Source organism: Nothobranchius furzeri, chromosome 7, assembly GCF_043380555.1.
Source record: "Nothobranchius furzeri strain GRZ-AD chromosome 7, NfurGRZ-RIMD1, whole genome shotgun sequence".
In the NCBI taxonomy this organism is placed as follows: Eukaryota; Metazoa; Chordata; class Actinopteri; order Cyprinodontiformes; family Nothobranchiidae; genus Nothobranchius; species Nothobranchius furzeri.
Genome location: NC_091747.1, coordinates 74,168,338 through 74,312,516, shown reverse-complemented (window position 1 = coordinate 74,312,516; position 144,179 = coordinate 74,168,338). Strand labels below are relative to the sequence as shown.

General features: G+C 44.2%; 3 protein-coding genes across 5 annotated transcripts; all 3 read right to left on the bottom strand.

The window, feature by feature from the left end:
- Positions 1–45,451: 45,451 nt before the first annotated feature.
- Positions 45,452–70,701, bottom strand: cygb2 (cytoglobin 2). Its single transcript, XM_054751680.2, has 3 exons — positions 69,720–70,701; positions 50,732–50,963; positions 45,452–49,212 (listed from the first exon to the last, which is right to left on the bottom strand). The coding sequence occupies exons 1-3, from the start codon at positions 69,905–69,907 to the stop codon at positions 49,048–49,050; spliced, it is 585 nt and encodes a 194-aa protein (XP_054607655.1). The 5' UTR covers positions 69,908–70,701; the 3' UTR covers positions 45,452–49,047.
- A 6,820-nt stretch (positions 70,702–77,521) lies between these two features.
- On the bottom strand, positions 77,522–116,536 carry keap1b (kelch-like ECH-associated protein 1b). Of its 3 annotated transcripts, none has more exons than XM_054751682.2 (8): positions 116,273–116,536; positions 114,737–114,808; positions 104,262–105,316; positions 103,720–103,965; positions 99,799–100,475; positions 98,286–98,491; positions 90,239–90,415; positions 77,522–79,119 (listed from the first exon to the last, which is right to left on the bottom strand). In XM_054751682.2, exons 3-8 carry the CDS (start codon positions 104,565–104,567, stop codon positions 78,872–78,874), a joined length of 1,860 nt encoding a protein of 619 aa, XP_054607657.1. In that variant the 5' UTR covers positions 104,568–105,316; positions 114,737–114,808; positions 116,273–116,536; the 3' UTR covers positions 77,522–78,871. The 3 variants fall into 3 exon arrangements, 2 of the variants coding, with proteins under 2 accessions (XP_054607657.1, XP_054607656.1); XR_011521254.1 differs by lacking the exon at positions 114,737–114,808 and adding an exon at positions 89,437–89,764 and having other exon boundaries at positions 79,013–79,119; XM_054751681.2 differs by lacking the exon at positions 114,737–114,808.
- A 2,128-nt stretch (positions 116,537–118,664) lies between these two features.
- s1pr5b (sphingosine-1-phosphate receptor 5b) lies at positions 118,665–122,229 on the bottom strand. The gene is made up of 2 exons (XM_015954307.3): positions 122,112–122,229; positions 118,665–121,182 (listed from the first exon to the last, which is right to left on the bottom strand). The coding sequence occupies exon 2, from the start codon at positions 120,953–120,955 to the stop codon at positions 119,741–119,743; it is 1,215 nt and encodes a 404-aa protein (XP_015809793.3). The 5' UTR covers positions 120,956–121,182; positions 122,112–122,229; the 3' UTR covers positions 118,665–119,740.
- Positions 122,230–144,179: the final 21,950 nt, after the last annotated feature.

The window sequence follows — 144,179 nt, the reverse complement described above, 5'->3', positions numbered from 1 at the left end:
TGTGCGGAGCATCCTGTCTGCTCATTGGTCAGTGAATGAAAACTCCGTTGATTGGTCCTCGTCTGAGCGACAGCGATGAAAAGTTGAAAATGTTTCAACTTTCTGGGATCGCGTTGCTGGGTCGCCTGTGCACGACACGTGCACAAAATTTCACACGCACGTTTTTCGCGTTTCGCTTGGTAGGAGGGAGACCCGCGATTATCGCTTTGTCGTGCATGTCTCATTGAAAATGAATGGAGGAGAGGCGATGTCGCCTCCCGTGTGTCGAGTCCATTACAAGTCCAGTAGCAACAAAGCCAGGGCACCATCAGTCCGTGACTTCATAGCCTTATTTAGCTCCCTCAAAGGATAGTCCACGTTGATGTTCACTCAGGTTTTAGCTTTGTGCGTCAGCTCCACAGACATTACTCTTAAACTTTTACTTGCAGGCTCCACCGTGTTGCCAACAGAAAAAGAGTGTCTACTTATTTTTATTTTTATTGATGGTCATCGAACTGAAAAAGCTAATTGCTAGCCTTTATATTAGCTACTGACAGAGTGAACAGCTGTTGCCATAAAGCAGGTAGAGACCCGTCACTAGTGTTCCTACACAAAAAGGTTAAGTGAGGTTTGTGGTCAGCAGGGGGTGACAGAGTGCGGTCCAATGTGAAGCAGCTTGAGTTTATGGCTGAAGAACCACTGAAACCAGTTTGAAAGCAATAGCTTAAACTCTTCAATGTTGCTTTAAAAGAAAGACGAGACGTCAGCCACTCAGGAGTGAGGAGATTTTCTTCTCTTGAAAATGAATAAAACCAACATTTTTACATCTGAATATTGTGGAAGACAAAATCAAACCAGTGAACAACGCAAACGGTGAAGTCTGAGCCAACGTTTTACAGAAACAGAGGCTGTGCAGAGTGGAGGCATTTTGCAGAGATGCTTTCTGGGAACAGAAAAATAATGTGGAGTAAACATTTTAAAATGACTATATGACTTGTTTTTGTTTTGAATGAAAGAATACGAGACCCTCACCAGCGGCTTGTTCATGGGCCAGTGGCAGCCTCCATGTGTGGAGCCCACCTTGGAGAGCAGAGGGGGAAGCTGGGGCGGGGGAGGGACGAGACAAACGGTGAATTTCGTCATTTGCAGAGAAAGATTGCAGCGTGGAATTGACTCCTGCTGCCTTTCATCTCCACCCGTGGAGATCAGAACAGACAAGGTGGTTTCAGAGTTTGATGAAATATTAAACAGATTCCAGGAAGAAGTGAAGCTCAGAGAAGAGATTACACACGGGATGTTTAGCTGAGGTCTGAGGCCATAAACAGATTCCCGTCATCAGTTTGTTCACACAGCAACCACACACAGACGGGAGGAGGAGTTATCTGTGTGTTCGCTTGTCCCAGACCATAACTAGCATGTCAACAGTCTGACTTTCAGGCGATAAAGTTGTGTTAATTTCTTCATAAATATGAAGTTCTCACACAACAGGAGGCGCGTCTTTGCCGAGGGGCTGATTTGTTCTTCGCTACCTGCTTGGCTGCTTCACCGTCACTGTGTCGTTACGATGCTTAATGAGATCATTAGCCGTGATAATTAATGTGTTCAATCATTATAAAATGAGTTTTTCCACATAACAGGAGTCAGACTTTGTTTACTGTGGCACGCAGCTGGCTTGGTCTTTGAGTAAAGTGGAATCATTTGAAAGGATCATTGGGATACCCCACCCAGCTGCTGTGGGCTGGAGAGATCCAGTCTGCTGCATCCCGCGGGCTTGGAGGAACGTTTATCCCAGCAGCTGCTGTTTCTGACCTGATGGTTTCTCTATTTGTTAATGCAGGAAATAGGGATAGAAGACCACGTTCAGGTTTAAAAAGTTTCTCATGGAACGAGATTTTACATTTTCACAACATCTTCATGTCAGTTCTATTTTAGAAACCGTTAACCTGCTTCTCCAGACTACTGAAGTGGTCTAAAGCCCGTTATAATCCTGCAGAAACCCTAAATCATGTGTTAGTCGTGGATTCATGTTCTCGATCTGACAGATGATGATTAAAAGATCTCCAGATGAGAAAGTTGAAGCAGGAATGAAAAACTTCCCTAAACGAGAAAACAGATGAGCTAAACACAAAATACTACAACAAATACTATACCACAGTAGCTGGTGTCTTTTTTTAAATAAATAAATAAATAGTTGGTGAACACACACACACACACACACACACACACACACACACACACACACACACACACACACACACACACACCGTAACCTTTACATTAATAAGAATCGATGACATTGCAGCGTGCGGTCAAGCACGTACTTCTGAGCTGCAGGAACTCTTCTCCTTTCCTCTCATTGTGGCTCAGAGACAAGAAACAGATGCTGATTGATCTCATGGATAATAGTCAACCAGCACCCAGGCGGAGTATCGACAGCAGGGTCTGTGAACAACAGAAGCGTCCCTGAGTTTCCTCTGTTCCTAGAAAACAGAAACGTTGGCGTGACTCAGAGTCTCTGTCCTCCAGCCCAGTTATTTACCACCCAGGTGCCACATAATTGTATGTGTGGTAAAGGTTCTTAGTAAAGCTTTCCTCCTTGTTCTGTAATCCTACACCCTGTGACCGTGCAGCAGACCCACAACCGCCTGAATGTTAATAAATATGATATTCATCTGATTTGCAAGCGTTCTGTGAAACAGAACCAGAGAGAAATAGACTTTGGCGTCTAGAATTAAAACTCCAACAGCAGCAGGTTTTAACCCACTGGTTTACTGGAACTGCCCTCTCTGGTTTTCCACCAATAAAGTCTCAACATGAATCTTTTATTTTCTCATAACTCAGTTGTTCGGTTTTTAGCTGACAAACATTAAATGACACCTGAGACGCGACTTTTAATGAGAACAGAAGCTGAGACTAAAGCTAAAAGTCCGAGTCACCAAATCAGAGCCGCTGTCGTAGAAACCGTAAACTCCAGAGTTGGTTTGGGTTTTATTAAACCAGACTGAGAGGAAAGACCAGCTAAGTAGCAGTTTTGACCCCTCTAACCACAATAAAAACTAAGAACCCCTAAATACTCAAAAATAACCTGAACAATCTGACAAACTTGAACAGAAAAGAGCCAGAAAAGTTCTGACTAAACCATATCTTTGTTGCTTTAATCCACACGAAAAGAGGATTATTGAGATAGAATCCGTAGTTTTATGTGTTTTTTATTATTATACCTAAAGACCTGCATTTCTCCAACTCTGCAGACCCAGAGAGTCCAGATTATTCACCACTGGTTGCTAAGCTACAAGATAAAACCACCTCTTGTCCACTGACAGCAAAACTGTCTCCTGGCTGAACTGAGAGGAGAGGCTTTTCGGTGCTAGAACACGGTTTGATTTAAAAGCTTGAAGATGAGTGAAACATTTGTGAGTGTTTTATGGAACAAAGTTACCTGGTGAGGATTATTTATCAGGGTCTCTGATCTGCGCTGATGAAGCCTCCTTCTTGCTCCGGTCTTTGGGAAAGCTTGACAACAGGAGACGATGAAGGACGGGGAAGATGAAACAATTAGGACACACCAAGAGATCAAAACATCATGCTACTAAAAGGATTTTTTTAAAGTGATCACTTTGACTTTTGAATATGAAATAAAAACCTCACCACGTTGGTTTAAATCCTGTCTATGGTCTGGTTCACGCTGCTAAATAATTTGCAGATTTTTGACCCGATCCTCCCCGCTGACAGCTCCTGATTACAGTAATGGCTCTAGATGTAATGCTGTCATATGTTCCTGCCATGTGTGCTGTGCTAAGTGTGCTCTGGTCCATTAGGAAGAACTTTGGGACCGCTCTGGGTGGTGTTTAGCCTGACTTCTTCTAGTTCAAGCCCAGTTCACAAATGGGAAGGTTTGGCACACCTGTGGATGCCCGCAGGGCCAGATTAACACTTTGTTGTACCCTGGGCAACGATATTCAAGGGCCCCATCATCACGACCCAAGGATCACCATAATATGGTCATATACAGAATATTTTACTGTAATATGCGGTAAATATACTCAATACTTGAATGGAGGCAAAAACCCAAGCATGGGAGGAGTTTGGTGAGACCATGGAGCGAGACTTCTGCATAGCTTTGAGGAGGTTCTGGTCCACCATCCAGAGCCTTAGGAGGGGAAAGCGGTGTGCCTCAACTCGGAACATTGTGGATCCATGGGCGGAGTACTTCAAAGACCTCCTCAATCCCACCGGCACATCTTCCGGTGAGGAAGTGGAGTCTGGAACTTTGGGTTGGGCTCTCCAATCTCTGGTGCTGAAGTTAGTGAGGTGGTCAAAAAGCTCCTCGGTGGTAAAGCCCCAGGGGTGGAGAAGATCCGCCTGGAGTGCCTAATTTCCCTCTGGGATTAATAAAGTATCTTTGATTTGATTAAGGCCCTGGATGTTCTAGGGCTGTGTTGGCTGATGTGACTCTGCAAAATTGCTTGGACAGTGGGGGCGGTATCGCTGGATTGCGATTGGATTGGAGGGTCTGTCGTATTGTTGAACCTCGGATTCAGGAGGAGCAATGTGGTTTTTGTCCTGGCCGTGGAGCACTGGACCAGCAGCAGCGTGTCTGTTCTTCAATCAGTCTAAAAGTGTCATGTTCTGTGTCCGTGTGCATGGCCCCCAGCCCCCTCCAGGTTCCCCTCAGGTGTCTAGTGTTCTGTGTCCTTGTAGTCCCAAGTCCTTTTTGTCCCCAGCTGCCTCCTGGCTTCCCTCATGTTCTCCAGTCTCCACTTTAGGTTTACAATTTCAGTCCTTTAGTCTCCTTTAGTGTGTGTGTTCCCTTCCCCACTTAGATCATTCGTTTACTTATTTTTAGACCCCTCTGTGTCGTTGTTCTACTATGTTTAAGTTAAGTTAGGGTCATTTTAGTAGCTTTGGTTTGCAGGATTAGATTTGGTTTTCTCCCCTGCTTATTTCTGCTTCTCCCCTCAGTTCATTAGTTTCACCTGTGCCTAAATCCCCATGCACCTGCCCCTCGTCTCCTATCACCCAGCCCCTGTGTGTATAACCCTGTCTGTGTCTCTCAGGCCTAGTCCACACGTAGCCGGGTTTTTAAAAAAATTAATATCCGCCCCTCCAAAAACTTGCATCCACACCACCTCGTTTTTTTTAAAAACATCTCTGTCCACACGTACCCGGATAAATACGTTGTTAAGGACATGCCAGACCTGTAGGCGGCAGTACTTCCCCCGTTCTTAACCTCGTCCTTCATCTGTGGTCTTCCGCAAGGAGCAGTAATTCCGCTTGCAAAAACAAACAAGCAAAAAGCGCTTGGACAATTGATAAAGCGAGCGCAGCTCTGAGGGCATCCATGGTGTTGGCTAGTGTAAACACAGGTCGCACACGTGATGTCAGCATTTTTTTTGTCGCGGAAAGTGACGTTGCGGACCTTAAAACTCCGGTTTTGTCTGTCCACACGCAAACACCCAAAACAGAGAAAACGCAGATCTTCACTTTGGCCGGAGTTTTTAAAAAGATCCATTTTCGTGTGAAAAAACTCCGTTTTCGTGTGGATGACAGACCAAAACGTAGAAAAATATCTACGTTTTGGCAGATCCCCAGCTAGGTGTGGACAGGGCATTTGAGTCAGTGTGACAAGAACCTAGATGAAATGTAAAGAATGAAAGAAACAAGCCTCCTTGGGTCACTTGTCATAATGTTGTTGATTGGACAGCAACTTCAGAACTGATACACACACGCTGACATGTGTAGCGTCCATGGTCACTCAGGTAAGTTGCGTGTCATGTGTGACACCCCACCTGCTGCTGCACACACGGGTGAATTCAGAGCCCACTCACCCTTGACTTGAATGGTCACATTATTGTAACATGACCGACCACACACTCAAAAACTCATATTTCAGGAATAAATTATGGAGTTTGTCTTCTGTAGTTTATCCATGTTGCAGAAGATGACTGACCGGACAGCCTTATTTAAACCAGGGCCCAATAGAAGGTGTTTAATTGTAGAGTGGCTAAACCACCAACACCCACCTAAACCCATGGAAAGCCTTCCCAGAAGAGTTGATGCAGTTGTAGTGGCAGAGGGAGCACAAACCCCATAATAAACCCTACAGATTAGGACTGGGACAGCTGCAATCCAGTGAGCTACTAGTTTCAGTCTCTAAATAAACTTTTTAGAAAAAAAAACTGAAGTCTGGAGGTTTGAGCTCTTAGATTAAACTGGAACTATCAACAAACAAGTTTTTGTGCTGGCTTTGACTATCTGCCTCCAGGTCTCCAAGAGCCCCTCCAGTGACAAAAGCTCTCTTAAGAGGACAACTAACAAAGAAAATCCAAAACATTTCACAGAAATCAGTGCCTGATTCTCAGCAGAGTCATTTTGGATCACATTTGTCCCAAACAGGAGTGTTTTTCTCTCTTAGTAATTGCCTTTTTGCTCCAAAGATGCCACAGCGAGATGAGCCAAAGATCCGAGGTCAGAGCTCGCCTGGGGGGTGAGCTGAGAATTTAAGATGGACTCTTGGGAAATGACTCATGTCGTTACCTCATGTTGTTCTGACACACCCCATTACAGAGTTAGAGGTGACATCTGATCACATCTGAGGTGATGAAATAAACCAAACAGGTCACATAAGCTAAACGAGAAGATCCAGATTCTTTATTTAGGGCTAAAATTCTGTAAAATCCTGCTTGTGTTTTAGATGATGAAGAGACATACAGATGTTAGTTTTTAAAATATTCCTTTTTTGTCACTATGAGCTCACACTACCGAGATGTGCCAAACTACACATAGATTTGCACAAAAAACATGTCTAAATGAGATTTATATTATAATATGTGTCTGTGTCTTTGCTAACATGGATTAGTAAGCTAGCATGTGTTTGCATGCATTTTCTTCTTTTTTCCTAATTCTGACTGCTGTTAATGAATTAATGTGTTAAATGTAAGGACAAACCCAACCCAATGAGACTTGAGAGTGTTAAAATCCAAAGCCTTTGAATCATGAATAAAAACTGCTAATTGAGTTAGCATTCAAGCTAGGTTGGTGACTGAGCTGACTGAGGCGTCAGCATCAGCCTGCAGTGCATGCTGGGTACTGGGTCACATTCTCGTTGTTTGACTGCTCCTCTGGTGAAGACGCAAATCTCTTGGTCAGGCTCGCTTAAAAACCTTGGACTTGGCCCGAGTGTTGCATGTCGGCAGGACAAGTGGCTTCAAGTCCTTCAGGTCTTTTAGAATTTTGGGGCCCATTGAGAACTAGTATAAAGCAAGCTCCCATAATTCTGCAGCAAATTTGAAGTCAACAGGGAAGTCGCTGAAATTGCAGTTCCACCCTCATCCGCTAGGGGCTGTCAGCAGAAGTGAGCAGATCCTCATTGACTCCCATGCTAAAAATACCAATTTCACAGCAGAAATAAACATGTTTACAGCCTGGTTAAAAAAACATTTTCTAGTTTAGATCTAGTTTACATTCATGACAACTCGGGGGGGGGGGGGGGGGGGGGGGGGAGTGGATTTTTTGCAACTCTTTTGTTTAAGTGGAATTTAATGCCTAAAAATCTGAATAATTAATGAGCATCCATGTGACTTCAGAGCTAGCCTCAGCCACACATTAACTCATTCACTGCCAGCCGTTTCCTGATCACTAACGGCCTTCGCTGCCAGCGTTTCTCACCATTTTTACTGTTTTTTTTAAGAGTCACAGAACATTGCGCTCTAGCATGATGTCGATGCCAAAACAACCAAAACAAAGAGGAGACTCACCTCTTACATCAGGAAGAAGCCGCATGTTTCGAGCGTTATCCGTTCTTTCATAATCCGTTGTCGAATTGTGATCGGCAGACGCTTTTCCGGTTCGCGCCTCACTTTTTTTACAGGAACGGCCCAAAACGATCTCCTAACACATGGATGTGTTGCTTCCTGATCATGTGATCTGTGACGTATGCGGATGAAGATCGGCTTCAGGGCTGAGATGTTTGTTCTCTCAGCGCGGGGGCTCGTTCCGATGCTCAAACAGTAAAAAAATGCCAATGACGACTTTAGTCATCATTGGCAGTGAACGGTTGGATCTAAAATGACTTTAGTCGTCAATGGCAGTGAATGAGTTAATAGATGTTCGTCCATTTCGACTCTGAACTTTAGTTTTTTCTGTGTATTTGTGTTCGTGCTTGGATGTAATTAATGGAATTAGTCGGAGAAAAGGGGCAAGCTGTGGTTACTAACAGACCACCAGGCGGCAGCCTGTTCCCGTTTCCTGGGGCAGCCGGGCCGGCTCCGAAGCGAGGCTGTAGTCGTGCTGGTCAATGGCGGATCTCTGAGGGAGACCACAAAAACACTGCAGCTCTTTTGGTTGATGCTGCTTCATTTTTGAGTCGCTCAATGATGTTTTTCTAGCTGAAAACGCCCCGGAAAACCCTGTTAGCTTCGGGTTAGTATGTAGCTAATGCCCCACTGATCTCCGGCTCCTGGAGAAGGGACCATCAACAACGGCGGACACGCGGATCTTTCACCGCGGTGGACCAGCAAAGCCTGATATCCTCTATCAGCTAGTTATGATTTCATTACTAAGCAGGCCAGAGGTGCCTTCCCTTTGGAGTCGCTCTAGCGTGTTTTTCTTGGTGAAAACATCTAGAAAAACTGCAATAGCTTTGGGTTAGCACTTAGCTAATGCCCCGCTTATCTCCGACCGTGGAGCAAGAGCTGAAAAGACCACAGCACCTGGCTACGATCGCAGCAGTCTGAGGCTCCAATGCCCCAGTCCATATTAGATCTCCACTGGTGACCAGAATGACTACAGCTTCGCAAAGGAGCCAGTCTTCCATGCGGGTGGGATATCCCGGTCCAAGGAGCCCTCCTTAGCTTCTTGGGTTAGCTAAATGGCTAGTAGCTACACTGGTTCGTTTCATCCAACCCTGTTCCAAATGGTACATCCCCACCCTTAGCTCCACCTCTTTTCCCATTTTTGGATTGTCTGGGCGTGACGGGACCTGTGACATGGTCAAAGTGGTGGGGGTGGGAACCTTCCATTTGGGCAAAAAAATTAATAATCCAAGCCTGTGGACATGAACTGTCCAGTATATATGTTGATGGTATAAACCTTAGTTTTTATTTGTCCATGCATGGAGAGGCGGGGCGGGCAAATGCAAAAGAGAAAATAATATCAGTCCCACATAGAATTTTAGTTCAGTTCTGGTGATTCTGAATTCCAGCTTCAGTTTCATGTTCTTAGCTGACCGGAGGTCTTCTTCTGCAGGAGTCCATCTGCCTCAAGGTTCAACATGTTGTGATTCAGAGATGCATTTATGCAGACCAACCAGTTTTAGATGAGCTACTGGTGTCTCTCAATCATCTAGAACCAGTCTTCTCCACAGAGCCGCTGCTGCTAACAGGATATTTTCTCTTTTTCAGACCAAAGCTGCTGCTGCGGGAAAAGCTGGTTAATGTTAACAAGCAGTTGTCACGTGTATCTAATAAAGAGGCCAGTGGACGTACATTATTATAGAGGTCAAATGTGAATAAGAATTCTGTGTTTGCTAATCAAACACAAAGAAGTAGAGAACAAAAGAAAAACATCTTCACATTCTGATTCACGTTGGCTTCCAGTCCATCATACAGTGATGCTACAGTTAAACAGTGATTGAAGGATGTACCTTAGAAAACAGCAGCGACTTACGTTTTGACTCGGCCGGAGAAAAGCTGGCGCAGAACCAAAGCCAGAGTGGAGAGAACCATGATGGTGGTGCACATGGTTCTCAGAGACCTCTACCAACCTGTAGTCAGAGAGATCTCAGGACTGCTGGCAGCATGAGAGGACCTTCCCCAGTCAGCAGGTATGAGCCTCTCCCCCTGGAACACTGGGGGATTAGTTAATCCCAGATTATGGGAAATGAAAGGCTGCATTACAAAGACAGCACACCTAAGCTCTGAGGATGTCTGAAAATTTAGTGCGCCACATATTTAGAGATGTGTCATGTCATGACGTTTTTTCAAGTTTGAAACAGGGTCTGAGTCCAAATGTGTTTTTGGTTTTCATCTCAACTCAGATTTGAGTCCCAGGTTTGGCAAAACAAACCCGAATGACTTTAATCTCAGAAGACCACGTCTCGATGTCTTCACACAAACAAGCTCTAAAGATTTAGGTGATTAACCAGTAAAGCGATGTAAAAATGCAGAAAAAACATCATTCATCAGCCTGAGGTATTTTATATGTTGTTGTTGTCAAGGAAAAACATAAACAAAAAAATGTTTATCTCCAAAAAAGAAAAGCCCAAAGTCAATCATAAAACCGCTGATGTGTAAAATAAAACCAGTAAAGTAGATTTGTGTGGGAAAAAAAGTTGAAAAAAGAATAAAAGCAGAAGGTTTCAGCAGTGATGATGTGAAACAATCACACCGTTCTGTCTGTAAACCAGTGGTTAGCTTCACGTCCTCCATGCAGAGCAGACGTAGCATCGATGTAGGCAACACTGTTCCTGATGAGCTTAACTTGAACTGAGCAACCGCCCACATGTGCCTCATTACCCTAATGAGCCGCCCACCACTCTGGACCACATTCAAGTCCACAAGCCCACCTTAGGCCTCCACCGTTTGATGACCCAATCATAATTACCTGCTTCTGACTGAACGCCTGACTTTGGCAAAAGTCTCTAGGAAAACTGGAGAACTCCGCGTGGGTCTCAACTCAAGCCGTTTATGAAGCTTCTTACTATAGAGTTGTTAGTACCATGAAGTAACTGTCATGTTCATAAATAATTTCCTGGAGCCATTAGGCGCTAAAATGATTCTATCCAGAGTGAATAGTGCCCTCTCTGCTGCTTGTGGGCAGGATACCGCGGTTGCAACTTGAGCCTCCTGGACTGGTGACCTAAAAACTCTCAAAGTCACGTATCTCGTGAGAAGCAGTAACGCTTTACGGTAATCCACGTTTACACCTCAGAGCAGACAAGCTAGGGATGGTCGCGGTCTATTGCCTCATGTTCATTGTGGCAAAGACTAATTAGAAACAAAGAAAACTATCTGATGAAGATACAAGTAGAAAAAGAACGTCCGACCAAAACAAGAGTCACAGGAGAGTCAAACCCAGGAGTTTGCTGAATGGGGAGAGCTCAGAGACTATTCAATTCAATTCAATCCAAGTTTATTTATATAGCGCCAAATCACGACAAGAGTCGTCTCAAGGCACTTCACATAATAAACATTCCAATTCAGGTCAGTTCATTAAGCCAATCAGAAATAATGTTTCCTATACAAGGAACCCAGTAAATTGCATCAAGTCACTGACTAGTGTCAGTGACTATACAGCAATCCTCATACTAAGCAAGCATGCAGCGACAGTGGAGAGGAAAACTCCCTTTTAACAGGAAGAAACCTCCAGAGAATCCTGGCTCAGTATAAGCAGCCATCCTCCACGACTCACTGGGGATCGAGAAGACAGAGCAGACACGCACACACACACGCACACACACACACACACACACACACACACACACACACACACACACACACACACACACACACACACACACACACACACACACACGCACACGCACACACACACACACACACACACACACACACACACACACACGCACACACACACGCACGCACACACGCACACAGACACGACTAATACAGATTCAGATCGGACGCAGACCTCGAGATGCTGCTATTGCTCTTGTGTACTGCTTTAATATGTTTTCTTTGTGCACATTTTATTTAACTTGTGTTCATAATATTTTTTGGTAATGTTTGTCAGGCAGTAATGGCCACGCCCCTTTCTGTCACCGATCACCTACCTAAAAGTGTCCTCCTCTCACTTGTCAAATGCTCGTTCTCGTCTCTACCCAAGCTCCTTGTACCCTCATGCGCTGCTGATTCCTCGTTTATGAGTCTTAACACTCTCATCCCTACCCAGGAAAATAGGCAACCCATTCTTGCTACCAGTCCAGCTGAAGGTGTTCGAGCTGCTGGCCTGACCTGTCGGCTAGCCGCTCGTAGCTTCTAGGGCAGTGAGCGCCAACTCCCTTCCCGGAAGGGCCGGTATCCATCGTGTTTTACTGTTCTCTCTCCTTCAACACATCTGATTTTAATCAGCAGGTGATTAACAGGCTTCTGCAGAGCTTGATGAGCTGCGAAACAGGTGAATGATGTATGTTGGATTAGGGAAACAACCAAAACATGCTGGATACCGGCTCCAGGGAAGTGAGTTGGGGATCGCTGTTCCAGAGTAACGCGCCTTCATCATCCAGCGCTCTGACTTTTGTATTTGTGTTTACCGACGCTACAACATTCCACTGTGGTCACATGATCCCTGCTCTCAGGATCTTTCTTTAGCGTTGGTCATATTATTTACCGGGAACTCTGTTACTCAATAGTAAAGTGGCTAGCCGACATGCTAGCGCTGGAGTCTGCTTCCAGCACGGTTCTTGCATGTTTTAGATTAGGGGTCTCTAACTCGTTACTCACGAGCCACCGTTAGCTCGCGACGCGCTTGCAAGTCGCTCCCCTAGAAGCGGCCAGCGAGCCAACCTGCCAATTAACAACAGCTTTTAAATTTGATGGCAAGCCGTCCCCGTTTTCTGCAACATCTAATCTGAAATTTGCCTTTTGTGGAAGTAAAATAAAAATCTGATTGCTGCACAGATCTTTCTGCAAACATGTTCTACTGGAAAAGCGCGGATTAGCTGCTCGGGTTGCCGCACGGATTCCCGTTTCTGATCTCAGCTGCAGCTGCAGGTGGATGAAGACGCGCTTCTAAAGAAGACGGGGTGACGTCGGTGTTTCAGAAAAACATCCTCAGTAGATTATTCTGGGTGACAGTAAAGTCCTATCTGCGGAAACAGCTCGTTAAACGCTGTTCGTTTACGAACCCATGATGAACACTTCCAAACTTTCTGGACATCTCCTGGGATTTAGGTTCAACAAATTTCAGCCGATTGTCCCATTAAGGAAAAAAAAACATATTTTTAAAGCTCTCTCTCTCTCTGCTCTGCGTTGCGCAGCCGTCAGACGCACGGAACGTATTTCAGTTCAAGCTATTTATAATTTTGTGTTTTCATCACATTTAGCTTGTATTTTATTTAAAATATCTTCAGCTTCATTCATTTTATCACAATTTTTGTGTTGCATTGTTTGGAAAAATAACCATAACATAACATTAAAAGTACTTGAAAGGTTTGTATTAAATGCCTTTTAAAGGTCATTAAATGTTCTTTAAATGGCATTTGATAGTTTTGGGAGGTATTGGTTCCTCTGTAACTATAACTAGTGACGAGCTGCTTATGGCAGCGTCAGGGACTGAACAGGGACAGGATGGATCAAAAAGTGATGTTACGGATCTATTCTAAAAAAAGTAATAATTCACACAAAGTGGATCTGTATTTAATTATATGAAAGTATCGGATTCGTTAAAAAGCAAAACATGTTTTGTTTAGGTTGACTTTCAGAATGTCACTATTTTGCTTGTAGTTTTTAATAATACTGATGTATTGAAATACAGAGAAAGCAACTTGGGAGTACAATGCATGTTAATATAGAAAGCATTGCATTTTTTAACATAGTAAGCATATTCACACGTGGAAAGTATCACTGTGAATAAATCGTATGGCAGTAGCTCACAGGCCAAAAAAGTTTGGAGACCCCTGTTTTAGATCATGAACACAGCTGTAGCGTAGACAATCTACATAACTAGGATTTAACGCTGTTTGCTATGCAGCTTTGTTAGATTCTGAGAAAGATCAAACAATCTGGCTTATGAACTTATATTTACATATATATCCACGGATATTTATATAATCGATAGAAGTTCATACACCAACTGGCTTGGTCTATGTTTAATCCAAAGATTAATATTTAATTTAAGAGATTTAAATTAATAGCAAAAGTTTATTTATTAAATCAGAAGATTTAAGGAATCTTTGCTCGTTCAGTGACCAAATATACACCACTCTGTGTTTAATTTCAAAGAAGAGTCAGGTTTATAAAGTTAAGAATTTATTACTAACAATTCATAAATGACAATTTATAAAACTTTGATATTAAAACTTGGTATTGAAGCAACCTGTGTCTGGATGAACTAAAATGAAATGTGTGTGTTTGGATGTGTGAATGGAATCTCAGAAGGTTTCTATCAGAGAGAGAAAACGTGTTCTGGGTGAAAAAGTTTGTTTTGCAGCTGAACTAAGTTATTTCTTAAAGAAACAGGCATACGGATGCAATCTGTTGGAAGTGCCTACCTCACCCAGTTAGGAGACCCTCTTCTGGATCTGAGACGTCAGGTGGGATGATGGACCCCCAAGCACGAGGTGGGTAGAAGAACCTTGGTGCGACCAAATCGGTCCTGAGATGTCTCCGGGTCACAACGACTGATGAAACTGGCTGCGTCTCAAAAATCAATAACTCTGAAGGAGTTTTGCGTCAGCTGGTTGCAGGTGGTGTTTATTGGAGCAATTCTATCGGCATGACAGAACAGCTTAGTGGAGGCTTCGAGCGGCCGTCTCGATCCTCTGGGACTCTTGTCGCCACGGAGAGCTTTTTGGTGAGCTCCGAACTGAACTTGAACTGAGGAGTTTTGGTTTTATTAAAACCTTAGAACACGCCCTCTCAGAGATAGAAAGCTTTGGTTATGGCAAAGACGTGAGAGCAGTTACCTTAAACCTGAATTCAGTCCCCTGCATGGTGTGTATAAGTGTACATGACCTTCTTTACACTGTTAAACATTACTGATTATCATAAATCATAATTATTGTTAACCAAAGAATAATAAGTCATTTCAGTAATTAAATACCTTTATAATGAACCATGATGATTATTTATGAACCTTGTAATAAGCAGTGAAAATAGTTTACTAAAAATGATTTTTTTTTTATCTTGAAGTGTCCTTCATCTTGGGACGGAACAGCAGTCAGATTAAAGATGGTTTGCAGCAGACTTTATGTCTCCTGTGATGGATAATCTGTAGGTAGAAGTACAGCTCGACCCAGCTCGACCTAGCTGGGGAAGTGTGACCTTTGGGTCACAAATGAGGCCATTCATGTCGCTACACGGCTGATTTGTTTGATGCAGTGATGAACAGCTCCTGTAGGGTTAGGACTGAGGGAACATTAGAGCAGTTAGATTAAGGTGTTAAAAACGCAAACACACAACGAGGAGAGTTCAGCAGTTCGTTTTTACTAAAGTGATTTAAAATGGACACTAGGGGGTGATAAAGCTCGCCAAAACTTACTTAGTGTCCCTTTAAATGTTCATATTGTCCTTCAAGTTTGGTGTCCTAGTCCCAAAAAATCAGCCTGAGTAGAGAATGGTTTAGTGCTGGTAGTTAGGATCACTCAACAGTTTAACACTGAAACTCTGGTAACCATTTGGTCAAACATATTTTACTCGCTAACTTTTTGAAGCACACACTCAACAACAACAAACCCCCCCTCACTGCCACACCAGACAAGACCAACAAGAATCCATCACATAACTGCAGAGTGTAAGATGTTGGTGGGAAATGCATACATGGAACGCTGCTACCGAGTGGCTGGCATCGTGTTCAGGAACATCTGTGCAGAGTATGGACTGGAAGCCTCAAGGTCAAAGTGGAAAACACCCCCTGAGGTGGTAGAGAACAAGAGAGCCGAGCTCCTGTGGGACTTCCAGATCCAAACCGACAAAATGGTGATGGCGAGCCAACCGGTCATCGGGCTGGTGGACAAACAACAGAGGACAGCTGTTGTTGTTGATGTGGCAATACCAAGTGATGCAACATCAGGAAAAGCAACACGAGAGACGAGAGTAGTACCAGGACCTCGAAGAAGAACTTGAGAAAGCCTGGAGAGTGAAGACGGGTGGTGCCCGTGGTCATCGGGACACTCGGGGCAGTAACCCCCAGGCTGGAGGAGTGGCTAAAGCAGAGCCCAGGAAAAACATCAAACATCTCAGTCCAGAACCGTCAAGCTCCCAGGCCTCTGGTCGAGGACCCGAGCTTGGAAGGGTGAGACCACCCACGGAGGGTAAGAAGGGATTTTTTTAATGTATATATTTAAATATATAAGCATTCTTCTCAATGCGGTAAAATGTTTTTAGCTTTATTTTTATAAGGTTAAAGGAGAGACTGCATCTGCAGACCGGGCAAACTTCCATCAGAAAAACTGAGGCAGGGATCTTGATTCCACAAAAAGCATCTTCACTCTTAAAGATGTTTTCTGACAAGACCATGAACACATCTCTTAATTAATACTAGACTTTTATTAAAGGCAAAGCACCCTGGCTTCAGGCCAGGCTGTAGCTTTTTAATGTTTTATTTTTGGACGTTGATTGTTTTTTCTTTCGTTGTCTGGTTGTTCTTCAGCAGGACGGAGCAGGAGGAGATCTCAGTTGGGCAGCAGAATGTGACAGTGGCGTGTCCAGATCTTTTAAAATGGGGTGGCCCAGGTGAGGCACAACTTTGTGCATGGGTGGCACCAATGGTTATGCTTTTTTTGTTTTACCCTCAAGCGTTTTGTGGACAATGAAAAGCCTATTTGAAGGTAAATTAGTGTGGTGGCACCTGGGGTGGCCAATCAGATTCTAAGGGTGGCATGTGCTACCCCAGGCCACTCCCTGGACACGCCCCTGGAATGTGAAGCTCTGTTTTCTATAGGATGCTGGGGCGAGGAGGAGGCTTCACATGCATGTTTGGCTTCCTCGGGCCCGCTGTCTTCCTCTAACAGCTCGTTAGATCGACAAAGTGAGAAAGATGCGTGGTGTTCAGTGGAGAGATGCTGAGGTTCAGCCAGCTCTGAAGAAAAGCTTCAGAAAATATCCTCCAGCACCAGGAGGGAAGATTTCTGTTTCAGACTGAGCTACTACCTGGTCCTGCCTCCAGGTTATGGCTCCAGACAAGAAACATCCACAGACACATAACGTTACATTTCATAGAGGTCATTTTGCTTTAGATGAGTAGAAAGCAATCACCTGCAGAGCAGTAGATTGCCTCTGTTGTCCATGTTCAGGTGTCAAATGATTTTTAGCAATTTCCATGTTTTAAATCAGCAAACAATTTAAAATAGCCTGCAGAACCAGCTGCATCCATTCAGATGATGTTTATGTTGGAGAGAGAAAACAGCCTGGGCATAATGAGGATGGCTCAGAGGGGCTGTAAACCTATAAAAGCCCTTCAGGCTGCACACGTCACCTGCTGGGCAGCAGGACGCTCTCAAGCCAGCGACCACATGTTGCAGGAATCTGCTTTATTTGTTAGCTTTAATTTAAGCACGTTTAACATAATGGACGCATCAAATTATATTTACATATAACTCAGCTTGTATTTCAAAAGTAATCAAGGAAACCATAAACGATAAACGATGGTGGAGCACTTGGAAGCAGCAGCCGTGTGCTCTTTTTCATCCTGCCTGCATCTAAGGATGGCTCGACTTATCGTCCTGTCCCTCTGTTTGTTTTTATCTTGCAACCCCCCCCCCCCCCCCCCCCCAATTTCACTGTTGTTTATAAAAAAGTGACGATAACGATTTGATGGATAGATTAAAACAGAACATATATTGGCAGGATGGATCCCAGCAGGCTCACAGCTGATTCTCCAACCAGTGACATACTGGAGCTATACTGGGAGTATTTCAACCTACGACCATCAGGTCACATGAGCAGAATACCAACCAGGAAGCTACAGAAGGGAGCTTCACTGATTTAGCATCCGTTTGTGCTCAGACACTAATGAGGGCTGAACTCTGAGAGGCGAGGTCCTCTCACCTCTCTTCTGTATAATCACACACCACAAGTCTTTTCCTTTCTTTATTTTGAAGCTAATCTTGTGTCTCACGACTCGGACTGAACCACTTTTAAAACATACGTCTTCCCTGGACTGCCAACACACACATTTCTACACATTTACTAGTTTAGTGGTGTTTCTCTGTGAATTAGAGACTTTTAAGTGGGCTTCTGTGGAAATGTTGTGAACAGTCTCCATTTGGAGAAACAGAGATGAGATCAGACCGCACAGATGAGCTGGTCTCAGATGGATCAGACAGCCATTACATAACAGTAACAACAGGATGGGCTTCCATAGACATGCTACTGAACATCAACAGGTCTGCGAGGGTTAAAGAATCACACACCTTAAACAGGCAGCCAGAAATGCCTCCATAATTAAACACTCCCACTTTAGAGTGACTGTGCTGACATCATCTCACAAACCTTCACAACCCAGCTCCACGGACGTAATTTTCACTTTAGAAGTGGGGGGGGGACACGGGGGGGGGGGGGGGGGATCTTTACAGTATGTTCTAATGGGAAACGGGCTTCAACACAAATGGTTGTTTTCTGCTTGGTCCTAGAGCTCAACCAGTGTCGATTTAAAATAGCGTAATATTGTTTTTGGATGGTAAAAAGTGCAGGGGTCAAAGCTTGACTTTGGAAAAAGTGGGGGGGGGGGGGGGGGGGGACATGTCCCCCCTGTCCCCCCCCAAAATTACGTCCATGCCCAGCTCTTCCTCTGAAGGTGTTAAAGGCAGATCTAAAACACCTCCTGTCTGAATGTACAGTTTCTGACTAATAATCACTTAATGCAGTGTTTTTCAATTAGTGGGGCACGCAGGTGTGTTTGTGTGTGTGTGTGTGTGTGTGTGTGCGTGTGTGTGTGTGCGTGTGTGTGCGTGCGTGTGTGTGTGTGTGTGTGTGTGTGTGTGTTATACACTGGGGGGAATCACAGAAAAGAAGTTAGAAACATTAAACTAATGAGAATCAAAGTTGAAAAAGTAAAGAGCCTTCTCACCACACTGCTAGAACATTTTTGAGAGAAATCCGGTTGGAAATGATCTGTTTCTCCAAACTGAGGTTGTTCAAAGAGGTTTCTGCTGCAGGTTAATTATAGGATGTCAACGTGCATGACCTTCACCACCACCCTCTGCTTCTTCAGCTCTTCCTACTAATTCGGCCTTTCCCGAGATCCACTGATGATCTCTTTCTTTTTCATTTTCTCTTTTTCTTAAAAGGAAAGTCAAGAGAAGGATGGGAAGCCAAATGATCATTTAACCGTTTTTTTTCCTTTGGAAAAAAAAAGATAAAAAAAAACAAAAACAGGAAAAAAAGAAAATAAAAAGAGGAAAAATGGGGAAAAATTATTTTACAGCTTTGATTAATAAAAACTTTAGTAGCAACAAACAACAAGTTGATTTTCAGAAAGATTGTCTGAGACCACCTTCCACGAGTGTGATGCTGTTAGACTGAGACGGGTTCTTTTAGACACCCTGCTGTAAGACAACAACTCGGGAGATTCATAGTAGATGGATTTCTTCTAACTCCACCGAAGCACAGCTTTGATTAAATAACGTAAAGCTCCAGAACAGCTCAGACACCCGGAGACACGTTGAGCTGATTTATGATCGGTCTGTCGGGTAAATTCAGCATCAGCAGCCGCTTTGAGAGAGTCTGTTTATAACTGTTGTAATGAGTGAAGTAAATTCAAAACAAACCTGAAGACCAGTGATGTGTTGAGACTTCTCTCATGGTTGCTGTGTGTGTGTGTGTGTGTGTGTGTGTGTGTGTGTGTGTGTGTGTGTGTGTGTGTGTGTGTGTTTAGACCATCCAGGTGTGCTTCTGCATCAGGCCCACAGGAAGTGATAAATCCGAGTCTCCAGCTCCATCTGAAAATGACAATAAGTGGCGGTGAGGAAATGCGTTACCATGGTGACGAGTCTTGTCAACCATGTTGTGCACTTGTGGGAGAGGGACTATTTTCTGAACCTCATGATGTTGTTTACCTGCTTCACCCGGTCCTATTATCGAGCCAGGCACCAAAAACAGAAAAATCGATTTCTTCAGCGCCGCCTCTGGTCCCAGCAGGCGGCAGATCCATTTTCAGCCCAACCACAACGTTAAGCCCTGAACACGCTGCTTGTTCAGGAGCATGGGCGTCGCACCCGTGGGGGATGTGGGGGATTCAAAACCCACACTTTTCTTATTGAGATTGTTCAACTGACACCCTCACTTTTCCAGCTGTTTTGCTCACCTCCACTTCAGTCTGGTCTCTACGTCGCAGTCTGTTTGCCTCGGGTTTCGGTTTCAAGCAGCAGCAGGAGAGGGAGGGAAGAGCCCAAGGGCTTCCAGGGGCTCTTTCCTTCCTTCCTCTCCTGCTGCTCTGACACAACCGGCTTTCAACCAATTGATTTGCTTCCCACCATAAATCCCGCCTGTTTGGTCATTGTCCAACATTCGGCTTGTTGTGGTGAAAATACCTACACAGAAAAGGCTTACACATATTTTATCTTAATATTTTAGCAGAAATTACCCCCCAAAAAAACATTTCCTCAATCATATTATGATCCATGTCAAAATCAAGCTTTTATTTACCTATTTCTCACTCAGTATAACAAAGATGCAGAAAAGGAAAAGGCAGGAGGATTGAGCGTCGCACCCGTGGGGGATGTGGGGGATTCAACACCCACACTTTTCCAGCCGTTTTGTTCACCTCCACACCAGTCTGGTTTCTTTACATCACACTCACTCTGTTTGCCTCATCTCCTTCTTCCCCTCCCGCTTCTGACAGCCAATGTCGGGTTTCCAGGAGAGCAGGAGAGGGAGGGACGGAAGAGCTCGACTGAATTCATAATTTTACATCTTGACATTAGCTGTACAAACTCTGAGTTTGATAAAGTGAAGAACAACAATTTGCAGAGGTTTATAACAGGCGCAGCGCCAGGTTTCCATTTTTGGGTGGGCCACGGTAATTCTGGACGGACCTTAATAAGCAGTGACTTAAGTGAAGCAGGCAGGTCACGCTAGAAAATTTAGTTTAAAAAGACGTAATAAATGTGTTCCCCCGTCATTTTTATTTCTAAAATATGAAGTAAAAACTCCCAATTTAATTTTCATTCATTTGTCATTAATATGTAGTCTACACCCGTGCATTAAGTGGACCATCTTCCAGTAAAAGCAAAGCATCCGGCCCACCTCTCCAAATGCGTAAAATGTGCATCACAGCCGCTAGTTAGGCGCGCCGCGCGCTCCGTCAGCTTCGTCAGCCCAGACAAGAGCAGAGCAACTAAAGAATAGAGGATAATTCTGTCTGGATGTGGATGGAGATTACATTTTACAGCAGCCTGATCATCATTTAAATACGTAAACCATCACCTGTCTTCTAGTCCACGCTATCAGCATTGTTTTAATTGGTGTGTGTGTGTGTGTGTGTGTGTGTGTTTTCCACATCAAACACTGGTCTAACCAACCAGACCAGCGTGTCCAGTAACATATTAATGTTACACTTCATGTAGGCTAGGAACGTTTCACCTGCCGTGGCCCAACCGCTTCTGCTCCACATAAACTTTGTGCGTGATCAAATGTCTCTACAGGTGCTTTATGAGCTGAAGAGGCTATTCTGCCTCAGACTGGATGCGTCATGTGTCTCCATATTGGAGACGGGAACAAGCGCTGTTCAGCCAAAGTTTCATAATCAGCGAACATTTTTCCAAGTGACACATCCCTCAGAGAGACCGGCTTTCCAGACCGCTTCAGTGGGAGGGAATCTTACCGCATCGCCGTGGTTCTGCTCTGCGCTGCGCTCCCCTCTAGATCTTCAGCTCACTGTCCACCGTGCTCGCTCCGAGCCGCGCTGAACACAGTGTCCAGTATAAAGCTCTGATGTTCTGATGGGAATCATTTCTTGATTTATTTAGTTACCTCCGTGATGTGCGTAACGATTAAAATGTCAGCTCATCTTTGTGTGCATCAGTGTGCGTCGGGGTAATTCTTTCAAAACAACCAACATCCTTGAGTTTATCCGTCAAAATAAAAGTCTAATGGAAATATCTGTAACCTGCCATTTAACTCTTTTGCCTTCTTGTGAAGATTTTTGCAAAGAGAAACAACTAAACTTGATTAACCCCAGAGCCACGCGCACTGAGCTGTACTGACTGTAAAATGAGGGGGAAACGATTTAATCGGATCCTTTTCTTTTCAACAAGGTTTAATGCATAAAGTTTCATTCAGTACAAACTTTAGTTACACCGATCTTACGAGACAGAGCCTGGATTTGTATTCTGAACAGTTTAAACATGTTTAAAACGGAGACATCCATGACACGTCTAAAATTCACACCTGCTCCGCTGTTATGGAAATTAAACTAACAAGATGAATAACATGAAATTATTTTAGGCACAGACAACATCCCCCACACTTCTGAAAAGCTTGCAACGTGCCTGTGCAGGAGCCTTCTAAAAGAAACTCCCTACACTTAGAAAGCAGCTGAAACAAAGTGGATACGGTGTGTGAATAAATTAGTGTGTGTGTGTGTGTGTGTGTGTGTGTGTGTATGTGTGTGTTTTCTCCCTACATGAACCTCCCACCAGAGCCTGTGAAAGAATCACACCTGAAGCAGCAAACAGGCAACCATTAATCATTGATTAAGAACATTTACATCTTGTTCCTTTTAATTATTCCTTCCTGAATCAGCGGGGCTGCTGAGGAGAATCTGAGCTGAGTGGCAGGAGGCGAGAGGCGTGCTGAGCAGGGTTATCTGGGTCAAGTTCGCTTTCAGATGAAGAAATCTAATTTAAATACCACTTTTTGGCTGGAAAGACAGAACGAGAATCCTCAAACAGCTAAACCATTTTGACAAAAAAACAAAAGTGCAATTTATTTTTGGTACGGAGCACCCAGCTTCACATGTGGCCAGGAATCGATTTTGATCTGGTTTATCAAGCACAGACTGGCTGAGAGAAAAATCACATTTTTCATCTGCTGCGATGTAATGACCTGTTGAACCGCCCGTGGTGAAGCAGCCACACGCCCGACACCTACATTTATAACCGATCCTTGCGCTGTCACCTTTTGATTCTTATGGGTTTTAGTCAGTTGGCTTGTGTTGGGTTGCAACCCTAACCCAAAGATCCATTTCTAAAACGCTGCATGGCTGCAAGATCGAAATCCAGCTGGTGTAAAAGACTTCCTAGATAAATGATTCCATTATAATTTATGAAATTCTTTGTAAGTTAATAAACATTTTAAATTATATATATTTACTTTTTTAAGGGACTGTTTTTGATTAGTTATATTTATAATACAACAAAGTTTTCACTCATTATCTGAAGCACTTTTCCTCACTAGGGTCAGGAGTTGGTGTCTAACTGCAGGAGTCATCTGGCTATAGACGGGACATCCTAGACAGGTCTCCGGTCCAGGACACAGAGACATTTTTACTCACATCTATTTCTGGTCAGCAGAGGGTTATCCAGTATGAAGTTGCTCAAGTTTCTGCATCAAGAACCACTGAAACCAGTGGAAAGCAAATAGCTTAAATGCAGTAATCCTGCAGCTGCATTACTACTACAGTATACCTGCTGCTGCAATACTACCATAGTAATCCAGCTTTTGCAATACTACTACAAAAAGTGTTAAAAACTCTTTGTTGCTTTAAGCCTTGATTTGGAAATACTCACACATTACAGAGAAATTACCTACAGGTAAATATAGCTGGCTCACATAGAGTAGACATGAAAATGAAGAAGACGGGGGGACAGAATGAGGATGAGGAGGGAGCAGGGGCACCGTAAAGGGGGGGAAAGGTGAGAACGATGCTAAAGGCCCACGGCTGTCATGGGGCCCAAAAACGTTAAAAACTTGAATTTAAAAAAAGTTAAAAAATCATAAGTACTTTACTTTGCAGTATTTATTTTTTTAAGACATTAATCAAACAATCTTTTCATTTAAATGAAATGTATATTTATTCAGAAGTCTGGGTCCCGTTGGACAGGGAGAAAAGTGGACGTAAGTATGTCACACCGTTTTTCTCAAAGTAAGGTGGGTTTAGTTAGTGAGTGGTTAAATTCAACCTGCTGCTAGCTTTGATATCCACAATGAGAGGAACTATGTTTCATCTAATTATGGTAAATAGGGAGCCTAAGTCACGCCCACCTACATGGCTCCTCGGAAGAATGAAAAAATGAATGCAAGTCAACGGGGCTAAAAACGCTATTTTCTAATTCCGCTTGTTTTGTGCCATGGATTTCACATATGATGTCTGTGAATTTTAAAGGCACATTTTGATACCAAGAATGCGCTTATTTTTGAACGGGGGGAACGATGTTTTAGGTTTTGTGTGAAAATAAGTCCAGGATTACAAATGTGTTTCACGAAAGTGACGTCATCGAACCAGACTGACGGAGAAAACTGAGGGGAAAGGGCTGTAAATTCAGCAAACTTCCCACAGGAGGAAAGAACCACCATAGATCTGGTCATTTGGTAAGTAGCAGCTAAGCTAGGGGAGAGGATATTATGTGGTGACGTCACATATGCGACGTGCCGATTTCCGGTGTGTAGTCATGCTAATTACAAACTTTTACAAGCTGATGAATCTCAAAGTACGTGACTGGCATGGTCGAAACTGTTGTGAGCTGGGAGGTAAGCACTCCACACACACCATGACATCACCTGGCTTGTGAGTTCTGTTTCCAGGAGAGAGAGCAGCAGCTGCAATCAATCAGCTGATCAGTGGGTGGCCTTTAAAGGAGGACGGAGGACACTGCTAAGCCGCCGGATGATTACGCCTTACTGGCTTAGTCATCTTTCCATACACCACCTCCTCGCTGAGACCTTTTGGATTTACTACTCGACCATACTACGTCTGGACTTCACTCCCGGTTCCCGTCCTCCTCACGGCACTAACTGCTTCCAGCACTACAAGCTCTCTCTCTCCTTCCCTCCGGTTGTAAAACCTCTCCGATCTTCATCACCCCGGAATACGCATTCACTCTCCCAGCTCACCCCTCCCTGGAGGTCCTCCACCACGCTACGTCTGTATGTCCTCCTACCAAACTCATCCTCTATCATACTACCGTATCAATCAAGGACTCACCTCTGTTTCCCTTCCCTCAGACGCTGCTCCCGTTTACCCATTCACTGGATTTCCAGTGCACCCTAAGTTCTAGTGACCAAATAAATCTTTATTTTTTCACATCCCGCTCCAGTGTATTGATTCTGCATGTCTTGGGTTAAATCATTACCTCAGATCATGACAGAATCATCCGGCCAAGACGTTAACCCAGCAGAATCAAAACTCACCTCTCTTTCTCACAGATTAGCCCAGCAGGAACAAATCCTCCCGAGACTCATGGAGCAGTTAACCCAATCCAACCAACGCTGTCAGCAGTTGGAGACCATAGTTCGGCAACTGCATAAATCCATTTCTACGACTCGTCCCTCCACATCCTCCTCGGATTCACGGTTAAATCCAACCACTGCTACAAGCATTCATGGAGCTGAAGCTACAAGCTCCTCAGAGGAGACTCATTTCTGCATTGCCCCGTCACCGGCGACAACCACCTTCGGAGGTGAGTTTGAGGAGTGTCACAGTTTCCTGCTTCAATGTAGATTGGCGTTTGAACGTAGCCCCGCTGCTTTTAGATCTGATTCAGCTAAGATCTCCTATGCTGTTGGACTTTTACGGGGCAGAGCCTTAAGATGGGCTGAGGCCAAGAGCCACAATGATTCGTTTTTACATGGACCCTTTAATGACTTTGTGACAGAATTCACCCAGACGTTTGGCAGTGTGGAATCTGTTTCTGACATCAGGAGGAAACTAATAAATCTCTCCCAAGGCAGACGTTCTGTGGCAGACCTGGCTGTGGATTTTCGAATCTTAGCAGCACGCACGACTTGGGATGAGGATGCCCTTATGGGGGTGTTCACTGAGGCCCTGAATGACAGGATCAGGAATCAGCTGGCTCTTTGCCCCGAACCCAAATCGTTGGCTGAATTAATCAGGCTGGCCATGTCAATAGACAAGCGTCACCGCGAGATGAGAAGAGTGGAGTTGGTGACCCCTCCTCCTGTTCCAGAACATTCCTCCGGGGCCAGGGGGCGTTCCACACCCGAACTCCTGCCCAAGGACGAACCCATGCAAATGGGCAGAGCCAAACTCACTCAGGAAGAAAAAGAGCACCGACGCAAGATGGGACTTTGTTTATATTGTGGAATAGCGGGACATGCCGTGAACAACTGTCCCTCTCTGGTAAAAAGGGCACGCCCACCGGTAAAACCGGGTCTATTGGTGGGCGGTAACCTGATTTCTTCTGTGACCCGGTGTTCTTTGCCATGCACTTTGTTTTATCAGTCTAAGCAGATTCCTCTTGAAGCCTTAGTGGATTCTGGGTGTGAGCAATCGTTATTGGACCCTCGACTGGTGACTGAATGGGGAATTCCCACAACGAAGCTCGCTACGCCTCGCTCTGTCTCTTCCCTGGATAACCGCAATCTCTCATCCTTAACTCTCCAGACGGTTCCTCTCCGCCTTCAGGTTTCAGGTAACCATGTGGAAACTCTCACTTTTTATGTGTTCCCTTCCCCTCAGTCTCCACTGGTGTTAGGACATTCATGGCTTGTCCGCCACAACCCCATTCTCGACTGGAGGGAGAACAAGATCATTGGATGGGGCCCAGAGTGCTCACAGTTGTGTCTGCGCTCCGCAGCTCTGCCTAGCCGTGGACCTGTCAATCCCCCTGCAGAGAACATCGATCTGGCTACGGTACCACAAGTTTACCATGATCTGAAACTTGTTTTTAGTAAAGACCGTGCTTCTTCATTACCCCCACACAGACCGTTTGACTGTGCCATAGATCTATTACCCGGAGCCCCTCTGCCTTCCAGCCGTTTGTACCAACTGTCCAAACCGGAGAGAGAGAGCATGGAGGAGTACATCCAGGACTGTCTTGCAGCCGGCACTATTCGACCGTCATCCTCCCCTCTGGGTGCCGGCTTCTTTTTTGTGCCTAAGAAGGACGGTTCCCTCAGGCCCTGCATTGACTATAGAGGTTTGAACCAAATCACGGTTAAAAACAAGTATCCTCTGCCTCTACTTTCCTCCACGTTCGAACCAGTACAGGACTCCACCATCTTCACCCGACTGGACCTCCGGAACGCTTACCACCTGGTTCGGGTTAAGGAGGGGGATGAATGGAAGACGGCGTTTAAAACGCCAGTGGGTCACTTCGAGTATTTGATGATGCCCTTCGGACTTACTAACGCCCCTGCAGTCTTCCAATCCCTGGTTAACTCCGTGCTGGGAGATTTCCTTAACCGCTTCGTCACAGTTTACTTGGATGACATTCTGATTTTTTCTAAGACCCCGGAGCAACACGTCCGGCATGTGAGAGCAGTTCTCCAGCGCCTTCTCGAAAACAGACTATACGTAAAAGCAGAGAAGTGCGAATTCCACGTCCCAACCGTCAAGTTTTTGGGGTTTGTCATTGAGGGTGGTAGGTTGAGGGCGGATCCTGAAAAGGTGCAGGCGGTGACCGAGTGGCCGACTCCGACGACTAGAAAGCAGCTTCAGAGGTTTCTGGGGTTTGCTAATTTTTATCGGAGATTCATTCGTAACTTCAGTCAAATCGCCGCACCCCTGACCCAGCTGACCTCGATTAACAGAGCTTTTGTTTGGTCCCCAGAAGCTGAATCCGCTTTTCAGGTTCTGAAGAGGAGATTTGCCGACGCACCCATCCTACACCAGCCTGACCCTCATCGTCAGTTTACACTGGAGGTGGATGCCTCGGACACTGGTGTGGGGGCTGTGCTCTCCCAGGTGGCTGAAGAGGACAAACGCCTGCATCCCTGTGCGTTCTTCTCACGACGCCTCACACCTACCGAGAGCCGTTACAACGTGGGGGACCGAGAGCTGTTGGCTGTGAAACTGGCCATTGAGGAATGGAGACATTGGTTGGAGGGGGCTGAACAACCATTTATCATCTGGACTGACCATAAGAACCTCATCTACCTCAAGGAAGCCAAACGTTTAAACCCACGCCAGTACAGATGGTCTCTTTTCTTTTCTTGGTTTAATTTCCTGATCTCTTACAGACCCGGTACAAAGAATACCAAACCCGAAGCACTCTCCAGACAATATGCTCCAGACCGGGATAACCCACCATCGACCATCCTTCCCTCCAACTGTGTGGTAGGGAGCGTCACCTGGGAGATCCGGGAGCAGGTACTGGAGGCCCTTAAGACTGACCCTGGTCCAGACAACGGCCCCCGGGTAAACTGTTCCCCAATCTGTTAGAGGCAAGGTCATTCACTGGGCTCATGCTGGTCGGTTCTCCTTACATCCGGGGGTGGCACGCACTGTGGCCCTTATTAAACGTACATTTTGGTGGCCGTCCATTTTTAAAGATACCAAGGACTATGTTTCTGGTTGTCACACCTGTTCCCAACACAAGGGGGACCATCGCCTCCCAGCCGGTCTACTCCAGCCTCTGCCTACTCCCTCACGGCCTTGGTCGCACATCGCCCTGGACTTCGTCTGTGGTCTCCCCATCTCCCACGGTTTCACCTCCATTCTTACCATAGTCGACTGGTTTTCAAAGGCTTGCCACCTGGTGCCCCTTAAATCTCTCCCTTCATCCACAGGCACAGCGCAGCTCCTGGTTAAGCATGTGTTCCGTCTCCATGGCATCCCGGAGGAGATCCTGTCGGATCGGGGTCCGCAGTTCGTGTCCCAAGTATGGAAGGAGTTCGCAGAGGCCTTGGGGGCTAAAGTGGCGCTTACCTCTGGACACCACCCCCAAACCAACGGCCAATGCGAACGGATGAACCAGGAGCTGGGGGCCATGCTGCGCTGTGTCTGCTCCATTCACCCGTCGTCCTGGAGCACCCATCTTCCCTGGGTGGAGTATGCCCATAACAGCCACATCTCTACAGCTACAGGTCAGTCCCCGTTTGAGGCTTCCCTTGGTTTTCAACCCTCGCTTTTCCCCACACAATCTGCGCCTGGCTCCTCCGTTCCCCAATTCCTCCGTTGTGCCCGTCGTGCCTGGACCACCACCAGGGCTGCGCTGGATCATACTGCACAGAGGAACAAGCAGATAGCTTATCGCCGACGGCGTCCGGCCCCAGTCTACGTCCCAGGGCAGTCTGTGTGGTTATCGTCCAGGGACATTCTACTGAAGGCCTCTTCCCGTAAGTTATCTCCCTGGTTCATTGGCCCCTTTAAAGTTTTGGCTGTTCCGTCCCCACTACAGTCCACCTGGACCTCCCTCGGACCCTACGTGTGCACCCGGTGTTCCACGTCTTCCTGGTCAAGCCTGTGGTCACCAGTCCTCTCTGTCCCGTGCCTGCACCTCCTCCTCCGGCTCGCCTGCACCAGGGGGACTTGATCTACACAGTTCGCAGGATCCTGGACTCCCATCCCCGCGGTCGGGGAATGCAGTACCTTGTGGACTGGGAGGGCTACGGTCCCGAGGAACGCTCCTGGGTGCCACGCTCTGCCATCCTGGATCCTACAGGATGCGGGATTATGAGGCTGCTGCGGCTAGGACGCCCGGAGGCGTCCGTTGGGGGGGGGGGGGGGGGGGGGGTACTGTTGTGAGCTGGGAGGTAAGCACTCCACACACACCATGACATCACCTGGCTTGTGAGTTCTGTTTCCAGGAGAGAGAGCAGCAGCTGCAATCAATCAGCTGATCAGTGGGTGGCCTTCATAAGGAGGACGGAGGTCACTGCTAAGCCGCCGGATGATTACGCCTTACTGGCTTAGTCATCTTTCCATACACCACCTCCTCGCTGAGACCTTTTGGATTTACTACTTGACCATACTACGTCTGGACTTCACTCCCGGTTCCCGTCCTCCTCACGGCACTAACTGCTTCCAGCACTACAAGCTCTCTCTCTCCTTCCCTCCGGTTGTTAAACCTCTCCGATCTTCATCACCCCGGAATACGCATTCACTCTCCCAGCTCACCCCTCCCTGGAGGTCCTCCACCATGCTACGTCTGTATGTCCTCCTACCAAACTCATCCTCTACCATACTACCGTATCAATCAAGGACTCACCTCTGTTTCCCTTCCCTCAGACGCTGCTCCCGTTTACCCATTCACTGGATTTCCAGTGCACCCTAAGTTCTAGTGACCAAATAAATCTTTATTTTTTCACATCCTGCTCCAGTGTATTGATTCTGCATGTCTTGGGTTAAATCATTACCTCAGATCATGACAGAAACACCCTTCATTACTTTTCATTTAAATTGCAGTACAACATATGTGTGATCCGGGGCGTAAGGCAAAGCGGATTAGAAAATTGCGTTTTTAGCCCCTTTGACTTGCATTCTTTTTTTCGTTCTTCCGGGGACCCGTGAGCCGACGGCAAAGGGAGGAGACTTAAGGTTGGTTTATGCTTGACACGTCCGCGAGGTCCGCACGGCTCCGCGCAGCTCCGCGCGGAAAAGTTGCGTCATTTTGCGTCATTTTAACAACCACGCCCCTCCACCGCACCTCCGCACGGCCCAAAATTTCCGCAACGCCCACCTAGGAAATTTTCTAACCACGCGGACGGTCGGACGCGGAAAAACATGGCGGACCGGCAAGAACTAGTATGGCAGAGGTTCGTAAATACAGACATTTGTATGATTCAGCTCTCAGAGATCACCGTGATCAACATGTTGTTAATAATTCTTGGAGAGAAGTAGTTTGCACTGTCGGAAAAGACAAGGACGCTGTTAAAATAGCTGAAATGACATGTTGTAAACAGTCATTTTTACTTCTACTATGGTGTAGTGTTGGACGCATGCCGTAGAGCTCCATGCTGCCCCCTACAGTTTGGGAGAATATTGGCTCACCGCAGAGACAAGCCGCATGAACCATAAACGCTGCGAGTTGTGAAGCGCGTTCCATCCGCGAGCCGCATCACCGAGCGGAAAGTGAATGTGTCAAGCATAAACCAAGCTTAAGGCTCCCTATGAGTTGTTGTCCTTGTCCCTACCAGAATCAGCAGTTGATGATATGTCAGCAGGTGTCCCCTCACAACACAATGACCCCCAAGAAGATGAGCACTGTAGCATGTTAGCTAGCAGCATAGGGGGTCTGCGGGAATCATATTTTACCTCTTTTCTCTATCAGTACTGTTACAAAAGAATATATGTTTTTCCACAAAATGATAATTATATGAATCAATCAATAAAAATGTATAGATTGTTTTAGATGCCGGGCAGGTTGAAGCATTGGTATTTAGTCAGCTCTAAGTTTCTGTTCCTCAAGAGATCTGATGTCACCAGAACAGAAACGTGACTCATTTCCTCTGGGCCATCTCATCGCTTCACCTCTGAAAAGTCTACAGGACGTCCACAGCTTTCCCCGATGGTCCCAACTGTTGATGAATTCACGTTGATAAAAGATGTCAGCAGTGTGGTTTGGGTGTTTATCAGAGACAAAAAATGTCAAATACTTCAATTTGCATTCATCAGTTTTTCTCTCAATGTTTTAATACAACATTCATTCATTTCAATTGAGTTTTTTTTAAATAACAGATTAGATGGCATGTAGTAAAAACAATAAAATAACTACTTTATAAAAGATTGTTTTGAAAAGTTTAACATTTTCACTTCCACATTTACAATTTTTGAAAAAAGAAAAGAATCAGTTCATAAATCATGGCTTTCCAAAATACAGTGACTTAGTTTTCAGTACAAATATTTAGACATAGGAAGCCTGAAAAAACATAAAAACTTCTGTCCGTCTATTCTCCGCAGGAAGACCCAAGGTTGGCATGACGGGGATAAGGCTTTAATTTTTCTATCCTGCTCTGAGAACATCTCGTTCCTCCATCAGAGTCAGATAGAAACACTCTGTACTCAGACTAATAACTGAACGTTGTCCCTCAGGGATGCAGTGGTCCAGAAATGGGACTCAGAAAAACTGGAATTTCTGTGAAAGATTTTCCTTCGTTTAGACTTAAATGTGTAATTGATTAAAAACAACAAACACTTACGCTCTGCCTGTGGTTGTCCTGGTGATGCATCACTACCATTACACTTGTTAAAAACATAATTTTGTGTTTCTAGCATTAAAGGTCTTAATCACTGCTGTTAGACCGACTTGTGTTGTTTTTTTTTGGAGAACAATTTTGCTCCTGAGCAAATTAAGATCTTAGCAAACAACTTCTAAATATCACAAAATGAAATTCTAAAAACATTGTGGGTGTGTGTGTGTGTGTGTGTGTGTGTGTGTGTGTGTGTGTGTGTGCGCGCGTGCACGCCCAGTGGTCCTACTCAGAGTTTATCATCAAAAGACACACATTAATTAATAATGGTACCCAAACATCCTCCCTGAGGAACTCCATCCATCTATCAACCGTTTGGTGATAAACAATGACTTCTCCAGCATGACGGAGCAAAAAAAAACTAAAAACACTGAAGCAAAACATCTCTTGTGTTTTTTAAAATGCTGTTGGCCACAGCTGCAGCAGTTTAGAAACTGATCCATATGTATGGTTTCCATCACTCTTTACATCTGGGAGTCTCAATTCTGGTCCTGGAGGGCCGGTATCCAGCACGTTTTTGTTGTTTCTCTGCTTCAACACATTTGATTGAATGAATGAATGAATGAATGAATGAATGAATGGTTTATTCCAAGCTAGTTTACATTCTGGATAGCGGCCCTCCAGCACCAGGATTGAAAACCCTAGCTCTACAACATACCTCAGTAGATGACTTTGGCTGTCCTGCTTCACCAGGAACTCATTTCTCCTTCTAACCGTCATCATCACCTTCTGCCTACACTGCTGGTTCAGCTTCCCTCTACGAGATAAGCGGCTCGTCTCAGCCTGAATGCTTTGTCTATCAATACGTGTGTTTCAATGCTACTTGTCCTCTTGTTTTGTAAAACGTGAGTCGGTTTTATGAACAGACACTCACTTCTCCAGGTGATGCAACCTGGATGTAATGTAATGTTCCTGCGTAGAAACCAGTCAAAGGAAAAATGTAACTGCCTGATTTGTTTATGGAACACTGAAACTGAACATTTACCCAGAGACAGGGTCACAGATACACCTCTAGAATGGATTATATTCACGTCTGAAACCCAAATGGTCAAACTGAACAAAGCTTGTGCTAATTAATTTCTGCCTACAACAAAGAAGCAGACACATTTCCAAGTAAGGTTCACTGATGATCATCTTTATTTTAACTCACTGGATCTGTGAAGGTACAAATCTGCGCAAACATGCTGAAAACACTACGAAGCCACTGCACTGGCTCCCACTGACAGAGCCACTTACAGTAACATATGCATACAGAGTTCATGTACACGGAAACCTTCTCAGAGATAATATTTTAGAAAAATAAGTCCTCACTCTTCAGCTGCTGGACAGGACACAACAAAACATTTCTACACATGCTGAAAGGTTTGAGCAAATGAACTGTTTGTTTAAGCCTAAAATGACTGGAGAACATGTGAGTGTGCGGTCGACAGTTTGTGTTAAGCTTGGTTTATGCTTGACGCGTCCGCACGGCTCCGCGCGGAAAAGTTGCGTCATTTTGCGTCATTTTAACAACCACGCCCCTCCACCGCGCCTCCGCACAGCCCAAAATTTCCGCGACGCGCACCTAGGAAATTTTCTAACCACGCGGACAGTCGGACGCAGAAAAACATGGCGGATCGGCAAGAACTAGTATGGCAGAGGTTCATAAATACAGACGTTTCTCTGTTTCAGCTCTCAAAGATCACCGTGTCCCAACATGTTGTTAATAATTCTTGGAGAGAAACTGCTCGCACTGTCGGAAAAGACGAGGATGCTGTTAAAAATGCTGGAATGCCATGTTGTAAACAGTAATTTCTACTTCTACTATGGTGTAGTGTTGGATGCATGCCGTAGAGCTCCATGCTGCCCCCTGCAGTTTGGGAGAATATTGGCTCACTGCAGAGACAAGCCGCATGAACCATAAACGCTGCAAGTTGTGAAGCGCGTTCCAGCCGCGAACCGCATCACCAAGCGGAAAGTGAATGCGTCAAGCATAAACCAAGCTTTAGCACGGAGCCATTCTGAGGTCAGAGGTTAAACCTGAGATCGGCCCTAGGCTCGGATCACACGTAAGGCTGGGGTGAACTGGCCTATCTGGCATTCTGGCACTGTCCCGGTGGGCCACTTAGCCAAGTGGGCCACTTGCCCAGCTTGGGCCGTCCCAAACCAAGCCCCCGTCTCACATGCGGCTATAGAGACAAGTCCACGAGCAGCACATACAACACCCCGTCCCTCCCCCCACATTTGGCAGGATAGACGAGTCGTGAGCAGCAACCTCCCCTGCCGAGGGCCGACGGTTCATAAAAATGCCAGGGCCAAATTCTGGTCCCAGTCCACCCCTGACGGCAGGGTTTCTAATTCAAAACAATGCAATGATAAACAAACCACGGATGCAGGTGAAATATCTCAGTTTGCCTGTTCTGAGTCCGTCTCATATTTTTGTTTCACATTTTAAGTCAAATTAATGAAACTTGCCGACTTTTGCACCATATTCTAATTTTTTTAAGCTTCACCTGTTCACCAGTGGTCCTACTGTGTGTGGTGTCCTGCCGTACGGCAGAAACTGTACGCCACCACAAATCGATTTTACTCGCAAACATTCAGAGATAAGACAAACATGCAGCGTGCCTCCATGACATCGCTTTCTGATTGGTTACACTTTGTTAGTTAGTCTTTAAAATTGGGGCAAGACAATGTTCCAGATTTACGACTGGAGTGGTCCCGATGTTCTTCAGAGCAGACCAGAATGCTCTTAACACGCCACATACGATCGGAACATCTGTTAAAGTACTTTTAATACCAATAAGGTCATCGGACGCCTCCTTAAGGCTGTCAGAACAGTTATGTTGCCATGTGAACCGGGCCTTTGGTCGGACCGCTGGTGTTAAGGTTAGATGAAAACAGACGAAGAACAGGACTAAACTAAAGACCGCCTCCGTCAGAGCTGCTGGGGTTGAAATGGAAGTAGTTTACTCTGAGCTTTATTTGATTGCCGTGTGTATTTATATCCACTTAGTTACTCATCTCTGTGAGCCACGTCCAGAGACCAGCTCAGAAATACCTTGTTGAGCAGGAGGAGTTAGAGAACTGCTGGAGTTTGCTGTGAAGGCTTTGTTCTAATCTAATTAATGCTTCTATGAGTTTGTCTTCATTTCAGAAAACTAAATGAGTAACAGCTTTATTGATTTCAGATTGGATACTGTGGGGTTTTTTAACCTCAAAAGCAAAAGGTGATCACTAATGATGTTGCTTCTGTCTGTGTCCCATTTTTGGGGTGAATCCGACTTTAAATGATCGCCACAGCTAAAAATCAGTGTCTACAACTGAGTCAGTTTGCTTTTGTATTTGTTGTTCCAATAGTTGAGAGTCATGCACAACACACACTCGGAGCATATGAAATATGTTTCAGGGTGGACGAAATCACCATCAGAAGAATATCTCAGTCTAAACTTTGGTCTGAAGGTCGGTGTGTGTAGACATGATTGTCTAGTTGTTTACTCATCCAAGATGCAAGACTAGCCTGTCAACCCACCCTAGAATGTAAACATTGGCCTTCCCCACTAGCATCGGCTCCACACCGCCCGTGATAGCCCCAGCCTGGCCTGGTTTATTCCACACATCCTTTCTTAGGAATGCAAACAATGTAGTCAGAGACATGGTCTTCTCCCAGGTAATCACCTTGATAATAAATTGCGCATGCTGTAAGCCCACTTGGCTGATTCTACCCACCAATCGGAGGCTTCCCCTAATGGGAGGCGTGAATTTGAGGCTGGCATATCAGTCAGCAGCAGTGTTGCCAGATGTACGATAATTATCGTATTTGTACAATAATTTTGGGCTCTGTACGATCAATAGTTTCAAAAATCCTCAAATGTACGATAATTTCACATTGCATCTAGTAACACCGTCTTTTGCTGTGGCTTTCCCAAGTCCATTACATAATTTTAAACTGTTCTGAAGTCAGACTTCACCTCAGTGCTTACAGGTTTATGCTATTGTGTCTATTACAAAAACTGACTCTGGAACTAGGTGAGTAGGCTGCTGTGTCATTTATTGGGTCAGTTTTTCCAATGCTGTGATGTTTTGTCGCGTGCGTTTAACCTATGTAGAAATGACATAAATAGGACTGCGCAAATGTGCATATTGTGTCAATGCGTGGAGGTCGGAGTGGTGCCGACACACTCTGCACGTTTATAGGCATTATATTACTGGTTTTAAAGATGTTTATTTAAACAGGGCAATATAAAACACCTTCTTTGTTATATTATATTGGAGTGAGAAGTCATTTATAGAACGTTATTATCAAATTTATAATGTATGATAATTTGTACTGAAAAACGATAATTTAGGCCTCTCTGTACGATACTGTGGGATTTTGGATCTGGCAACACTGGTCAACAGCGGGTGTTTGCCCTGGTCAGCCTGAAGCAGACCACCTCGGCACGAGGGCCAAAAAACAGTTCGGTTGCACCCTGAAAAAGGCAGGCTATGCTACTGTGGACGCTCTCTATGCTATCCAGACCATGCAGAGCCGATGCTAATGGGAAACGCCCATAGTCTGGCCATGACCCACTGAAACAACCCAGTCATGGGGCAGAATCTACTGCTGTCTTTCAAATGGTTTCTGCATGCAACGGGACAGCGCTATGACCAATCAGAACAACGGACAAGATGAGGTACTCATCGCCATGGCAATTAGTCAACGAGGCAGTCACTGTCGAAGAAGAAGAAACAGCCGCAGCAAACACATCCTTTTTCTGAATGAAGGACTGATGTACCTCTGAAGTACCTCTATCTGCTCGTGTCTCAAAGAAAAGACCAAGTCTAAATCGTCCAAAGTTGGACGTTTTGTTTCAAACCAATTCTGAGCTGTTGCCATTTTTATAGTTCTTCTCCGTTGCAGCTCAGGTGCATCCAACAGATGACCTGCTGAGACCACAATGGCCGAGCTAAAGCTTTGCTGCTGCTACGGTTTGATCTCTGCTAGATGAAGGCACGACAGCCTGGCACAACAAACCAGCAGCAGCAGCAACAAAAACCTCCTGAATCTCACGCTGTGGTTCAACGCCATAACATTTAAAATAACCCATTTAGAAATTATGCTGAGTTTTATTTTGTACTATTTTGATTCAGTGCTACGAAATGTCTACTGTAAAACAGAAAGACACAAAGTCTGTTTATTTTAATAGATTTAATTAGTTTTTAATTTCATTTGTTTTAATTGAGCCTTTTACAGACTAATTCAGCTCCTACCAGCATCAAGGCTGCATTTTTCAGGGTTACCAGGACAACGGCTTACTCCACCAATGGTCCTTAAAGCTGGTAATCAACCATGCTTTTTATTCAGCCATTTGTTTGTCTGTTCACGTGATCCCATGAAGATTTTTGTGGTAAAGGTTTAGGATGTTTGGAGCGGCAACCGTGCTGCAGGTTGGCTTAGACCTGCCAACTGATGCTTTATTACTGCTGGACTGGATCAGTCAGGCTCCTAATTGTGCCTGCAGGGAAAGAGGTGTTTGAAATTTTATTCAATTTCTTCTTTAATGTTCACTCTGTTGATGCCCCTTGGCATCCAAAAGAAATAAGGAGGAGAGCTTCGACCGGTGTAACCTTTTATTTTCGTCAGGCTGTAGATGCACACACTTCAATCACCGAGCACCTGGTGCCGGACGCCGTGCAAACACCGTGAAAACTGAAATACATAATTTACAAACAAATTAAAGACAATCACTGACAATCAGGAGCAACAAACAGAAACAAAGAACAAATACCTTGCTTCTCTTGCCATGGGGTGCAATCAAAGTAACTTCACGCAGAGGCTTGGCACAGCAAGACCATCGACTAAACGTACAAGCATTTGTTAGGGCATCACGTTCTTATTTAATCAGTTTTAGTCAAAAATACCCGCACATACGTGAAAGTTTGGTCTGCTGCAACACGCCAAGCCAGGTGGAATGCCAACGCCACGTCCACATCCGGGTTAATGCCCACTTATATGCGATTGAATGAGTGACGTTGACAATCCACCTGCTCGCAGTCATTTACACACTCAGAGTTTATTTTGGGGAAATAAATACATTCAAAGTTTAAACTACGAGGATTTTAAAAGTCACCAATGAAGCATTATTTAGTGGTTTTAACATATTTCATAGAAACAGTCTCTGTACTTTAAAAGATACAACACCCAAATTAATAAATCACACATAAACAAGTTTAATTTTTTTTATCTTCTAAACAGAATCATGACTGTTTATTTTCTTCTGGTATTTATTTTTGAACGTTTCTTGGTTTGGTATTTATCTGAATGAACGCCTCTCCTCAGCGTTGTTGCGAATGACTGAAGCTGTGCGGTAGGTTTGAAGCCACCTGCCTGGTGGTAATTGTTTAGCTCTCGGCTGTTCGGTCCCTGCAGAGACAACAGGAAGTTACAGCCGGTAAACGAGCCAACGAGGAGCCGAGGAGGCTCATTAGCTCCATATTAATGCCAGATGCTGATGCTGACAGGAGCAGACACAAACTCCAGATTGGATCAGAAGCTTGTCCTAAACGGATTTGTTGGGTATGTTTGAAAATTGATGGAATGCCATTTGCAGAAGACGACTCTGGGTGTGGATGCAGTTCAAAGGGTAGGGTAATGTGATGGATGACTTGTGTTTGAGCATCAATTCCTCTGTTGGATTGAAAACCAATGAATCAGACAAATGTCAGACTGTTTTCGTGGATTTTAACCTGTGTTTAGAGATCCTTTCATGCAGCTTTTACAGCAGAGTGTCTCTGATGGACTTCGTCTGACAGTCATGTAAACACTGGAAACACTGCCTGTTTGTGAGCGTGACTGTCTTCTCCCTCGTACTATAACAATGTCAGCTTTGACCCTGGAATGAAAAGAACCAGCGAGAAGAAGGAAAAAGCCAAACCTTTCAGCAAAGCTAAAGCAAACCTGTCAGAGGATCCACGTTTCCTCACCGTTTACGTTTAAAACAACACTGGAGCTAAGCTAAACAGGCTGTGAAGGAGAGGAAGGGGCAAAGGTCCCCTTGCACATCAGGAGTTACTGTATTTGGACACAAAGAGGATCTGTTAACAGTCAGCATCTCCATGGTCAACAGCCCCCCCCCCCCTACTATTTCCTCTCTTTGGTGTCAGGAAGTGCATTCATGCCTACAGAGGCTTTTCTCTGGTTGAGTAAATCCAACAAAATGTGTAAATATCAGATTTTTTTGACGGCTGAAAATCCTTGACGAGTTTGTGGAATCATCACCGTTAGAGCTACAATGGAAAATCTACCAAACAAATTAGCTGAAAACATCTCATTTCATGCCTCTTAACAACAATCTAACGTAGTGCAGCTAGATGGAGCTAAAAAAACAAAGTGGTTCATTTGTCTAAAAACCTCCACGCGGCTCGGACTCAAAGCAACTATCGGACTACCCGGTTGTCGATCTCGCCAAACCACCACACTTCCCTGGGTCCTCCACTCATTCAGCAACAGAACACCACTGGTGTGAGAGATTCTCCTCAATAACAAACAGCCGGCTGCCACCACTTGAACTTTAGGATAAACTACCAGAGTCCCAAAAAGGAAAACACCTTTTGAAGTCACAAACAGCAAAAAAACGCTTGGCTCTAGAAATCGGTGAGTGATGTTTAGCGCTATCTCGTTTCCTCCGGGAATGCAGGTTTCCGGTTTTGGCGGACCTGGCCCGGTGATCTTCCCTGATGGAAGGGGTGAGAGTTCTTTCACCGTGTTTGTGTTTAAAAGCCAACTTGTCTTGTAGATTTTCTGTTGCGGGGTAAGTTTGGTTATTTAGGACTCTCAGCATGCTTCAGTGATTCATAAATGTTTCAGGAAAACTCTGCAGTCACCACCAATGTTTCTCCATTTTTCTGCCATCCCCCAAAAACTCATTTGTTTAAAACATAAACCACTGGACGTTCTGGTCCTAACCCAAAAAGTGTTGCTTGAATACGTCATCAAGTGACCCAACCAACGTTTGTACTTATTTTCTTGGTTACTGAGAAATGAGCACGAATAGAGACTGTCCAAATGCTGATGGCGTTTCTGTTATCCAACATTTATGCTCATGTGGACCACGTATTGACCCATTTCTAACAGTTCTTCTGTTTTCCTGCTCTCCTTCTCTACATTCCCACACCAGCTTTTCAACATCCTATTATATGATAATAAAAAGGAACAAAACACGTATAAAATACATCATCTGACATGTTTTCTGTGTTTCTGATAAGCCTCTTTATTCTAGTTATAGAACATGTTCTAAAAGTTTTGTGTCTTATTCTAAGAATGCATTTCACAATAAAATGTGTTTGTTATAACACCTCAGTAGAAATGTTTATTTTAAATGTTTTTTTTTCTGCGGTAGACCTGTATGGTGTACTTTGGCCAGTCTCTCCCTGGGTTGTGACTATTGGTGACACAAAACCACAGGAACTCTTTGTCATAATGACCTGGATTGGTGCAAAAATCACTAATTTTTGGCCTGGTCATGCAGGCCCTGTGATGTCATTATAAATGAGTTATGACAGATTTTCTTTTTGCACTTTAGACGGAAAGTGTCTCAGTCACGTTTCTTTACTTCTCCAGAGCTTTAACTAGACGAGTTCCAGGGGCCTACAACCATTCTGTATGTTTTATTTCACTGCAAACATTTATGAAACTCTGTTGTTAGGGTTAGAGCTGGCCGGGTTTATAAAGTGTAGCCCAGTGAGGTTCTCACTTCAGTATTTATCAGCAGGGCTGGTCTCAGAGGAGAGAATCAGGGAGGAATTCTGGTAAAAGAGTTGGGCCAGAGAAAACCTCTCTACGCTCCACACTGAGATCCGTCTGACTGCTGACCATCGACATATATACTGGACAATTCATTTCCATAGGCTCCAATATCACTTTTTTGAGGCCACATGGGAGGTGGCCACCACCGCCATTTTGACCGTGTCACAGGTTCCGTCAAGCCCAGACAATTCCAAAAAAGGGAAGAGAGGAGGAGCTGAGGGTGGGGCTGTAAGGCTGGGATCGACTGACGACACCCGGTCGAACTAGCTACAAGCTAACCTGAAGCTAACCCAAAGCTAACGCGGAGGTGGGAGCTAAGCTAACGGAAGTAGCAACCTAGCTACAACCGGAGTTAACTGTGCACCACACCAGAGCTTCTGAGTCAGAGATACGCCGGGCTGACCGCTGGGTAAAACCGGGTGGAACACAGAGGTCTCGGAGACCTCCACAAGCCGGCAGCCGCACAGCACACAGAAGCCGCGATCAGACAGATGCGCCGAGCTGCTGGGAGAACCAGCCGTCAGCCCGCGCAGCTAAGGAGCCACGATCAGACAGAGATGGACCGGGCTGCGGGGAGAAACAGCCGGCATTCCGGATGGAAAACATCGGTCTCCCGAGAGCTCCACAAGCCGATAGTAGGAACCCAGCTCCACCAACGTGTTATATTTCAACCCATTTTCTAAAGTGCAGCATTATGTTAAATGCACTGGGTTTTACCCTATTACATTTCAATTTCATGGTTAAACAGTACATGTTAAAATGTAAGCTCAGCTCGGCAGTGACCTAAAATACATAAATATAATTTTACTTACTGAAAAAAATGAAGTGGAGACTCCTTGGACGCTCTATTAGTGCAATTAATGCCACAGCAAGTCATTTTGTCCAACAATTGCACAAAAAATATCCAAAACAGAATACACAAACACAGAGACTCAAAATCCCGGATTAGTTTCCAGGCCAGACCGAGGCTCAGACTGAGGCCTTTCCACGGCCTTTCTGTGGTCACGTGGGTCTGATGCTCATTAATTATACTGAATTTTAGGCTTTTAATACACTTAAAGAGAAGAGTGAGAAAAAAATTCACCCCCCTCAGAGATGTCATGAGTGTAAACTAGATCATTTAAACCAAAAACATGTTTTGGTACCAGGCTGTAAACATGTTTATTTCTGCTGTGAAATTGGTATTTTTAACATGGGAGTCAATGAGGATTTGCTCGCTTCTGATACCAGCCCCTAGTGGATGAGGCTGGAACTGCAATTTTTGGTACTTCCGGGTTTGACTCAATTTTAAAGCCGCATTGTGGGGGCCTGCTGCTGACTGCAGGTTAGATACCAGCTGCTCATGAACACGTCACATGACCCCACCTATGAGAATCTAAACAGAAAGGTGACGTCCAGTAAATAAGTCACGATCAGCAGTAACACATCTGGTTTTGATGCTTGGTGACAAACTGAAGCTTTCAATTGGAATTTCTTGTTCACGTTTGGGACTCATGAATAGACTTGACCAACTTCTCTAGGCTGAAAATCCTTTTGCATGCAGAAATGTGAGCACAAGAACATTCTCTGACATATAATAGATCAAAAGAGAGAAACCACCCTCCAGAATCTCATAAGCAGAAGCCCAGCCTTATCTATTCAGCTGTTTAGGACCTCTACAGAATGGATTTATGTTGTTTTTATCTTATGAAAAACCTTCCTAACTACCCTGAGGATTTCATAGCAAAGAAACGTCTGTCGATAAATTATTAGCATGTGTTTAAATTGGACGGGCTTTTTGAAAAATGATGATTTATAATATTAGCTGATTATAACACTAGGGCTATCGAGCCCAGCAGCTTCTAGGCTAATAACAGTCTACACCTCAGGTTACACCATCGGCCACTAGGCCAAAGAGCCAGGATCCACCAGCAAGCACCAACAACTGAACAAGACACAATACCAGCAACCAGCATCTGGCACTTTCACTGAGGTCCATCTCCAAAAGAACCACCATATCTCACACCACCACAACTTCTCTTGGAAAGTCTCAGCTACCACCAGGCCCCAGTAGCACCCAGCAGCAGCTACCATCAAGAAGTACGCAAACATTAACAATAGCAGCTAACCTGCAGCATCAAGTAACTCAACAGGCTGATAAACAAAACAAAGAAGCATGCCTAGAAACCAGAAGCATAGCAGTGCTGCCGCAGAAGATGAGCTAGAAGAGATAAAAGAGATCTCTTAACTTCATGTCTGAAAAGATTGCAACTGTTTCAAAGCAACAGAAACTTAAGTAAAGGAATTGAAGAGACAGCATGCAGGGAAGAACAAAAAGATTGCCCTCCTGGAATGCCATTATCATCAGTGGGCTGGACACTAGACCACCAACCTATGCCCGAGTGGTGACATCAGCAGGACCACAGGAGTATAATGAATCAGAGCAGGAGTCCCTTGAACAGCAAGTAATGACCTTCTTCAACACCAAAGGAATCTTAGTTAACAGCAATGACATTGAAGTATGCCATCCTCTCCCTCGGAAAAAGAAGAGTGATGCACCAATTATAATAATGAGATTTACAAACAGAAAACCAAAAAACGCTATCCTGAGACGAGGGAAAAAGCTGAAGGGAACAAATGTCTACTTAAACGAGCACCTCACCAAAAATAGCTCAGACATAGCCAGGGAGGCGCGACTTCTCGGAAAACAAAAGAAAATACAGTCAACCTGGACTGCCAACTGTAAGGCGTTTATTAAATTAAATGGTTCACCGGAGGAAGCAAAAGTGTTGGCTGTCAGAGAAATAGAAGACTTAGACGAATACCGCTAGATATGGGATAAATCAACACGGCAACTAATCCACTTAAAACTAAATGGACATTCAGCCTAACAGTAATCTCATTAATCATGTAAATGCGCAGCAATACTGATAATTCACACAAAAAAAAAGACTATGCATGAACTATAACAAGATATTGATCCAGATAATAACTTTTTTGATCATCTAAACAATAGCTGCTTCTATTATATGGATGATCAGTTCAACAGTATACTTACCCCTGAGCAAGGTTTATCTATTATCCATTTTAACAGTAGAAGCCTACTGTAAATCCTCTAATATTAGCCTGTATTTAATTAACTGCCGGGTATCATATTTTGGCCGGTGTCGGAGTCGGCGGAGGTTAATAATGGCCGGTTTTTTATTGTGGCCGGGTGGACTGTGGTAATAAGCAAGTACGGAGGGCGGTTGTGTCATCCGTCTCACTTTTGATTTGCCAGAGATAGTCCGCGAGGGTAACTTTAACCGTGCGGAGACGAAGAGGAGGGGAAAATTTTATATCAAGTTCAAAGAGAACGTGCTGATTATGCTGCAGAACACTCTGGGGAGCAGTAGCAGGGGTTGTATGAACTAGTCACTAGTCGACTTCACTGCTCTATAGTGACTTTTTATACCTGTCATCGACTAGTCGCTGTCACGTGATAATGACCGGCAAGATCCAGTCCTCGGAAAGACAGCAGCCTGCTGTCAGCAGGTGATGAGCTGTTGCGCGTCGGGAGGCAACGCGCTGTGCCAGAGCGTCGGTACCGACACCCGCCGTAAAACGGACATTTAACCAAATTGTGACCAATTTAACCTTCCCCTCACCCCATCCTAACCTTAACCAGCTTGTGCATGCAAAGCTCTGAATGTTGACGCGCTCCAGACATCTGCGTCCTGAGCACGGCCACAGTAACATTATCAAATCAGGTGTCGCCACCTCAAAAACTAATTTAACACGCGATCGTTCATGTCGGCTCATTTCCTTTTATGTTTTCTGTCTTTTATTCTTTTATTTGTGCCTGATGCGTTTCGCTGCTGTGGATCGGGGCGCATCACCCGTTTTGTCCTCGGTGGCGCACCTAACTGATACGGCCGGCGCGCACTCCGCTGTTTTTGCGGTCGGTAGATCTTTTAGAACTGAAGCTCAAAGGTAACTCATAAGGTGAATATGTATGAACCCAGGTAGCAGTTTGTCTTTAGGATTGAGAGGAGATGCAGGAAGATAATAAACAGATACAGGACAGAAAAATAGTCAAATAAAAACAAGTTAGTTTTTGTACCTGGTGGTTGCAACAAACAGACACCATTGAAGGAAATCAGAAGTTAGGAACAGAAAATGAAATAATTATTTTAATGTTTAGAGCAGCAGGAACTCCAAGAGGCTGCAGGCGCATCAGTGAGTTTGCGGCCGCTGCGCAGGGGGAGAGGGCTGAAGCAGAAACTACCGTTGTTAAAAGAGATGTGTTTAACTTTGAAAATGTGGGCGCAATTTTGATAGTCAAAAACTCCAGCGAAGCATTCGTTCATTTTGCTCAAATAGAAATTGAGGCCTGCCTCTAATTCTGGTCCTCCTTCCAGTAAAGGCCTGGAGCTTGATGAGCTTGAGTCAAATACAGGCCCGGGCCTGTATTAGAGGATTTACAGTATATGCTAATCATGAAAATATTACAGAATATTTAAAACAGTTCCAAAAATCATTTGATGTCATAGCTGTATCAGAAACCTGGTTGAAACCTGAAAAAGGAATAGATTTTGATTTGGATGGATATATATTCAATTATATGAACAGGAAAAACAAGGTGGGAGGAGGGGTTGCGCTGTACATAAACAGAACTCTTTGTTGTGGAGTGGTGGAAAAGATGACATTCACAATTGATGATGTTATGTAATGTATCACTGTGGAGATAAATATGGAAAAACATAAAAATGTGGTAGTGAGTTGTGTGTACACGGCACCAGGATCTTGAATTACATTTTTATGAGTAATATGGAAAAGACATTAGCTCAAAATAATCAGAAGGTCATGTTCCTCTGTGGAGACTTTAATATAGATCTGTTGAACTCCAACACAAAATGACAGAGGAATTTATAAATACAATGCTCAGTATGAGTTTCTATCCATTGATCACAAAACCCAGTGGAATAACTAAGCTTAACTTTAATTGACAATATATTTACCAACAATATGGAAAGCACATTAATCAGTGGACTAATGATAAATGACATCAGTGACCATTTGCCAGTGTTTACAATCTATGATTGTGAGTGTGAAAGGATAACGAAGACATACCAAAGGAAATATATCAGACCGACAACAGAAGAATCGATAGAAGCATTCAACAGTGATTTGCAAGCTCAAACCTGGTCACAACTGTATGATGAAACTAATGTCGACAGGGCATATAAATACTTCCTTAATGTATTTAAGTCACTTTATGATAAACATTGTCCAATAAATACATATAATATAATAAAAAATAAATAAAACCCAACAAACCGTGGATCACAAAGGGACTGTTAAATGCTTGTACAAAAACAAGAATATTCTCTATAAACAGCATTTAGCAAATAGAACGATAGAGGAAGAACAAAGGTACAAGAAATATAAAAATAAATGGACTACTGTAATGAGGGTATGTAGGAAAAAATATTATATAAAATTACTAAATGAAAATAAAACCAGTAGTAACGGCATATGGAAATTATTAATTGACATTATTAAGAAAAATAAGGCTAGTCATAATTATCCAGAATGTTTTACTGATGGAAATAGAGTTCCAAAAAACAAAAGTCAAGTGGTGAAATGGTTCAATGAGTTTTTTGTGAATATTGGACAAAGGCTGACACAAGAAATTGAAGAGAACCAGCCTAAAGATAGCAAAGCTATGGAAAACAATGTAGTAAAGAACTACCACTCAATGTTCCTTAGGGCCGTTAATACAAAACTGATGATAGATACGGTAAATATGTTTAAAAGTAAGAAATCCACTGATTGGAATGGAATAGATATGCTTATAGTCAAGAAAGTTATTAATAGTGTCGCAGATCCGCTGACCCATATCTGTAATCTCTCATTTTCATCTGGTGTATTCCCACAAAAAAGGAAAATAGCTAAAGTCATACCATCGTTTAAAGCAGGAGACAAACAACTTTTTACAAACTACAGGCCTGTATCATTATTGTACCAGTTTTCTAAAATACTTGAAAAATTATTTAAAAACAGGCTAGAAGTATTCATTGAACAATTTAATTTGCTGTCAGAAAGCCAGTATGGCTTCAAGAAAAATAGATCATCCACTGTAGCAGTAATGGAATTAATGGAAGAAGTCACAAATTGCGTGGATGAAAACAAACATGTTTTTTTTTATTGATCTCAGAAAAGCATTTGATACTATAGGCCATGACATACTATGAAAATGGAAATATATGGCATTAGAGGGGTGGTTTTGGATTGGTTAAAAATTTATATGGGAAATAGACAACACTTTGTTCAAATGGGAGATGTCATGTCCAACTGTCTCGACATAACTGTTGGTGTACCACAAGGGTCAGTACTGGGCCCTAAGTTATTTATTATGCATATAAATGACTTAGTTATGGTTTCAAAAAAATTAAAAAATATTTTGTTTGCAGACGACACCAATGCTCTTTGTTCTGGGGAAAATATACTTCAATTATTGGGAGAAGTGAGGACTGAAATGAGTAAGTTGAAAGAATGGTTCAGCTTGAACAAATTATCATTAAACTTGGACAAGACCAAAGTCATCTTGTTCGGGAATTGAAGAGTGGACTCTGCGATAAAACGGATGTTAGAAAATGTAAGAATAGAGAGAGTTTATGAAACAAAATTTCTGGGGGTTATAATATTAGCTGGAAACCACATATTAAATATATACAAACAAAATTGGCAAAGAGCATTGGTTTTTTGGGTAAAATAAAACATTTACTGAATCAAGAATCATTGTATATTCTGTTTTCATCACTGGTAATGCCATACTTGAATTACTGTGTGGAAGTTTGGGGAAACACATACCTGAGTAATCTGCAATCACTATCCATAGCGCAAAAATGAGCAATAAGGACAGTATATAATGTGGGATATAGGGAACACACAACAGCACTGTTTTTAAAATTACAAGTGTTAAAATTTATTGATCTGATAAAGTTTAAAACCGCAGTAATCATGTTTAAGGCAATAAATAAATTACTTCCATGTAATATACAGAAAATGTTTAATGATAAACACGATGGGTACAATTTAAGAGGGGCATTAAACTTCAAAAACCAGAGTTCAGACAAGAAAGAGGAGTTTGTGTACAACAATATGTGGGATAGAATTATGGAACAATTTGAGTGAAGATTCGAAAAAATGTGTAAAGGTAAATCAATTTAAGAAGAGCTACAAAAAACATCTATTGGATAATTATGTTGATGAGCTGGGTTAAATAGAATTATACAAGAAGTTGATTGCTGAGTATGTTTGATCTATTGTATTATTGTTATTTTTATATAGATATGTTTCTTAATTTTTAAATTTTGTTTTTGAGATAAGTTGAATAATAATAAGTGAGAAGGGGTTAGGAATGCACAAGTTTTACTGCTAACTACTCCTTTTCGGACTTTATTATTTGATTGCTTTTGTGTCGAGTTGTTTTGTATAAAAACTGTTTTTTGTACGTTAGTTCGAAATAAAGTACAAGTCAAGTATTTTTTTTTATGTGTCTCTGAGACTTTGTCTTTTAGATTTGAACATATTTACCTAAAAATTTCACATAAAACTGAGAAAAATGGACTGAAATGACTCATCTGTCTCTAAATAGAGAACCAGTGTTGGAATAGACACCAAAACGTTGAGGTACGGCAGTTCTTAAAGCGATAAATCAGAGCTTTAGGTGTGTGTTTCCATGGAAACATTCAAAATTTTACCTGTTGTAGCTCTCTGACCTGCATCAGTTTAGAGAAACCTTTATTAAACCACTCACAACGCATTACTGCAACTTTAAAACAACTTCAAGCAAAAACATGTTTTGGAGGAGTTAGCATCAGCTAGCTGTAGCACTTCCGATACATCCCAAAACAGGAATTCTGTCTGGAATATCTTTAGATTTCAGCCAGAATAACCATTTAATTTAAAACTGACTGCAGTGTGAAGACTCTTTTAAAAGATATTTACATAAATTGCTATAATTTATTTGAGATTTCAGTTATTCAAACAGCAAATAACTTTGTCCTCAGCTCTGCTTGAACTAGCCATGAGCACATCAATCCAGTCAGAACTAACACGTGTCTCTAAACGGGGGTGTTGAATCTACATCCACAGAAGCTCACCTGCATGGAGAACACTCTCCCTTTAACACGAGGAATAAAGAGTGGATCATCACCACGGGCGTTTTTAGAGTGGTTTGGTTGATTTCTTGGCGGCTGTTTAATAGAGAAGCACCCATGCTAGTGCATGAAGTGAGGATTTGTACTGAAACAACATCCACACATTAAAATACCACTTGCACGAGCTAAAATGAGTAAGTTGATGTCTGGTCCAACTGATCTGCGGTGTAGAAACACCACAAAGCACCAAATTACCACCAAAGTATGGAAGAATGGTGCACAAATTACTGTTAATTTGATGCATGAGTGTAAAACCATCCACTTAAACCTCACTGTTCTTTGTTTACATGTTTCTTTTGCAAAACAATTTACTCATAATAACTTCAGAACGATTTTCCTTTGCGCTTCTTCACACCGCTGAGCTGGAGACTTGGAGCCAGCCCGCCTCTGTGTAGGCCCCGGTCACATGCCAGTATAAGGCCCCCATCAGTTTGACCCACACCACCTGCACCTCGGCCGGGAAGTAGTCTGGGAAATCTTCAGACAAAACCTCCAGAATCACACCACACAAGATCTGGAATAATGAAAAGGAAAGTCATTTCATTTGAAAGGAAAAACACATTTCCATTCGGTTTGACAAATTAGGACAAAAATAATAGAATTTGGTTAATTATACAAGATTTTTCTTTATGTGATTTAAAGTTAAAGTCCTTTTAGTCATCATCACACACTGGTGAAATTCTTCCCTGCATTTGGCCCACGCCCATGGGGAGCAGTGAGCTGCAGCTGTGGCTGCGCTCGGGAACAATTTTGTGGTTTAACTCCCGGATCCAACCCCTCAAAACTGAGTGTGAAGCAGGGAGGCATTGGGTCCCATTTTACAGTCTTTGGTATGACCCGACTGGGATTTGAACCCCAATCTGCCAGTCCTGGGGCAGACCCTCTAAGCCACTGAGAAGGTAAAGAAAACTATTACTTTCAAACTTGTTTCAGTGGCTCTTGAGCCATGAAATTGAATTCCCATTAGACAGCACTCGGCTGATCAGAAACTGCACTTTACACTTATTGTAGGAACACTAGTGGAACGTCTCTACCTGCTGTATCCCAATAGCTGTTTACTGTGCCAGTAGCTAATATAATATAAAGGCTAGCAGTTAGCTATTTCAGTTTGCCAACTATCAATAAAAACCACAAGAAAATGAAAGAGAAGAAGGTAGCGTTTTTCACAGCCTGGAATTAAAAGGAAGAGATGTGGTCTACTGAGAGAGCGCAAAGCGGCTACAAAATCACAAACTGATACCTGCTTTTCCGCTGCTCCACTTGTTTATTTTGTCCAACAGTGTGGATCTATTCACGTCGTGGCTTATTTTAGTGTCAGTTGGTTTACTGCATTAGCTCATTGCTAGCATTAGCTATGGTAGGCAGGTTTTTTTTTTACTATATACATATATATGGGGAGAGAGAGAGAGAGAGAGAGAGAGAGAGAGAGAGAGAGAGAGAGAGAGAGAGAGAGAGAGAGAGAGAGAGAGAAGGATCATAGGCCACCCCAGCCACTAGGGGTCACTGGAGATTGCAGGGGGTCTCTACAATTTTGTCTTTGCTGAGGTTTTGAGGTTATAGAGATTCTATTTGTAAAAAAAAAAAAAGATTTCTAAACTCCCTAAACTCCCTAAACCCTATAAACCCTACCCAGTTTTATAATCGAAACTAAGCGTTGTAGCACCAACACTAATTCAACCCCATTCTTAAGCCCTTTTGCACAACACGTTGTCGTGCAAATCAGCGTAATGTTATTGCAAAGGTGCGTCTTATAAATGCACCATGCCAGCATGGTGATGTGCAAATTTTGCGGCATTGGTTCCACCTCGCTTAATAGTAATATTGCAGTAATTGTCTGTCTGACCACTTATAAACAACCTAAGGCTCCCTGATTTCACTCCAGCGTTGCAGCAAATTGACAGCACTATTTTGTAAAAACGGCTTTAGTCAATTTGGATTTTCTTTCTTCACTAAAAGATTATTTCTAAACACTTGAAGCCAAATTTAGAATAAAGACACTAAACCCATGAAATACAGGAAGAAGTTGAAGTTACCTTGAAGTAGATTGGCTCCACTTTGTGTTTGAGAGCGTGGGCCTTTCCTACCAGGGCCAGCACTGAGGACACCTTCTCTGGGTCATTCAGGTTCTCCACCACTGTGTTCAGGGCATTCATCACCCTGCAGGCATGTTGGCGAAGCTGGCTGTTTTGCTCCATCTCCTCTGGGTCATCCATGTCCCGAAACTGGCTGAAATACTGCTTTGCAGATGGAAAGTTGATGAAGAACCTGAACATAAAGATATATATATACATATTTAATATACGTTTTATTCTAACATTAAAACAAGCAAAGGGGGAGCTGCAGCATTGAGTCAGGAGAGGAAGTGGTTTTCAAAGGATGCTTTAAGAGGTTCTTGAGGATAGAGAACCCTCCTGCTAACATTTCATGCCACCAGAGTGAAATCACAAATTAAATCAGTCTGGACTGAGGTGCATGGATATAGCTTATAGGAGACACAGACAGCTTGACCACCTCAGAAAATTAATGCACTACTGGTTCACTTTCACAAGAAGAAGAGTTAAAATTAGAGATTTTTCTGTTACATAAATTACAATGAATCTCATACCGAACAGCCTTACAATAGCAATCAATCAATCAATCAATCAATCAACCAACCAACCAACCAACCAACCAACCAACCAACCAACCAACCAATCAATCAATCAATCAATCAATCAATCAATCAATCAATCAATCAATCAATCAATCAATCAATCAATCAATCAATCAATCAATCAATCAATCAATCAATCAACCAATCAATCATCAATCAATCAATCAATCAATCAATCAAAGCTTTATTTGTAAATCGCCTTCCGCAACCCTGTCAGGAAGCCCAAAGCACTGAACATGGTTCAGTAGAAGGTAAATATATTGAATAAATCAAAAATAAACAATTCAAATTACGAAATAGGTGAAACATTCTGGTACAGGACAAATGTGTAAAACAATGGATTGAGTGAACCAATGAAAACTGTGAAATAAATTCAACATAAAAGAGGGCCAAAATCAAACACGTTCAGGAAACGCCAAGCGGAGGAGGTGTGTTTTTAGGCGACTCTTAAAGACTGGCAGAGATGGGGACAGCCTAACTGAGCGTGGCAGCTCGTTCCAGAGTGACGGTGCTAGGACTGAGAAAGCCCGGTCCCCGTGAGTACGACACCTAGAACGAGGGACAGCGAGCAGGCCTTGGTCAGAGGAGCGCAGAGCGCGTGATGGGGAATGTTTGTTCAGGAGTGTGGCTAGATAGGGGGGACCACCACCCTGGAAGAAATGATAAACAAAGACGAGGATTTTGAATTGTGGGCGATAGCAAACCGGAAGCCAGTGCAGGGAGGCCAGAACCGGACTGATGTGGTCCCGTTTCCTGGTCCCAGTCAGGAACCTGGCTGTGCTGTTCTGCACAACCTGTAGGCGACGCAGTGATGACTGACACAACCCTGCATAGAGAGAGTTGCAGTAGTCAAGCCTAGAAATTACAAAGGCATGCAGTACCCGCTCCAGGTGGGCTCTCGACAGAATATGCTTGATTTTTGCAAGGCGTCTCAGGTGAAAGAAACTGGACCGGATCACTGAGTTGATGTGAGCATCAAATTTAAGTCCAGCATCAAGTTTCACCCCCAAACTGGTAACAACTGGTTTTGAGTAGGGAGAAAGTGGGCCAAGATCAACATAACAACCCACTTTCCTGCTGTTGGGGTGAAAAACAATGAGCTCTGTCTTTTCCTCATTCAGATGTAGAACGTTGGCCATTAGCCAAGACTTCACCTCGTTAAGACAGGACAGCGACCTGGAACTCCTCGCTTCATATTGAAAACGTTACAAGATTTCATCAAAAGAACAACAAATAAGTGTCATGGGCCGGGGTGAGTGCTGCTCTCATTTTTGTTCCATTTTTGAGCTGCTGTGTTTCAGGAGAGGGAGGCTCCAGCTGCAGCTCATTAACAATCAGCGGGTCCAGCTATAAGAGGAGGAGGAGAACACATCTCGACGCCGGATGATTAACTGCAACTTGGTAGTTCCAGCCCTTTGTGTCTCCAGGTTAACTCTAGTGATTTTTGGATTTTAGAACCCTTGTGGATATACTTGTGCTTACCTGTTCCCAGGATTCTTGGATCGTTTGTGGACCTTACCTTGACTCCTCAGGATCTCCTTGGACTTCTGAAGCTTCTGGAGCTTCTCTGGTTTTCCTGTGGCTCCTCTGATTGACTACTTGGACATTTCCACGATCTCGCTGGATTACTCACCTGTGCCCCATAAATCTCCTGGGCGCAGCATTCACCGTTCTCCTCTCGTCCCTGCCGGCTCGCTCTCCTCGCACCCCCTCTCCTGGACACCCCCTCTTGGATTCACCCCGGCACTCCACCTACCCTCCCCAATTCCTCAGCCCCCAGCTTCCCGTAAGTCTTTACTCTGCACCTTCCTAGTTTGGACTTACCTCCCTGGACTCACCTGTTCCTCTGCTCTCCCCTCCTCAAACACTGCGGTTCTGTTGCAATCCCCACTGGACCTTATCCAGTGCGCCCTCAGTTCCTGTTTTTTAAATAAAACTCTTTTATTTTTCTAATTGACTCGTGAGTGGTGATTTCTGCATGTCTTGGGTTAAACTCGTCCCCAAAACCATGTCAACCATGTCAATAAGAGCTCCTAAACTTCTTCGTTTGCCCCCAGAAGACAGGGTATTTGGAGACAGCTGCAGCACAGCAGAGAGGGAGGAGAAGAACAAACTCTGAATCTTCGGTAAAGCCTTCTTTCCACCAAACATGAAAGCATTGTGTAGCATAATAGGGGTGCTTTACCTGCAAGCTCCCTTCCAACTGAGAGCAAAACGGGAGCAAAAGCATTTCACGCCACTGGTCAAAAATCACGGGAGGATTGCAACACCACACATGATTTCAGAAGTCCACACAATAGCAAGCAAGGAGAAAAACTGCTGCATGGATCCAAAATGTCTGTGGTTTATTTTCTGTTCTGTTTACATCGGCTACGAGCATTTCACAGGAAATTATGTACGTTGATCTACACGTGACTTTTATTTTGAAAGTTTACAGATGTTTTACACTGCCCTTTTACCCTTTGCTTCTGGGACGCATCCAAAACATTACACTTTGCTGCCGGTGGAAAGGAACCCGTCCATTTTTACAGCGGATAATTGCGGCAAAGCACATTTCGTGGCCTTTTTGCAATGCTTTCACGTCCGGTGGAAAGTAAGGGTACGTTTTGTGGACATCTGATCGACGGGAACGGCAAGAAAATCTGAAGACCCAAATTATGCAAACATGTCAGCGAGAGAGATGTGAGTTTGTTAAAGATTTAACTGGATGTGCAGAAGAAGATGTTCTACTATATATATCAAATAATAAAGGAAAGCCTGTTCAGGCCAAGAGTTGTCATAAAAAATCTCCTGTTAATTCTATGTTAGCTATGAGTTCTATAATCGGTGTGAAATGCAGAGCAGAGTGGCTTATCTTTTAGTTTTACTGATTAATTCTGACCCTTGACCTTGTACAGATGAACAATTAAAGGTGTGGTTCACTAAAAAAACATTTTTTAATAATTTCTAAATATAGTCTGTCTCAGTTTTTCCTGCAAGCTGACCATAAAAATAGTCTTCTACGCCTATCTTCTGCATTAGCTTGTGATGGACCACATCTACGTAACTTATAACATTCATGATCTCAGAAGTGGACTGAACATCCCAGAACGGCTGGTGTGCCGGAGGGCAGGTGGATGTGAGGATTTATTAAAGAGTGAACCACAGTTTTAAATATTGCATCTGTGAACTCCTGGTTTAAAAAGCCAGTCGTTGGCATTATTGGTGCTATTTTCCTCCTCATTAAATAAAGTCTTTGACGGATTAAAACGACATGGATCTTCACATTTCAAGAACTTAAGCACTGAAAACCATCAAACTTGTTCTTGTTTCGTTGTTGTTCCCGCACGTCCCCAAGCCCAACTCTTAACGAGTGTTTTCCTCTGTTTTCTAAAAGTGAGGTTCAGTAACACGCGTGCGCTTTTTCCTGTCATTCAAGAGTGTAATTTGGCTCAGCACCATGAGTTTAGCAGGAAGTTACCAGCAGGGACATTTAAAGTGCAGAAGCGCTGATGAGACTTGGTGGTTAGGATTGATCTGACTCTCAGAGCGTAATTGGATGCAGGTGTGTTGAAAGTGGTGCCTAATTTTCCTGCATTTTTAGTGCTGTGTGTGTGTGTGTGTGTGTGTGTGTGTGTGTGTGTGTGTGTGTGTGTGTGTGTGTGTGTGTGTGTGTGTGTGTGTATTTGTGTTAAACTGGCTGGCAGCTATTAGGCATAGGAAGGGATGTAAAGTGCTTTCATTTTCACAATGTTGTTACTGAAAGGAAATTAATTCCACAGGAACAAGTAACTGTTAGCCTTTTCTACAGAAATGTCACGGCAAGGCTGAAACAATTATTGCTTCGTTTTTTTTGCGCAAACTTGCAAATTACAGAACATGAGCGCATTGCAATTATTAAAATAAATGTGTGTTCATTTCTATGTTTACAAAACTGTGCAAAGACGCAGTTTGGACGTCTTACAGAAGTGGTCTGGATCGACGGACTCAATATAGACAGGATCTGCACGTCCATGCAACGTTGATTGTTTGCAGGGAAGGGAACAGGTTATCTGACAGGTCACAGATTAGCCTGCAAACAGTTGTCCGATCTATTTTGGCCTAGTCCACACGTAGCCAGGTAGTTTTTAAAAACGAATATCCACCCCTCCAAAAACTTGCATCCACACCACCTCGTTTTAAAAAAAAAACTCTGTCCACATGTACCCGGATAAATACGTTGTTAAGGACATGCCAGACCTGTAGGCGGCAGTACTTCCCCCGTTCTTAACCTCGTCCTTCGTCTGTGGTCTTCCACAAGGAGCAGTAATTCCGCTTGCAAAAACAAACAAGCAAAAAGCGCTTGGACAATTGATAAAGCGAGCTAAGCTCTGAGGGCATCCATGCTGTCGGCTAGTGTAAACACAGGTCGCACACGTGATGTCAGCATTTTTTTGTCGCGGAAAGTGACGTTGCGGACCTTAAAACTCCGGTTTTGTCTGTCCACACGCAGACACCCAAAACGGAGAAAACGCAGATCTTCACTTTGGCCGGAGTTTTTAAAAAGATCCGTTTTCGTGTGAAAAACTCCGTTTTCGTGTGGATGACAGGCCAAAACGTAGAAAAATATCTACGTTTTGGCAGATCCCCGGCTACGTGTGGACAGGGCCTTTATAAACCCTGTTTTAAACAACAGCTGTTGCTTGTGAACACTCTTAATCAATCCCCAATTACTGACTGTTAAACTCTGTGAACAGCAATCACCAGGACCCATAAACTCCAGCTGATGATCTTAGGTGTGTTCTTGCTGTGTCTTTCTAAATCCATGCTTTCGTTCTTTTTTAAACACAGAAACAGTTTTGTTTACCTGTTTGTAGCTACAGTTTCGCCGCCGGCTGCCGGGCAACGTCCTCTCAACGCCCGGCAGCCGGCAGCCGTCGGCGAAACTGTAGCTACAAACAAGTAAACAAAACTGTTTCTGTGTTTAAAAAAGAACGAAAGCATGGATCCAGCTGATGATGATTTAAAAGACAACAGCGTTTATAAATGTTGTTTTGAACAGAGTTTGTAAATTCGTATGAAAATAACACGTTTTAAGGCAGCTCTGTGGTTTTCAGACCTGCCTTTACTTTGAGACAGGTGATTTAAAACATGTAAACCACCAATAAACTGACAAGTTGTGCTGCTGATCATCTGACTTCTCCTTTACACTAAAGGGTTTGCAAGTATTTGAATCTAAAGAAACAAAGTAAAAGTGAAGCTAAAATTAAATCATTTGATAAATGGTGCTGATGGCTGTAAAACTGTTATTTTATAATGTGACCATGCCAAGCCTTCATTTTTAACAAGCATAGAAACAAATGGTTCAGCATTTGTTAAAGGAATGGTCTTAATTTGGTTAGGATGTTCAGGCAGAACGACGGTCACCGATGTTACGTTTTCAACTCAGATTGTTCCACTTGGAACCACATCAGATGGGTTCTGCAAAGTCGACAACAAACACCATCGCTGAATTGACGTCAAATCCATCCTGAATCGATTTGAGTTGTTCAGAGTAGGTCTGTTGGAAAACCCAAATCAGTCAGGGGGCACAGTTGGGTCATCAGTCCACCCACGCTAAAAGTCCCAAATAAATAAGTCATCACTGTCCGTGCAGCTTTCCTGACTGAGCTCTTCTCTGCTATACCAAAAGGGATACTTGCCTCTAACCATTCTGGCTTGTGTATCAGGTCTGCCCAGTGTGTATAACCAAAGGTATTTCATGTGCATACATTGTAAATGTTGTTCCTGAACCACCCTGGCGGATGTAAGCGTGGAGATAAAACACGTTTAGATCTTCTCTTGAGAGTGGAGTTATGCAGCTGTATTTGTTTTGATCTGGGTTTTTTACAGCGTTCACCACAGCTGCCTGAGAGGGAACACGAGCGAATGCCAAGGAAGTTTCTGCTTGCTTATCTGGAGGAGCGTACAAGCAGCCCAACAGATCAAATATTACAGGATTCCTCTGCCGGTGCAAGGTGAAGTGATTAGCTTCACCCCTGGAAATTTACTGAAGCAGCTGGTTCTGCTCTGACCCACTTTAAATCTCACCAGAGAGAGAAAATGGCGTCTATACAGTAGTTATTTTCTTGTTTCTGCTGCCTCGCTACACAAAGTCCTCTCCTCTCAAATGTGCAAGGCTGCTCGCGATGTTTACACCAAAGAAAACAGACTTTTTCTTCCGTGCCTTGTTTAAAATGATCTCCTGCAGCTTGAGAGTAGTTCACAGTGCAGCACAGGAAAATGTGACAGCATCAGATTCAGTGTCAGACACACAGGTCTGTCAGAATAAAATAAAAAGTAATACCTGAAAGGTGAACCAGAAAAAAAACACCACCTGGGTAAAAATACATCTCTTGTGTCTGAAATTGTCTTTGCACGCACTAAATATCACAATTCAAAATGCAGTTTGGCATGAAATAGTTTTTTCTGCATCATTTCTGCTGAAAGTTACCCAGAATGCACTTGATCTGCTAAAGCTAGCAGCTGCTTTTGGTTAATCGCTCCTGTAAATAACAATCAGCAGAAAACAGGGGTGAATTACTCTTTTCACGTTCAGCCTGCATGTGAAACTCAAAGTGGCCAATCATGTTGAAAAAATAACAAGGAAAACAGTTTCTCAGTGAACTTGGTCTTTAAATACGAGGTGCGACATAGAAAAAACCCAAGACTGTTGAACACTGGTGCTTTTGGCATGACAAAGATTCTCATATAACGCATCTCTTGCACCTTTATGTTGCTGGGACCAACATGTTTACATTTGTAATTACTATGAAATCCTGTCAGCGCACTCCCGTCGACTCAAACGGGTTTGGGTAAAAACACTGCCTCGTGTTTTCTTCTGCTGAAGCCTGAGGCGCTTTTTGGTGTAATTGCATTTGTACGCCCTGGTGGAATCTGCGGAGACTGTAGCCGCTGCCTCTCTTACCCGCGAATCCCACAGAGGGATCAACATGGAAATCTAAACGCTTGCTCCACTCGCTGCTCAGTGGGATGATCTCAAGACTCGACCCGGTCTCAGCCTCAGGAAAAACGCAGCACACCAACTGTTGATAATTACACTGTTTCACTCATGGATGGAATAATAAACATGCTGTTTGAGTTGGCTGGTGATCAGCACTAAAAAGGCCCAGGGACACATTAAAAGGCTGCATGTGCTTTGACCAGTTGAACAAAACAAATCTACAAACACATCAGAAAACTTAATATTTGAATGTTTCCTTCCACAGATCTGCTTTTTTATTTGACAAACGTGTGTTTCTCCTACTGAATGAAGTGAAGTTAACGGTAACATCGATAGTCAGGATGATAGCGACCCAGTGAGTCGTGGCGGATGGCTGAGCCAGGTTCTGTTGGAGGTTTCTTCCTGTTAAAGGTGAGTTCTTTTTCTTTACATTAGTTTCGATGTCTCACTATGGCAGGGGTGGGCAATCTCACTCCACGAGGGCCGGTGTCCCTGCAGGTTTTAGATGTGTCCTTGAACCAACACAGCTGATTTGAATTGCTCAATTAGCTCCTCAACATGTCCTGAAGTTCTCCAAAGGCCTGGTAACGAACTAATCATGTGATTCAGGTGTGTTGACCCAAGGTGAGATCTAAAACCTGCAGGGACACCGGCCCTCGTGGACAGAGATTGCCCACCCCTGCACTATGGGATACACCCCTCCGCGGATTCCTCAGAAGCACTTCTCAATATGCCAATCCTGATTGGCCAGTGACAGTGACGTAGCAAGCGTCCCAACGCACGCGGCATTCAATCACCTCTTCTCGCTTCGGTGGTTGCTTATTTCTCAGGTAAGTTAGCTCAGCTGTTCACAGATGGAGCCAGCTAATATTTTCTCTCCGTGAAACTGCTCGCTGTGCCCTGAACCTATGGTGAAGGTCAGGACAGAAGGACAGTAAGTTTACCGTCCTTCTGTCCTGACTTTCACCATAGGTTTGGGGCACACCGAGCAGTTTCACACTCCAGTGCACCTGTTCGTTCTCTGACTAACACAACAGTTGGTCTACATGGAAGCCGCTCCTCCCACCAGAGGAGTTGACGGTGCGGGAGCTCGCCTCTGTACCTGCAGGAACAAAATCCCGAGCAAAGACCCACACAAGGTCTGCTCGGGCTGGAACACGCCCAGCTAGCATTAGAAGTTCCCGGGTCATACGAGCGCTGTGCTTGCTTCACCCTGAAGAGCCTTCGCCGGCGGCTAGCACGCCAAGCTAGCCTGTCGGGGAAGGACCCATGCCTGCCGGCCCTTGGGCCACCGCCTGGGGACGCAGACGATCATGCCCTCCCGGAGCCAGAACCATGTGCCGAGCCCAGCTGGGGCTCCCAGCTCGAACTGGCCGTTCTGAGCCACCCCGTCGAGGACGTGTTAGAGTTGGACTACGGAGACAACGAGGACACCTCGGAACTCCTCATTTCAGAGGAGGACAGGGATGACAACGTTTTTCCCCCCCTCGCTCAGGCTTCCATGCCTAGCTTTCCATCCTCTCCCAGGGATGAAGCGGTTTCTCCGGCCGCCCACCTGGATATGCAGTCAGTCTGCCGACGCACTGCGACCAGGCTCAACATCCCCTGGCCCACCGTGGTCACTGAAGCTGTCAGATCCCGCTACAAGCGAAAGAAGCTGCGTGAATGATGTGTTACTGCATGTTTTAGACACAGATTAAATTGAGTATTTGGTTTTGTTCTGTCTGGAAACCCTTTAATCTCTTGAATGTGTTGTCTCCTCGTGAAAAGCTCTGACTGTCCCTACCATACACCAATGTGAAGGCTCATTTTATGTTCTTAATTTGATAATTGGGACGCTTTAGCACATTTTCAAATGTGCAAATAGTGATGTCACTTTTTCATTAAAAGTAGCAAAATTTGAATAAAAGAAGAGAGGAGACGCGGCGTACAGAGGCACGGCAGAATGCTCTGAATTAACAAAGCCTGTAGCTGTCACTCACAGATAAGAGCTCACACACACACACACACACACACACACACACACACACACACACACACACACACACACACACACACACACACACACACACACACACACACACACACACACACACACACAGAAAGCTGCTCTCTGCCCCTCTATTCACTCACTCAGGAATTCTCATCAACCCAAACTGAGATGAAATTTTCAGATTTCAGTACCATCAGTCTCCTTGGCGACGACTCGCTGTCCATTTTAACTGTTCCTTTGGAGCCTGATTTCTGTAACGCTGAACAGTCGAGCGTAAGACACTCAAACTGCTCTAATCTGTACTTTTGTGGCATTAAACCGTGCAGCAGCAGCAAAAGCAACCCACACACATCCAGCTCCAGAGGAAGATGATGGAAAGGGCTGAAGTCAAGCTTGACATGGTTAACCCTCTAGAGGCAGGAGTTGCAGATTTGCAACGTTACAACCTACCTGGTTACTCCACACACATATTTCATGAGCATTTTTAACTCAGAAGTACCCCTGAAGGACTTAGTTGTTCGTCCTTTTATCAAAGCTTATTTTGAGGCTGAGAGGGTTAAGAATTGCAGGAAATTAAATGTGTGATCCAACTTTCTGACTTTTTATCTGTATCCAGGTGTGAGACAGGCTCTGAGACAGGAATGTAATGTTCCTTTCTCTTCCACTCATCACACCTCAGCTAGAGGCGAGAGTCAAAGTTGCAGGGGTGTGTGTGTCCATTATTAAAGATTTGATCCCATCAGGAATCAAACCAGGTCCTCATAATCCACAAATGTTAATATTAGGAGTGTTTTATGTTTTTAAAGGTTTAATCATTGATTAATAAAACACCTACAGGTGTCTAAGACCACAAAACAAAACAGCGAGCCTAACTCACGCCCAACTTTCAGACTAAAATCCAACTTCTACTCACTTCCGTGGACTAAAGAGGAGTAAGAAATCTGAATGTTTCTCAGTGCTTTTACTGAATGCTGATAGGCCATTCTGTGTTCTCTAAATACGTTTCAGCCATTCGTTTGAACAACTTTGCTGCTCAGCACGTCGGTGCAGCACTTTGTTGTTTACAAAATGCTGCAGAAATTAAGTTGACATTCTCTCTTGAGTTAGTGTGTGTGTGTGTGTGTGTGTGTGTGTGTGTGTGTGTGTGTGTGTCATTAAATATGGCTGTTTAAACTTCAGAGGAGCCCTAAAGCACCCCCCCCCCCCCCCCCCCCCACACACACACACACACACTGTTTATCTCCTTATGTAAATAAATGCATTATTTCTCTCTTCCCCTCTACTTCGCCTGCTTCGGTCTGAAGGCTCTCCGCCGGCGACCCATCCATCTCCTCAAAAGGCAAAGCTTTATGATTCCAAAACTCACTCTATGCTTAAAGAGCTACAGAACAAACATTATGCAAATATCTTACCTGGTGATTTAAACAGGTAAACATCTGGTTTGACTGCAGAGAGAGGAGCTTCTGTTGGAGAGAATAACTCAGCTTTTTTTTACGAGATTTCTTATAAACACAAACAAGGAAAAACTGCTAAATGTTTATTCTTTAATCCAAATCCTTTGTGGATGTTTGGGCTCAAGGTTTACTCTTTCATTTGGAGCATGTCGAAGCAGATTTCCTGCTTAACCTGAGCCTTTTCATGCTGTCACATCTGCTGCCCTACATGTTTCACCAACAGCGTTGGTTTATAATCTTTCACCACATCCCAAATTACCGTTCCACCTGAGAATCCTCTGTGACTTTAATGTTCTCAGAAAAACCGACTGTTATCAGTAAAAGATGAGAAAAAGCATGGCCGGTGGAGAGTGAAGGGCAGGCAAGCAGCTGATGAAGTTAACCAGCCAGCATCAAATCCTGGGCAGCAGGGCGGAGTTTAAGTGGGATTGCACGGATTAGTGGTCAAGTTGCTGTGGTTCTCCCTCACCTGCCTCTGGATTTTAGTTCAGAAATATCTGACGAAGTTGAGAAATGCATCTGGACATAAATGCTTCAGAATATAGACATTTACAGCTGTGAAGGTGTCAGTAAAAACAGTCTAAACAAAAATGACACGTTAGAAGAAGAAAAAGAAGAAGAAAATATCATTTCTATAGCGCCTCTCAAGATAAAAATCACGAGGCGCTTCACAAAAACAAAAACAAAAAATATAAAAAATTGTAAAAATATAAAAAAGCACTTAGAAAATTTTTAAAAATATATTTAAAATGAGCAAAAATAACCTATTACGATTTAAAAGAAAAAAATGTCAAGAAAGAGAGAGAGCGAATAGGAAAGAGGGAAATCAGTGGATCCTGAGGAAGGTGGAATAGGTGGGGAGGGCAGAATAAAGAGAGAGTGGTGAAGAAGGTCATACAAAAGCCAGCTTGAACAGGTGAGTCTTCAGCTGCTTTTTAAAGGAGACCACTGAGTCCACTGCTCTCAGGCTCAGGGGGAGAGAGGTCCAGAGTCTGGGGGCCACAGCAGCAAATGATCTGTCACCTTTGGTCTTTAGCCTGGTGCTGCACAACCAGTAGGCTTTGGTCCCTGGACCTCAGGGACCTGCTGGAGGTGTAGGGACTAAGAAGATCACCAATGTATGATGGTGCTTGTCCATGTAAGGCCCTATAGACCAGAACCAGGATCTTGAAATGAACCCTGAAGTTGACTGGCAGCCAGTGAAGCTGGAGGAGAAGCGGGGTGATGTGGGTGTGTTTGGAGGACTTGGTCAGAAGCCGAGCACAGGCATTCTGAACCACCTGTAGACGGTTCAGGGAGGTTCTGCTCAGACACGTGAAAAGAGACTTACAGTAGTCTAAGCGTGAGGAGATGAAGGTGTGGAGAACTGTCTCAAGTTCAGAGCGAGACAGAATGGGACTCAGCTTAGCAACGTTCCTGAGATGGAAGAAGGAAGAGCGAACAAGAGAACTGACATGAGTTATCATTTGTGAAACCCATGTTATATTTGTATTCTCAGTTTAAGGTTTAAAACTGACTCCCCGTTTGAACTCAACGCTGATCCATCACGTCTGATTTGGTTTTATTATATTTCTGCTGACGTGTTGGCCAGCGATGCCTGGCGTTGTAAATGTCGTACATGACACAGACGCGTAGCAGAAATCCCAGGAGGGATGTACTTGAGTTGCTGTGTGGTGGGACGACTGAAACTGATTTGCTCTGATTCGTTTCTTGTGCAGACCCCCGGTGTGGTCCAGTCAGTGGTGGCCTTGTGAAGCCAGACTATCTGGTCCACAGCTGTTCATGGAAGTGGGTTTCTGAGCCCTTGAAGAGGGAACACGTTTTGCTGATGTTTATGTTCCTGGAACAGACTGTAATGCTATCAAATCTACCACAGTGGTCTGTATTTTCTGACCTTTATGCTCCAGAGTTGTCTTTAAGTAACCCGCTCAATGGATTCTGTTGGAACATTTTAATGAATTTGTCTTTTCTTCCATTTCCAGTGAGTTCAGATATAAGGCAGCTAGACTTATTTGTTTCCTTTAAGACATTTTGCTTCTCAACTGACAAGCTTTCTCAATATGAAATTAACCCCTTAAGCCCGAGGGTCCACAAGGTGTTTGTTAAAGGTGCATTATGTAAGAATGAAGTAAGAATGACATCCTGTGGTCACATTTGGGTACTGCAGCCTATTTCCAAAACAAACAAGTGACTCTCACTCCACTTCCATGAGTTTCATGGCTGTTGCCAGTTACAGATCAGCCCTAGAAGATTCTAGATGATGAGAGAAGACCAGTCACATGCAGTAAGTTGATAAGGAGATAATTACATGTCACTGTAATATTGAGTTGTTGGTAATTGAAAAAGTAGCTTAAGATACCTTTAGAGCAGATTATTTGCTTCTAATTCACGTTTAGTAGTGATATCACGAACGAATCAATTATTTTTCAGGTTTTCAAAGTGAACAGTGAGAGCTGAGTCCTTGTAGAGAGCGGTTCATCAGTGAACAGTGTTGGAGCTTCTCATACATCTATTTAACTTACATTTCTCTGTTTGTTTACATGATGTTTTCACCAGCATACATGATAAACTCAGTTATCTGCTTGTCTCTCTCAGCTGCTGTGAAAACAGCGGCAGGTGTTTTAGCTGCCGCGTGTGAGACGAAAATAAAAACGCATAATAATAGTTATGTTTATGTTTATGTATTTAGCAGACGCTTTTGTCCAAAGCGACTTACATGTGATAATCAGCATTTTGCCCTTGAGGCTAACAACAACAATAACAACAACAATCATTGACATCAGTCATGGAGAGGAGGGAACAAGGAGTGGACAGTAGAGAGGGGGGACGGGTGCAGGTGATCAGTGATCAGATTCCCGCTGTGACAAGTGGTGCTGAATCCATGGAGGTAGTTTTGACTTTAGAAGTGTGTGGGGGGGGGGGGGGGGGGGGGGGACTAGGGATGGGTACCGAATTCGGTACTTTTTAAGGTACCGACTGAATTCCATAGTACCGACCGAGCACCGATTCACGTCGTTTCAAACGGTGCCTCGTTTCGGTACCCGTCCTTCATAACGAGAACTTGCCAAGACAGCTGCGCATGTGCAAGAGCGTTATGTCGTCGGCCGCTGCGAGCGTGTTGTAAACAGAGCAGCATGGGTAGAAAGAACGCACGCTAAAGCTTGGGTCCACTTCACTAAATGTGATGGGTAACTGGGTGATGATGAAACCAGCGACAACGATCTAAGTGAGACATCCTCATCTTAATCTGCTCTGGTAGGTAAATTTAATGTTTAAGATAACGTTACCTTGATATGTTAGCTTCCGTTTCGCTAATGGTACGTTCGCTTTCTCCTCGGAACTCCAAATTTCCGACTAGAACATGAACGCGCTCTAAAGTTTGGCTTCACTTTACTAAATGCGACGGGTGATTGGGTGAAGATGAAACCAGTGACAACGATCTAAGTGTGAGGCATCATCGTTTTAATCTGCTCCAGCAGCTAAATAAACTGTTAAAGATAACGTTAGCTTGATATGTTAGCTTCCATTGCCACCGTTATCAGCTAATGGTGCGTTCGCTTTCTCCTCGGAAATTCTAACTTCCCAGTAGGAAAAATCAAATGAAAAAAGACGGCAAAAGGAATGAAGATACACAGTAAATTTAGTTCACAGTAAAGATGTTTGCTTCAGTTTAATTATCAGCTTATAAAACTACAAGGACGATGTTAAAATACAAACAGTTGAATGTTATTTATCGTGATGTTTATCAAATATTGTTATATATTGAGAAAAATATATATTTAATTATAAAAGAGAATTAAAATAATAAACACTCAAAAGTATCGAAAATTGGTACCGTTAAGTACCGGTATCGATTCGTAGGTACTGGGAATTAGTACCGGATCGATTCAAATGTCAAAGGTACCCATCCCTAGGGGGGACACAACCGGCATGATGACCGGGGGGGATTTTTAAAGTAAGTATACCAAAAATATGTATGAAACTGCAGCCTAGAGGCTCTTTTGTGCTGTAACGTCATCAAATAGATAGATTTTAAAGATCCCACAGGTCATATGCAGCCAGAGCAAAAAACCCTGGCTACTACATGTTCTGCTGTATCTTCCCTTGTCAGGAGTCTGTGAGTCTGCACAACTCAGCATTTTAATCAGATGACTTCATCAGCTGAGCGCAGCTCAAGCAGATAATAAAGATGAACAGTGGCATTCTTTCCCCAAGGCCCTTCACAAGAGAACTGTTTCAGATAAATCTTTATTCCCAGAAATAATCATGGAAGAAATAAGATTTTACGATTAAAAATCATTACATATTGCCATGTATAATTAAGCGATGAAATGTCTGTATTCAATGATGGTTTAGTTGTCACGTTCTGCCCCTGCCCTCCTGACTGTGTTTCTCTCCTGCCCTGATTAGTTCGTATTGTTCTCACCTGTCCCTAGTTAACCTGCCCATGTTTCCCTAATTAGCCCTCTGTATTTATACCACCTGTTTTGCTCCTGTCCATTGTCAGATCATTGTTGTTGTTTGTAGTCATCGTTGTTTTGTCCTGTTCATCCCATCCTGCCATTAAACCATTTTTTACTTTATCCGAAGCCTGCATTTTTACCTCCTGCTCAGCTCATCCACACATGGTCCGCCACCTCCACCTCGTTCACCGTGACAGAATGATCTGACCAAACCTGGACCTGTGGTGAGCTAACACCTGCTCCCTGGAGGATTTATTTTTTACTTTTTCTCCTTTAGCAGAAGGAGATTCTGGCCCAGGGTGTTGGTGCATCCTACCTGTTCTCCGGGGTGGTCAAGCCTTTGGGTGGGTTTCGGCGCATCCAGTTCGTTTCCTGTGGTGGTCGAGCCCTTCTCCTCTCCTGCTTTCTGCCCCCGTCCCGTTTTTGTCATGGAAGCCGCGGATCCTGGAGCTTTAAGGGAGTTACACCCCCTACGCACGCCATCGTTCCCCGGGGTGGTAGGGCTGGTCTCCCCGCTCTTCTCCTGCTTCCCTGCACCCAAGCCTCTTCCTGAGATCCAGCTAATCGTGCTGTGCACCTGCTCTGACCGTCTGTCGAGTGCCTGCCGCCGATCCTGGTTTTCTGGCGTCGCTTCTGCAGATTGTCCACTTCCTGGTCCACGCTGTGGGGCTTATGCCTGCAGGTCTCATTCTGCTGCAGCCTCTGCTGGGTCCCACACCTGCTCCTGCAGTTCTCTGCCTGGATCCCCACGCCTGCTCCTGCAGTTCTCTGCCTGGGTCGCACGCCTGCTCCTGCAGTGTTCCTGTTATCAAGTCCAAGTCTTCCCGTTCACGTCCAGTCAAGTCTTCATGTCCAGTCAAGTCTTCACGTCCAGTCCAAGTCTTCACGTCCCAGTCCAAGTCTTCACGTCCCAGTCCAAGTCTCCACGTCCTAGTCCAAGTCTCGTCTCCACGTCCCAGTCCAAGTCTCGTCTCCACGTCCCAGTCCAAGTCTCGTCTCCACGTCCCAGTCCAAGTCTCTTCTCCACGTTCCAGTCCAAGTCTCGTCTCCACGTTCCAGTCCAAGTCTCGTCTCGTCGAGTGTTTCCAGTCCAGTCCCTGTCGTGTCTCGTTCCTGTCATGTCGAGTCTTCGAGTTCCTGTCCCCAGTGTTGTGTAGCCTTGTGGGCGTCTGGTATCCGCCCTTAAGGGGGGGGGGGGGTACTGTCACGTTCTGCCCCTGCCCGTTCTCACCTGTCCCTAGTTAACCTGCCCATGTTTCCCTAATTAGCCCTCTGTATTTATACCACCTGTTTTGCTCCTGTCCATTGTCAGATCATTGTTGTTGTTTGTAGTCATCGTTGTTTTGTTCCTGCCCTTCCCATTCCACCATTAAAACCATTTTTATTTTTCATCCGTGCTGCTCTCCTGCCTCCTGAACTCTCCACCACACATGGTCCATCATCTCCACACCCCCAACATGACATAGTAGTGTTTACAGGATGAGGTTATCATTACGCCAGACAAGGAGTAAGGTTAAAATTAAGAACGCATGACACATAAGCCCCCTTCAGACAGGCCATGAAAAACGGAAATGTCCCGGACTCTGTCCGTAAGACCTTTGTGTCTGAATACAAACATCCGGATAACGTGTTCCGGAATTTAACCAGACGAAGCCCCTAGTAACAGGTCCGGACATGTTACGGACAGGGTGGCTGCTTCAGACTGGTGAGGTAAAGACAAGGGGGAGGAGGAGGGGACCGGGGGACGCTAGATAGCCCGCTGCTGTAGCATGCGGCGAACCACGGCAACTCGCCTCATACGGTACCGTCTAGACGTGCGACAGTGCTTCACACCGCTTCAGTGATTCCTTTAACCATTGAGCTTCATCATCCAGGTCTCTTATGCGTCTTCGTGTGCGCAGAATTATGCTTAAGCGCCTCGTGATTTTTATCTTGAGAGGCGCTATAGAAATGATATTTTCTTCTTCTTATTATTATTATTCTTCTTCTTAACATGAGTCCGATTCTCATCCCCTCATCAGACATCTGGAACTTTTCCCTGCTGTGTGAACGCAGCCGAAAGGACAAGTTCTGGTACAAAAGTAGTGTGTCTGAAAACAAAGTTCCGGTTAAAAACCGGATTGAATTGTCTGCAAATGTTCCAGAATGTCTGTCTGAAAAGGGCTATAGTTAACCTTGTGCCCAGACTCAGAGGCTCTGCATCACAGTGTGTGTGTGTGTGTGTGTGTGTGTGTGTGTGTGTGTGTGTGTGTGTGTGTGTGTGTGTGTGTGTGTGTTCTGAGAGGCTTGGTAACATTCTTAAGAGATTACACCAGTCCTTAAAAACCAGTCCACGCTGTTTCCTCGGCAGTTCGAACCATCAACAGTTCGACAGTTGGAGAGCAAAGCTTTAGACTGGCCATCTTTAGCTACATCCTCTTTTTAACCAAAAGGATTTTGACATGCTGTCAAAACCTTAAACCTTTTTCGCACCTCCGAAGCTGAACAACAAGATAGTTTTTCCTGCAGTACAAAGCTGACGTTAAACTCCTTCAGAGTTGTTTTGAGACGCGTGATTTTCAGTCAACTGTGTTTCCTGAAGCGATCCTGAACTGACCTGATCATACTAGAAGTTGGTCTATGGACTTCTGTACTCGGGGTCTCCAACCCCTCCTGACATCTCGGATCCGCAAGGGCGTCTCCACTTGGGTACATAGAACACAGTGAGATAGCGTCTGTATGCAACTTAGCTTAAATGCAAACCAAATTCTCTTTTATCCAGAACGCACCTCTCTGAAGATACAGAGATTCTGGTTCATTATCTCATATTCACTTATAGCTTTCAGACACCCACCTTTTAGTTCCATCCACTCACAGGATAATACTTTAAACCATTCGTAGAGTCTTAATTGTTTGTAAAATAAATTCTTATTGGTTTGCAAACACTGACTGGTTCTTGAATCATAAACGAAGTGTGAACAATCCCTTAATAATTAAAAGAATCCTGGAACCTTCTAATTAATCATCCTAAGACCAAGCAAGGTGATGTTCTATAATTAATAGATTATTAAAGCTATGGGTCACAAGTAATGAGAATAAAACTAAATAGCTCTAAGCAATTTATTTATCCGGTTACCCTCTACCTGATCCATTACAATGCAATATCAGGACTGCAGAACTGTCAAGTACACAGGTGGCAGGGACGGCCAATCACACGTTAGCAAGTATCAGCAAAGCCAGTAGACGAGCTTGTCGATGGGTCTAATGGGAAACAGGCTTCAACACAAGCGGTTGTTTTCCGCTTGGTCCTAGTGCTCAACCAGTGTCTATGTAATACAGCGTGATATTGTTTTTGGATGCTCAAAAGTGCAGGGGACAAAAATTGACTTTGAAAAAAGTGGGTGGGACATGCCCCCCTTGCCCTCCCCAAACTACGTCCATGCCTGAATCAAAACCCGGGCGTGTGTAAACAGACTGACTCACATGTTTACTACAGAGAGAAATGTGGGTTTTCTCACCGGATCAGCACAGAAACTCCTACATCCTCACAGCTCTTGTAGACGTGTCCCCATGTGTCCTGGATGATCTCCCTCTCAGCATCGGACAGCGGCTCTGCGCGCTCCGGACGGTCCTCACACTCCCCCCTCTGCCCTCCCAGCAGCTGAGGAGGTGGAGGAGGCGGTGGTGGAGACTCCCTGCGAGACATCCTCCTGCGGCGCAGCAGCCCGGAGGATCCCAGCAGAGCCCGGGGGAGGTAGGGAGACAGGGAGGGGGGGAGGGAGATGGAGAGCTGAGACCCCACGGCGGAGCTGGGAGGAGAGTCGGAATGAGAAGAGGAGCAGAGAAGAGGAGGAGGAGGGGAAGGAGACGGGGAGCAGAGAGGAGCCAGGCAGCGCTCACAGCTGAGAAAAGAAATGAGGAAAAAGAAGCTCACTGCTCCTCTCTTCAACAAACTTATTTCTCTCCCTCTTTCTTCTCCTCCCACCTCTCTTCCTCCTCTCCCTATTTGCTCCTCTGCAAAGCAGAGGTTTGTCAGATGCTGATGTTGCTCTCCCGTCACTTCTCCCCTGGCTCTGGTGGAGGAGATGAGGCGTTCGGAGACTGTGGTGTGAGTGAGGGGAGGACCTGATGGAATGAGAACAGGGTCTGGAGAACGACACAGAGAGACAGAGGGGAGGAGAAAAGAAGAGGAGAGGGAGCATGAAGGGTCTCTGACAACACTCCCCCGACACACACGGCTGAGCTCACTCAGAGTTCATCTGTTAAGTAGGTCTGCTTGTTTGAGAAACATGAAATGCAAATAAATGGAACAAGGACATCGACGCGGCTTAAAGTGTGCTGCTAGAGAAGTTTTCTCTGTAAAATACTAGCAAATCTTCTCTTTCAGTAAAAACACCCTTTAGTCTCCATGTTCCACTGATCTGGTTCAAATAGACTGCAGGTCTACTGGTGGTTCCCAGAATATCTAAAATTAGGATGGGAGGCAAATCTTTTAGTTATCAGGCTCCTCTCCTGTGGAACCAGCTCCAAGTGTTAGTCCATGAGGCAGACACCTTGTCTACTTTTAAGACGCTTAAAACATTTTTTATTTGATAGGGCCTATGGTTAAAATCTGATGTTAGCCTAGATCTGGACAAGTGGGGGAGTAGAGGGAGGTGGAGTGTACTGTCGGTAAAGATGGCTCTCCCTTGCCCTGCCTCCAACATGCCTCCATCTAAAAAGGCTTGGTTATCCAGAGTTATCTCTGTAGTTATGCTGCTATAGGCTTAGACTGCTGGAGGATACACTAACCACTTTTCACACTCTACTACTTTCTTCTACAATCTGCTCTTTAACTGTATTATGCCTGCTATTTCAGCTGTTAACTTTATGTTTTCTCTAAGTGTTTTTCTTCCCAGAGGAAGCTACGGCGATGTTCTGCTGAGCTGTGGTGGCCTCATGGAGCGGGCCATCGTCTAGCACAGTGGTTCCTAACCTGGGGGTCCCGACCCCCACTAGGGGGCGCCAAAGCCTCTCAGTGGGTGGCCAGGACCTCTCCACTTTAAGGGGTTAAAACTTCATTTATTACTTGTTTATAGCCTACATTTTGCTCACATTTTTTTCATGAGTGAAAAGTTTACTGATATTAAGACAGGAAATAATTAGTACAGAAAACGTAACACACTTTTAAGAAAGTTTTGCTCAGCTCACTGTTTTATTTTCAAGTGTCAAAAATTCATTAAAGATAGGACTGGTTGATTAATCACAGCCTTTACAGTAAATAATCTAGTAAAAACAGTAATATACACATTTAACCCCCAGAAACCCAAATTTAGAAAACAACTGCAAAATCTTTTTTTAACCTTTCACATGTTGTTCTAGGAGGCCAGATAAACGGGCCTATTTATTTAGGGGCAGCAGTAGCTCAGGTGGTAGAGCGGGTTGCCTCATGATCGGAGGGTCATGGGTTCGATTCCAGCTCCCGCCAGGGGTATCGTGCTGTTGTGTCCATGGGTAAGACACTTCACCCAACTTGCCTGTGTTAGTGGTGGTCAGAGGGGCTGACGGCGCCAAATGGCAGCCTCGCCTCTGTCAGACCTCCCCAGGGCGGCTGTGGCTACAAGTAGCTTACCATCACTAGCAGTGTGTGAATGTGAGAGTGTGAAAGCATCTTTGGGTGTCTAGAAAAGCGCTATATAAGTTCAATGCATTATTATTATTTACACATTTTAACAGCCAATAGTGTTGCAGAACTGAACAATAGGACCTATTAGCAATGTAAATGTGGTTTTGAAAAGAAAAAAATTGGGGAAGGTTTATTTTTGTAGACTTAAATCTGATGTTGTAATATTACAACCGTGGGTCTCTGGGGGTTAAGTACATTTTGCTCAGTGTATTTTTTATGTGTCAAACGTTTATTGAAAGGAATGGTTGATTTATCAGTGTTTACAAGAAACAATGTGTTCAGAAAAGTAATACAAACTGTCAAGCACATTATGCTGTTTGGTTTTGTTAATGACTTTGTTCTGTACTGGAGCCTACTATTACTGTTATCTATTGAATCGAAGCATATTAAAATGTGCTTGAACAATTTTATCATTTCTTAATAATGTTTGTACTGGAAGAGAGAATGGGAGGGGGTCGTCAAAAATTTTACTGGTAAAAAAACGGGGTCCCTTGGGAAAAAGGTTGGAAACCACTGGTCTAGCACACTGCTGCTAATCACTTAAACATTCTCCCTCTCCTGATAATAACTTTTTGTTTCCTTGACGTTGGATGTGCTACTACTAGTTTATCTGTTTAACAATAGATCCACCAGGATAAATACAATAAAGTTTATCTCTCGCCAAATAGAATATTTACTACGCAATCACAATGTAACCATAGACACATTGTTTGGTGTGTGTGCGTGTGTGCGTGCGTGTGTGCATGTGTGTGTGTGTGTGTGTGTGTGTGTGTGTGTGTGTGTGTGTGTGTGTGTGTGTGTGTGTGTGTGTGTGTGTGTGTGTGTGTGTGTGTGTGTCTGCTCTGTCTTTTCGATCCCCAGTGAGTCGTGGAGGATGGCTGCTTATACTGAGCCAGGATCCTCTGGAGGTTTCTTCCTGTTAAAAGGGAGTTTTCCTCTCCACTGTCGCTTTATGCTTGCTTAGTATGAGGATTGCTGTAAAATCACTGACACAAGTCAGTGACTTGATGCAATTTGCTGGGTTCCTTATATAGGAAACTTTTTTTTTCTGTCTGGCTTAATGAACTGACCTGAATTGGAATGTTTATTATGTGAAGTGCCTTGAGACGAGTCTTGTCATGATTTGGCGCTATATAAATAAAATTGAATTGAATTGAATAAAACTCACTTTGCCTCTGCAGCCAGACTGCTGTGGCTGAGTGTCAGTCATCCACACGCTGCAGAGACCCCTGTCAGATAAATCACGTGTAGAATGAGTCAATACTGTGTCCTGTACAGTTGTTTGTTTTCCCTGATTTATGTAGGAAACTGATATCAGCAAAACAACCAAGCAACGAGATCAGGAGCACATGGGGGGTTGTACTCATATGTTTGCTGTGCTGTTCATTCCACGAACACTTACTCCTTACAAGATATACCTCATAGCAAAGGTCACCATCAGGTTTCCCGGATAGCTGATTTATTGCCATGGGGCATTGCCACAATAAAAAAAATAATCAACCAAACTCAAATTTACTTACTTTTTATGTTTGGTCAAAGGTGTCAGGTTTCCACATCTAAGAGTGGAGCCACCAAGACCTCACCCTGCCTTGCTCATTAGTTTTATGCTGCTGTTGAACAGAATTCAATAGAACAGATAGAAGCCCTCCATTCCATCTTGATTGCTTAATTTTTGTATTTTATGGTTCTTATTATCTGTTCGGTTTTTATTACCTTCTTTTTTCTGTACTATCTATGTGATTATTTAGCTTGCTTGTTTTTATTGTGCAGCGTTTGGTCTGCTGTGATGCTGTGTTAACAGCGCTTAACAAATAAAATGGTATAGTGTGGTGTGGGTGGTTCCCCCCCACTTCACCTGCTGGTGGTGGTGGTCAGAGGGACCGATGATGCCTCGGTACAGTTTAGGGTTTTACTCAAGTAAAGAAGCAGCGGTGGGCGGCGTTTGAGCGGGTGCGCTTTCCCGACTTCCTACTTCCAACCGAGCCAATCAGCGCTGAGTAGCGTACGTCACACCATAACACCAAGTTTCTCATGAACATGGCGAATGAAGCGGAGTTCGCTGCGGCTCTTTCGTCTGTTCTAAATTACTTGAGTGTCTTTAAAACCACAACAAGTAGAAGCGCTAAATGTCTTTCTTCTAAGAAGAGAGATGTTTGCACTGTCGCCAGACACTATTTTTGACTACAGCTAAAAAACTACAGCGTCGCGCGGTACAGTTAGCATTTCCGTCTTTTTTCTGATTGGTTATTTTTGAGCTGGCTAGTCCCGCCCCTCAAGCGCCTCGCCTGTGAGTTACCAGACTCTTTCTCTGCGCAGAATTAAACAGAGAACGAGTCTGGCAGGCCAGGCTACAACAGGACCACGTCATCTGCAAAAAGCAGAAACCTGCACAACACCTTGGCTGCGCCTACAAATTCTGTCCATAAAAGTTATGAACAGAATCTGTGAATAAGGGCAGGGAGTTTTTTGACCACCTCAGTGACCTCGGCCCCAGAGATTGGAGAGTCCAACCCAAAGTCCCCAAAGACTCTGCTTCCTCACTGGAAGAAGTGACGATGGGATGAGGCCTCAACAATGTTGACAATGCCCGTCGTTCCTTCGGGGTGTGTTCGAAATTCTGTCGGAGGTGGGAATTGAAGCTTCTTTTGACAGGAGATTCCTTCAGACATTCCCAGCAGACCCTTACAATATGTTTAGGCCTGCCAGGTCAGACCAGCTTCCTCCCCCATCATCAAAGCCAATTTACCACCAGGCAGTGGTCAGTTGACAGCTCCGCCCCTCTTTTCACCTGAGTTTCCAAGACATGCAGCTGCAGATCAGATGACAACAAAGTCTAAGGTATCCTGGTGTTAAGAGCACATAAGGACACCTTTATGCTTGAACATGGTGTTCATTATGGACAACATGCACAGAAGTCCAATAACAAAACACCACTCAGATTCAGATCAACACCCCTCCAGGTCTCACTGTCATTGCCCACATGAGCATCAAAGTCCCCCAGCAGAACGAGGGAGTCACTTGAAGGAGCGCTCTCCAGCACCCCCTCCAAGGACTCCAAAAAGTGTGGGTGGTCTGAGCTGAGTGTGATGCATAAGCACAAACCACAGTCAGGACCTGTCCCTCCACACGTAGGTGGGGAGAGGATGGCCTCTCATTAACCTGGGTAAATCCCAATGTACAGGCATCAAAATCGGGACAGTAGCTGCTCAGCGCCTCTCAGTGCGAGCAAATCCAGATAGTCCAACTCCTCTCAAGGAAACTGGTTCCAGATCCAGGGCCATGCATTGAGGTAAGTCCAACTATATCTAGCTGGAACCTCTCAACCTCACACCAACCCCGGCTCTTCCCCATCAGAGGTGACATTTCACGTACCAAGAGCCAGCTTTTGTAGACAAGGATTAGACCGCTAAGGTCCCTGCCTTCGGCTACCAATCCAACACACACTGCACCTGACCCTTTTGACCCCACCCACCGGCTCATGGAAAGAGGGACCCACGTCTCCCCTTCAGACTGTGCCCGGCTGGCTCCATGGATAAAAGCCTGGCCACTAGGTGCTTGCCAACATGCCCGAGCAAGGGAACACGGTTTCTATTTATGTTTTCCCTCATAAGGTGCCTGTGGACTACACTTCTTCTGATCCCTCATCTAGGACCTGTTGTCATGGGTGAAACTACCAAAGGCATAAAGTCCCAGACAACTTAGCCCCATGGATCATTGGGACACTGGGGGGAGGGGTATTGGTGACAGGTCTGTTATGCCTCAAAGGGGAGTTGAAAACCTCAAAAATTGAGTTGGAGTTGTCACTGAATTCTGCAAAAGTGCAGATTTCTGCTAGCCTGGCCTGCCACTTGTCCTCTGGGAACTCTCGTATTCAAATAACCCCACCCCCTGAGAATTCTAACCGAGCCAATCAGCGCTGAGTAGCGTAGATCACACAACAAAACGCCAAGTTTGTCGACCATGGCGACTGATTCGGAGTTTGCTACGGCTCTTTCCTCTGTTCTAAATGACTTGAACACGTCTTTAAAACAAGTAGAAGCAAATAATAATAATAATAAAATAATTAAATAAAACAAGTAGAAGCGCAAAAGCCTTTATTCTAAAGAAAGATGTTTGCGCTGTTGCCATTTTTGACTACAGCTGAAAAACTAAAGCGTCGCGGACATCACACACAGCGATGCTCAGTTTCTCATAAACAACGAAGACAGCGGCAGAGTTCGCTGGGGCTCTTTCCTCTGTTCTAAATGACTTGAATGTCTTTAAAACCACAAGTAGAAGCGCTAAAAGCATTTCTTCTAAAGAAAATAAGATGGTTGTGCTGTCGCCAGATGCCATTTTTTTTACTAAAGCTAAAAAACGACAGCGTCGTGCGGTACAGTCGGCATTGCCGTCTGTTTTGTGATTGGTTATTTTTAAGCAGGCTTGGTTATTTTTGAGCAGGCTAGTCCCGTCCCTCTAGTGCCTCTCTGTCTGTAAGTTACCAGACTCTTTCTCTGTGCAGAATTCAACAGAGAACGAGTCTGGCAGGCCAGGCTAGATTTCTACACCAAAGGGCTTCACTCTGACATCTTGCATCTGTCACACAGGCTATGCCCGTTTACTCGATGGAACATGAAATTTTGCAGGGAAAAAAATAATCCTGTCTTTGGTGACTAAAGTATGTCTGAAACACCCACAATCACATATCTACACAGAAATCAACACCAGGAAACTCTTGGCAGATGTCTGTCTGATTATCTTGTAGTTCTACTGTGCACGCTCCACAACCCTCAACATCTGTCAAAGCAAAAGTCTGCAGAAGACTTGCTAATCTTTGCCAGATTCCAACTCAGCTGCTGCCATCTACTGTCTGCTGCACAATGCTGCAGGTAATATGAAGCTAATCCAGCAAAGCAGGTGCCGTCCCTTTAGTGGTGGTTTGTGTCTTTGAGCTTTTTGGATCTTCACCATATGAAAAGAAGCTTGAGATGACAGGACTGACTCAGTCCTATTCCACTTATTTACCGTTTAACCCCTTAAAGCAGGGTCCAGCCATCTCCTATAAGCAGTGATCACTAGTGAGACACCATGCCAGCTCGTAGACTCCGATCACACATCAGGAGAAAGTGATTTAGGAGCTTTTAGGTGGATTCCATATACCTCAGCTACAACATCAGAATTTGGTGACTGAAGTGACTTTTCTTTCAGATGTACTTAATCTGTAATAAAACAGGAATGTTGCTCTAGTTGGGCAGGCAGGCCATTGTTACATCACTGAGCCCATTGAAGTATTTTATCTTCTATAATTATTCTTGAAGAGGGCATACATCTGCAGTAGTCGCTGGTATAACTGAATGCTGTGCGTCGTTCCTATTTCAGGATGCTGAAGTTAGTCGGAGGAGAGGGGAGCAGAACACGGCAGCGTTTGGTTTCTTATTTCCTGATATTTGGACAGCTTGCCTCTGATTGCCTAAAAACAACATGACTCTACCACTGACTGTTTGCTCCAGTATAAAAACATAACACAAGCCTGGAGGGGTTCTGCCATGTGGCGGAGTTGCTAATGCTAATGGTTAGCTTCTACTACCTGAGACATTCTGTTTCCTGGATGCTAAACCCCATCATGAGCCAACACTCAAAGTGTGTGTGTGTGTGTAACAGGAAAAGAGTACAACATAACAAGAAACATGTTTATGCAGATGTTTGCTGGAAAAAACGTACAAAGCCAACAAATGTTCTGATTTCCACTGCAGCTACTGATTACCAGCAGAAAACTTTCAGGGCAAATGTTTTTCTTTTAAACAAACAGCAAAAAAATAATGCACGATTAGGCATTCCCACTCAGTTACAAGCATGCTACTTATTCAAAATACTACAATGAGTCAACATTTAATACAAAGCTGATGTCAGTTTAAAGCAACAAAACAAAAAAGCTCTGAACAAATAAATAAAGAACTTTGAAACTCTGTACAAGACGTCTTAGATTATCAATGTACAAAACATCTGAAGTGTCCGTAGCTTAAATTGCTGTAACAAACACGTGTATTTAAGCAGATTCTCATTAGTATACAACATTACAAACACCAGAGAACAGACATGGTCACTGGGCGTGGGCCTTCCTGGATCGTGTCAGAGATTAGTGTTTTTTTAATCATATATATATATATATACATACATATATATATATATATATATATATATATATACATACATATATATACATACATATATATATATATATATATATATATATATATATATATATATATATATATATATATATATATATATATATATATATATATATATATATATATACACACATACATATATGTATAAAACACATTCAGTGAGAAGTCTGAATCCAGGTTTTCAAACGCTACGGTGAATTCTGTTTCCTCTAATCACAGACAAAATCTTAATTCTTCATTTTAGTTGTGCTTTGCACATCAACCACACCAGAATCTGAGCCTGAGCCGACAAGCAACCTTTTTTCTTAAACTTCCACATTTTCTGAACCCACCAGCGGCCGTGGTTCCTTTGAAGTTCTGGATGTCGGGTAGCGACACAGGCTCTGTGCCACCTGCTAGCAGGCCTGGCAGAATCCATCTAGATTATTTTTGAATGAAAGATAGAAAAGATTGTTACACGAGGCTGATTTTGGTCTCATCACGATGAACAGCAGACTCACCCAGGTGTGTCTCCCCAACACAACATCTCTGACATATACTGACAGAACTAATGGCACTTTGACCTCTGCTGCCTGCTTTAGTTTTGGATTACAGCCCTTTTTCTGGTGAGAGACGAATTTAAACCCAAAGAAAACAGGAAAACGAGAATGTTTGGAGGTCGTTTCTTGATTTGTTGATATTTACGGTCGCTGTTGTAAACAACAAGTGAGAAGAAAACAGGAGCGGTGTTTATTTTTATTCTCTACACTCAGTCAGGCAGGATGTGGTGCTTCAGCTCATCTCTGTCCCAGTTTGCATCAGGGCAGAGTTAAACCGGAAACATCCGCTCTGAGCTTCACGGCTCTTTGTGGAAGGCTTCGCCGTGGCATTGGCTGTTGCTGCTACTCCAGCTGGGAGGCTGACCACCTGACAAAAACGGGCAATCCTCAGAGGGCTGCGACAGACCCTTTTGGCACGGCTCCATGGTGACGGCCACGCCCACGCCACTGCGGCCCGACGTCATGTGCGTGACCTCCGACCAGGTGTCCGTCTCTGGGTCGTAACACTCCACGCTGTCTAGGAATGTGGTGCCGTCATAACCACCTGGAAGCACAAGGTTGACGTGTTAAGATCTTTTAGCGGATGTTTTCGTCCAAAACACATCAAACGTCTAGACGTTCACCTTGTTGCTATTCTGGGAACAGGTTTGAGAAGTGAAAAAGAACAACACAGAGTCACAACCACGGCTGGAACCTGATCCTGCCTTCTCCTACGTGTTCAGAGCTTCAGTTTGAGCTACCGGTGCGCAGGAAGAGGGTGAACCACGAACTGCAGATTAGAGATGCTCCGATACGATCACATGACTTTCAAAGGATCCAAATCGGGTGAAAAGGATCAGATTTAAACAACCTGACTTAAAATCATCCTGAGATGGAGATTTTACAACCGAACAACAAAGGCTGAGTTTTAATTTCAACAAGTTCCTCTAATATTAAACACCATAACATCACACTATTTAAGGCAGGCAGGGATTCGGCCACCAAGATGCAGCTGTTAGCTAGCAGGCTAACACAGAGCTAACGCGCCTCCTCGGGAGAACTAAAAACTCTGGTTTGGTGGGATTTGAAGCCGGACAGTGAAGGCAGTGTAACAGATACTGTGTGTGCATACTGGGTACTGGGTATATGCTGGAAAAGTCAGTTGCATGCTACACCACCCTCAAAAAAACAAAAGTACTTTTTTCAGCTTTTAAAGATTAAAGTCCCATTTAGTCGTCACACACACACACTGGTGTGTGGTGAAATTTATTCTCCGCATTTGACCCATCCCCTGGGGGAGCGGTGAGCTGCAGACAAGCCGCGCTCGGGAACTATTTGGTGGTTTAACCCCCCAATCCAACCCCTTAATGCTGAGTGTCAAGCAGGGAGGCATTGGGTCCCATTTTTTCAAAGTCTTTGGTATGACCCGACCAGGAGTCGAACCCCTGATCTCCCGATCTCAGGGCGGACACTCTACCACTAGGCCACTGGGTCGGTTTTCCCTTCAGGCATCATCAAAGCAAACCACCCGTCTCCACCAAGTCCCAGTTCACTGTGGCGACTCGGACAGAAACATGGAGACAGCTGACAGATAAAGAAACTCTAATAAACAAATTGCTGCTGTAGCTGCAGGTGTTGTGCAGAGAAAAGTGAGCCTGCCGGCTCAAACTGCATTAATCATTACATCCAGAAAAGTTAAATGGAGTAGAATTTCAAGTCTGAGGTCGGGGGACAGCTGAGCTACCGGATCCATACAGGAACAACAGAACGTACAGCTTGGAATTTACCATCGGCAGGGTGACGGTGTGTGGCGAGCCACCACAGTGCACCAGGCTCCACCAGCAGCCATCAGAGTCAGATATGATGGGCAGATCAGATCTGGAGCAACGCTCCAGAATTAATGACTAGAAACCACGTGGAGGAGCAGCAGCAACAGGAAGTGGGGAAGCACCGAGCAGGAGATAAACTCAGGAACACAGAAAGGGTTATGATCGGTGGTCATCTTCCAACTAAAGGATGTTATAGAGCTGGTGAGTGACGTTAAGACTGATCTGTTTAATCTGCAGGATTACAGTCAGGTGTATCATAAACCTTGTGATCATAATATAGGAAATTCTGGAAAATACAGACATGAACAAAATCCAGTTTCCCACCCATTAGTCAGCTTGTTCACGACTCATGGGATGAGCTGTATACGGGGGTACGGAAAGTATTCAGACCCCCGTCAGGTTTTCACTACGTTATACTGCAGCCATTTGCTAAAATCAAATAAATGTTTTTTTTTTCCTCATTAATGTACACACAGCACCCAATATGGACAGAAAATACTGCATTATCACATGGTCCTACGTATTCAGGCCCTTTGCTCAGTTTTTAGTAAAAGCACCTTTTGAGCTAATACAGCCACGAGTCGTCTTGGTAAAGTTTCTATGCCTGGATGTTACATCCCCTCTGGCCGTCTAGGAGAGGCAAGGGGGAGAACACACAGAACATAAAATAATATAAACTAAACCTTATTCAAATACTAAAACCCAAAAGAAGCCAACAACACAAAAGTCTTTCTATTTAAAAGACAGGAAGCAAACACTCTCTTAACTAGAAGTCCTCAGTGGCAGAACCCAAAACCAAACTAACCTGAGGGCTGGAGGCTAAATCACAAAATGAGTTTCTCAACCCCAAAGGTTAACCTTAGCAACTGCGTTCAGAACAAAGTCTATGAGGTCAGCCACAAAACCCAGCTATGGAGACCACAGCCTGCTTCTGTCACCGCGTCTCTCCGAATGGAGGGCTGAGGAGGCTTAAAAGTCTGCATGGAGCAGCTGATTGGTGATGAGGTGCAGCTGTGTCCACACCTCTCTGCTGGCCTCTGGTGCTGGAAGGCAGGACTGCAGAGGACAGAGGCCTGCAGCAGGAGGAACCCAGGAGGAGGGCAGAGGGCAGAAGACTTCAGGGTGTTTAACACTGGATTTGGGGATCCTCTCTGGTTCTGTCAGGTTGGATGGTGAACGTTGGTGGACAGCCATTTTTAGGTCTCTCCAGAGATGCTCAATGCCATGAAGCCACGAGACATTGTTAGGTCCATTCCAAAGTCCCACAATTATTTTGGGTAAAATTCTTTTTTCGGTTAAAATTTTAGAAATGGTGCAGATTTTAGTGACCCGTGCAGCTGGCAGTGGCGAACTGGTAATCGGGGGAAACGGGAGACTTCCCGGTGGCCTGGCCCACTCAGTGATTGCCAACGGTCACGATGTGCATGATATCTTAGGCCTAGTCCACACGTAGCCGGGGTTTTTAAAAACGAATATCCGCCCCTCCAAAAACTAGCATCCACACCACCGCGTTTTAAAAACAAACTCTGTCCACACGTACCCGGATAAATACGTTGTTAAGGACATGCCAGACCTGTAGGTGGCAGTACTTCCCCGTTCTTAACCTCGTCCTTCGTCTGTGGTCTTCCGCAAGGAGCAGTAATTCCGCTTGCAAAAACAAACAAGCAGAAAGCGCTTGGACAATCGATGGATCGGGTAGTGACAGAGCGCAGCTCTGAAGGCTTCCATGATGCCGGCTGGTGTAAACACAGGTCGCACACGTGATGTCAGCATTTTTTTTGTCGCGGAAAGTGACGTTGCGGACCTTAAAACTCCGGTTTTGTCTGTCCACACGCAGACACCCAAAACGGAGAAAACGCAGATCTTCACTTTGGCCGGAATTTTTAAAAAGATCAGTTTTCGTGTGAAAAAACTCTGTTTTTGTGTGGATGACAGGCCAAAACGTAGAAAAACATCTACGTTTTGGCAGATCCCCGGCTACGCGTGGACAGGGCCTAAATCAGGGGTGCCCAATCCTGGTCCTGGAGGGCCGGTATCCAGCAGGTTTTGGTTTTAACCCTTCTTCAACACACTTGACTTCAATCGGCAGGTGATTAACAGGCTTCTGTGGGGCCTGATGAACTGCTGCACAGGTGATTCAACCACTGAATTAAGTGTGTTGGAGCAGCAAAACCACATAACCTAATGGATACTGGCCCTCCAGGACCAGGATTGGGCATCCCTGATCTAAAAGAACAACCCGTCATGAAGCTCATCAGGGCATCCGCTCTCCTGACGCTCACACAAACACAGCAAACTGAGCACAAAGACACTCCACCCTCTCACTTTGTTGGGGTCTGGCCAAGCGCTGCAGAGACCCTCCCACCCCAGAGCGCACTACCGCATCACCGTACCTTTGGGCCCAGAGGAAAAACGGATCGAGACGGGCCAGGAAAGGTGGAGCAGAAAAGGAGACATTAAAAAAGAAGAAAGCTCTGGCCACAGATGCATGTGATCATTGGGAGAACCAGGTTAAGGTGGAGCTTTTGGGCCAGTTGAATTAGCGCGTGACGCTGGGTGCACTGGGTGGGTTGGGGAGGGAGAAACAGCGGCTGTCAGGAACCGATCATGATGATCAGTGGCTGATAATCAGATTCATATCTTTTTTTTTAGGGACAGAGCAGTGCTTTGGGCCGGAACCAGTACCGCTGGTAAAGAAAGTGATAAAATAAGTTCTGTTAAATGTTCTTCAAATAATGAATTAATTGACGAAGTCTTTGCAGAGTGCGACAAAAAATGTTCCATGTCAAGCTCCTGGGGCTAAGCCCCCATCTCTCAGTCCTAGTGAAGCCCTTGTTGCCCAGGATATCCCTGCAACCAGTCAACCTACTCTGCAGCTAAAAACACCCCCACAGCATGATGCTGCCACCACCATGCTTGACTGTATTGGACAAGTTATGAGCAGTGACTGGTGCTCTCCACTAGGGTTGGGCGATTTGTATAACTTTTCCCACCGCCAATCGTCAGTCCAAAAAATGACGATGGATGATTTATTCGTGTGTGTGACGCCATGACGCACAGACTGATTTGCGAACAAAGAAGAAGCCCAAAACATAGATTTTTTTAGAGATATGTTTGCTGGAAGAGAAATTAGGCCCGAGCAGCGAAAGCGCTGCGAAGGCCTCTTGTTTTTGCTCTGATTATTCTTTCTTTTTTGTTATTCTTAGCCCGCTTTGAACGGCTTTTTGGGGACCTTAACATACCCCAAAACTCACAATATTTTGCACACTTGTCAGGCCTGGTGAAAAATTTGATATTTTAAAGGTCCCAAAAAAATCGCAAAGAAAATGGCTGAACAGCGCCCCCTACAAAATGAAAAAAACCCCTCTCCATAAAGCTTAGTTTATCGTACAGTTTTGAAATTTGGTACACTTATAGTACTCAACAGTCCGCACAGAAAAGTCTCTTGCAAGCATGGTCAATATCAAACAGGAAGTCGGCCATTTTGGGTTGAAATGGCGATTTTTTGCCGTTTTTGCCGTTTTTAGGGTCCGTTTCTGATTGGATTGCTCGATCATTTTTCGCACGATCGTCTCAAAAATTGTGTAAAATTGCTCAGAAGAGATGGAGGAACAAAATGAGACAATAAAATTGACTTTTCGCAAATACAGAAGGGGCGGGGCCAGGCCTCGAAGTTTGACTACTCGCCAAAAAAATTTAAATTGCTATAACTTCATAAATGAATGGAATAGAGTTACCAAACGTTCTGTGGTCATTCGTCATCCACCCACAAAGTAAATTGAATGGTCGGATGATGACGTCACACAAGCCCCGCCCCCTCAGGACCAAAAAGGTCCAGTTTTACTGTGAAAGGTCCCAAATTGCCCCATGTCACTTAATCACCACAAATTTGTAGCTGGTAACTCAAGACAAGTGGGGTTTGCTTTGCGTCACTTTATGGGAGTTTTCGACAGAGGGCGGGGCTGTGGCGGCGCGGCGAAGTCAGGCGTACCGCCGTGGCCTTACGTTTGCCTCCCATTTCGTCATTTCTAAAGATATCGTCACGAAACTTCTTGTGAGTGATCCTAGTCCGGCCCATCAAAAGATCTGATGTGAACATCCGGTGGGCGTGGCCTATTTTCTGAAATAGCGCCCCCTAGGACCATTAAAACTGTCAGCCCCAAGCCATGCTTTGACTGAGGATTACGAAATTTGGTACACTAATGTGCTGTCTCAGGACCTACAAAAAAGTCTCTTGGAGCCAAGTGCAAAGTCGCACAGGAAGTCGGCCATTTTGGTCCAAGTGCGCAATTTAGTGGTTTTCGCACACGTTGTTTGGACAGTGATGCTCCGTCGCCCTTTTCACCAATCTCCTTCACACTTCTGCTATATACTCTTAAGACATAGGGGAAAAAATTCAACCGTCGGATTTTTCAAAAGTTGAAAGGTGTGGGCGTGGCTAAGCCTCAAACTTTGACCTGTCGCCACGCCACTCTTTTTTTCACAGCTCCCTACTGGACTCCTTTTACCCAATCACCAGAATTCTGTGGCAAACAGCAGTAGACAACTTGAGGTTACTTGGTCTCCAGTACTGGCAGGTTTCGAAAAAAGGCGGGGCTTTGGGAGCATGGCGAAAATCGCCATCACACCATGGAAATACGTTTGCCTCTCATTTCATCAGTTATCGTGATATCGCTATGAAATTTCTGGTGAGTGATCCTAGTCTGACCCCCAAGAGAAATAGACAGATGAAGTTTGTGGGCGTGGCCTATTCTCTTAAATAGCGCCCCCTAGGACCATTTAAACTAATAGCCCCAAGCCATGCTTTGACTGAGGATTACGAAATTTGGTACACTAATGTGGTGTCTCAGGACCTACAAAAAAGTCTCTTGGAGCCAAGTGCAAAGTCGCACAGGAAGTCGGCCATTTTGGTCCAAGTACGCGATTTAGTGGTTTTCGCACACAATGTTTGGAGAGTGATGCTCCATCGCCCTTTTCACTAATCTCCTTCAAACTTGTGCTATATACTCTTAAGACATAGGGGAAAAAATTCAACCGTCGGATTTTTCAAAAGTTGAAAGGTGTGGGCGTGGCTAAGCCTCAAACATTGACCTTTAACCATTACATTACTTGACTTAATAACTCCCACGTCCATGATCAGATCTATATCAAACTTTGTCTGTGTGATCACTGACCACATCTCAAGACAACGTCATTGTGGACAGCTGACATCACCTAAGCCCCGCCCCCTGACACCAGGAAGTCTATTGTTTTATGGTGAAATTCCCATATTTGCCCCCTCTAATTTAGTCAACATGACACTAAGGTCATGCACTCTCTTCATGATGGTGTAATGACGATTCAGATCTGATAGCTTTCCATATAGGGAGGCGCTTACATGCCATGGCGAATTCTGGCCTGACGCCGTGACCTTACGTTTGATCGTAACTTCCACAAAAAGCCTCCCATCTGCACCAGACTGAACATGGCAATCAACAATCATTACCTTTAGCCAATGAGACACAAACGGTTGGTGAAATTTGTATAATGTTACCACAGCGCCCTCTACACACCATTAAAACTGTAATAACTCCCACAGACGAGGTCGTAACTGCACCAAACTTGCTTTGTGCCATCACACAAAGGCACCCAACACAATCCTGTGGTAATTGGTTGATATCGCTTTAGCTCCACGCCTTGACAGATATTAGGCCCTGAATAACACATGCATGATGCAATTCACACCAAACTGCACACAAATGACTGTTATCAACCTACAAACTTCTTCATAGAATATTTCCTACATTTGGGACAGCGCCCCCTAGATACAAAAAACCTTTGTAACTTCTGCAAAAAAGCTCCAAACTATATCAAACTTTGTGGGAGTCATCACACAACTGCAATCAACACATGTATTTGCTCACTTGTTCAATTCACTTTAACCCCGCCCACGTACAGCTTCTTGTCTCTAGATGACCCATGCAACATTTGATTGATGCCAAATTAACAGAAAACCATCTTTGATGACCAAAGATGACCTCTATGGCATTTAGTTGTAAATGGTCACAGCGCCCCCTAGATGGGTTCAAACTTTATTAACTTCTAAAGACAAGGTCAGAACGGCATCAAACTTGGCTTGTGACATCCCGTGACTGAACCAACACATTGATGGAGTTGTTGGTTCAAATCCCTGTAGCTCCGCCCCTTTCAGCTCACTGGCTTTAGATAACACACACAACGTCCGATTGATGCCAAAATAACAGAAAACCATCTTTGTAAACCAAGGCTTACCTCAATGGGATTTTTCTGTAGTTGGTCACAGCGCCCCCTAGTTAACTGTAACCTTCAATAACTTTAAAAAACATGGTCAGAATAGCATTAAAGTTGATCACTGTCATCACACCACCAGTGTGGTAAAGATATAGTATGCCCTAGTGGTGAGACGTGTAATTGAATGGTGGGCTCAGAGGGGATGCAGAGTCAGGGTGAGGTGCGGACGAGGTGACCATTAGCAGTTTCTGGTGTCGGGGTGGTGGACGTTTCTGTTCCGGGGACGTGCCCTGGTTCCCCGGACTGCCGGCCAGGCCAGAGCGGCGCGGAGCTGCGAGGGCCGAACGACGCTGCTTGCAGCTTTAATTTATATTGTTCTTTTTGTTTAACTTTGGTAGAGTGACGTGTGAAAGGCTCGTATTAAACACAGTTAAAATGTTAAAAAGAAGCTTCGTCTTTGTTTCCCTCTGATGCCCACTGTTGTGGTTTTTATTTAAGCAAAATGTTTCTTTATGAACATCAGTGGGGGATGGAATGAGTCGCTGTTGCGTTTGGACGCACTCTGAGGTGGCAGCTCACTGCCAGAGGTCACATGATCCATTTATCCCTGTCACTTTAAATTATTAATCATTCGCTAAATTTCCATTCATTTTAATTAATATTTAGTCTAACCAAGCTGATCAGAATGCCTCAGTAACACGAACAATGCAATTCATCGATTTCACTTAAATTAGGAACGTTTCACCTGCTGCGGCTCGAACGCACATTCCTCCTGCGCCGCGTGAACCTGAACTGGTCACCTGCAGCTTGTGTGTAATCAAATGTCTCTAGGGAGTCTGCTGAAGAGGTTATGAGCAGTGTTGGGAATGTTACTTTTAAAAAGTAATTAGTTATAGTTACTTATTACTTTGTCAAAAAGGAACTCAGTTGCTTACCGAGTTATGAGATTATAAAAGTAACTAATTACCAAGAAAAATAACTACTTAGTTACTTTTTTCATTAAAGAATGCAAGAAAAGTGGATTCCCCTCTTAATTAAACTTACTTAAATGACTACAATAGTAAAATATAAATGACTAATGACTGGAACATAATAAAATGTACGTCCAAATGTTTTTTATAAACCTGAATAATTTAAATAAATAAGCACTTAACAGGAGGAACTACTAACAGGAACATTCCACTTATCTAGACTATTAAAATATCACTGTGAGATATTTAACAAGATCCCAATCAGCTAAAATTTAAAATTGCAAATAGAAACACCTGTAAAGGTTCCCGAGCCTTTAAATGGTGTCTCAGTCTAGTTAAATTACAGAAATAAAAGTAAATTTGTATAGTATTCTAATTTTTCCAGCTTCACATAATTGTGTGTTTTTAGCAGCATTTCTGTTGCTGGTAATCTAGTAATGGTTAAATAAACAAATAAAATCCTTTAAAATGACACTAGAAGAGGCACAAGCCCGATGGAGGACTTACTTGTACTAACTTGGGTCAGACCCAAACACAGAAGAGCTGAAGCTGGGGGGGGGGGGGTAAACACACACAGGTAGTTCTAATAACACCTGAGCTCCATGTCGTTTGAGACTGATGCATCAGTGTTACAGCGGGACTAAAGACATGATCAGGAACAGGTTACAGCTGGATGATCTAGGAAGGTAGAAGATCAGGACGTCTGAGCGGTGAACAGGTGAGTGGACCTTCGGGACTTCCGCTAAGAAGGGCGTACACTATTCATCACGTCTTCCTCGTTCTTCGCGGGTTGTGATGGGTTTGGATGAAAACATCCGCCTCTTTAGCTCCTATCAGCTGATGACAGCTTCAACACACCGCACTGCTTAACGCACGCTTTTTCTCATCACTAACAGACACGACGTTTTGATAAAAGACTGTAATTAATTAGATTGCTCGTTAATGAAAAAATATTTTTTTTAGTAACGTGGTTATTTTGAACGGCGTTATTCCCATCACTGCTCTGTTGTGTCTACAGCAGGCAGTGACTGAGACGGTGAGGGTCTCCGCCCACCCAGCCAATCATCATCGTGTTTGTAAGTGTGTTACCGACACCCCTCTCTCTCTCCCTGGCTGCAGCTGAAGTGTGGCGGTCAGAAAGCCTCACACTGCTGCTCAACGTTCGACAAGCACATAGTAACGCACAACCTCCCGTCCCCAGTAACGGTAACGGCGTTGCAACAGTGAAAAAAGTAATTAATTAGATTATTCCGTTACCCAAAAAAAGAACGCCGTTATTTTAAACGGCGTTATTCCCACCACTGATTATGAGCGACTAGACTTTAGCCTCAGACAGACTCTTGGCTGTTAAAATAATGTTCTGGATGGATCCGTGCTCTGCTGACATAGCTGTCATAACGAGCTGAATAACGAGCGCTACTTCAGCCAAAGTTTTAAATCAGGAAACATTTCTCCAAATGAAATAACCAGAAGTCTTCCAGACTCTGAAAGACAGAAGAGTTTCCACTCAACGTCGTACTGTAGTGCACGATGTCGAGTGAGTCACAGCTGCTCTCCAAACCCCTCCTCAGCTGCCAGAGGCGGAGGAGGTGAGATGAGGCTCAGATGCGCTGATGGAGATCTTCTCTTGATTGTTACCTCTGCGATGTTCTCTGTGCCTAGCATATAAAATATTCGTCAATAACAAACAAATCGTCTTCTGTAAAAAAAACAACCGTAACGGCTCAGCCCACTCGTCCCATCGCCCAACCTTACTCTCCACACATATCACGTAGAATTAAGACCTACAAGTTCTATCTTGGTCTCATCAGACCAGAGAATCTTATTTCTCACCATGTCTGGGTCCTTCAGGTGTCTTTTAGCAAACTCCATGTGGGCTTTGATATGTCTTGCACTGAGGAGGCTTCCGATAGGCCACACTACCATAAAGCCCTGACCGGTGGAGCTGCAGAGATGGTTGACTTTCTACAACTTTCTCCATCTCCCGACTGCATCTCTGGAGCTCAGCCACAGTGATCTTCGGGTTCTTCTTTATCTCTCTCACAAAGGCTCTTCTTCCCTGGTAGCTCAGTTTGGCTGGACAGCCCGCTCTAGGAAAGGTTCTGGTTGTCCCAAACATCTTCCATTTCAGGATTATGGATGCCACTGTGGTCTTAGGAACCTTAAATGTAGCAGAGAAGTTTTTGTAACCTTGGCCAGACCTGTGCCTTGCCACAATTCTGTCTCTGAGCTCTTCAGGCAGTTCCTTTGATCTCATGATTCTCTTTTGCTCTGACCTGTATTATGAGTTGGTGTGTGGCTTTCCCAATCAAGTCCAATCAGTATAATCAAACTCCAGTGAAGGTGTAGGACCATCTCAAGGATGATCAGTAGAAATGGAAAGCACCCGAGTTAAATATATGAGTGTCACAGCAAAGGCTCTGTACTTAGGACCATGTCATATTTCACGTAGTCTATTTTTATAAATCTGCAGAAATGAAAAAAAATTCTGTGTTCTTCTGTCAATCTGGAGTGCTGTGTGTGCATTAATGGGGAAAAATGAATTTAATAGATTTTAGCAAACAGCTACAATAAAATAAATACACGGGGATCTGAATTTTTCCGTACCCAATGTAAATAACACAAAACTACTGACCCAAGACGTAAATATGTCCGTGTAAGGCCGTGACTCCCAGAGCACTGCGCCTGTGCCTCATGGAGGCAGCGAAGCTCCACGTATCGGCCTCCACGTCGTAGCGCTCCACCGAGTTCAGCTGGTTGGTGCCGTCGTATCCGCCCATGACGTAGATGTGATTGCCAAGTGCACACACTCCTGAAACAAGACAGGGACTCGTTCATGAATTTTATCTTTATCTAGACGAACACTGAGCTATTACTTCATCTAGAAAACAGTCACCTGTTGTTCTCATAACCAGAGATGCTTGGTTGCACCTGGCAGGCGTGTTTTTGGTTTAACTTTTAAGAGCTCAGCTGATTTCCTCTCAAACACATTAGGGTGTAAATGATCACAGTTCCACCAACACCTTTTAAGACTAACAGACATGAACAGCGGGGCAAAAAACACACCAACAATCACCAATAATCCTCTTTATAATGGTCATTTTCTAATGTTTGAGTAAAATGGTGTTAGGTCTGACATCATTCAGCACTATAAACGTTGGGTTATGCATATAACCACTGTTCCCTGAAGGAGAGGAACGAGGTACAACGAAGGTACTATGGGACATCACGCCCTCGTGTGGCCTGGCTGAAGACACATTTAATCACGCCTGTAAGGCAACTGAAAGTGATGCGGCATGGAGGCCCCGCCCTTCACTTATAAGCGACCGCGTCACTGTCATTCCTCAGTTCGATAGCCGCTCTTCACCCAGCTGGGCTGTGAAATGGGGCAGCCCTGCGTTGTACCTCATTCCTCTCCTTCAGGGAACAGTGGTTATACGCATAACCTAAAGTTCCCTTTCAGTCGATTCACTTGGAACAACGAAGGTACTGTGGGACTTATCGAAACGCCCCATGAGCAGCTTTCAAACCGGGCCTGAGATTGCAACCTAAGATGGCAAGTCAGATCCAGCAGAGAGAACAGCAGGGGCCACCGAAGGGGCCAAAACAACCAAGCGGTAAAACCTCACAAAGTTGTGGGGTGTAGCCCAGCTTGCAGCTGAGCAAATGTCACCAACTGAAACACCTTTAAACGGCGCCCAAGAAGCAGCCACACCTCTAGTAGAGTGTGCTCTGACCCCTAGGGGCAGCTGGGAGCCAGTGGCGCTGTAACACAGGGAAATGGCCTCCACAATCCAATGAGAAAGTCTTTGCTTTGACAAAGCTTTATCCATGGAGGGTTTGGTAAAACACACAAACAGTTGGTCTGTTATTCTGATACTCTGAGTGCGATCTATATAAGCCTGCAGAGTACGAACAGGGCACAGACAATGCAGTCTCCTCTGCTCCTCAGAGGCAAAAGGAGGACTATGGAAGACCGAAAGCTCTATGGTTATGGAACTGTAGTTGAGCGGGATGACCTTAGGCAAATATGCAGCATTCGGATGCAGAGTGGCCCTAGCTCCCATCTGATGACATTTTCAGACAGGAAGGGTGAACTGAAGGAGCATGAAGGTTTCCCACCCTTTTAGCCAATAGAAGGGCATAGAGCAGAGCTGTCTTATAAGACAGAAGATTCATACTGATCGAGTGGAGCATGCTCTTGAGCTCTGAATAGTATTCACCACAGCCGGGGGAAGACCTTTAGCTAACAGGTTGGACCTTTCAGTAGGAAGGCCTGCAGCTTCCACTAGGGCTGCTCAATTAATCGAACTTTAATCACGATTACGATCTGAGTTTTGAAAGATTAAAAAAACAAAACTAGCAGATTATTTGCTCCTCCCACTTGCGCTGCCCTGAGTTACAAATGAAGCGCTCCTCCCACAGTGTTGCCAACTTAGCGACTTTGACGCCATTTCCAACAGCTTCTCAGACCCCCTTCTTGACTTTTTAAATCTTAAAAGTACCTAGCGAACACCTCAGAAACTTCTCTGGTAATCCTTAGCTACTTTCTGGATAACTGTCGACATTTCCTGCAGGTTAGCTAAACACTCCGCCTGCGCTCCGGACCGTTCTTCAGGACATTAGGAAAGGGAATGATTTAGTGATGTGTCAGTCGCTAAAGAAACGGCTCTCAGAGCCGGCTCCATGTTGGATTAACCAGAGTGAGTGACACACATCGCACCTGCGGACTCCTGAGCCGCTAAAACTGCTAAATGTGCGCGTGCAGCAAGCTAAACACACGTGCAGCTTGCCCCTGATTGCTGTGAGACCGGGTTGGGGGGTGCAGCTGTGGTTGGGACAATTATTACATTAACTGATGGACCTGTAAATAAGTAGTTTATAAATAAGGTAGAAATAAGTTCCTCACGCTGATAAATAATAAATAATCTCGAGGACACAGTGCTAGTGCACGCTCCTACAGCACCTTGACACGACTCTATAAATGTTATACAACATTTTGTGAACATCAATTTATTTGCATTTATTTGTTATAAATACCACTGTATAATTCTTGCTGTCAGTATTTGCAAGATATTGGTATTTGGGTCTGTACTGGTTAGACTTAAATGAGTTAAACCAAGGACTATAGCCCTTGGGTCATAGACTATGAGCTATAAGTATATTGGTCTTTTTATACTGGGAATCAGGAGTTATTTTAGTGATCATCTTGTTTCTTATTTATTTTTGTCCTGATTGTGCCCTGAGCAATTTTATGACTGAATAAAAACAAATAAAATCAACATTAATTGAAAAATTGTCCTAAATGATCGTGATCTCAATTTCAGTCACCATAATCATGATTATTGTTTTTGCCATAATCGAGCAGCCCTAGCTTCCACAGATGTGGGCGAGGTTTTGTGCCTGTGACAGAAGGTCCTGTCTGAAGGGGAGCTTCCATGGGGGGCTATCATCAGATTGATGATCTCCAGGTACCAAGACTTTGTGGGCCACTGAGGAGCCACCAAAATCAGAGACCTGCTTGGCCTGCGCACTCTCGCCAGTACTGCTGGAATCAGTTCCACCAGCGGAAAAGCGTAGAGGAGAACGCTGAACCAAGGGTGCGCCAGAGCATCCGATCCCATTGGAGCAGCCTGATCCATCAGAGAAAAGAAAAGGGGACAATGTGTGTTTACGTTTGACGCAAACAGATCCACTACTGCCCTGCCGAACCTCAGCCAGATCTGGGACACCACCTTGGGGTGGAGCCTCCATTCCTTTGACAGAGGTCCGCCCCTGGAGAGCAAGTCTGCCCAGTGGTTGAGGTACCCGGGGACATAAGCTGCTCTGAGGACAGGAGATTCAGATTGCACCAGTGCAGCAATGTGTGGGTCAGATTCAGTAGAGGAAGAGAGCCTGTTCCTCCCTGTCTGTTTACATATGACCCCACAGTTGTGTTGTCTGTGCCCACTAGCACATGATGTCCTCTCAGGTGACGACTGAAGTGTTTCAGGGCCAGAAACACGGTTAAAAGTTCCAGAAAGTTGATATGAAACCTTGACTGGGTCGAGGACCATACCCCCCTCACAGCTAAACCCCCACACAGAGTCCCCCAGCCTCTGAGGGAAGCGTCTGTGGTCACCACTATGCGTTCTGACACCCTCCCGATAGGGGAACCCTGGCAGAACAGCCCTGGTTCTCTCCATGGCAGGAGAGCTACCATGCAGGCTCTGGTGACTGTCAACCTCCGGCGGAGATCATGTGACGGATGGAGATGATGAGAGCGGACCCAACGCTGGAAATGTCGCATTTTTAACAGTCCGAGAGGCACCACTGCTATGGAGGAAGCCATCATCCCCAGCAGCTGTAGAGCTGTGCAGAGTGTCAGTCTGGCACCCAGCTGAAAGCGCGATAAGCAGCTGCGTAGCGCGGCTATTCGCTGGTCCGACAGACGCGCTCTTATTGACCAAGAGCAAATTTCCAGCCCGAGGAAGGAGAAACTCTGACTCGAAACTAGAGAACTCTTTCTGTAGTTCACAGAAAACCCCAGGCCTTGAACGTGGGAAAGTACCCGTGCAGTGGGAGCTTCTACTTGTGTTCGGGAACTCGCTACTAGAGCCCAGTCGTCTAGGTAAACGAGGATCCGGATGCCCTCCTCCCTGAGAGGGGCTAGTGCAGCTTCCACACATTTCGAAAAGGTGCGGGGTGCTAGAGCTAACCCAAAAGGCAGAACAGTGTACTCGCAGGCCTTCCCTTCAAAAGCAAAGCGCAGGAACCGCCTGTGATCGGGATGGATTCCAACATGGAAATAAGCATCTGTGAGATCAATCGTAGTAAACCAATCTCCGGGACTGACTGTGTCCAGTAGCAGTTTGAGTGTTAGCATTTTTAAGTACGTGCGCAGATACTTGTTAAACACACACAGATCCAAAATAGGACGAGGTCCGCCCCCCTTTTTTGGGACAACAAAGTAGCGGCTGTACCAACCTTTGTTTGTGTCCTCAACAGGAACCGCTCGAATAGCTCCTTTCAACAGTAGAGTCTGAATTTCCTCCCGTAACACGACCGCAGCGTCGGTATTTACACGTCTGCACAACAGAGATAAATACGGGTGGTTTGACCAGGAACTGCAGTCAGTAACCCATGGCAACCGTGCGCTCGACCCAGGGGGACACTGCGCAAGCTCACCAGAGGTGAAGTTTCTCCGCGAGGCAACCACTCAGCGCCCTGGTGGGGGAGCTGCTGCCTTCTAGCGGAAAGGGAGGCTTTCTTAACATCATGTCTGCCACCGGAGGAAAGCTGCTGTTCAGCAGAGCGGGAGAACACAGCTTTTCCCGCTCCCACAGAGGCCAATTGCAGACAGGATTTTATGTGAAAATTGAGCTGTCGTTCACCAGCGGAGCCGGTTGACGCAGCTTTATGGGGCCAATTTGAGAAGCAATGTAGACACATTGCATCCACACATTGTCGAGTGTAAACAGCAGTCTTTATTACATTTGTGTGCATGTTTTTGTGAACGGTACAACTCTCGCCCCCTGGGGGCGGTAAACAAATTCTCTTTGGACTGTGGGGTTGAACCGTAGCTGAACCGGTCCATCTCAACCACAGAAAACTGGGGTTTTGTAGTCCAACAGGGTCCAAAACCCGAACAAAGTCAGATCCCGGATCAGGACGACTGAGGTTTCCTCTTGTGGATGACAGAGCGTTTCTGTGAGTCCCCAGGAGGGCCTTTACTCCAGGCGGAGTGGCGAGGAGGAAAAGGCGGGGTCCGAGCTGGGACCGAGGCCTTCGTTGCCGCTGGGGAGGCTGTCCTCTGAGTTAGAGGAGGAGAGGTCAGGTTCTTTCTGTCAGACCCAGGTGCCGTGCGCCACCCTTCCCGTCTGGGGATGATGGAGCGTAGCGCTTCAGTCCGTTTCCGCTGGGCCTCGAACTTTGTCTGAATAGCATCGAGGGACTGTCCAAACAGACCACTGGGTGAAACAGGTTCGTCCAGGTAGTTAGCCCTGTCCCTGTCGGGGACATTAGAAAGGGTCAGCCACAAGTGTCTCTGAGCCACTACAATTGAGGCCATATCTCTTCCCAACAGCAGAGCAACGCCTCGGGCAGCTCGCAGGATGTAGTCCGACGTGACCCATATCTCATTGATGAGGGGGGTCAGTGGGCTGTCGGGTGGGACCCTTGCTCCAAGGTCTGCCAGGCAAAGTGCTTGGTTGGTCTGGAGCATGGTGGAAGAGCTGAGGACGCGGGCAGTGGAAGCCTGCGCGTGGTAAATCTTCTCCAATTGTGCAGCTGAGAAGCGGCATGGCTTGGAGGGCAGATTAGTTTGTCCATTAACTCTGTTATTGCAGGTCGGGGCCAGGTAAGCCGCGAGAGAGGGCTCCATCGGAGGGAGGTTAAACAATCCCGCCATTTCTGCACCGTCGAGGTCCAAAAACCAGCCATAACCCAGGACCGTGGTGCGGGTGGATAGCGGCTTGACCCAGGATGCCGTGAGCTCAGCCACAAAATCCGGGTAAAGTGGCAGAAAGTTCTTTACCTCAGCTGGTTCCGAGGGGAGGTAAAATCCAGAAAAGCGGGACCTCTTTTGTGCAGGTGGAGGAGCGGGCCAGTCCATTTCTAGCCTCCCCGCTTCACGCCGGCAGAGCGGGAGAAAAGAAGTGTCCTCTCGCAGCTCGCAGGCTGAAGTAGCGACCGGAGCAGAACACTCCACCGCCGAGAGGACCTCCTCGTCCTCGAGTAAGTCCTGACCGTCGGGGCAAATGTCCAAAGTGTCTCCTTCATCCTCTGCCAGAGGAGGAAACTGAGAAGCCTTTAGGTCTGGTCCGGTTAAATTGTCCGCCATCTCCATCTGATCTGCCCAGCTAGTAGCGGGGACATTGATCACTAGGCTGTCCACGTCAGGGCTAGGCGAAGCCGGGACCGAACGGGAAAGTACGGGGTCCTGCTACGAAACTGCAGCGTCTCCCAGGAGACGTTGTAGAAGCTTCACGCGCCGTTCGAGCGTGGGACGACGGAGTTGGCGACAGAACTCGCATGCCTCTGGCTCCACAAGCTCTCTCCTGGCGTGGAGAATTCCCAGACAAACCGGGCATGCTTCTTGTAGGTCCTTCCCGTGAAGAAGAATCCACAGCCCTGAGGACAGGGGCGCGAAGCGGCTTTCCTTGAAGCAACGTCCAACACAGTGCTCATTGCAAGACACCCAGCGGAGCGAAGCAGAGAAGCTGAAGAGCCAAAAAAGATAGCGCTCGGTGGGCAGGAATGCTAGCCAGAAGGCAGTAGTCCAGTCAGCGAGCGGTTAAGCCATCTTTTAACAGCGCAGCTAGTTGTCAGATGTGTAGTCAGCGAGGTGAAGAGCGTAAGACCTGAGGAATGACAGTGGCCGCTTATAAGTGGAGGGCGGGACCTCCACGCCGCGTCACTTTCATTTGCCTTACAGGCGTGATTAAATGTGTCTTCAGCCAGGCCACACGAGGGCGTGATGTCCCATAGTACCTTCGTTGTACCGAGTGAATCGACTGAAAAGGAACCCTAAATTCATCAGTTTACTTGCTGAGCTGAAGTTGTTTTGGTCATTTTTAACTGCTGCATGAAGTTTTGAGTCATTTGTTGGTGTTAAACCAGAGTAGATTATGGCTAGAGAATCAAACCTGATCCTGAAATGATTCATGTGGGATTACTGCTTTGTTGACTTTCAGAACAAAAGCCCAATTCAATTCAATTCAATTCAAGTTTATTTATGAAGCGCCAAATCACGACAAGAGTCGTCTCAAGGCACTTCACATAATAAACATTCCAATTCAGGTCAGTTCATTAAGCCAATCAGAAATAATGTTTCCTATATAAGGAACCCAGCAAATTGCATCAAGTCACGTGTGAGACTAACTTTAGTTTCAGATGACTTAAGATTTGACCACTTATAAATGTTCCAGACAGCATTCAGAATCTCTAAATTAAAGCTCCATCAAAAACTTTATTTTCTGATCACCATTATTTACAGAAAATGTGCCGACCGAAACATCATAATATATTTACCTTCAACTGAACCATGTTCAGCGCTTTGGGCTTCCTGACAGGGTTGCGGAAGGTGCTTTATAAATAAAGCTTTGATTGATTGATTGATTGATAATTTCACAATGAAAGTTCACCAACTACACAAAGTTTCTGCAGAGTCTGACTTGGTATTTAATGATTAATGTTTTACTATTTAATATCTTCTTGTATTAAAGCCAAATGAGAGACAATGATTTTAGTTGGATCTGAAAAATATATTTCAAAATAAAAGTATCCCATGATAGACTGTAAACCTCATTAAAAGCACTGTTTGGTTCCCGAAGACGAGTTTAGGTGGACAGAGTCTGAGTGAAAACGGATGGAGCTCAAACCCTCGGGTCATAATCTACGGTCGTATTTTTATCCTCTTCTGGTTTCTGGTCATCTGCTTTTACTTTGAAAGCCAAAACTGAACTGTGTGAGAACTGACTATCATCGGTCGATTGATTACAAAATAAAATTTGGCATTTTTTGTGTTTTGGTATCAAAACATTATCTGCCATTTTCCCCATTCTGTTGATTTTTGAATGTTGATCGAAGATGGAAAGAACGGACGACTCATGGATTAACCTGCAAAACCAGTTCTGTAAATTTCCAACATGGCAGTTTGTTGAGTTCATCATTACTCAGCAGTTTTCCCGTTTCCTCCTTACCAGCTCCAGACCGGACGGTGTTCATAGGGGCCATGGTCCTCCACTCGTCCCGCTCAGGGTTGTAGCACTCACAGGAGTTGAGCCGGTTGGCTCCATCAAACCCCCCGACGGCGTAAAGCAGCCTGTTGATCACGGCGACGCCCACACCGATACGGCGCGTCAACATGGGGGCAACCAGCTGCCACTGGTCCCTCTCTGGATCGTACCTGTGACAACCAACACAAGGATCGTTCTGATCATCTGGGAAACGGGATCAGGAACACAAGGAGGTTTATGATTTAGCGTTAGCTTCTACTTCAGTAAAAAGGATGCTGATGTTGTTTTAAGATTTCTGACAGCTTGTAATAAGCAAACTTCTGTCAAACTTTAAATAGTACAGGCACTTCCATACCATCATTCACTCACCTTCTACCCTGCTGTTTGTTACGACGTATGAAGTTGAAACTCATTTTAAAAGACACGTCCATAAAATTAATTTGGCCACATTTCTCACCTTTATATCAGATCAGAAAAGGTTTATTGCCATTGTCAGTGAACAAACAATTCAAAAACTAGGAACTTGCTTCGGTACTAACGTGCTACATATAACATGAATAATATAATTAAAAAATAGAATAAAGTAGAATAAAATATAATAAACTAGCATAAAACTTTGCTATAAAAAATGGCAGGTAAAGGTAATATGGCCGATAACGTGATGTTATGTCAAGTACCGAAGACGAGCATGGTTGTGTGTTTATAAGCTGTTCACAAGTCTAACGGCAGTATAAATATAAACAATATAAACAAGTGGTCAGATCCACACACAGTGTCTAGAAGGTATTTTTAACCGTTTCCCCTTTTTATTCTCAGCCAAGCAGGAACTGTTAGAGGGTTTCTCTTTACAGTTGGAGGAAGAAGCCATCATAAGCCTGAATGAACGAGTCTTTAACTGTACAGCACGGATTCCTCTGATCAGTTTAACCATTCAGTTCCGCTGCGACGGGTCACATGTTTGGCTTCGGTGACGACTCAGACTCGAGGGGGTTGTTCCTCTTTCACAGGAACCGTAGTTTGTCGGGTTAACGTTTGACATCTCTGACTGAAGTCAGAGTTAGAAACAGTTACTACCTTCAGCCAAGATTTCTTAGTAAAAAGGAATCACATAACACACACGCGCACACACACACACACCAGGTGTTTAGCCCAGAGCAAATCTTTTAGAGTAAATAAAAAAAGTTGATTAAATTCTGTAACTATTGTACGTTCCTGAGCTTTTGTTCATTATTTTTTGTAGCAGCTTGTGAAAAACAAACCTGAAGAAGATGAGATCATGATCTGATCCCTTACCTTACCATTACACGGTGACCTAACCCAGGAAACAGACCAGAACTAAGTCTGTACCGAGGCAAACCACAGAGCCTAATGACAACTAAATCCTAACATCACATCCTACCTGTGGCTCAGGTGTGCCTGCTGTTGGGAACTACAACCAGGTAAGCTGTGGTTTGTGAGGTGTAGCCGTATCGCTCACCTTTCCACACTGTTGTGATGAATGCACCCATGAGAACCACCAACAGCGTAAACCATGCCGTCGATAACGCCGACTCCGATCCGGTTCCTGGGAACGCTCATCGGTGCACACGGACGCCAGCAGTTGTTCATAGGATTGTAGCAGTCCAAAGCACTGGAGTCCATGTTCCCGTCTGGCGCGTTGTTCCTGCCCCCGACAGCATAGAAAAGCCCACTGATCACACAAGCTGCCAGGCCGCTGCGAGGTACCTGCAGGTCTGCCAGCCTCAGCCAGGCTCCAGTACAGGGGTTGTAGGCCTCCAGGTAGCTGAGAGACTGACGAAAGTAACCCCCCGCTGTGTAGATCAGCTGCGGCACCATGGGCGTCCTGCAAGGAATTGCTTTGGTGGGTTTGTGGAGCGTGAGGTCCTGGAAGATTTGGGATAGGTAGTCTTTACACTGAGGGTCCCAGTCCAAGGACTGGAGCTGGGTCTGCAGGAAGTTAGGGGTGAGGGAGTGGCAGCGGACAGCCTGGAGTAAGGCTTGGACATACGGTCTCCGGTTCTCCCGGTCATAGCGCACCCAGGCCACACATGCCTGGAAGACTTCGGACTCACACCGCACATTGAGCTCATCGCGGCTGATGAGGTTGACCAACTGGCAGTGGGACAGGTTGAAGAACTCCTCCTGGGTTGCTACCTGGAAGGAGAGACATGGAGACATTTGTCCCACAACTATAATGACTGTCTGTGGATTTCCTCTAACCGTTTCACCTGAGCTGCTGTAAACGGAGCTGAGAGGTCTCAACCTGAAGTCGACTAAAGTCGCCAATTGCATTTTTTTATTGGGCGAGCGTGGGAATGAGCCTCTGCAACGTGAGAATACACATCCCGTTTCTAAAGCTGATCTTCATCCGTCTATATCACATGTCACATGATCAGGAAACAGAAAATCCGTTAATCAGGAGATCGTTTTGGGCCGCTGGTGTGAAAAAAGCGAGGCGCCAACTGGAAAAGCTTCTGCTGCTCACAATTCAACAACAGATTATGAATGAACGGATAACGCTACAAACACACGGATTCTTCCTGATGTAAGCACTCTTTCTTTAGGAAGTTTTGGTATTTACATGAGCATAGAGCACAATGGTCTGTGACTCTTCAAAAAAAACAGTAAAAACGCTCAAAAACACTGGCAGTCCGGGGCTTTCTGATCAGGAAACGGCTGGCAGTGAATGAGTTAACGTTTACATCATGTACTCATATGTGATTCTGTGGTTATTGACGAGCACGAGTGTCAGCAACAGGAACTTCTGGTGTCACCAGGGGTCAAGCCTGGCAGAAACGTCCTATTTCAGAATAAATAATCGTGAGTTTTGAACGTGATTTAAAAAATTAGGTACAATTTTCACTTAAGTCACCTTAAAGCTAGAAGACTTAAATCTGCTGAGGAGTTGGGTCATCCCAGTGTTCCAGTAGTGGTTATTTAGAACATTAACAAAAAAGCTGTTTCAATGAAAAATACAGTGATCCCTCGCTACTTCGCGGTTCGTTTATCGCGGATTCACGACTTCGCGGATTTTTTCTTTGGAGCCTTATTCAAGGGAAATTCGCCAATTCGCTGTATTTTTCACCGATTTGCGGTATTTTTCTATGCGAAATATCAAGAAATTCCTGGTTTTTTTTTTCATCAATTTCATCATAAAATGCACTTTTTGTAATAAAACTATAAAAAACCAAGTAAAAAAAATTTTTCTTGAGTTTTACCCACAAAAAGAGAATGTGATCATACGATAGATCATTCAATATAGTACTGTACTGTAAATATGGTGTCCCTACTTCGCGGATTTTCAGGTCTGGAACGCATCTACCACGATAAACGAGGTATCACCTGTACTTCTGAGGTGACGAATGGTCACTGAGCCACCTACAATACAGCTGTGGCTCTGCCTCAGGTGGTCCTGCAGCTAGGGCTGCAACTAACGATTATTTTCATAATCGATTAATCTGTCGATTATTTTTTCGATTAATCGATTAATCAGTTTGTTATTGTTTAGCTATTTAACCTATACAAGTGATGAATACATTTCAGTTAAGAAAAAGAAAAACATAAGAGAATTGTGCAGTTGACTGCAATCTATTTTATTGCACATGAACACAGTCAGTGGTGTAAAATGAGCTAAACAGTGCAAAATATCAGTCCAGAATAATTTTTTGGTATCAAAATATAAGAGGTAAATTCCATAAAAAAATAATGTAGAATCTAGAATAGAGTTTGTAAGTGGTATGCATTGCTGGGGTGAGTGTCTTGTTCCCCATGTAGTTGTCCATCGTTGCTTGTTTTTTTCTGCATAAGAAACACAAATAAACTGAATTAAGTACACATATAAAATAAAACAGCACACACACTACAACACTAAATCAATATTACATTATTTGAATTAATTAACAATATACAGTGATAATTTATTTTGACAAAAATGTGTTGTGAGGCGTTTTACAGTGTTAGACGGTAAAACAGCCTTTTAATAGTTAAAAAAAGGACTTTCTGAATTTCTCCTGTATTTAAAAATTGAAAGCGTACAACTATGCCGCGTTATATTCACCTGGACACAGCTCGTCTGTATATTTTTCTCCGCGGAGTTGTCCTTTTTTGAATGAGGAACACAGTTATGGGTTTGTGCCGTTTTTCTCTTAACGAGAACAGTCTTATAAACAGACGTGCTAAATTTGGCAAGCGCATGATTCACAACACAGAGGAGATTCACGATTGAATCTAGTCAATCAGAAGTAGAACACCGTAAACTGACGCGGCAAAAAAAAAAAAAAAACATGTTTAACATCCACTATAACGAACTCAGCTAAATCACTAAGTCTCAAATTTGATCTGCGTTAGCTTGTTTATTTTCTGTGACTTACCGGACATTCCTCTGCTGCATCAGCCCCCACGTTTTCGTCTCAAATGTTCACTTAGGGACGTCGTGCTTCCGTCGTGCCATGGTTTTTGCATATTTTGCAGGTCACCGGTCTTTTCAAGGCATCTAGTGAAGTGCTCCCATTCTCGTGAGGTTTTTGTCCGGGGTTTCTCTTGTTTTGTCGCTTCTATTTTTCTTCCGTATTTCTTGTTGATCCGCCATCTCTCACAGCAAGATGAGCGTCAGTAACGTGATACGTCATGAAAACTGGGGGCACTTATTGGCTCATTTCTTCTTCTACGGCTCCACTGGTAGATCAGTGGCTCATTACTGCCACACACTGGCGGCAAATTTAACAGATTGTAACCGATGTCAGATTGTGGTAAAAAATAGACTTTATGCGGTAAAATATGATTATTAAACAACTAATCGATGACTAAAAAAGTTGTTAACTATTTTAATAATCGATTATAATCGATTAAATCGATTAGTTGTTTCAGCTCTACCTGCAGCCATTTACTCCTTAATACCATCATGTAATTAAAAAGGAAAATCATGCTTGTCTAGTTGAGCTGAAACTACACCGTCCAGGAAGGGCGGATGGGTCGAAGGCACACATGCCACTTTAATAACTGTCAAACTGTGATTGTCTGAAGAGAGCTAAAAAATCCTAAACAGCCAGGTGTAGCTGAAGCCTTTATGACACAAAAAGCCCAGCACAAGCTAGCACATGCTAGCAGCTTGCCTTTTCATGTCACACAGATCTGAAACGGAAAGGAAAACCACAGCTGATAAAGTGAAGCATTTATTAACAAAACACTCCCTGTGTGATTCCTTCTGTAGCTAGCAGCATTGGTGGTTTCATTTTAGTGTCACGGTGAACAACTACTTTCAGAACAAATCACAACAAAATAACGCCAAATTAATTCTAAATGACCTATAACGTCTTCTAGAACAATGTTTGCTGTTCCAATGGGTAGATTTCAAATAAAATAAAACTAATAAATAAGAATAAAAGGTGTTAGGCCGTACCTGGCTGAAGTTCATATAGATGTATTCTCTGGCCTTCTGATGGAGCTCAGTGCAGCCGATCTGCTCAGCGAAGCTGGCAATGCCAATGGCGTTGCTGGGGTCAAGCTGTTGGACAAGGAAATCGCAGCAGGCCTTGACCACGCTGTCGATTTGGTACATGACCGCACCATTCATCACGTGGATGACACACTTCTCCCCCACAGAGATGCTGGCAGTGTAGGCAAACTCTATCAGTCTGTCCATAACCTACAGAGGTAGAGGAACTGTTAGCCCTAACTCTGAAGAGGAACATGGTAGGGTCTACATCCATCGTGCCATATCTGATCCAACCACTCAACACCAGAGGTTATGTTGATTAGAAACCCAGCAACCAGCTGTGATAAATGAAATGTCTTTACCACAAACCAAACCTATGTGGTTCAGGCTAACCAGATCGCTGGATCGAAGGCTTTAAAACATAATTCTGAATTTGATTTAAGTGAAATGACTCATCAGTATTTAAAATGTCACTTATCGAACTCAAAACAAAGTGAGCAACTCACCCTGGGGTGAATTCCTGCGATGGGGACAACCTCCATGCCACATTCCTTCAGGCCATTGGTAAACATGGCCCTGAAGACGGGTGACGAGGAGGCCAACACCACTTTGTGGGCCACAAAGTCAACCGCCTCCAGGTCTTTGTAGCGCACACGCAGCGTTACGTCGCAGAGCTGGCGCTCCAGGCGCAGCTCGTTCATGATGGCGAAGGCGGCTGAAGTGTGACTCTCCAGCGTGTAGCTGAAGACCCGGTGACCATTGCGCGTGGATGGAGTCACCAGCGCTTTGCATTCTGTCAGACACTCTGTCATTTCCTACGGACCTTCTCCACCTCTTCCAGCTCTTTCTCAGGAACAGCGAGCAGCGTTACGGGGCATCCCTGCACCACGCGTAGACACGGGTAAAATTAAATCCTCCAGAGCTTCCCTGATTTCTGTCCAAATTAAAGTCCTTCTAAGGTATTCTTGCACTGTTCAGCACCCGAGTTCAGTCATGTTGTTGACTATGGCATCACAGGAGCGGCGTGTGTGAGCTGCAGCTCATGTCCGAGTGTGTCGTCACACACAGTTCCAACATGATGAAAATCATTCAGGTTAAAGTTGTTTTGTCCAACTTTGCAGAAAGATAACGTTGAACGATGACTCAGCAATCCACTTTAGTTCAGCTGTTTGTGTAGGCAACACAACTGTTTACCTTTCCACTTCTCGGCGATGTCGAAAGACACTTGTTAATCATTCTTATGATTTAAAAGCGTCAGACTGCCTATTTCACCTCTGAATCACCTTGTGATGTTAAGCTGTGACAAATTTATGCAAAGTGCTACAAAACGATTAGATGATCCTGGAGGAGGAACAGAAAGTCTCCTGTTCCTTCAGAAGGACAGAAATGAAGCGCAGCACTTGGGGGGGGGTCAGATGAGACGCTGAGGGTGAAGCTGTCAGCAGCTCCAAACAGCAACAACAGTTGAATGCCAGATGAGTCACAAGCACCACTTGGAGCGTCTTGGAACGAAGAAGGGAGAGTTGAGGGACGGTTTTCTCCAGAGCCTAGAAGCAGTTCACTAAGAAGGGAAAAGGTTTACATGTAAATCACTAGTGTTCATTCTGTATTGAATTTGTTCTATTTAATTACCGCAGATCAGGGGCAAACATGCAGCTTGTTTTTATAAACGTCCACAGGTTTAACAAGAATCACACCTAATACCCATGATCCTCTGGGTCATTTACCCATAAACATACAAATAGAATGATTAAAACCCAAAGTTGCCTAAACTATAAAAAACAAACAAACATAAAAACTACATAACAGCATCCTTTACAAGCCTAGGCCCTGAAGAGAAGAGCGCCATTCAAACGGACTGGAGTGATTTAAATGAGGCTGGAGTGTTTCAGCCAACATGACAGTGTGTTCTTACTCTGTCCTGCTGATGCTGGGACAGGAGAGACGTTTATGCAACAACACACACGGTCCAAATATACTAACACACTACTGTTAAAGGAACGTCTGATCCCAACAACACAATTCAACCTGAAATCTAATAAAATTAGATACTTCTGTTTAGTTGAAAACAAGATCATTCATTGTAATGTCACAATATTACATTTATTTATTTATTTTATTAGAACTTTATTAACTCATTCACTGCCATTGTCACTAAAGTCGTCATTTGAATTTTTTTACGGTGTGTGCGTCGGACGAGCTCCCGCACCGTGAGAACAAACATCTCAGCTCTAAAGCCGATCTTCATCCACGTACGCCACACATGACGTGATCAGGAAGCAGAACATCCATGTGTTAGGAGATCGTTTTGGGCCGCTGCTGTAAAAAAAGTGAGGCGTGAACCGGAAAAGCTTCTGCCGATCACAATTCAACAACGGATTAAGAAAGAACGGATAAAGCTCGAAATGCGCAGATTCTTCCTGATGTAAGAGGCGAGTCTCCGCTTTGTTGTGGTCATTTTGGTATCGACATCAACCTAGCGCGCAACGTTCTGGGACTCTTACAAAAAACAATAAAAACAGTGAGAAACGCTGGCAGCGAATGAGTTAAAGAGTAGAGTTGGCCATCGTTTGAATTTGAACAATTCTGATTCCAATTCCTCATTTTCAATTCCGGTTCCTATCGATTCCCCATTCCAATTCTTTCAAGTGGCAGGATCCAAATACAAGTTGTAAGTGAGCCAGCTAACCACAGGTCTTACTAGATGAAATGATCACAACTTCAACGTGAGTTTTAATTCTATGAACAACATCACCTTCATTTAGACAAAAGTGTGATTTGATGAAAGAAAGAAAGAGACTTCCAGCACAACCAGTGTGTTAAAGTATGGGAACAGAAGGAGCCTCTAGGATGAGAGGCAAAGGTCTTCAACATAACCAGAAAAGTCCAGCTGGTTTCACCTAAAACTCTCAGGATGATCATGTCCATGATGCAGCAGCCCTTCAGTCAGAAGGGAAACTGAAACTTACATGAAGCTGCTGTCAGTTACAATCTAACAGATTAAACAATAAAACTCTCAGACTAAATAGTTCAAAATTAGGGATGGTACCTTTGACATTTGAATCGATCCGGTACTAATTACCGGTACCTACGAATTGATACCGGTACTTAACGGTACCAATTTTCGATACTTTTGAGTGTTTATTATTTTAATTCTCTTTTATAATTAAATATATATTTTTCTCAATATATAACAATATTTGATAAATATCACGATAAATAACATACAACTGTTTGTATTTTAACATCATCCTTGTAGTTTTATAAGCTGATAATTAAACTGAAGCAAACATCTTTACTGTGAACTAAATTTACTGTGTATCTTCATTCCTTTTGCCGTCTTTTTTCATTTGATTTTTCCTACTGGGAAGTTAGAATTTCCGAGGAGAAAGCGAACGCACCATTAGCTGATAACAATGGTAGCAATGGAAGCTAACATATCAAGCTAACGATATCTTAAACAGTTTATTTAGCTGCTGGAGCAGATTAAAACGATGATGCCTCACACTTAGATCGTCACTGGTTTCGTCTTCACCCAATCACCCGTCACATTTAGTAAAGTGAAGCCAAACTTTAGAGCGCGTTCATGTTGTTCTAGTCGGAAATTCTGAGTTCCGAGGAGAAAGCGAACGCACCATTAGCGAAACGGAAGCTAACATATCAAGCTAATTATATTTACCTACCGGAGCAGATTAAGATGAGGATGTCTCACTTAGATCGTTGTCGCTGGTTTCATCATCACCCAGTTACCCATCACATTTAGTGAAGTGGACCCAAGCTTTAGCGTGCGTTCTTTCTACCATGCTGCTCTGTTTACAACTGGCTCGCAGCGACCGATGACATAACGCTCTTGCGCATGCGCAGCTGTCTTGGCAAGTTCTCGTTATGAAGGACGGGTACCGAAACGAGGCACCGTTCGAAATGACGTGAATCGGTGCTCGGTCGGTACCTTAAAAAGTACCGAATTCAGTACCCATCCCTATTCAAAATACAAATAAAAAAAATCTCACAATTCTGTTTAGTGAGATTTTTTATTATATTTATTGATTTATTATCCCTATCGGCTCCTAGTGGCCAGAACCCCGTGTCATCCACCACAGAGAAAGGCTGATCTAGAAGATGACTTTAATTATTTTACAGGTTGTTGCTCAGCCTTTTGACGGTCACGCTCACATAGACGAAGTGTTGGTGAGTGGCTGCGTCTGACTGTTGATGCTCAGTCTTTTTATTTCTGCAGTGAGTCAAACGCACCTTACACTGTCCGGAGTTTGTTCGTTAAAACTTGTATTAAATCCACCATGCTGACGGATTTTTACCAGCTTCCTCCACATTTTATTTTTCGCTGCAGTAATTAAAGTTTACATGACGGAGTAAAAGTTCAGCAGAAAGTGTTTGTTTACATATTTACTGCTGCGCGCCTGCACCGTGTGGGAGAAGGGAGAGGGAACCTGATGCTGCACACTCAGGGTCTCTGCGGGCTACAGAGTAGGAGTGACAGCTGGTGTGATCAGCTCTGAAAGGTGTTGATCAGAATTTGCAGAGCAGAGTATTTTTCTCAGAGATCGGTTGCAGATTCTTCTTCTGGTCGGCAGTCTGGGAATCGAAATTTAAAAAATTTGAACGATTCCGGGAAAAACTCACCGACTCCCACTTCCAACAGATGCTCAATGCCCAACTCTATTAAAGAGACTATGTGTAGTTTTTACCATTAATCTCTAGAAAAATTCATCAGTTGTTGAAAAATACTGACGGCTTCGTAACATATAAACATAAAAATCAGGTATAAATACATGGGAGCGGTTCCAAGTCTCTGGGTGACGCCATATTTGGCCCAATCCCAATACTTGCTATTCCACACTGGCGCCCTTCTATTGCGCGATCACGATCTGGGGCGCGAGTGCGTAGGGTGTACCGATTCTCCAGTGTGGAAGTTGATCACACCCCTTTTGCACCCTTGATCCACACTTCACCAAAGTCCACATCGATGCGGACTTGGGTGAAGTGTATTACCCACAATTCATTGCTGCATGAGAAAAGGCTCAAGTGCCTTTTCTGAAAAGTTGTACTTTCAAATGAAAGTAGTTTATTTTAGGACGATTAGTTGATGCTCTGAATGTTTTAGACAAAGCAGGAATGAATGTAAATTTATTTGAAATAATGGTCTGGTTGTTTGAAAGTTAACTCATTCATTGCCATTGATGACTAAAGTCGTCATTTTAGATCCAACCGTTCACTGCATTTGCATATTTTTACTGTTTGGGTATCGGAACGAGCCGAGAGAACAATCATCTCAGCTCTGAAGCCGATCTTAATCCGCATACGTCACACGTCACATGATCAGGAAGCAGAAAATTCATGTGTTAGGAGATTGTTTTGGGCCGTTCCTGTAAAATAAAAAGTGAGGCGCAAACCGGAAATGAGTCCCGATCACAATTCGACAACTGATTATGAAAGAACGGATAACGCTCGAAGCACGCGGATTCTTCCTGATGTAAGAGGTGAGTCTCTTCTTTGTTTTGGCTGTTTTGGCGTTGGCATCATCCTAGCTCGTAACGTTCTGTCACTCTTAAAAAAACTGTAAAAATGGTGAGAAACACTAGCAGCGAAGGCCTTTAGCAATCAGGAAGCGGCTGGCAGTGAATGAGTTAATAAAGATTTTTTTTTAAAGTAGCACAGCGACGAGCATCCCAGCGTTGCATTGCGGTCATTGACGGAATGCTCCCTTGCCCAATTCGCAAATTATTTGCACACTTCTGTACGACACACTCAAAGCCTTACTGCATACTTCCTCCAAGCGCACTTTGCTGAGGACCGCAGGGCGCAGTGAGAGTATTGGGACTTAGATGCCATGTTTCCTTCTACAGGAGCCCATGAGGACAAAATGCATTTACTGATTTGTAACAAATGGTTACAAAACCTTCGCCATTCATAAACTAGCGATGTACCATTCCAATATCGGAAGTTATTTGATATCAGCCCAAAAATAGTGTATGGGATTATATCGGCTGGCATCAAAAATCTCCGATGTAAGCAGTCCGTTGAGGTTCATATTATTGCTACCAATGTTTAAGAAAAAATTGTCATTTTTTTCATACTTACTGTTATTGCCTCTTGTTCTCTGATTGAGTAATATCACTTGATCAAGCCTATCATACATTTCACACTATGAAATAGGTTAAAGTATGCATGATTTGTGCTGATATTGTATCAGATTGATATCAGTATTAGAGCTGTAGTGAAGCGTTGATGACGTCGACTACTAGATTCTAAAAATTTGTCGACGTCAGATCCGGTAGTCGACGCACCACGCCCACTTGTTGCATCCCCAGGAGTTTGTAAATAGAGGAGGAATCTGTCTGTTTTTCCTCTTTTTTCCTTCTCCGCCTTCACTAACATCTCCACCAAATACCATATAGGGATGGGTACCGAATTCGGTACTTTTTAAGGTACCGACCGAATTCCACAGTACCGACCGAGCACCGATTCACTTCATTTGAAACGGTGCCTCGTTTCGGTACCCGACCTTCACAACGAGAACTTGCCTAGACAGCTGCGCATGCGCAAGAGCGTTAAGTCATCGGTCGCTGCGAGCGAGTTGTAAACAGAGCAGCATGGTAGAAAGAACGCACGCTAAAGCTTGGGTCCACTTCACTAAATGTGATGGGTAACTGGGTGATGATGAAACCAGCGACAACGATCTAAGTGAGACATCCTCATTAGGGCTGTCGCGGTTGAGGAATTCCCCCTGCGGTGATTCAGGGTGGCTTCATATTGCGGTATGCGATATTATTGCAGTCCTTTTTTTTTATTGCAGTACTATCTAAACATAATGTTTACACATTTAAAAAAGGTTAAAAATTGCCGTGCCTTCTTTTATAACGCTTTACTGAATGCAGATCAAAGGGCAGTAACAACACAGATCGCAGTAACGTTTGTTTGTCCGACAGTCGGAGTCCGACTGAACTTAAAAACAACAAAATTCAGGAGAAGGTTAAACTTTTAAATGCAAATTTGGCTGCAGCATCTAACAAATAAGAAACAAGTCCCCATTTTGTTTAGTTGTTTAAAATCAAGCATAAAAAATTGCATGTACCGGGCGCGCGCGCGCCGGGGGGCGGGCGCACTATCATTTCACTTTCACACACACGAATAACGGTGATTTATAGCTCGGTCACGTCCTTGTTACCCACAAGGAAAACCAGCATGTTAACCATATACGGTGGGGTGGCAACATTTCCAGCAACACTGAAAACCCTCTCGGATGGTGCGCTCGTTGCACTTACCCCAAATTCCACTACCTCCGCTCCCCTCCGCTCCGGTCCGGCCCCGCTCGCTTCCGAACTCAACTTGCGTGCGACTCTGGCGAGCAAAGGGAATCTATCCGCTCCACCATGTCAGGGGGGTTCTTTAGGGTGGATGCATTCCTCCTGCAGGTAGCGAGTGAGCTCCAGCTCGGCTCAAACTCTCTTCGGGACGGTTGCAGAAGCAGTGCTTGTCCGGGACTTCAGCAGGTCTCCGAGCATTTATTATTTATTTATTTTTTGCCGCTGGTGGCAGCTCCGTCTCGGCCAAGGACTCTGGCTGCGCAGCAGCTGACGTACTGAAAACCAAAGCGCTCCCAAAGGAGCGAAGTAACGTTTCGTTTTGATACCAGTGCAGCCATCCTTCTCAACATGCATCATTGAGTTGAACCAAGTTCAGTAATCGCGGTGGCCCATGATGCAGCACGGTGGGCTTCTTTATATTGCGATATTTCATTTTTGCGGTTACCGCGACAGCCCTAATCCTCATCTTAATCTGCTCCGGTAGGTAAATAAAATGTTTAAGATAACGTTAGCTTCCGTTTCACTAATGGTGCGTTCGCTTTCTCCTCGGAACTCCGAAATTCTGACTAGAAGAACATGAACGCGCTCTAAAGTTTGGCTTCACTTTACTAAATGCGACGGGTGATTGGGTGAAGATGAAACCAGCGACAACGATTTAAGTGTGAGGCATCATTGTTTTAATCTGCTCCAGCAGCTAAATAAACTGTTTAAGATAACGTTAACTTGATATGTTAGCTTCCTATGCCACCATTGTTATCATCTAATGGTGCGTTCGCTTTTTCCTTGGAAATTCTAACTTCCCAGTAGGAAAAATCTATTGAAAAAAGACGGTAAAAGGAATGAAGATACACAGTAAATTTAGTTCACAGTAAAGATGTTTGCTTCAGTTTAATTATCAACTTATAAAACTACATGGACAATGTTAAAATACAAACAGTTGTATGTTATTTATCGTGATATTTATCAAATATTGTTATATATAGAGAAAAATATATATTTAATTATAAAAGAGAATTAAAAACATTAAACACTCAAAAGTATCGAAAACTGGTACCGTTAAGTACTGGTATCGATTCGTAGGTACCGGGAATTAGTACCGGATCGATTCAAATGTCAGAGGTACCCATGCCTAAATACCAAAGACCAGGAACAATGTCTGTTCGCTACTAGATTCCTTTCCTGTTTTGCCCGCCTTCGTCTCCCGGCAACGGACAACAACTTCCGGGGTCAAATGCGCTGCTTCGTCTCTACCGCAGATGTAGAAAATCACCGGGAGCGTTTCTCCCTTCATAAAGGAGCTTCTTTCAGACATTAGGAGAGCTGTTTTTGTGGTAGCAGTCTTTCCTCTGTGCTGGTCTGTTTGCTGGGTGTTTTTGGTTTATTTAAACTTGGTAACTTGAACTTAACGTTGGTAAAGCTACTGTTAGCATTTTCGCTAACAGCTTTTTGCATTTGGATAAGCGGTTACGTTTTGGTTTAAAATTCATCTTTTTTGTGGCGTAGATCTCCCTTTTATTACATTTAGAGTGTTGTGGGTTTTCGGTTTAGTTTAAAATATCACTTTGGGTCTGGTTTAACCACCCGGTTTAGAGTTTGGACCTTTGGACTGCATGGTGAGGCAGTGATTAGCACTGTTGCCTCGCAGCACGAAGGTTGCAGGTTCGAAACTCGGCTGTGGCCTTTCTGCGTTGAGTTGCGTGTTCTCCCCATGCATGAGTGGGTTTCTTCCGGGTAGTGATGGGAATTCCGGCTCTTTTTAGAGAGCCGGTTCTTTTGGCTCAGCTCACCAAAAAGAGCCGGCTCTTTCGGCTCCCAAGTGGCTCCTCAGATTTTCTGTTGCGTAGAGTACATTTATAACCAAAATAATGCAAAACTATATGTAAAATAATTTACTAATGTAAAAAAAGCAATATATCAAATGTTTATAATTTCTATGGATTTAATAACTGAACACTTTAAGAAATCTTCACTTTCCGACTGCTGGCGCTCATTTTCTCACCGTCTTCGTCGCACTCTCCTCCCTCTCGCTCGCCTTTTTCCTCCTCCTCATTCCCTCTTGTCTCCCTCCACCCGCATGTGCTCTGCTGTGTGTCTGAGTCTGATCCTACCTCTTCCCCGCCCCTACTGCTTTGTGTGTGGACAGTCTGGACACATAGTTACACATGCTGACCAGTCGCCTGTAGCTTTCACCAAGGCGGGGGGGGGGGGGGGGGGGGGGGGACGGCTCCCAATGACGAGCCAGCTCCCGTCGTTCACTTCAAAGAGCCGGCTCTTAGAGCCGGTTCATTCGCGACCGACACATCACTACTTCCGGGTACTCCGGTTTCCCCCACAGATCACAACATGCCCCATAGGTTATAAATTGTAAGTCGCTTTGGATAAAAGCGTCTGCGAAATGAATAAACAAACATTTGGAGATCCTCATTTTGGTCTAGAACCCAGTAATCTTTGCCCAGTGGCCACATCCCAAGTTATTTGTACTTTTGTTTTAATTCCCCACAGGCAGAATTAGTTTTATTATTCCCAACCTGTGGATGGAACGATTTATGTTTTTTTGCTGTTGTAAATAAACCTGATCATCATTTTACCTTTTAAATCCCGTGTTATTGTCCCTTCCTTTTTGCACACGAGCCAAACTCCCCAGAAAGGGTTGTAACACCATTCGCCTCACGCTCATAAGTGACCAAAACAAAGCAGCATGGAGACACTCCGTCTCCAACCACCTCTCAGGCAGCCGCCTGCACTCCCAAGTTCTACACGTCACCAGAACATAACCAACCACAACACAATAAAAGCAGTGTTATACAAAATGGAAGGCCTGTAGTGTTTATTCTCTTATAGTAACAATCGATCCTACAGCTCTCCTCCGTGAGAGCGGGGTTGCACACGTTCCGTTGCTGTTTCTCACCAGTATCAGATGATGGATGGCTCTAGTTTCGTTGCGCCGTTCGTGTCAGCGGACACGGTAGAGTCGGGGAGGGGGGCAAGGTGTGACCCTTAGCCTGGCGGGCTACCAGGCTTATAAAGTGCTAGGGGAAACCCTGAACTGGTTAGCATCTTTTCCCTCTCTGCTGCATGCACAGCAATGCACACTAATCCTCTCTTTAATATAACTGGATCTAGTTTTAGGCTACTCTCTTAAATAGTCTAAGCATTTTATGTGTTATTAACAAGTTATTAATGCATACACACTACACCTTTTTAAAAGATGCCACTTGTAAAAATAAAGAAAAATAATTTATAACAATAAATGTGTGCAGTTTATTACTCATTCCCAGTATAAACTACTAGAATTAGAAATGTGATTTATTTTAATCTTCCAGCGTTTTGCATTTAGCTGAATGGAAACAAATAAACAACTCTTGCAGACTGGTTTGGAAACCAGTACATCTACTTGGATCATATGGCCTAAGCTCCACAGAACTAACACCCTTCATCACACATACCACTAAAGCAGCCAAAGGGGATGCAGCAGAATTAGAAAGAACTTCACTGCCATTCCAACTACCTCTCAGAAATCGAACTGCCTTTAATAGTGGTATATTCAATACAACTAACTGTAACGGCCTGTCTGCTGATCCTTGAACGGGGTGAGTGGGTCAGTTATATAACTAAACAATCTGCACACACACATGCATACACACACTGATCATCACCTGGGTACAGGAGATGGTGCAGAGACGTGATGATAAGACTTTGTTGTCACCAACCTATGACCGCTCCTCAATCTGCAAATTAATTAAAATGGTTATGTTTGAGATTCACTCTATTTAAATGATCAACAGATGGCTGCGTGCGTGCGTGCGTGCGTGCGTGTGTGTGTGTGTGTGTGTGTGTGTGTGTGTGTGTGTGTGTGTGTGTGTGTGTGTGTGTGTGTGTGTGTGTGTGTGTGTGTGTGTGTGTGTGTGAGCACTCAGTGAGTTAAATTTACTGTAACATGAAACCGGTTTAAGTTCTGAGTCACTGGGTGCTTTTATCTTCCCCAGGTTTCTGAGGAAGTGTTTCACAGAAGAGCTTATTGCTCAACTCATTTGCTCTCTACTAGGTGCAGAAGCTGCTGACCAACAAACAAGTAGGTCAAGTGTCACTCTGGATGCGCCGGGGACTTTAACTTAAAAATAGTAAGTTTGAGACGTGACAGATAAAACTACAAGTCATCCAGCTCAAGTTGCCATGATTTGGCTGACATCAGATAAGTCAGAGAAACCCTTTAAGTTGTGTTGTGCACGTCATTTTATTGTAGTACACTGATTGTACTTTAGGGAATTGCAAAAGTAGATTTTTGGGAAGAAAAAAAAAACAACCCAAACATAAACATCTGTAAATCCTCAGCTGGAAAAAGACCAAATAATGTGTAACACCAACATGACTCATTTCCTCACAAGACATAACCTCTAAGATCACCTTCAGGCAACTCCACAACACTTTACCTAGTGAGAGAGGATATTGTGCAGGGACATCTGCAGCTAGTCACACTTGACTCTCAAGCATATCCTTTCACACTAACTTGCCTACAGTGACGTACAACACCATCAGAATCTGGAGCCACTTTCAGGGCCTAAAAACGGCAACTAAACGTGACCTTTCACCCATTTAAACGCTACTAAACCAGCAGACGAGAACGAGCCAAACAAACGCACAACATGTTTCACTGACATTTTTGAGCCTCCCTCCTCCATGACTCATCGTGAACTCTTCACTGAGCAAACAGAGCTGGTTGTACGATAGCACGACCCAGAAGTGGAGCTCGTCCTTACATAAGCCCGAACGGAATTAAGATTTCCGCGCCATCTACCTACCTGACATGAAGACGCTTCTTACAAAGCCCACTTTGCCTCGCACACTAAAAAGGTCACAGTTTCTGAGCTCGTTTTCATCAAATACTGGAGGCGTTCAAAAGGCAAAGCAGGTGGACGCCATCGGCTGTAAGTTTGTAAAACGATTAGAATAAAGTAAAAACAATCTGAGACGCAATAGAAACAAATAAAATGTCACGGAAATAGAGCTGACAGCAACACGGACTCCTAATAATAGACTAGAGTAACGGCTGCGAGTCGATAGGTTAACGCTAACAAAGCGAAGCCTGAAAACAGTACTGCTACTTGGGTTTCAGCGGGCACTCAGACCTGTTCAAACTGGTTCTCTAGACTGTTAGTGGTTTGGTACATTTGTAAAAAATAAAGGACACTCACGTAGACTAGCTCAATTCCTCCATCATGGGTTTTCGAGCAGTTCGCCACATAGGAAGGAGGGGAAAGCAGTAACTCCGTGACTAAGCAATTGTGGCGGCCTCCCCTCACTTTCACAATAAGAGTCTTCCCCTAAGCGCGAGACCTGCCTCCGTTAACGTGTAATGGAAGAAACGTACGTCACGAGGGAGGAGGCTTTTATTCGGAAGGAATTCTCAGAATGAAGAAAAAGCTAGGCCAAAATGGGAGCACAGTGCCAAAACTGTGACTCACAGTTAATCAAATGTGTCAAGGGAAGCATGCTCTAATACACCTAAACGTAAAATGAAAATACTTGGTAAAAAGTTTAAAAAGAAAAATGCAATGCTACATGAAATCAATAACTGTAATAACAAACGGCTATTTAATGACTTGTAACACAAATGTTTTAAAATGCAATAGTATGTGATTAATACTAAATGAAAACACTGCTGCTAAAGATCTGACCTATAATAACCCCATAGCTAAATGATAAAAGATGATAAATGACCCGCACTTGTATAGCGCCTCTCAAGAGTAGGGACTCCCAAGCCCTTTACACTGCAGTGTACCATTCATCCATTCACACACACATTCACACACTCATTGTGCTTGTCTGGACTCTTCTTTGAGATAAACATGTTTGTGAGCAGCTCCAGCTCTGAGCAGCAGTTTGCCCCAGGCATGCACTGACACCAATAGTATATGACACACCAGTTCTTTCTGTTACAAAATATGTAAGCCAGGTCATAGTGGTCTCTCTCACAGTCACAAGGTGGCACCACAAGCTAACTGAGTGTTCAGGCCTAAGGAGTGGAAGCTGCATCAGTCTACTACTGCTCTGCCATGAGATCAGTGGAAGGGGACCCTCCAGCAAGTGTCTGTGCACGCGGACTTACGACTTTCAACGCGCCTGTTTGCTGTTGGATTTCAACAGGAGGAAGGACTGCGTCCAAAACCTGGTGAGTAGAGTCAACATCTGGATAAACATCTGCACTGGTACAAATCTCATCAAATCTGAGGTTTTCCCGTGCAGCTGCTCCAGTTGTTGCAGACAGTCATGCCTTATCACCCTAGATATTAGTGGTGGGAATTCCGGCTCTTTTAAGAGAGCCGGTTCTTTTGGCTCAGCTCACCAAAAAGAGCCGGCTCCCTAGTGGCTCCTCAGATTTTCTGTTGCGTAGAGTACATTTATAACCAAAATAATACTAAACTATTTGTAGAATGATTTACTAATATAAAAAAATTCAATATATCAAATATTTATCATTTCTATGGATTTAATAACTGAACACTTTAAGAAATCTACACTTTCTGACTGCTGGCGCTCATTTTCTCACCGTCTTAGTCGCACTCTCCTTTTACCTCCTCCTCATTCCCTCTCGTCTCCCTCCTCCCGCATGTGCTCTGCTGTGTGTCTGAGTCTGATCCTCCCTCTTCCCCGCCCCTACTGCTCTGTGTGTGGACAGTCTGGACACGCAGTTACACATGCTGACCAATCGCCTGTGGCTTGCACCAAAGCAAGAGGGGAGGGGAGGGGACGGCTCCCGTCGTTCACTTCAAAGAGCCGGCTCTTAGAGCCGGTTCGTTTGCGACCGACACATCACTATTAGATATCAAACTGCAGCCACAGATTTATGCCAAAATGTTTTTATTGGCATGTCCCATGACAACTCACAAACCTTTTTGAACCGTCTCTTGACCTCTGCAATGAAAACCTTTTTGTTCTGAAGTTATCCAACTCTCTACTTTACATCAGCAAACTCAAAAATCTGAGTTTATTCTTTTAAAAGTAAAATTTGCTTTAATTAAAACCCAATCTGTGGTACTGTCAATCCCTCAGTTTCATTGATGTTGGATACATGCTGTCAAATCAAGAACAAACTTATACGTTTTAATGCAATTAGAAATCCTTGAGATATGTCGAATCAATGCAAACATAAACGAAGATTTTATTGAACATAAATCTGCAAATGTGAACGATTTACTGACTTTTATTTGCCCCGATTCTTTTTTTTTTCGTCCAAATCTTTCTCTGGAAGCAAAATTAAAACCATCTGTATGTGTTTTTTCCTCACTTTTAATCATGACAAATGTGGAATGAGGTGTTAGCTGATATTCCCTACATGTCAAGAGAATAAAGAAAGAGAAACACGGAGCGCTCTGTATTTAATAAAAGCTGTATTGCGCAGCGCTCTAGCCAGACAGGCAGATCTTGATGCATGTAGGCCAATGTCATTACCAGATGTGAGACAAGGGGGCTGACTTCCTGCGGTCCTTCTTCACACAACCTTTAGGGAACGTAAGAAAATACACGTAGAGACTCATTTGTGAAAGTTGCACATGACATGAAAAAATAAATAAAAACTGCAGTCTCTTTTAAATCATGTAGAAAATACTTTATTTCTTTTATGAAAAGAAAGTTTGCTCTTTCCTGTTACAAAATATGTATAATTTACAATACAGATGTGACAAAATAGACAGAAATGGCTGCACACCATCCACAAGTTTAGGAAGACTGAACTGAGACAGTCGGCTTATGTCTGCTTGATTTCATACAGAATGGTGACAGAGAGCCTTGGGCTGTAATTCTGCTGCCATTTCACATCATCTGTCATGCAAGTGCAGAAGCATCCTTTCCTTTTTAGTCCTGATGCAGCTAATTAAACATTTACAGCTCGTTCACAAAGGGAAAACTACAAGTTATCACCGATTTCGTTTCAGTCACAGTATAACCATCCCAACAGAAATTGCATAAACACGTTTATATATATTTTTTGTGAATACGCTGTTTTGTGACATCGTGGGTGTATAGGAGAGTTTAATGCAAAAGTCTGAGTGACGTTTTAAAAAGGGCACCAACCCAACATTGAATAGGTCGGTCCCATTTTGCAGCCGTGTTGGAGTGTTTCTTAATTTTTTTTATTGTGCATTTTTCTTGTTTTCTGTCACCCTCTCTCCTTTACTGCATCACACACACATACATGAGTTGGAGGGACAAAAATAATGGTATGACATTAAACCTAGTGCACCATGGGCTTTCGGACCAGCGAAATCCAGGTGTCTGCACAAACACACACCGAGTACTTCAATCAGAAACTACGTGTTTTTTCTCTTTTAACTGTCACATCGAGAACAACCGAGTTAGAAAGACTTCTCACCAACATCATTTTCATAAAATGTCTAACACATTCTCATTTTAGAGGCATCTTTACGGCATTTGGATATGTCACAATAATCGTTGTTGATCTGTTACTGAAACGTAAACTCAGTCCACTCATCAGAAATGACATATTAGTCCAAACGTGTTTGTTTTGTGTTCTCTTTGTATTTTATGCCTTGCTTCTAGATCTGGGATCACCATAGCCTATTTCTCAGATGTGCTACACGCTCTTTGAAAAGTGGCGAACCCTTTCAGAATCTCTAGTATTGTATGTCCGAGAGTTCAAGTCCTTATGACTTGAAGAGTTTTGGATAGAGGGCTTTAATTGTAGCTGGACTGGCGATGCCATTCCCTGAGGAAATGGTTGTCTCCAGTCCTGGCTCCAACTTCTGAGAGGGCAACTCAGTCTTACTAAAACTGCACTCCAGGAATGGCATCCCAATCCTCTTCACCTGTCCGTCCTTGTTTATCAGACATGGTCGACACAGCAGCTTGAGGATGGCCCGCCTCATGTCCCTACTGGTCAGAGTGTAGATGATTGGGTTGAGAAGCGAGTTCAACATGGCAATCCCCAAGAAGTAGTCAGCCTTTTTGAGCAGCTTACATTGGCCAGTGGGGCAGAAAAAGTCCAGGAGCAGGAGGATGAAGAGAGGCATCCAACAAGCAATGAAGACCCCCAGCACAATGGTGACCGTCTTCAGGAGGGCGACGTACTTCTGGTTCCTCCTTACTGAGCTCTTCCTCACGCTGCTCTTTAGGCTCGTGCGCTGGCGCCGCGTGTTGGTGCGAACGATGCGGAAAACCCGAACATAAAGGACCACGATTGCCAAAAGCACCGCACTGAACACGGACACGCTAAACAGAATGTAGCTCTTTGCGTAAAGTGGGAGCACCGTTGAACACTGGTCCAGTCTGTTTATGCAGTTCCATCCCAAAATTGGGAGGACCCCCAAAAGCGCAGACAGGGCCCAGCTTGCACCAATCAGAGCCAACATCCGGCCCTTCTTGGCCCCATGGTACGGACGCATTGTCACCATAGTTACGTGGCGTTCGATCGCAATAGCCAGCAGACTAATGATCGAAGCAGCCAGCGTGATGAAGACCCCGCCCTCCCTTAGGAACCACAGCAATGGTGTCAACTTTAAAGTTTTATGTCCTGACATGAGAATGTTGGCTGTGTAGGTAATCCCAGCCAGCAGGTCTGACAGAGTCAAGTTTCCCAGCAGGTAGTACATGGGCACGTGGAATTTCTTATTACTCCAGATGGCAACGAGGACCACGGCGTTCTCCAGGATAATGAGGAGACACACCACCAGGAACGCTATGCTCTCTGGTTTTAGCTTGTCACAGTAGCGGTCGTTCTGCAACTTGCCAGTGTAGTTGTAATGCTCATAAATGACGGCGTTGTCAAGGTACTTCCAGAAGAAATCCAGGCTGCCGTCAGATGAAGGAGTCGAGGACGTGTGTGTGGGAGGGGGGGTCCCTGCAGAGGCATAGCTCTCCATGCTGAAAACTGCTTTTCTTCAACTCCACTTGTTGTTTTAGCTATAAAGTCATTTTGTTGGTACACAGATGGTAGCAGTACAGAGGAGAAAACATCTGGAGCTTTCTTTAATAGCTGCAGGGAGAAGATGAAGACGGTTCAGAGCAGTCCGGCTGTTTAGTCTGCTTCTTTTCTCTGTTTGCCAGAAGACGGTGCTCTCGAGCTCTGCTTGGTGTGAAGGTCTGATCACTGAAGAAAGACAGAAGATCAATCATGAATATGTTGAGGGAGGACAAAGATTAAATGATCGTATCCAGTTGTGAATCACTGAGATGAAAAACAGACAAAACCCAAAACCGTTTATAGAACCTTGTATTGCATTTCTATTAGTTTTAAAGTTTTATTTTTAATGCAATGCTACACTTTGTTGAACAAATCCCCGTTTGACTTTAGGCTCAAAAATAAAAAAATGCTGTTTCTGTTCTTGAGGTGAAACCTGAAACCTAAAGGCAGACGCACAACACGGGACGAGCCCTCGAAATGTTCTGAAAGTTTAAAGGTCGAGTCTGTCACCCGAAGGTTGTTAGACAGGAACCGGCGGAACATGTGGGCTCGATTTGGCCCGCATGGAGCTGATTCCTCGCCGCACAGAACTGTAAAAAACATACATTAAACCCTTGAGGTTTAAGAGAGAGAAACAATGTGTCTGACACTTTACGGGATTTGCCAGCCATACCCATAAACATCAATGATGGCTTTGCAGCTGTTTCACAGTCTTGGGTGATTGAAGCGGCATTCCTTGGAGTCGCTATGGGATGTTTTTCTCCATCGTCTCTAAGTTGACATTCAATCTGGCTAATTTAACATACTCAGTCTGCTGCTGAGAAACAAGCTACTCTGAATTAGAAACAACATTTTCTAACATTCAAAATATTAGAATCAGAGTGTCAAAAAAAGACTAGATTTTAAAACCTAAACGTCTCCCAGAGTGTTAGTTTAAAACATCTGCAGCTGCACATTTAGTTTAGCAAATATTTTAGCTGTATCCATTTTTCTTCCCAATAATTGGTGAAAAACATGACATGACTACAACTTCTTACATGGTATCTAAAGCAAAAGTTGATGATAGTTACTCCAACCGCATTTTGCACCAACACCGACAATCACAAAGCAATTACCTTGGAGCAGATGCCTTTTTATCCCACACTTCATCTGCTTCCCAGTCAGGAGAATCCAGTCAAGAGCTGCAAGTTAGTCATCGGCAAACTGACAAGGCAGGGGGAGTGAAGCCTTTAGTTGAAACGTGCAGCAGCTCAAGGGGCGGGTCTAAGTCCAAAACGACTCCCCCCCCCTCACATTCCCTCCAACTTCCTCTTTCACACGGGTTGCGAGCACAGAAGAGAGATGTTTCTTTACCCTGTTGTAGCTGCTGGCTCTCGTTGAGCTAATGCTCACATGTTAACGAGCATCACACGCTACTACCTAGAAACTGGTTAGGATGAGGCCACCCACTCCATTCATTAGATGCACGATGATGATAAATGACCCGCACTTGTGTGGGACCTTTCAGAGTCAGAGGACTCCAAAGCGCTTTACACTTCAGTGTTTGATTCACCCATTCACACTCTGGTGGTGATGAGCTACAGTGCAGCCACCGCTGGGGCCTCAGACCACCACCAGCAGCAGACAAGGTAGGTTAAGCGCAGTGGCGTGTCCAGATCTTTTAAAATGGGGTGGCCCAGGTGAGGCACAACTTTGTGCATGGGTGGCACCAATGGTTATGCTTTTTTGTTTTTAACCCCCAAGCCTTTTGTGGACAATTAAAAACCTATTTAAAGATAAATCAGTGTGTTGGTACCTGGGGTGGCCAATCAGATTCCAAGGGTGGCATGTGCTACCCCAGGCCACTCCCTGGACACGCCCCTGGTTAAGCGTCATGCCCAAGGACACCAGCTGAGTTCTCTGAGGCGGGATGATCCGCTCCACCTCCAGAGCTACTGCTGCCCCTAGCAACCGTGGTTGGATAAGATATTTCCTCCACATTTTAATTCCTGTAGAAACAAGAAGAAAAGTATCAAAGATGACTACATCATACAGTTTAGTAAAGAGAAATCTTCCAAGTTCTGCTCCCCTGCTTAGGGTTAGAATACTGATTTTCACTTGGTTGCAAATTTCCCACCAACAATACAAAAATCGCTTCAAGCTTCCTGTGAGTTTATTGCTTTCAAGATTTTATAAGTCGAATAAATCTAACTGGACGTGTTTCAGAAGAAAATCCAAATTCCCAGAGCTTTTTTGGGTGAAAGCGGCATGCTTCAGCATGTCTCATTGGATCACGTGAGAAACTTCCCCTGCAGGTCCTGTGCACAGGTTTCTCAGCACCGAACAAGGCAGGACAAGGGTGAGAGGGACTCTGTGGAGGGAAAATAAAAACTTTCATAGCTTTCTGCTGAATTTTAGCAAGTAGGATGGGTGATGCAGATGCTGTCCACGTCATTCAGCGCGATGCTTCACAGGATTAAATAAATGCCAAACAGCTGGGACTCAAACAACTTTCCCCGTGCCTGCAGTGGTTTGACCGTTGGGAATCCTGCACCTAATCCGGATGCTTTTCCGACACATTACACCTCTGAGCTGCTCTGTTCAAACAGAGGTTTCATTCTCCTGATCGTGTCTGTGAAACCTGCCTTATCAGAGGGATCCGGTGTCCTCCCTTTGTGACAGCGCAGACACAATAATCTCTTTGTTGTCAGAACGTCTACAGGCTCCTTATAAACATTTGTTTTTGTATAACAACAGGGTCAAGCATCTCTTCTCCGGAGCTCCAGAATGTCACTAAGGTGTCAGTCATGTCAGCCATCAGAAACAGGTATCTCACTGTAAACGCTGCCTGGGATAGCAGCTGGAACGGGATTTGTTTGAGTTACTGGCTGAAAAAAGTCACTCCCTCTATTATAAAGCATACTTTGCCTGTTGGCTGTCATGGTTTCTAATTCCCTAATCAGCTGGATTTGTTTGACCGGTTTACTGCTGTTGTGAATGTGACGTGGCTCCTTGGCGCTTGTGCAGCGCTGCATGTAGAAAGAGATTCTTATCAAGGGATCATTAGAGACTAGTATCCTGTCTGGATCTATGCCGAGGCCTCAGATCAAAGTCTGAAGTGACGAAACGGGGTCCTGAGGATCAGGATGAGTAGTCTGACAGACAATCTGGACTTACTACTGTTTACAGGAAGGAAACACTCGTCTCGTTCATCTCTTCTTTGTGATCGTCTACACATGCCTGTCTTTCCACTTTTTTGAGACTGTTCTCAGATTTCTTTTACGATCCTGTCTTTGTCCATCAGCACTGCGCTCCCTTTCTGGTGTATAAGTATGTTTTTGGCCACACACACACACACACTGAAGTAACACTAGCTGCTTCCTGCTGAGCCAGCTTGGGCGTGGATGTAACGATGGCCAGGCTGGACTAAACCTGACACACTATATGTGTTTGTGAAGCTGAGAGGTTTTGTTTTCGCCGACCGCAGCCGGTGTGCAGAGTGGGCTGCGTTCCAACATTTTAAAATCTGTGACGTCTTCAGGCTGGTCTAGCTGAGACATGTCTGTCATGAGTAGGCAACGCTTCCATTTACTTTATAATCTGACTTTCACGTGAACTTGACCCAAGCGTCCTGTCCGTGTGGTAAAAATTTAAAATACCCCAGATGTTCTTTTTCCTGTCAGACATTCATTAGGCCTTTAATCGCCGAAGCAGCCGAGATGTAAACATTGGAGACCATTTAAAAGGTCTTTCTCTGGTCAGTTCTCCGTTTCACTACCGAGCCCCCAACCCTCTTCCTGCAATTCATCACCGGTCAGCTTACGCCACTGATAAGACCCTCAAATCAGACCAGCCAGACCACGTCTGTGGCGATAAGAAAGAATTCCTCTCTGGTCTTAGTTGTATCTCTCCGACTTGTTGTTATAACGTCAAAGAGGTCTGGTCTGACTTGTGATCCTGGACTTTCCCTGATAAAACGTGACCAAAGTGATAGAATCATGGAGGTTTCTTTGGTCAACTCTCCAAAACAGTGACCCTGAAACAGATCAGAAGGTGACCCCACAGTCAATTCAGCGCGTGTCAGAATATGTTAAAGCTACAATAGCAAATCTATAGAACAAGCTAGCATTAAACATTCTTTCGTGCCTCTTAACAACATTCTAACACAGTATAGCTGCAGACATGGTGAAATTAAAACAAAAGAAAATAATGAATTAAGTGGTTTTCTCACATGTGTCTGAAAACTATGGCGCTGTATGGGGGCCAAAATTAAGACCACTGCCCAGCAGCAGGAGGCTATATAAATTCCGAAGCAAACTACTCATCTGATTAATGATAAGCTGGCGCCGGTAACTGAGAGGCTGGTGCTGCTTACTGAGAATTAGCACCTTTACTGGTGTTACTACTAGATACGCTAGGGACTAGCAGCCATAAGCTGGTCATTGACTGGTTCACACACTCCCTCTGCTGTCTATTAGCATGGATAGGCTAGCGTTAGCCTGGACGGGCTGGTGTTGGCATTGGAGAGGCTTGCCATTAGCGTGCCTAGGCTGGCCACTAGATGGATTTTCTACCTCCTCGATGGACCATTAGCATGGATAGGCTGGCATTAGCATTGAAGAGGCTAGCCATTAGCGTGCCTAGGCATGCCACTAGCTGGATTTCCTACGCCCTTGATGGACCTTAAGCATGGATAGGCTGGCATTAGCATAGGAGAGGCTAGCCATTAGCATGTCTCGGAGAGTCACTAGTCAGCTAGTGGCCAGCCTAGGCACGCTAATGGCTAGCCTCTCCGATGCTAATGTCAGCCTATCCATGCTAATGGTCCATCAAGGGCGTAGGAAATCCAGGTAGTGGCCAGCCTAGGCACACTAATGGCTAGCCTCTCCAATGCTAACACCAGCCCGTCCAGGCTAACGCTAGCCTATCCATGCTAATAGACAGCAGAGGAAGTGTGTGAACCAGTTAATGACCAGCCGAGGGCTGCTAGTCCCTAGCGTATCTAGTAGTAATGCTGGTAAAGGTGCTATTTCTCAATAAGCAGCGCCAGCCTCTCAGTTACTGGCGCCAGCTTATCGTTAATCAGGTCAGTAGTTTGCTTCGGAATTTATATAGCCTCCTGCTGCTGGGCAGTAGTCTTAATTTTGGCCCCCATACCGCGCCATAGCAAACCTCCTCCAGCAACAGAACACGACTGGTGTGAGAGGTTCTCCTCAATAATATCAGAGGAGAAACAGCTGGCTGCTACCACTTTAGCTTCAGGACAAACTACCAGAGTCCCAAAAAAATAAATAAATAAAAACACCATTTGAAGTCACGGACAACAAAAGACGTTTGGACCTAGAAAACGGCCACTGATGTTTAGCTATCTCGTTTCCTCTGGCATCACAGGTTTTCCACATCAGGCGGACACGGCCCAGGGATGATACCTGGCAGGAGAGGTGAGCGTTCTGTGACCATGTTTGCGATTAACAGCTAGCTTGTTCTGTAAAGTCCCATTAGTCATCCCACACAGGTGAAATGACATCTCCACATTTGACCCATCCCCGTGGGGAATGGGGAGCTGCAGCAGTGGTTGTGCTTGGGAACTATTTAAGGTAAAATAAATTCATTAAGTGGTTCTCTCAAGTTTGTCTGAAAAATTTTGTTTTTCGTAGATTTGCTTTTGCACCTTTAATCGCTTTTCATGTGTGTTTATATTTTGTCATTCTCGTTCAAACTGGAAGCGACTTCCCTTGCGAGTCCTGAGTCTTCCTTTGGGTCAACTCCTGGTTGGAAAACCTCACCAGGAGGTCTTCCAGGAAGTGTCCCCGAGCCACCTCGAATGGCTCCTCCCAAACTGTAGACGCAGCACCAATCCGCCTGTTAATCTTGCGCGCCATCTTTCCATCATTTGTGATCAAGACCCTAAGAAACTCCTTGAGGCAGGACCTCCTCCTTGACCTGGAGAAGACCTTCCAGCTGAAGACCATGGTCTCATCTAAACTAAGGCCCTGTCCACACGTAGCCGGGGATCTGCCAAAACGTAGATATTTTTCTACATTTTGGCCTGTCATCCACACGAAAACGGATCTTTTTAAAAACTCCGGCCAAAGTGAAGATCTGCGTTTTCTCCGTTTTGGGTGTCTGCGTGTGGACAGACAAAACCGGAGTTTTAAGGTCCGCAACGTCACTTTCCGCGACAAAAAAATGCTGACATCACGTGTGCGACCTGTGTTTACACTAGCCGACAGCATGGATGCCCTCAGAGCTGCGCTCGCTTTATCAATTGTCCAAGCGCTTTTTGCTTGTTTGTTTTTGCAAGCGGGATTACTGCTCCTTGCGGAAGACCACAGACGAAGGACGAGGTTAAGAACGGGGGAAGTACTGCCGCCTACAGGTCTGGCATGTCCTTAACAACGTATTTATCCGGGTACGTGTGGACAGAGTTTTTTTTTTTAAAACGAGGTGGTGTGGATGCAAGTTTTTGGAGGGGCGGATATTCGTTTTAAAACAAACCCGGCTACGTGTGGACTAGGCCTAAGTTGTTAGATGTACATTTGGTCAAACACATTCTTTGACATCCTTAAGAAGGAAAAACCTCCAGATTTACATCAGCTAAAGGCATCATTCGTGTGATGTGTGGGTTCTGACGTGGAGAGAACAGACTGGATTTAAAGCCATATGATCATGTTAGTCATTAAGTGTCGTATTCAAACATGACTTTATATAAACATGACATCCCAGCCAAGTCTTTTAGATCCATGTAGCATGTAATATGTCAGAAAACAGACAACGTTCAGGTCCCCCTCCCGTGTGGAAGCTTTTTAAACCTCTCTGCTTGGAGCCTTCTCAATCATTCCAGGATGTTTCGGCCCATGTATCAAATCACTAGACGGTATTTTTGCATGACCTAAGGCAGACTATCCCACTCATCAGCGTGTTGTTTATTTAGATTTTCCAGCCAACTTGCAGCGGTTTGTGGACCATGCATGGATGATTTATAAAAAAAAAAAAAAACTGCTTCTCTTTCTTTACAACCACTCCAGAGCCCGTGGTGACCTCAGACAGACGAGGAACGAGTTCAGAGGAATGGGAGTCAACTGTGAAAAATGCCTGAAAATGGTCTCCCTCTGACAACCATCGGGGGGTTCTCAGAGTTTCAGTGAAGACCAGTGAGTCAACGCTGTTAACTTTTTTTCCAATTACACTAAGAGCAGATAACCACTTGGGAAACAAGAAGCTGAAGTTGTTTCTTGTGTGTTCGCATAAGCATCTGTGTTTTTTAAACTCTAATAGGAAATATTTGAATGCAGCTAAAGATTTCCTCCGTGGCTGTTTCAACTCATTTGTTGATGGGGTATTTTTCTCTCAGTGCTGAGGGATTGTAGGGCTGCCGTCTGCATATGTTCAGAGCTGACTCTGGGCCTAATGAGATCCAGATTTGAGAGCCTTCTGGGTTTTAACTGTGACACTGCCACCCCTCTTGGCTCCATGGGGCTGTAACCATATCACACAACCATCAAGATGATGTGTTCATTCCAGCGATGCCAGAAGTAACACTCAACACCGATGGAAGTCTGCTCCCTGAGGGATTTTCTACATGTGTTTCAGCTCCTGTCAGTTCGAGTTTGCAAATAAGCTCTCGCTTTCACACGAGTATACACAAACACGTCTCTGTGAGTGAGGAGATATTTGTCTTTGTCCAACTGCCACACCCTTAATAAAATATTTCACCCAGTGAATGCATGACTGACCTTCAAACCAAGCTCAAACCCAAAGGACTTACCCACCAAGTTCCTGCGTTAAGCCTAGGCCATGAAACAAGATCAGATCTGTTTGTGATGCGAGAGAAAAACTCTTACATTCATAAATTATATTGCATCACTTTTCTTTACATTTCTCCAGAAAGAAAACATTTTTACTTGCTGCAACTGCAGTTTAGCTTTTATTTTCTCCTCTTTTCGTTCCTGCCTGTGATCATCTTGTTTACTTGCCTTGCACCTTTTGTCTGGTGCCAGTTCATAGTGATAAACTGCATTTGCATTGAGCTCTCTGCCTCCGGGGCCACACTAAGGACAACACGTTGTGAGTCAAGATCGATGGTAGGGACCCCGAAACACTGCAGCGTGAGGTCTTTTAGCTCCAAAGGCTTCTTGCTATCAAGTAAGGCCCTGTCCACACGTCGCAGGAGATCTGCCAAAACGTAGATATTTTTCTACGTTTTGGCCTGTCATCCACACGAAAACAGAGTTTTTTCACACGAAAACGGATCTTTTTAAAAACTCCGGCCAAAGTGAAGATCTGCGTTTTCTCCGTTTTGGGTGTCTGCGTGTGGACAGACAAAACCGGAGTTTTAAGGTCCGCAACGTCACTTTCCGCGACAAAAAAATGCTGACATCACGTGTGCGACCTGTGTTTACACTAGCCGACAGCATGGATGCCCTCAGAGCTGCGCTCGCTTTATCAATTGTCCAAGCGCTTTTTGCTTGTTTGTTTTTGCAAGCGGAATTACTGCTCCTTGCAGAAGACCACAGACGAAGGACGAGGTTAAGAACGGGGGAAGTACTGCCGCCTACAGGTCTGGCATGTCCTTAACAACGTATTTATCCGGGTACGTGTGAGTTTTTTTTTAAACGAGGTGGTGTGGATGCAAGTTTTTGGAGGGGCGGATATTCGTTTTTTAAAAGACCCGGCTACGTGTGGACTAGGCCTAAGTGGTTGTGGTGAAGGGTCGTGATCAGGGATCAGGCTTTGGGCCCTTAAACAGACATTTCTTTTCTTAAAGAAAACCAAAATGAGCATTACTGTTTAAACTCAGACTCAGACAGATGTTGCATTTTCTTTGATACCAGACAGGATTATTTGCCAGGCATGTTTGTAAAACTTTAAAACAAAGCTGAATGCACAAAACCTCGGCCCACATGACTTCCCCAGAGACACGATGGTAATCAGACAGACATCAGCTGCAGAGATCAGTGAGGGATGCTCACTCAGATTTTGTTTCCTCGGTCGTTTCTGTTCTGTTTTGGCACGTTGTTATTCCAACTTGAGGGGGGAAAGGGAAATACAGAGGAGGAAAGGCATAAACGGGTAAGACTGTAAATGAAAACTTAGCCTTTTTTGTGGCCCAGGATAATTTGTTAAAAGCTGCAGCTGAGAGACTGATGACAGAGGAATAGACAAAAGTCATGTTCAGCAGACCTGAAGCCTCCTTTTCAGTTTTTCTTTTCTAAAAGTTGTAAAAAAGAGAACCCACAGAGAGCCGGGCACAGCACCAGCTCAGTGGAGCAGATGGTACAGTTGGCGTGACCAGAAGAGAAGCTTTTTTTCCTTCAGTGTTTATTTCTAATGAACTTTCCTGTGGAAAATGTGCTGAACTCAGCTCAACAATTAGCTCCTAGAATCTTCTCCAAACTAAACCAAATGTTCACTGTCAACTTCAATCGTTCGAGAAGTGTTTTCTTTTTCTGTCAGTTTGATGCGGCAGCGAGAGAAACCGTGTCAGGTCTGCTGGAGCCAAATGAAACAGATAAAATTCTTCCAGAGGAATAGTTTGACTTTTCGGGAATTTGAGCGTTCCCTTTTCTGGGTAAGAGGAGAAGTCTGGTGCTGCTTTAACGGGGCTGGACGCCAGAAATAAATGTTTTTGGTGGAAATCAGGATTTTACAAAGAACACACTGATCACTGGAGTGAATATGTTTTAAAACACACACACACACACACACACACACACTTGAGCTGGAGGTTTTGAGGTGCCTCTGTACTTTTGGACTACAGCATTTCTCTCCTGTAGTAAAAAAAAAACTGAAAAACATTTTTAAACGTGCTTTGCAGAAGGAACATGCACTTATTTTGCCAAACTGATTAAACTGTGTGTGGTTGCCTTTTATAAACCTAATCATTGTGAAACTTCAGCATGCACAAGCCTGAAAACCACTCCCAGATTTAGTCATAAAATATGACAGATTGACATTTCAATTAAAAAATATGCATTTCCCCTCAATAAAAAGAGGAAATAAATATAACCATAAACTGGTTGGAGCCAGGGTTAAAAAACATAAATACATTGAGACTACAAATGATAAACATATATATTTTTTGGTTTGCAGATGTAGAATAAAACAATCCAGGATTCTTAAAACTTAAAAAATAAGCAGAACCCTAAAGTCAATAGTGCTTTTCTGACAATTTGCATGACTTATTTGGTAAAACATACACAAGATAGCCTAAAGTACCTCTGCCTTACATCATGCAGCACGCGTGGCTCACATTCCATATTGACTCCAAGCCAGGTAGCTGGGCTGCTTATAGTTTGAGAATAGGTTGAGATTATTCCAGTCCCAAGACCTCCAATCATTTGCTTTACCAGAGAAAACCACAAGACTCTGTGTTATCCTGAGGTAACCTTTGGTGCATTGGTACTCGTTCCCGGTCCTGGAGAGCTGGTATCCAGCAAGTTTTCCTTATTTCTCCACTCCAGTACACTCCAACATCACCTGTGCAGCAGCTCATCAGGCTCTTCAGAAGCCTGTTAATCACCTGCTGATTGAGATCAGGTGTGTTGAAGATGAGTTAAAACTAAAACACGCTGGACACCAGGCTGGCTCTCCAGGACCAGGGGTGAGTACCACTGTTTTGGTGGAAAGCAGCCACTAGACTCCACCAGTTTCCTCTGCTTCGCCCTGCAGACATAGTTCACACTCTTCCATGTTCTATCGCTCATGCACTTGCTCTATGTCATTAGGATTAAGATAGGATTTGTTGCTGAATTCTTCATGTGCACTTTACATACATAGGAGTTTGTCACTGGCCCGTGCACAAACAAGACACAAAAGTCACAACAGGACAGTCCATAAAAAATCTGTTTTATCTGGGACGTTGAAACACATGTTGGTGTTATATCACTGAGGGTCATGTACAGTAGAGTAGAGTAGAGTAGAGTAGAGTAGAGTAGAGTAGAGCAGAGTAGAGTAGAATACAGTAGAGTAGAGTAGAGAAGAATACAGTAGAGTACAGCAGAATGTAGTACAGTACTCAACTCAACTTTTATTTATATAGCACCTTACAGGCAAGCATAAAGCATGCCACCAAGGCGTAATGCATAAAAAGCATTGGGTAAAATAAAAGAAGAATAAAAACAATCGATCCATCAGAATAACAGACTAAAAATACTAAGATATAATGAATCAATTTAAGTAATAACAATAAAACCAATTAGAAAGATTAAAAGACTGATCATAAAAATAGGTTTTCAGCTTTAAAAACCGCCACAAAGGTGGAGACCCTAATGCTGAGAAGAAACTCGTTCCAAAGCTTAGGACCTGCTACGGCAAAGGCCCTATCACCAAGCGTCTTGAGGCGTGATCTTGGGACAGAGAGCAGCATAAGGTACAGTGCAGTAGAGTACAGTAGAATAGAGTAGAGTACAGTAGAAAAGAGTACAGTACATTACAATGCACTACAGTAGATTAAAGTAGAGCACAGTACAGTGCAATAGAATAGAATAGAGTAGAGCACAGTGGAGTAGAATACAGTAGAGTAGAGTAGAGTACAGAAGAGTAGAATAGAGTACAGTATAGTAGAATAGAGTAGAGTAGAATAGGGTAGAGAAGAATAGAGTACAGTAGAATACAGTAGAGTAGAGTATAGTACAGTAGAGTAGAATAGCGTAGAGTATAGTAGAATAGAGTGGAAAACAGTAGAGTATGGTACAGTGGAGTAGAGTATAATGGAGTACAATAGAGTATAGTAGAATATAGTACAGTAGAGTGGAGTAGAATAGAGTAGAGTACAGTATAGTAGAATAGAGCATAGTACAGTAGAGTAGAATACAATAGAGTACAGTAGAGTAGAATAGAGTTGAGTATAGTAGAATAGTGTAGAGAAGAGTAGAATATAGTACAGTAGAATGGAGTAGAGTATAGTAGAATAGAGTAGGGTTGAGTAGAGTACATTAGAGTAGAATAGAGTACAGTAGAATACAGTAGAGTAGAGTATTCCTATAGTTCATCATCAATCTTCTTTAAAACTCAAATTAAAACTCATTTATTGTTGTCCTAATGTATTCCTCCAATAAGAGCTTGTTAGCAACATTTTGTTTCATAAACTTACCTATAAAACATCTGATTGCTCAGGTTCTCTGGTCATGCTTTTAAAAACCCTTTCCTTAGTTTTCTTTTCACTTGTCTATTTTTGCATAAAGTTTGTCAGATATCAAATTGTTATTGTTTAAAAGGCGGTCATTCATAAGGCCAATCTAAGATGTATAAAATATGAAGTCACTGTCTGGAACCATCATGGAACATGATGCTGTTCAGTCCTCCAACATAACTCGGAAAGTCAAAATTAGTTCAAAACATAATCCATTATTCTGGTCTATAGGGCCTTACATGGACAAGCACCATCTTACATTGGTGATCTTCTTAGTCCCTACACCTCCAGCAGGTCCCTGAGGTCCAGTGATCAAAGCCTACTGGTTGTGCAGCACCAGGCTAAAGACCAAAGGTGACAGATCATCTGCTGCTGTGGCCCCCAGACTCTGGAACTCTCTCCCCCTGAGCCTGAGATCAGTGGACTCAGTGGTCTCCTTTAAAAAGCAGCTGAAGACTCACTTGTTCAAGCTGGCTTTTGTTTGACCTTCTTCACCTCTCTCTTTATTCTGCTCTCCCCACCTATTCCACCTTCCTCAGGATCCACTGATTTCCCTCTTTCCTATTCACTCTCTCTCTCTTTCTTAACATTTTTTCTTTTAAATCGAAATAGCTTATTTTTGCTCATTTGAAATATATTTTTAAACATTTTCTAAATGCTTTTTTATATATTTACATTTTTTTATTTTTTGTTTTTTTGTGAAGCGCCTCGTGATTTTTATCTTGAGAGGCGCTATAGAAATGATTTTTTCTTCTTCTTCTTCTTTTGTTCTTTTTTTTCCACACAGTGGAGCAAAACGTTTTTGTTCACCTTGAAGCGGACATGTTTCAGCCCGCGTCCGTCTTGCCCTTGACGCTGTCCCATGCGAGGACGTCCAAGGAGGACGCGGGCAGTCGAGGACAACATGGTGCTCTGCTGCCCGTGGATAAATGGAAGTGAAACCACCAACTCTGATGATGGCTGGAGTCGCTAGCTGAAACATGTCTGCTTCAAGGTAAAAACAACTATTTTGCACTGCGCTGAGTAAAAAAAGAACTAAGTGATGGATTATGAAGTTACACACGGAACGAACATACATAAGAGTAGTTCACAGCATTTCTAAATCATATTTCCCAGGATTCCAGAGACGGAATGGATCAAGCATACTTTCCGTCTGTGAGAAGAAGATCCATCAGATGGGAGGGTGGTAGTTTGATACTGACTTCGCCCCTACATGTTAAAGTGTCCTTGAGTGAGACGCTGAACCTCATAGACACCTGTACCACATGCCCACACCACCTCAGCTGGAGCATCACTGGTGCTTCTCTTATTTCATCTGTAGGGCTGAGTGTGGAAGAAACTCTTTTTGGCTTCCTGTATTCATGATTTTGTTCTTGCAGTAATTACCTGAAGCCCCAGATGAGGGTTAAAATATACAGAATGCTTAGTGTGGATGTCTTTGACTTCCAGCTTAGACACGGCACACTGTATCACCGCTGATGCAGATGCAGTCCACCTTTTTCTGGTTGAGAACCATGACTCCAGATCTGGAGAAGTTGACCATTGTCCTATCAAAGTTCCCCAGCCAGGGGCGGTTCTAGGCCAAATTTTCCAGGGGGGCCACAGTGGGGCCAGTATTTTTTCATGGGGGCGCAAGAAAAAAAGGGAAAAATTAGTGCAATATCAAAATTCTTTTTTGTTGTCGCCATATGACTAATTTTGTGCTTGTGCACAATTTTGCCAAAGGAAATTCATTGATGTCAGGAAAATAAACTGTATTGCTTGCCTTCGTCTCTTAGCGTCTTTTCTGTTAGTCGTCCTCAAGAATTTCTTCGGGTCCCATTTAAACTATTTTAAATCTTTTATTCAACAATCCACCGGGTAAACAGTTCTGTCCACAGAGTGTGCTGCGCTCTAAAGGCTCCGTTTGAAACGCTGCAGCGCATTAGTTCCCGTCTCCGAGGCAGCGCGGGGGGAAAAAATCCAATCTCTTCAGCACAGGGGCCATAACAGGGGCCAGGGCCGGTTCTATAGGGGCCCAGGCCCCTGTGGGCCCCTGTTTACAACCGCCAATGTCCCCAGCAAGAGCTGAAGGTTGTGGCTCTTTGTTCCTATGAGGACCACATCAACCCAACAGCAGGCTTCACTCCTAGAGATACAGGTCATGCACAGCTCCTGTAAACACAGAGACTAGATCCATCAGTCTCACTGGTGTACAGCTCCATGCGTGACTTCTTACTGGCTGGTTTCTTCTGCAGTCTGCTCATTAGAGAAAGTCAAGGCTCTGATGTCATTCAAGCTCTGCAAACAATTATGTGCGGTTCAGAAAAATGTAAGAGCAGGAACTTAAAGTCTTCTTGGTTTCTGAGCGTCCGCATCCATGTGTCAGTCACTCATTTCTTTAGTCCCCCCCTACCCCCATCGCTCCTCCGTAAACCACATTTTCAAGCTGCTTGTTCCATTACAGCCAATTAGATGTCAGGTCACGAAACCAGCAGCTGGGTCCTGTTTCATCGTGTCACAGTCAAACTGCAGCTAAGGCTTCAGTAAACGGGGCACCATGAGCAGACGGTGCAGAGTCGAACCAGCTGGCCTCTTTAGCTGCTTGGTGATGAGTTAAGAAGTGAAAGCAAATGGAATTTTAATTGATTTTCTTTGGTTTTCTGAGTAATCCTGATGTTTTCTTTCGCTCTTTGAGTCATGGAAGCAGCAGAATGATTGCACTGTCTTGCACACTTATAGCTCAAGTACAGGCATGTGCACACACACACACAGTCGTGCCCAAAGGGGGACTGGGGTAAATTCTTCCAAAGCCATTCACGGCTCCTCCTTTTTTCGTGCAGTCACTGTCTGCTGTTATGGTTCAACAGAAAGGACTCGACCAACAGAGAAAAAAACCCCAGTAACAAAGTTCAAGCTGCCTGTGGAGCAAGTCATGGATTCTCAAGAGTCCCCAAAATTCCTGACTTCTCATTTAAAAGTTTTCGTGTCATTTTGAGCCACAACACTTAAGGAATCAAATTACTGTGCGGTCTGTGTCCGCGTCCAGAAAGTTAGTGGATCATCAGCGGTGTGCGGTTGCAATCAGAGGAGGGTTCAGGTCGGCCAGTGTCGAGAGGCGCGCTTGTCTTGACCAAATATCCTGGTCCTCCAGAGACTCAGTCCCACGGGCTCTTTGGCAGGTCTATACACAACTTTGCTTCAGCCCACATAACTTGTAAATTGTTGTTAGGATGTCAGAGTTTCCACAGAGATCAAATATGCCAGAAAGAATTACAGTGAAACAAAGATAAATATAAAATTGTATTTTTTTGTGTAACACAGCTGCGGTGACACGCTGGTGCGTGCAGCTACAGTCTGTTTATGTGATACGATCAAATTCAGCTGAAGATCAGTCCCAAAGAGCTCAGGGACAGTTCTCAAGGCACACTGGTAAGAAAACAATCGGCTTCCATATTTAGTGCCATAGTTCTGCTGAGTACCAGACAGCACCGGGGACTGCAGGGATCAGCAGGTCAGCTGTGTTTCTATTCTGGTGTTTTGTTCGGGTGATTTCAGGAGGGAGGGTATTTTAGTTTTCCCAGTGACTGATAGGACTTGTTGTTTACGGAAGCACAATTACACGAGCAACTTGGAACCATATTGGTCCCAGATTGGCCCCAACGGGCTCCCTAACGGACGACTAATTATTGCCGAGGCTCAGCGAAAGGGCAGCTAGTGTCTCTGCTGGCTGCTGTAAACCATTTTACTGCTGGATAGCACTGCAGACTTTGTGCCAGTCCTCTGTTTGTGAGGTTCTCCAAGCTTAGTGTGTTAACAGGGAATGTTGGTCATTCCAACATGTGGCAGAGAAACTGCAACAAGAGCTGTTGGAGATAGATTATACCGGTTTCCTTTGAGGGCCTCTGACATTCCCTCTGGGATTTGTCATGTCGGACCTTCACTCAACCTCTGCCAGAGATGGGATCTTATGAGCAGTTTGGAAAAACTGAGAAGTCGAATAGGAAATGAGAGCAATATGTAAACAAGAGATGACCAGAGACTCGAGTAAAGATATACATCAGTCATATATGACGGAAATCAGCTGCAAAAATGTTTTCACATTGAATGATTTCTCAAAGAAGTGATGCTCTTAAGCTGCAGAGCTCATCGTGGTTTATGTCTTTTTGTCTTTTCTTGCATGTTCATGTGAACTGCAGCACAGAGATGACTGGTGTGGAAACCCACATTCTGCATCAAAAGACTCAGGAGTCTGTGGTGCAGAAAAGACACTAACAAAAACTCAGCAGGCTTAGTGTTTGGCATCAAGAGCCAGAGTTTTGGAGGAGGAGGATAAAAGAATAGATGTGGAAATGTAAATGGAGAACGGCTGACTTAACTGGACATGCGGGAGACTGTTTATCGTGCCAGAAACAACCCTGGCCTCGCATCTTCAACCAACCAACTCTTAAGTGCTTGCTTCCAAAAGGCAACATGCTTTTGCATTTTACGTGCGTGTGCATGTGTGTGTGTGTGTGTGTGTGTGTGTGTGTGTGTGTGTGTGTGTGTGTGTGTGTGTGTGTGTGCGCGCGCTATATTTTGAAATATCAAATGAACCAGAAGGGTTCACAATAGCCATAATGAGAGCATGTCTGATGTGAAGTGGAAGCTGGTTCTACATTTTTGGTGCCATAACAGCAAGGCCATGATCACCATCAAGACCACCAGTAGACAACCAGTAACCCCGGCTTTCCACGGGAGCCGTCAGCAGCACGTCATAGCTGCTGATAGGAACCGCTGTGGTCAACAGAACCTTTTCCACTGGAGCCGTCAGCAGCCGTCAGCAACGCGAGTCGGCCGCGTCTCAGGAGCAGCATGTCGCGGCCTTTACGCGCCGGTTCTATTTTCTACGCGCGACGCCTCTGAAACGGGTCAAGTTTGACATTTTTGGGGAAGGAAAGACAGGAAATCGGACGCAGAAATGGAGAGAAGCTCCCGAGATTTTCAGAATAAAGAACGTACTGCTTTCAGGTTGCTTTACTTTTAAAAAAGGTTACTAACTGTGCGTCCCCGTGAGAAGTTATCACCTAGCTAGCGGTCTTCTTTGTTTTTCAGGTCCATATTGGCGATTATGAAACGGACAGAACATAAAACACAAACCATGTTGTAATTTTCTCCTGCTTGTTGTTGTGTTTACTGACGAAGTCACTCGTGTGACTTCGTGCTCGGTCGGTGACAGCTGCTCCCCTGCTGCTTCGCGTCTCGTGGGAAGGGCCAAGCAGCAGCTTACGCGAGCAAGACGTGCTGCTGCAGTAACGTGCTGCTGACGGCTCCCATGGAAACCCGGGGTAAGGCGTCAGCAGATTCAGCAGGTACTGAGGACCTTAGTCATGACACACTGCTAAAGTCAATAATTAGAGTTTAAAATCAGCTCTGAAACAAACTTGGTGCAGTAACAAATGACACTGAAACCAATGAAATGCAGAAAGGAAAACACCACCTCCTTCCTGGTGGTTGTTAAAAGTCATGCAACAGCGTTTTGGACCAGCTGCAGGCCACAGCAACACCAGAATACAGTGAATTACAGTAATCCAGCATTTCAAAATCACTATAAGGTTCAAAATCACTATAAGGTTGAAACATCATGAGCTGTTTTAAACCACAGTTTAAAATTAGAAGATAAAATTAAATTAAATTAAATTTCTCCTGTAACCCTCTACAAAATTCTAAAACACAAATATTAAAATGTATACAATTTGAGGAAGTTTTAAGTCAAGCAGGATTTTATGTGATCGAGGAAGTCCAGCAGTGGTACGAAGGAAGATGTATTTTTTTTTATTTAGTTCAAATTAAGTGTCATCGTCACAACTGTGAATGGGGGTGTTGTTTTTTTACATAGCCTCAGAAATGGTGGATAAACAGAACAGCAGTGGACTGAGAACAAAACCCTGAGGCACTCCATACACAGGACAACTGGAGCCCTCGAGTCTCACAACAGTCTGTTTGCAATCAAATCATATAAAATCTAAGAAGTTCGCAAATTTGTGCATGTTGTTTATTTATAAAATGCAGTCACATGATTCCATCATGTATCAACAAAACAGAAAATGATCGTAGTTTAAAAAAGCTGACATGAAATTTGTCAGGCCTTAAATGTTCTTGTTGTGTTTTCTTCCTCGTCTGTTATCTCGTTATATAATCTCTGTAGATGAACAGTCATGCCAGTATCAATCTCTCCACGACAGTCTTCTGTTTTCAGAGCCTGAAAATTTCCACTTGACCACGTTCCAAACATCAGTCACTTTATTGCCACAGGTGGCACGTTTTGTTTCCAAATCCCACAAAATGGCACATGACTATGTACAGGTGTCTTCATACAGTGCTGAGAAACTTTGGAATAAAAATGAATAAAACGTTGTTGGAGAACAAAGTGTGTTTCGGAAAGTTCAGGAAGGAGCTGGTAACGGAGGAAGAAAACTGGAGTGAGTAATGAATTAGTAACTCGTGAAAGCTGAGAAGGAAGAAAATGACTCACATTTAAAAACAAACTAAAAAAAATAATTAGTTACCAGCTCAACGTGGAATTAAAGTTAATTAACACACATTCCATCACAAATTCCAGCAGTAGCTGGAAACAGACCAGATAACTGAATGAATTCAAAGCAAAGCTACAGATGAAGTCACATGCAGAAACACTATCAGAAGGGACTGCTTTACTGGAAGCTGCAGAAATGTTTCAACTGTTTCTCCAACTAAAGACTGCCATGTCTCTATTTGTGCTGAAAGTTCAAGGATTTTACTTTGAATCGTTTCAAAGTATTATCTCCTAATTTGCGTCATTTAAACAAGATCAGTGATCAAAACAAACAACTCGGACATAAAAATGTAGTTTTAGGAATAAGAAAGTTTAAGCTAATGCTTATTTATCTGTGGTTTCTGAATGTTTCACTGTGGTTTTATTCTTTTATCATCATCCTGTCTAGAAATGTTGGCTTTAATAACGGTCAACTTTGCAGTAAGCCACTATTAAACACACCAGTTATAAATATCTGCCTATATAAATCTGAATATGTGAGATTGTGGCCTCCTTAAAACTTTAGTGCAATTTGTTTGATTCAATTTTTCATCTTCTATTCTTCAGGGTTAGGGTATGACTGGCGTCAGAGCTTGTTCCAAGTGTGAAGCAGCCGTGATGAGAATCAGCTCCCCTAAATCTGAAATCATGGCCTTAAGTCAAAAAAGGGTTGAACGCCTTGCTGCCCCAAGTGGAGGAGGTATCTCGGGGTCTTGTTCACGAGTGAGGAAAAGCTGGAGTGCGAGACCGATAGGCGGATTGGTGCTGCATCTGCAGTGATGCGGGCGTTGTACAAGTCTTTCGTGATGAAGAGAGAGCTGAGTCAGAAGGCAAAGCTCTCGATTTAGCAGTCGATCTACGTTCCTACCCTCACCTATGGTCACGAGCTTTGGGTAGTGACCAAAAGAACGAGACTGTGGATACAAGCGACCAAAATGAGCTTTCTCTGCAGGGTGGCTGGGCTCTCCCTTACAGATAGGGTGAGAAGCTCGGTCAACCGAGAGGAGCTTAGAGTAGATTCGCTGCTCCTCCTCATCGAGAGAAGCCAGTTGAGGTGGCTGGCATCTGATTGGGATGCCTCCTGGTGAGGTTTTATGGGCACGTCCAACCGGGAGGACACCTAAAGGGAGACCCAGGACACGTTGGACCAGGCCAGGGAACGCCTTGGGATTTCCCCGGAACAGCTGGCCCAAGTGGCTGGTGTAACCGTCTCTCCTTGTCCGTCCAGGGTAACTGGAGTTTTTCTTTTTGTTGCCTCAAATCACCACAAAAGTACAATCAGGCCACAGACACAGGACTGCTCTTTAAAGCTTTTTACTGGCAGGATCTGATATAAAAACAAGCACACAATAGTTGATCAGTGTGTGTGTGTGTGTGCTGCAACTGCATACAACGGTCACCACCAGCTTTCATTACTGCTTTGGTGGGAGGGGCCGTGAGAGAGCCTGAAGGACCAGTTGCATGCAGCTGTGCCTGACTACCAGTAGGCGGCTCCAAGACCACAAACGATCACAGCACATCACTGTTGGTGAAATTCACATTTTCATCTCTGTTACACCGGGGAGAGGGAAGTCTGGGCCTCTCGACTTAGGCTACTGCCCCGCGACTCGACTCTGGATAATCAAAAGAAAATGGATGGATATTCAACTCAATATATTTAGATTTGATTGCATGTTTTTATTTGTGGTAAAACCAAGGGGTGAATTTTGTCAGCCAGAAGTGAGGCTAATGTGGAAGTGACAAAAATTGCCACATCTGTTCTAAATAACTCGAGCATGTCTTTAAAACCACAAGAAGAAGAAACTCTCAAAGCATTTCTTCTAAAAAAATTTTAAAAAAGATGTTTGCGCCTTCGCCAGATGCCATTTTTGACTACAGCTAAAAACTACACTGTCATGCAGTACAGTCAGCATTTCCATCTTTTGTCTGATTGGTTATTTTTGAGCTGGCTAGTCCCGCCCCTCATGTGCCTCTCTGTATAGAATTAAACAGAGGTCTGGCAGGCCAGGCTAGTTTAAAGCCTGGTTCAAAAACCAATTTAGGTTTAATAGGTCACGTTTACGGTCTTGACAACTCTGAGGGGGTGAATTTCTATGTAACTCATCTGTTTAGGTGTAATTAAAGCTTGAAATTGTGAATTATAAGGGGCATGTCCTTTTGATTGATGGGGAGTAGATGAGCCATTAGCGCTAGCGACTTGCCCTCCTGCTTACTCTGGGGAAGGCCTCAGCCTCAGCCTCATGTTAAAAGTGTAACAGCCTAGAAGGTAGAAGGTAGCGGAGTCACTCAACTGCAGTTGGCTAAAAACACCCACCAATCTCTGTTAGCTTGATTAGCTCATAGCTACATTGGCTCAAATTGGGATGGGTGTCAGTCATGTGCCCCCACACTAGTTGGCGGTAGTGGGAACCTCCCACTGGGCTTCAGCTCTTCAGAGGCCTACGGGTGATGTGACAGAGGCTCTGTCCACCTGTTGCAACACATTCTCACTCCCAGCGCGTCAAAAACAAACGCTCGGTCAGCCGCCCTCCGCCTCAGACCCCTGACACCAAAGGTGCCCTTTTTCGTTACTCATGTGCGAAAAGGGGTTTTTCCCTTATTTGACTGCAGATCCCAATGCAGCATAAAACTGACGTGATGGGACGTCCGCAGCCAGGGCACCAGACAAGCTCATTGTACCTCACCCTAACCTTATCTTCTTATTTAACCTTCCCCTCACCCCTATCCTAACCTTAACCATCTTGCTAGCGAACACGTTAGTGATGTGTCGGTCACTCTAAAAGCCGGCTCTGTGAAGTGAACGCTGGCGGGAGCTGCCTCGTCATTGGTCGGCTTTGGACCGAGCCAACGCGAGGGGGAGGTTTCAACTACCAAGATGGAGGTTAAAGGTAGAGGGTATTTGTAACCTCCCCCTCGCCAGATGATATGTTCTAACGTTCCCCTTGGGCGGCAAATACGAAAATTCACAGTCAGAATGCATGGGAAACAAACGCTTGATCACAGTGAGAGTAATGTTTTAGGCAGTGTTGCCAACTCAGCAACTTTGTCGCTGTTCCTAACGACTTTTTTCCAAAAAGCGCCTAGCGACAAACCTAGCGACATTTCTCAGGACCCGTTGCTACTTTCTGTAGAACTTTCTTGTAGATATTCCCCACAGATTAGCAACAAAGAAACCATTTGCACTCTGAACCGTTCTACCGGGAGTAAGGAAAGAGGACGATAATCTGCACATGTGCACGAGGACTGACCAATCATAAACCGTTTTCGGCCGGGCTGATTCACCGAAGACAAAGGTACAGCTGCAGAGCTGGAGACTCATGCTTCTACTAGAGACGGCGCAGGCGTCAATCTGCGATCTCTGGTTCTGCAGCCATCAGACAATTTGGTTTTTCCTGCATTTGGTAAATAAAGTCATCGGGAGTTTCAACTACCGTCCCGTTTACACACGCAGCTCTGTGGCTCATCTGAATTTCCTTCAGTGACACAGGGATGGTTATACCATGATACACCCGCTCCCTTTTGCTCGGTGCACCGTTATTATCATGATGGAGAGAGTACACAACAGAGGTGTAAAGAAACAGCTTTTTAGGAAAATGTCTGTGAGAATGAGGAGAGCAGGAGGTCTGAGTTATATCCTACAACAGAACTGTTTGGATCACCACACCATATCTGTCTTATTGCCACTTTATTGGTAGTTTTGGATTTTATTGTACATGTCAAAGCAATTTGGGCCATTTTAATCATACTAATTAATAACTTTAACACATAACATAGTTTTTATTTTCCTCCCTTTTAGTCACACACATATATATATATATATATATATATATATATATCTTTTAGATGCTATGGGGAAAATTAACGCCAATGTGGCGTGATGACATCATCAGTATGTAAATTAGCACATGACATCATCTGGTGACATCTAGCGACTTTTGGGGGTAACTTCAGCTACTTTCAGTCAAAAGCAGTTGGCAACACTGGTTTTAGGTAGCAAGGTTAGGGTGAGGCTTAGGGGAAGGTTATAAATAGCAAAACGTTAAGGTTTAGGTGCGGTTAAATGAGCTGGTTCGGTGCCGCATCAGCGGATATCCCATCACGTCAGTTTTACGCTGCATTGGGATCTGCAGTCAGAAAAGGGAAAAATCTCTTTTCGCACATAAGTAACGAAAAAGGGCACTTTTGGCGTCAGGAGTCTGAGCTGGATGGTGGCTGACCAAGCGTTTGTTCTTGACGCGCTGGGAGTGAGAATGTATTGGTCCATCTTATACATACAATATGGGTAAAATACAGTACATTTTTTATGTATGAATCAACATCATTTCACATGCCACTGTTTCTGTGGGTGTAATCATACCAACAAGATATGTTGCCACAACAAAAAGAATGAATTACTACAAATTATTACTCCAAAAAGTTTGTTTTCCCAACAAAAGACGACTATTTCGATTTCACTTCAGATACTTCTTCATACTTCCTAATAAAAGGAACTTTTCAGTGACTTTAGTGGTGGGAGGTGGTTTGCTGGTACCTTCGGTG

Excerpts from the sequence above, each read along its gene's own strand:
- s1pr5b (XM_015954307.3), bottom strand. The coding sequence starts at position 120,955 with ATGGAGAGCTATGCCTCTGCAGGGACCCCCCCTCCCACACACACGTCC.
- cygb2 (XM_054751680.2), bottom strand. The coding sequence starts at position 69,907 with ATGTCTCGCAGGGAGTCTCCACCACCGCCTCCTCCACCTCCTCAGCTG. Across the intron at positions 50,964-69,719 it reads GGAGTTTCTGTGCTGATCCG|GTTCTTCATCAACTTTCCAT; the intron begins GTGAGAAAACCC and ends CTTTATGTTCAG. Across the intron at positions 49,213-50,731 it reads TGGAGCCAATCTACTTCAAG|ATCTTGTGTGGTGTGATTCT; the intron begins GTAACTTCAACT and ends TCATTATTCCAG.
- keap1b (XM_054751682.2), bottom strand. The coding sequence starts at position 104,567 with ATGACAGAGTGTCTGACAGAATGCAAAGCGCTGGTGACTCCATCCACG. Across the intron at positions 100,476-103,719 it reads TCTATATGAACTTCAGCCAG|GTAGCAACCCAGGAGGAGTT; the intron begins GTACGGCCTAAC and ends CTCTCCTTCCAG. Across the intron at positions 90,416-98,285 it reads CACCGTCCGGTCTGGAGCTG|GAGTGTGTGCACTTGGCAAT; the intron begins GTAAGGAGGAAA and ends GTCTTGTTTCAG.